At 41.7% G+C, this 121,896-nt stretch overlaps 1 protein-coding gene across 1 annotated transcript; it reads right to left on the bottom strand.

Annotated features, from left to right (window-relative positions):
- Nucleotides 1-1,710: 1,710 nt before the first annotated feature.
- Nucleotides 1,711-71,454, bottom strand: LOC117437966 (pro-neuregulin-1, membrane-bound isoform-like). Its single transcript, XM_034073095.1, has 6 exons — nucleotides 71,214-71,454; nucleotides 39,337-39,514; nucleotides 32,982-33,106; nucleotides 24,929-24,979; nucleotides 22,003-22,053; nucleotides 1,711-1,820 (listed from the first exon to the last, which is right to left on the bottom strand). Exons 1-6 carry the CDS (start codon nucleotides 71,452-71,454, stop codon nucleotides 1,711-1,713), a joined length of 756 nt encoding a protein of 251 aa, XP_033928986.1.
- Between the last annotated feature and the right edge of the window lie 50,442 nt (nucleotides 71,455-121,896).

The raw sequence follows: 121,896 nt of genomic DNA, 5'->3' as shown, positions 1-121,896 counted from the left end.
ATCAGAGCCTAATTCAGAACTGAAAAGGTATTCTGGAGTGTAGTACTGTGGTTTCATGATAAACAGTTTGGCAGCTGTATCATCCTTTCCCCGCTCTCTCCTTCATTTTGGTCCCTCAGTCACCTACACTAATTCAAAAACAGGAACATTGTTCATGTGGCCAGGCTCTCAATTGGATCACAGAACTGATTTTTGACTTAAAAAGAATTTATTGTAAGATTTTTTTTTTATTTTTTTTTTTTTTTTAAATAGGTAAGTTTATCAACTCATTCCCAGCCTGGCCCCATAAACATGTATATGCTGGCAGAATGGGAACAGGACCATGCTTCAGGGGACGGAAGTTCCTTGACCTCATCTTCTCACCAAATGCTTTGCATAGTGAAACCATGACTCAAAGCCCTTCCTGAATCTAGGCTTAACTTAGTCAGATGCTCCTAGAAGATCCCTTCAAGGTACCCATTATTCTAAAAATATCGACTCTACTTACTACACTTTTATTTTAGTTTATTTGGTAAAAACAGAACTATTTTTGCACCTCCATAGATTCCCAACTGTTGCTGTTTAACACTTGAAACATGAAATGCTATTTCACCTTAACGTGCCATTTTCAAAATTTCAATTACACATCGACTTTTTCAGAGAGTAACTCTCTAGCATATGTATATTCCATAGTTTTGTTATTTAAAAAACAAAAGGAAAGAAGTCAAAAACATAGAGTGATCCTAGTACGTGGAAGAATTTCTGTACCATTAAATAAATGGGTATAAATAATAGGACATTGACATACGACTGGACTAGATTTGTAAAGTATGTCTTACAGTAAATCTACACATTCAGAATTGTAAGCTGCAGAAAATGTTATGTTTTCAGCTCAAGAGCTAGTTTTCTTAGCAAATTTATGCAAATACTTCAAAATAATGTGTTTAATCTACCTTATCCTAAATAAGGTTATTAATAAAATTACACTAGTTGGTTCAGCTCTGATCATATCTATACGTAGCCTGATTATGCTTAGGTTAGCAGAATTTAGATGTTTGCTGTTTAAAACAGATAGGCAACACAGTATTTATAAGTGCAAAAATTCCAATGATAACAAAAGCAACAGCTCTCATATCATGCCTCAGAATCCTAGCATCATCAAGGACATTTAATATTTAATATTCTTTCTTACTGCAATCAAAAAACCATAGAAGGCATGAATCACTCCTTTGGCATTGGCTGGAAAACTTTGTCAATTTCCAGCAAATAAGTAAGTACAATTCAAATAAGCATGACAAAGGAGAATTTATGTCAAGTCATGAGTTTTCAGCAGTCTAATCAAATACGGTTTTATTACATAGCTATATTTTGAATGCAAACCTCAGCCTGCGTTTTCAGATGTCACATCTTTCTCATGCCTGCATCCAAGCTTTCTTTGTGCTACATATTGTCTGGCATAAAAGCAAAACTCTCACAGTTTAGAAATAAAAATTTGAATATAAATAAGGTAGTTAAATGTTATACACAAGACTTTAATGTTTCTGCATCAGGTTGAGTGTTGTCAAGAGCAAGAGAGGAAAATAGCAAACAGGAAACTCCGAAATCTTTAAGAAATCTTTCTGCTGTGATGTCATTCCATTGGTGCAGTTTAGAGCAAACAGCGCAGATTCTGTGCTGCTCCAGGCACAGAGCAGACCCTTACGCCATGGGTTCGTTATAACTTGTTTGCATTTAGTATACAAGCATGCATAGTGCAGGGCAATGCGGGCCGTTGCTGCTGGATGGCGCAAGAGAGGTAGTGCAGCTTTGGAAACATCCCCTTCTGCAAGGTACTGGACAAACTACAAAGAGAGCATAGGAGGCTGTGACATAACAATAAAAAGGTCTTTAAAGCCGATAAAAGCACAGAGGAAAATGGGTAAATGGCACCTTTGTTACAGAACTCAGGTATTTCTAATCAATGCTACTGTCAACAAAAGTATGCGATGGAGTGTTTATGCACTCATACATGAATATGTATGAAGATGCATTTACAGCAATCATAATTTCACTTGATGAGTTCATTATTCCTGCAGCATTTCCTGCATTCAAACTGCAGGTCGTGTCCACTGGGGGCTTCTTATGCCTGCCTGTGTTTTTCACCACAGAGGCTGTGGAGTGGCAATGGGACTGCAAAAAGGAGGTGGAGGGGACAGACTGTCTTTTTCCTTCTTTATGAGGGTGTCTAAGGAATAATGAGGGTGTCTAAGGAATAAACACATTTACTGTGGAAGAGTATTTGAAAGGGTAGGCCAGACAGCAGGGCTGAGGTCACCCTGTGTCCTGTTTTCCCAGCCAAGCTCCTCCAGATAACTATCCACAGAAAAAGTCAAATAAAATAGAGTTGTCCTTAGGTACACCACAGTAGTATGCTATGCCTGTAGTGAGAAGGGTGGCCATGGTGGTGGGTAAGGGAAACAAGCACTTTTAGGCTGCCAAAAGCAGAAAGAGACATTTAGCAACCTTGGTTTGTACACACACAGACTGGGTGAATCATGTCCCTACATTTCTTTCTGATCAGGGCCATAGTTTGAAGCCAAACCACACAAAATTCTACTGTTCCTTCAGACATTGCCTGCTACAGATATGGAGCCAAACTTCTTGCCAGTGTGGGCAAGATTTCTTCCTGCTCAGCCACAGCAATAGTGGAGATCTAATACCTGCTTTCACTTGAGGGATGCCTTGGTCTTGCTCAAGAATTCCCTGCATACTGCTTAACGGCTGCTTAACTCAAATTAAAAGCTGCCAAACGGTAATGAATTGTCTTTGTGTTTCTAGTTTCACACTAAAGTCTGTGTCCTTCTTTCAAAGTTTTTAATAAAGGAACAGTATTTTAGCAATTTTGCAAATGCTAGAGGAGAAAACAAGGATGTAAACAAAATAGATTCTGAAGACACAAGTTCCACAGAGCAAAGCCTGACCTCCCTGGAACAGAAAAGGCTGACACATATACCCATGGGCATGACATAGTTTCTACTTATTCCAGAATCCTGAATCTCAGATAAGGAAGAAAAAGGCAGAATGTCTTGAATTTTGAAGTCCTTTTGCTCCAAAGCAAAGATGGTGTTCCTGCCTCACTGATCAATTTGAATGATTCTCTGAAGGCTTTGTTAATAATACTTGTAATATATGGAATTCTTTATATTACATTCCTTTCCTTTGTTAGGCTTCATGGTTTCATCAGGAAAGCAGCTCTGCTCAGCTGCCCAGAAATCACTCTTTGATGCTGTTTTGAAGGACACAAAATGACTAAAATTTAACAAAGTGAACTGAAAAATAAAAAACGATACAGTTTTGGCCTGTGTTGCTGAGTAAGTGCTAGCAGCACTCCACGGTGCAGACGTGAGCAGACAATACATCTCCCTTTCTAAACTAGCCTGCTTAAGAAGTGCTAGTATTATCCCAACAGCAATTACAAGGGTTATATATTCGCTAATTAAAAACCTATGCAGCTGGGGTCTAGTCAGCATTAATAATTAGTTGTAGCCATTTCCACCATCTTCCACCTCCACCTCCCTTCTTCCTTTCACAGAAAAAGAGTCTCTGTGCATGTATGTAATTACAGGAAACATACTGCATTGTTAATGTGGCTGTAGCAGACAGAAAGTTCAGGTTTACAGCTTACCAGTGTGTAAAGGTAAGTTGTAGCTACTGGCAACAGTCAGCTCACTAGTTTATTAGGTAATGAGAATTTTCAAGAGTGACAACTAAAGTGGCTATATAATACCAACTATTTGGAAAAGCACAGAAGCTGGAAGGAATGATGCGTCTATTACAGAGACAGGCAACTGTGGACAACCTGTAGGAATTATTCCAGGAACAATTAACTTGTGACAACAAGGTTGTACATTTTCTTTGATCCATAAATGTGATTATGTTCAAATGCAATTACACAAGTTGGAAGTCTCCAGAGGACAGGCAGAAAGGAAACAGGCACCGATAGCAGCACAGAGACAAAACACCCCGAAGAGAGGTCTTTACCAAGTCCTTTCCCCATTGAAACAGCACAGTGTTCACAGTGAGCTGGAAAAGATCCCCATATGTGTCCTGCGATTTCAGGGAATATCAGACAAGTCAGGCCAGAATGCTCATTTCCTGGCAATCCTGAACGATGATCTATCATTACAGACATGTATCTGTCAAGTTGGTATCTGCACATACACGCTGAAGAAATGCCTTGCAGATTGCATTTTCCAGTTATCCTGGACAACATATTATGCTGCACAGAAATACAGACACATAGCCAGAACCCCTGAGAGGAAGGCTTAGAACACCAGAAAAATACGGTGTGACTTCAACAAGTAACAAGGTTATGGATTAGATACACAGATTAAAGTCACATAAATTAATTCAGACCTGCTCCCCAGCAGAATGCCTTTGTGCAGTCATGTTTTCTTTCTTCCCCTCCTCAAGGGATTCCTTTTCGTGTTTTTTTTTTTTTGTTTGTTTTCCTGTACAAATTTTGTAACTCTTCAATACAGTGCCTCAAATGTAAAATTTGTGGAGAGCAGCAAGGAGCTGTCCTAAAGCTGAAAATTCAAAAGCTTCTCTCACACACCATTGATGTTTCTCATAGATCTCAGGGATGTGCCACAGAAATGCAAGCAGACTTCCTTCCTAATAGGGCAGAGGTGAGGACCCTCACCTGCAACCAGAACCAAAGGGGTAGCATGGAATCTGGCACATGCAATGTTAAAGCTTTGTTGTTGCACATCACTTGTATGTTACTGAACAAGCGCTGCAAAAGGGCTGTCATGACACCTATCATTCAGGTTGTGTCCCCTCACTTCATCCTACTGTCAGTGAGCCCTCTGTAGTAGCATTTTGCCAACAAGGAGCTACTGTTTCTTCTTCCCATCAATTGGGCACAATGGGGATTAGGGTAAAAATCACTGTGGTCCTTTGAAGATGATTTTCTCTGGTTTGAGTGGCAAGAGTTAACTACAACCTTTTCAGCTACCCACAGCCATTGACTCTTTCCCTACAGCAGACAGGCTTTTTAATACTGCTGTGGGGAACTGTACTCAGATGACACAGAAAGATCCTTTGGTAATTATTTGGACTAATCCTATTAGGAAAGAAAGGCTTTCAATTGCTAAAGCAGCAAAAAAACCTTTCAGGGAAGAAGCCCACCACTTCAAATTGAATCAACACCCCTTCCATCCCAGGATAACCTGATTGTTATTGTACATAAATAAGAAACATTGTGTTAACTGAAATGAAAAAGTGTTTAACATTTTAAGTATTATTTTAAAATTTAAAAATGTATTTGAAATGGCTACAAATCAAAAAGACACCACTCTGCTTCCTGAACATATCTTACTGGCACTTTACTAGTCCACGGCTCTACTTGTGCATTTTTCAAGTAGCAGACAGTTTTTTACAGAATGTGCAAATTTTTAGAAGGATTTTGCCTATGCTCCAAATTTATGTTTCCCAAATTTGTTGTTATTTTAATGCTACGGTAACATGGCAGTGGTAGAGTCAATTCTTTCATGTACTGATCAGAAATTCAGCTAGAGTGTTTAAAATGACAGTAACTTGATTTATTGAGCAATAAGAGGAATTATTCCTCTATGGCCACCAGCCAAACAAGTAATCTTTTAATAAGGCATGTGCAGTCACTGCATTTCCTTTATGAGGAAAAAAAAAAAGGGAAAAAAAGAAGCCAGTTAAAAAAAATGTGCTTAGGCATCTAAAATGGGCCTAACTCTATACAGACACACCCAACCATGTGTCCTTAGGCACCTCACACACTTGCATCTGCTCATGACTCAAGGCTCTTTTCCATTCCTTACCCTAGAGAGTATTGGATGGACCAGGACTGCTTTACAGATCTTTTTGCTGTGGTAGGCTTCACCCAAGATGTAAATAACAGCTTCTGAGTTTATTTTACAATAACCTGATATGGCCACTATTTTTTTCCCCTTTAGGAGTTTTCCTTCTTCTCTTGAGAGCACATTTTCAACACTGTTACTGCAGGCTGTTTTAGGGTGACCTTCCAAGTTCCTCTTGTTAAAGTTAAGTATCCAGCTTTACAAAAAATGATGAAACATTTCTACGCTAGAGAGGCAAATGTCACTGAAGCTTCTTGCTAAGACTTTGTGGACAATTTTGTTTGAGGAAGTAGTTTTAGTCTTGAGCATCTAAAGTGTCTGTGAGCATTCTCTGGGGTGCCTGCAAATAAAGGTCAGAGTTCCCTCAGAAGCCAAGCCTTGGTCTGGGATACCAAGACTGCAATGTACATTCATTCTAGTCCTAAGGGATGTGCATGGGGTCACTCAGGAAATCTTTCCTTTCATCAGTGTCTTGCTAACATCCAATTGCTGGACTGTCTGTCTTTTGGGAGCATTCAAGAATGTGTCCTTGTGATTGGTGCACCTATGATAAACTTCTGCATTTGCAGATGTTTAACCTCCTTCCAGTAAAGGATTTAGAATAATGTAAGCAGGATTGCACATCTGTTAGAGACTCTGGTAAACAGAATGGGAGTGTTTGATGCCTGACCAGCAGCATTGAGTAGTGTTTGCCCTGAGCAGGAGCATGAAAACAGAGAGAGATGCAGATGCTTTCTGAGACAACTTTCCTTGATTTATTTTGCAAATACAAATAACTGCAAGACTTCTCTACAGCTTCTCACACAACTAAAACAGAGTGAAATATTTTCATAAGTGGAGGGAAGTATTTTCCTAAGGGTTGAGAGAATGTGAGAATATCTCACATTCTCACAAAACTACGGTCGTCTCAGACATACCGTGCTGCTGTCAGTAATTAATAAATGTGTTATAAAACTCTTGTAACTATCTTCAAGCCTGTCTTCTGTACAGCTGTCTTTCTAGCTGAGTTCAAACACATCATTTAATAAATCGATCCCTTCCCCTTTCCCCACAAGTATTCCTATTTAAACATCTACATTTTCTCGTAGTAACATTATGCATTGTGTCTGAAATCGACATGATCATGGAAATTCCCAAAGGAACCTGCAGCACGGCTCATGTTGCTCTCACTGAACAGGAAATGCAACCGTTGTTACTCATCCTTCCTCTATAATGAAGAGTCAGATTCATTGCCTTGCTGTGCTGAGGAGGAAATTGCTGCATAATCACCTTTTACAGCTAGACAATCCCCTCTTTCCAAAGCAGGCTAAGCATGCGAATTCTCCAGACATATTTGATGAATTTCTAATCACAGTGGGAGAAACAACAGGGCAAAGGCGAGTGTCAGTGACAAAAGCCTTGTGCTGGCTCCCTACTGAAGACATTGTTTTCCTTGTATGTTCACCCACATATTAATTGTGAGTTATACATATTAATTGTGTCTGCTTTGGGAAAAATAAACCATTATCAGGTCAAACTGTGGCCAGTCTTAAGGCCAGTTAGAAGTCTTGAAAATACCAGCATACGCATCTTTCTCAGCACTTCACATGGGCTGTAAAAATGAGACCCCCAGGATCTCCTGATTTACCATCTTACATGACCACTGTAGTTCAGGGAGTGTCTCCTGCCACACAGGATGTTCCCTTCTATCTCTCAAGCTAAGACAGGGACCTCTGCAGGCTGCAAAGAGCAGGCCAAGTTACACCTCTCCAGCCTGTCAGATTTGATTTGATAGCCTTCTATAGTTAGATTTTCCTTTATGGGGAAGAGACGCATTTCTTTCTTCCATGTGGGAACAGGGAAAAAAAAATCTTTATCTGCCATTGTGAAACACGTATTTGCTCAGGCCCTCTTCAGATCAAAGTTCTTAAGGAAATTTTCAGAACAGATTTGACAGTTGCCTGGAAAATAGGAGCATGCATTCCCCCACTGCACTAACAAAAACAAATGCTCTTCATGCAAGGCCTAGTAAACGTCATGTGTTAGCATATAAGTCAGTCATGAATTAAAAGAGGGCAAGGATAACATTTTCTAGTAACAAAACAAGTCCACAGTTTGACATAAAAACTATTTTTTGCACCTTCCTCTACCTTTTCAGCCTTGCTCACAGTCAGAGCCAATAATCAGTTAAAGCACTGACATATTATGGTGCTCTATATTCCCGTATCAATCATGTGTGACACTATTCAAGGTGTCTAAAACAGCATGTGACTCCAGTCACAATATTTGATTATGTGGCTTGCTTGTAATTGTTTCTAGTCAATGTAGATAAGGGATGAGGAGAGGCAACAGACCAAGAGAAGATTACACTCCACTTCATGGCTTAGGGCTTAACATCTGTTGTCCCTAACTGCTCTGGATCTCTAAGGTGGGAGAAGCTTCCATCTGAAGTCATGGGATGCTGGTGGCCTCGTGGTGAGGAACCTAATCCATAGCATAATGGGGTGGTGGTTGCTACGGGAGAGTGGGAGGGAGCTGGAGCCAACAACTAAACAAGATTATAGAAGAGACAAGTCTCCCTGCAGATCTATTGAGAGAAAAACTAGAAGTCAGAAAGGTTGAGTTACCTCTCATAGTCTTGGCCTAGGGAAAACTCATTTAGCACAGGCATCATCTGTCTGTTGTGTGCTTCCCCTACCAGTCCCTGAGGCACCAGTTGCTGCCTCCTGCCTGAGACAGACCACAGGGCTTGACGGGCTCTGGGGCTGGCCAGCCTGCCTGCTGCTGCATGTCTGTGATTGGTCTGCCTCCCCATCATCTGTGAGGATGGGCTGGCAGCAGAAATTCTGCTCTGCAGCCCATGCTGCTTTCCAGAAGCTCAGCTTCACTTTCCTCCCTGTCAGGTCAGCATGACTGCTTCACATGTGGTCAGTCTGACACGCTGACAGCCGGGACTCTTGTTCAAGAGTGGGTGATATTTCAATTTTTGACAGTTGGCATTGTGCACACAAATTGTGCTGAAATCAATTGGGGTTGCTGTTTTCTGCAGAGCTACTGATAGCGAAGACATGATCATGACTAGGGCAGAGGAAGAAAGAGCCCTCAGAGATAGAAAAGTATGTAGAGCTCCTTAAAGACTCACTGGACAGTTATTAGTCAGTGTTTCTTGTAAGTGCTGTAATGTACTTTGTCACAGTGACAATTTCTTGTGATAATAAAAGGGGAGATGCCAAGAATATGGCTATGTTTAAGAAATGAGCAGTAAGATCTGGTTGAGACAAAGGCTCAGCAGAAAAGCCAGCTCATACACACATGCTCTCCTTTCTGCTTAGACAAGCCTTTCTGCACTTCACATCCCCTTAATACCAGGACACAGCAGAAGAACTTGAGAGCAGCAAGTTAAAACAAGCAATAACCAATTGCCCACTTACTTACCCCCAGTCTAAAGAGTTAGCTGATGCCCATTTCTTCTTAAACAGCTTTTTAAAGAATTCTTTCTTCCTTAAGAAATTTTCAAAATTTTCAATAATCTTGTGCTAGTGCATCAACTATAGCTAATGTAATTCTACTACAGCTGCCCACCCCACATCTTGATCTGAAGATCTTACAACAGTCAGTGTAGGACTGTAGTGATAGGACAAGGGGTAATGGGTTGAAACTTAAGCAGCAGAGGTTTAGACTGGATATAAGGAAGAAATTCTTTACTGTTAGGATGGTGAGGTACTGGAATGGGTTGCCCAGGGAGGTTGTGAATGCTCCATCCCTGGCAGTGTTCAAGGCCAGGTTGGATGAAGCCTTGGGTGACACGGTTTAGTGTGAGGTGTCCCTGCCCATGGCAGGGGGGTTGGAACTAGATGATCTTGAGGTCCTTTCCAACCCTAACTATTCTGATTCTATGATTCTATTTGGCTCACTCTTTTTCATTATTTTTTCTCCATCCAGAGAAAACTCTCTGTCCAGCACATCATACATGCTGGTTTTCTGGTTTTTGTAAATGACAATCTCATACTTTGTATTTACAAATAATAAATGCTATTCCTCAAGATAAAACATCATCCAGAGGAACAGATTCATAGTGAATTAAAAGGAAAGAATCCCTCCCCTGTACCCAGCCTTTCCTACTGGCCATCTGCTAATAGTGCCCATGTGTGTATAAAATTCATTTGCACATTTAAATTGAAAAACTCCATTTGCTCAGCCTGCCTATAACTGTGCTCTCTTGCTGGGGTGAATATTAGGTCTCTGATGCATGCATATTATCCAGTGAACATATAATTGCAAATGCAATCCACATCCAATTATCTTGAGTTTTACTGCATATTTTCTCTTCATAACTCAAGTAGTAAGTACAACAACACATTAGCACTCCAGGTGTCCATTTGGCTGGAAGAATTAGTAGCACGCTGGCATTTAGCTCCTGTCCTCTAGATTGTAATTCACTTATGGCATTGCTGCCAGCATGAGAGGTCACTTATACACTTGGTGCAGGGTACAGACACTGTGGGAAGACACCAACAATCCTCTGAATCTGACAGAAACATGCAACTAGACCAATTAGGGCAAACAGTCCCGAAACCATGTCTAATTTCCTCTTTCCTGGCTCCAAGAATGTGTTTCACTGATGCCCAGCCCAAATATGCTGGCTGAACACACGTGAAGAGCATTTCAGATGTGTGTTACCTCCCATGAAACTTGGGATTGATCTGCCGCCCTTTGGGATCACAGCTATATTGGCTTGACTACTAGTCTACCAAAAAAGATACAGAATCCATACTCACAGCATTCCTTCCCTGGACACATCTTAACTTCCTCCTTCCACCAAAATGATAAATACTTAGAGGAGTTATAAGCTTCTACTCTGCAGATGTAGCTTTCTTAGAAACCAGGGACAGCACCTGATACAGAGCTTGATTACACAAGAGAATTGAAACACAAGTTCTGTGTCATGACAGACGGACATGCATTTGAATGAGCTGCATTGCTGCTGAAGGCAATTCATCATCCTTCCTGCAAAATTAGTGTTTATGATTCTTCTGGCCTCTCGCAGACTCTGAGACAACTGTTATCCTACTGTCTGTCAAGTATCAGTTGCCATTGTGGCCATTAATGGGTTTTGTGTAGATCATTAAAATATTCAAGAACTATGCATAGCCTGAAGCTTGTTTTAAGCCAAAGATTTCCCCAGTGGGAAATGGAAGGAAAGAGCTGTTCCAGGGAAATAATAAAAGTTGTACTAAAAGTATAAGAAGTACAGTGAAAGATTAGACTACAATACTATTTCACTATGTGTCCTGTGGAGTCAGAGGAATCACCCCATGTTTTCATTGCTTTAAATAACATAAAATACTAAGAAATTCAAAACAATAAGTGCTAGTTTTGGACTTTCATAGAATGGAAAAAAAGCAGAAGGGGGCGGGGGGGGGGGAGTGGGGAGGACATTTAATCAGGCTGAAGTACCAGACATTTAAACCTACCTTTCTCTCAGAACAATAACTAAACTGTTGAACTAAAGCCTCACAGCACTGGGCACCAGTGCTTAAAAGCATACAGCAGAATTTTAGCTACAACTGAGAGAACATTCTCAGTTACTCTGACTAAAAACACAGACATTTTAAACAGATGAAAGCATTGCATGTGGTTAGCTCACTTCCAATTTGAGAAGACTAGATAAAATTCTGCCACTGACAATTTGTGCCACAATTGGCAGCAGTAGATCTACGGGTAGCATTCTACAATGTACGGCTACCTCCGTGGCTTTCACAGCTAGGTATCTGCCTGCAAAATAGACATTATTGAAAAAATGCCCTCATATTTTTTCACTGGGGTCTGGCTTATCTTTTGCTTTTATAAAACAACCATTGCAATAATACTCCTTAGCAAACCTGCAGAAATTCTGGAGAGCCCATCTACCTGTCAGATGCTTGACTGTGTTATTAAGAAGCATATTTGAGGTCATTGTGAATATTACCAGAAAAATATCAGTAATAAAGTTCAGATTCCACTTTATAAACCTCAGGAAAGTAATGACTGAATTCACTTCTGAAGGGCTATTACGACCGTGTGTATAAATGTTAAATTTTATGATAAGCTCAGTGGCACATGGTGTTTGTAAACACTTCAGGCTGCAGAGCTGTGTCCAGTCAAATCCTTCCTGACTCAACATCAGTTCTGAACATATATAGCTCTCGAACAAGAAGCTTTTTTTGTGCTGAATAAACAGAACAGAAACAGATGAACAAACAAAAAAGCCAAATGCTCAGGGCTGGAAAAACAGTTGTCTCCACTGTTGGCTTGAGATTGTAGTATGTATTGTGTCATCTCAACCGTGGTTGCTAAACTCAGGAAGGCTGAGGTGTAATGCCATCTGTGTCCCCCACGTACATCATGATAGGGAAGGTTTGGGTGAGATAGCCGGCCTGACAGCTCAAATGTACCTACACTGCTCAGCAGCAAAGTGATCATGCTGTCAGTCCAAGGACAAGTGTAATAGCTAGACTGTATCCATCTCACAGACCATTTAACTGTGACTTTGCCCTTCATTAAAAATAATTTACCTGTATGCTTTTTCCAGTTCCCAGTGCCTAAATTCTGGGAAGGTTGTGTCTTACCTCACCCAGGCAGTGTTTTTATGGCTTTAATATGGTTTTATGATTAATTTTCTCTGGTATGATATAAATGCACCTGGAAATGTTTGGGGGTTGCAGTGTCTGTTGAGATATAGAAGGACTTGCTTAGGGTGACAGGAGTCAGACTGGTAGGGTAGAACCTGTACTGCCTCCTTGGGAAAGGTCTTGATACACTTTATTCTTTGTACTGTGCTTAGGTGTCTTGAAAAGCAGTAGTTGACATGAGCCAGAATGACACAAGAAAGAATATTCATGATGAAACGGGTAAACACTGCTTTAGCATTCCAGCTCACTCCTCAGCTTCACTCCACTTACCACCCTAGGTTTTCCCTTCATGATCATCCGTCATAAATTAGAAATGCCCCATGCTATTTTAGCTTGCAACAAGATTGATGCAGTTTGGAAATCGGAGGGCTGTGAAAAGTTTTCTCCTGTGCAAAAAGCAGATTTGTGTAGATGGGAAAACTGGGAATTATTTTGCCAGAAGATCTCTGACAGCTGGATACTGTGATAAATAAAACTGCTTGTAAGTCCTATGAGCTCTCTACATCCATAGCAAAGTTGAAATGACTAGCATGAAGAGTGGGCTGTCTGGAGAAGAAAATATTGTGAAGAAATGTAAGAGCCTTTATGTATGTATATATTCACTGAAAGAAAACACTAACATCCATCAGACATGATTCATAAAGGACAATCACTGCAGGGCATAGCTTAATTTTAAAATAAAAGCCAGAACAGGGTGTTCTTGCCATGCATTTTCTTGCTATTGAAGATGTCAACTCAAAATTACGGACTTGCTGACTACTGCTGAATATTTGGGAAGACGCACACCTAAAAGGAACTTCAGACTGTAAAAAGCTGCTCTTTAATTGCTGCAGTGACTACACCGATTCCTTCTCCTCTCTGTAGAGGGGTAAAATGTCAAGAAAACCAGAAACCATTAGGAACCTGCAAGAACATTTTGATAATGAAAGTCACGGGAGATATAACTTTCCCACTTTGTATTCAATTAAGAGAGGTTACCAAAAGGTGATTTAGAGGAGATGTGAACATGAAGGAAGCAGTGGTATTTTCTTCCTGAGGGTTTAGCTTGGCTCCCACTGCACTGTTACAGTACTGTTAGCATAGGAACAAAGGCAGAGTATTGCTTTTAATTTACTTGGTTGGAACTGTCATAGTCTAAACTGAGTCTCAGCCATAGCATGCCACTGTGTTTTTGGAGAAGCTAACGAGGAGACACAGTGGTGGCTTTTCAAAGCCATGCATTTAAGAAAAGATCACCTTTATGTATACAGTGCTCTGCTAAGGACTTTTGAAATATAACTTCTGTTATGCAGTTTGCATTTTTTAAGTAGTATAAAAGTTATTTATCAAGGGCTTATTCTTAAACTAATGGAAACTTATTCAAAGCCATGCACTTTATTAGTTATACTGAAGATAACAGAGTACTTTTCTGTTCAGCTTTTATCTGCTTTAATCTTTTATAAACAGATCCAATCAAATACTGAGACACTTCCAGTTGTTAAGTAGTAGGGACTCCCTGGATTTCTGCTCAAAAATATAAAAAGCCTAGGAGAGCAGACAGATAACATCCCCTATTGCTTCCCAACCAATACAGTAAGCTTCCTATTGCTCTCTGAGAAATTTTGTTCCTTTTCCCTGGAAAACAGCATCTGACTCTTGTGGTTGACCAGAGCTGCTTGAATTGGAAGCTCAGCATGAAAATAAAGCATTGAACTCAGTCTCAACTTCGTTGATTTTCATTCATTTTGTGTTTGTGCTTTGTCACAGACTTCTACTGCCAGACCATGAACTTGAAACAACTCTTCATGGACCAGGGCCCTCCGATTCCACAGAGTATCTCTATTTACAGCCAATGCAGCCTAAGACCTCCTCCTGGAATAGAAAGCCCAGAACACATCATCTAAGAAAGCTAGCTGTGTGTGCCTCTGTGTCAAAGAGAGCTCAGAAAACCTCTAGGCATGCTGGGGTAATTCACATTCGGAAACTCAAATTCCCATTAGGACTTTCCTCTTTGTTGGATCTTTCCTACCAAAGCTTAAACAGCAGAACCACCCCCCCTCCCCCAGAAACAAGGAAGAGGCCTCAGAGGAACTCAAAGGATCTTGCATTGTGAGACTGTTTACACAGCAGATGTTAGCATGGAGCCTAAGGGCAAAATCTGTTTGGGGATAAGTTGGTCTTGGGACAACAGGTAGAAGATGAGGAGACAGAATTTCTGGGCTATAAGGAATAAGCTGGGAATTCCCTTGCATTAAGAAACAAATATTATTCTGTACCCATGCTCATATTTATAAATTTTGTCTGTTGTACCATTCTTTTTTCCCACTTGCTCTGAGCTCTTTGGTTCCTTTATGTTTTTGTATAAAGTGCTGCCATTCTTAATTTCAGCATGGTTAATGACATATTTTGATTTGCCAGAGTGCCTGAAATAGATGTGTGCTTCTGTAAAGGTCATGTATTCCATGCTGTTCACAGTTCTTTGCCCAAGTAGTGTCACTGCCTGTCATGTACCTTTATTCAGTAGGAACTACCCTGGTGCCTCACAAATTACATGGAAAAGAGAAGATTTCCAGAAGGCTGATTCAATACTACAAAGTACGTTCATAATTTCTATCTGGAAAGAGCATAGGCAGCAGGGAACACGAGTCCTTGAGCTGTTTTTGTCACATTGACAGTACCAGAGACTTCTCCCCATGGAAGACAACAACAACCAAAACACCAAGGCCAGATCATCAGCACATCCCTGTGCTACAGGAGCTCATGTCCTCCCATATAGCATAGGTTATGCTGGCAAACCAAAAAGATGATGTCTCAGGTGGGCATTTAGTACATGTTACTTCAGCATACTGGGGAGAAGAAGTCAGAAAGGCATAAACTAATGCTCTGATAGAAGAGGTTTTGCCTTGATTAGATCCTCTGGAAGACCCTCGAAGAATCCAGGCCTTACCAGCAGTGTCTTGAAGCCAAATTTCTATATGACTAACAGGGTCTCAGAAGCAGAGTTCCTGACATACCCAGAGGAAACCTAGAGATGAAGTCTGCAGCATCCCATGTCTTAGACTTATCTAAGGCAGCAATTAACAATATGACTTTTGGTCAGCTACCCTGTTGTGAGGGTGTCCCCCACTTCATCAGTGAGGACACAATGAGTTTTTTAAAAGGCAGTGGGATTGGTGTCTGTGAAATTATTTCAGAAATATTACAAACAACAGAAACATTTGTGACTTGTATGGCAGCAGAGTAGACTGCTGGTACTGCTTTCACGGTGTAATCCGTGACCTTAGGAAACGCATCCTGACATAAACAGATCCAAACTACTGCCTTCAGACTTACATGTAGATACTTTCTAAATCTATGTATGAGTGCATATTTATACATAAACCACTATTGCCTTATCATATACAAATGCTGGGGCAATTGCTAGCATTATAGATTTATTCTTATATGTACATAAGTTTGTCATCTCTGTTAAATTTAAACACAAAAAACAGGTTTTGTCATGCCAGATCAAATAGTAGGGTACTGAGATTACCACTGCATTGCTTACTGTGATTAGAGTTACAATGGAGAAAGAAACAACAAAAACTAACACACTGTGCTAGGTTTTAACAGGGGATCTTCACTTGTCTTCATCTCTACTGTCAGTAAAACTTTACTAACCAGGAGGGTCAAACTCATTTTGTATTAAACAAGAACTAGTTATCCAACCCTGCCCTTGGTCACTCACTGTGCTCTTAGAACAAAGCAAATACTTTTCTCCAGAGATGATTATTCAGAATAATAAAACAAATGAAATAATTAAGCAAAATGCGTCAAATGGTGAAGTGTTTTCCTCTGACCCACTGTCCCACTAAGGCATCAGGTATAGCGCTGTCTGACAGAAGCAGCCTCTCAGTCTATGGAACAGATGAGTTAGATGGTGACAGTTGAAGATGTCAGACTGACTTATTACAAGAGCAGGAGTTGGGAATCCAGCTGTGCTAGCATATCTGCAACCTGAGTAATTGCCTTCAACATGTGAATTCCTTCAGCTTTTTCAATTGGTTACAGTACTCTCCTCTTCCCAACCTGCCCCAAGTGACTCTCCTCTGTTACTAGACTCTCCTAAAACAATTTTAATCTTTCATCCGAAGATAGCTGCATTCCAGAAGTTACTGAGATGCTACCAGTGTATTTAGGTTTTCTGGCAAAACTGTGGAGCCTTTTGGGGATGAAGGAAGTTAAACACGTGTTCAAATGTTAGGCAGTATTCCCTGTATTTTTTCTGATCCTTACACTGTGCTGCAGCATTGTCCATCTTTTTTGTCTGTCCATTGTAAAGGGAATATTAGAAACTAGTATCTGTCAAACTCAGAATAAAATAAAGCAAACAAAACAGAGGAAACTAAATTAAAGCAGAAACTCTGTATGTACTATATTATGCTATCCTGCAAGATATCTGGTCACCAAATAACACTGTCTCTTAAAAGAACTGTAGTTTACAGTGGAGTTTCACTCTTTATCTGCATTTTCTTGATTCCACATGTTTGGGCTAAACATGAAAGACAAGCACACTCCTGTAGGTACCTCTACAAGAGCAGTAACATTTAAAAAGATAAAGACATCTAACTAAAATTCCAAACATTATTTGAATTTTATCCAAACATCCAAAATTCCAAAAATTCTAGACATCAGACAACTTAAGTGGTCCAAGAACTTCTTGCCAATCTAGACAACCCTTGAAACAATTGCTTGAAATAGCAGTTTTTTAGAGGTTTGGATAAGTATCCTGAAGGCAGAAGAAATAGCCACATAAAACCTATATTATTTGGGACCCAAACTTTCTGTCTTCCATGCACACCAATTAAGGTTTTTATGATACTTAGACAAAATCTGTAGTTTTTGAAAGTGAACTACTGTTGGGTACTACATAAATAAATACAGGGGAGAAGGACTAGTTTCACTTTAGGAGATGAAGGAAACTTTCTTGTTAAGATTTTAGGATACAGATGATGTACTGGCCAGGCTGTTTGCCTCATATATGCAAAAATTTTCCTGTTAAAAATATTCCATAAACCAATGGCCATTACACTGTGTCACAGCTGATTTTACTGTCTCAGTATGGAACATTTTTATCAAAACATCTCAGTATTGTACTTGAGAAAATGTGACAGGCAAAAAGTCTTTGCATATCTCATTTCTATGTGGCGTATCTGCTCTCCATTTAGTATGCAGTTTGTAATCTGTTACTGCACCACAAGCAGATGAAGCGTTAGGCAGGTGCCTCTCTCTGCCAGGCTTGGTTCTTGCAAGTTGCTAATTCCAGAGAGAAGAAATGAGCAGTCTAACCTGACACATTTCTTTTCCAAATAGTCTTTCTTTCTTAAATATCTGTGCAGGTATTACAGGCCAGCATGAAAGTCTGCGGGAAATTAGATTACAGTCATCTATAGGACAGATGACCAACTGGGTCTTTCCCTCCAGCCAAAAGCTAACCAAACCTGTTCAGTACTCTTCTGAAAAAGAAGCAATAAGCAAGCTGGGGTCAGCTTTCTACCTGGTCTTCATCCATACTCTTGCCTCCAGCTGGGCATCATCTCAGCCTGCTAGATAGTGTACGGGAGTATGCATGGTGCAGAGAATATGCTCCAAGCATATTCAGTACCACAGTTTCTAGCTCATCTTCTTGTGCAAGCAGAAGAATCTGAACTGACAACCACAGTGTAAGACAATCAGGTCTGAAATATTGAGCACATCATATGCCCTGCCTTTTTGCTTCACAAGACATTTTAGTGAGCAGCCCTTAGTGGGCAGCATAAATAAGGACATGAAAGTAATGCTGTAAGGTGAAACTAAGCAAATGTTTCTGTCTTTGATGGAGTTTGAAACACACTTCCACAGGCAGTGGGCATTTTCTACTCCTTCATTTTCTACAAGCGTTCAACTTTTGATGCAGTTTAGCCCCCAGAGCATGGGTTTCCAAACTGTTGCTGTCAATAGAGACAGGAAGCTGAAGTACAACATCACTACTAGTCTGCACACCTGTTCTCTGCTGGAGATGGTTCGTATGCAACAGAAGCTGTGGTCATTGTAAACAGGCTGTATCCCGCCACATTCTCTCATTTCCCTCTTGCACCATACAAATGTTTCTGCATGTCATAATTTAAGGCCAGCTGGTAACTCAGAACCACTCAGAAGCTACATCACTCTTCCCCTTCTTCCCTCGCCCCAGCTCCCAGAGGGATGGGGAGGAGAATCGAAAGAATGTAACTCCCATGGGTTGAGATAAGAACAGTCCAGTGACTAAGGTATAACATAAAACCACTGCTGCTACCACCAATAATAATAATAATGATAAGGGAAATAACAAGGGAACAGAATATGAAGCTAAAAAAGGAAAAGAAAGCAATGAACCCCAGTGACACACAATGCCATTGCTCGTCACCCACCGTCTGGTACCCAGCCTGACTTGAGCAGTGATCTGGGCCTTCTGGGTAACTGCCCTCAGTTTATATACTGAGCATGACGTGTTGTGGTATGGAATACCTCTTTGGCTAGTTTGGGTCAGGTGGCCAGTCTCTAATTCCTCCCGGCTTCCCGTGTCCTTCCTCGACTGGCAGAGAATAAGAGACTGAGAAGTCCTTGATCAGGGCAAGCACTGTTCAGCAACAATTGAAAACATCAGTGAGTTATCATCAGTGTTCCCAGACTAAAGCTGAAAACCCAGCACTGCACCAGCTAATAAGAAGAAAAAAAACTGTTACAGATGAACCCAGGACACTGCAGATACCTCCACTGTGTGCAGCACTGATGACTTTAATCTAGGAAACCTGATTGCTTTTGAATTTCTTTTCAGTTATGTTGTAACTTACAAATGAGAACACAAATTTTGGGACCACTTTTCTTAAGAATGTATGTGATTTTTTCTTATGAGGGTGGGAAGCCAAGATTCCTTTAACAAGTCCGAGAAGAGTAAAAAAAACACCACATTTTCATTCTCTATTCTTGAATACATAGTTGACTGAACTTGTAAAACCAAGGCACCAAGGTGAAGTCTCCGATTTAATTTTTGCCACTGCAACTCCTGAGCAGAAAAAAGTCATAAGGTTACAAGCACTTGTTTCAGAGCACTGCAGTCCTGGAAACAAGAGGAGGAAAAATCTTTTACAGCCCCAAATTCTTCTAAGGTGCTTAAGAAAGGCCTCTGCAGTCTTTAGTAGTGAGAGCACTCAGGACTCCAGTTGCTGTTGGTTTATTCATTTGATTCAGCATTTGATTCAGCATTCTGCATTACAGAGAGCTCCATCAACAAGGAAAATTTCAGTTGTAACTTAGGTTTCAATAGTACACAGTACAAAATAAATATATATGTAATAATCCTAGGTCTGGGGTGAGAGAGAGAAGGTGAGAAACATTTCTACCTGACAGGGGCATCATTAGCAATCAGTGCCACAAAGTCTTATGCTATGAAACAGGACACAAAAGCCTGAATTTCCTTCCTCCTCCCTTGGATTACTGACCCTCCAGTGGGATCACTAGCACTGTATATGAAACTAGGAATACATCACACTCTTTCCTTTCTCCTTAAGAATTGAGGCCCACACTGTCAAAACAGTCTGGATTCTGAGGAGTGTAGGTACATGTACACATGAAAGGGCAGAGGAACCTTCTGTTTTGGTATATCTGTTGTGGAGTGTCCTAGAGAGATAGATTTTTTTAAAACTCTTAGGTCCTTGAATGTGTCTGTCACTTGAACTCCAAGACAGCAAAGCATGACACATGTCTGTTCACTTGTGAAAGCCCAGGGGAGAAAGCCTGAAGCACTCGGTTGTTCTCAGATCTTTCCCAGTGTCTGTCCAACAGTGACAGTGCTGGTACATTCTCTGAAACATCTGCTATTGTCTGAGGAGTGGAAGGAAACAGTTTACATCCTGTATCTGTTACAAGATTGACAATGACAAGTGTGAAATGGACATGTCCCACTGAAATTCAGAAAACCTCTAAGCAACTTCAGAATAAGTACATGGGCTCAATTCTGTCATTGCTCTGCAGTGTGAGTAGAAGTTCACATCTGTTAGTAATAAATGTTGGCTCCCTCCTGTTTTGTAGTGCCTTTCCTACCCAGCATAGGCAGCAATATCCACTATTACTCTGCTCCAGTACTTGTTTCAGTGACAACAATAGTACTACTCCTGATTTCTGTCAATGCAACTGAGTACAGAACAGAAAGAAATGACTGTTTCAAATTGCTCTAGGAATCATTCCTGCCTATCCTGCTGTTATGCATTAGATGAAAAAGAAGGCCAGCATTAACTCTTCTCATTTTGCTGATAGAAATCTTTTTTGGCTTTTAAAATAACCTATCAGATTTCTAAAATTCCTTCAATACCAATTTAAACAGTAATCAGATGAATAGGGGAGAAGAAAATTTACAAAAATAAATCTTTTATATCTCATATAAATTATAAAAAAATGTGCAAAATACTATGTCCAGAGGTTTGATTTTGAGCAGTCTTCCTCATGCTCATACATGAGGAAGCTATTAGATGTGAGTTAAGGGCATCTATGGATAGCTCACTATATAGTACATATCACACTTTATAACAATACTGGAAGTGTCAGGGTGGATTGGACAGTTGATCTATCTCACCTGCCATCCTATTCCTGTCAGCCAGCAATACTTACTGCTTTAGAAGAAGGTCAATACTGTATCTCCTGCAGCCTTTCTGAATTTGATTATGTGAAGTGTCCTTCTGGACTGCTCAAAAGCAGGACAGGAAGATGGCGGATTTGAGTCTAGTAAAGAGCTGAAAGCTCTCCCTGATGGCTCTCAGGGGTGAATGTGCACAGAATTATGGCTGTAAAGCATGTTTCCCTGGAAAACACCACTATGTGGAAGAAAAGAGTCTTCATTGGTACTCCTGCAGCTATCAGTGTGCTCTCAAGATGAACAGAGAGATAATATCTCTTCTATAGGAAGGGAAATAATTTCTGGTTCTCTGTCCCAGCTGAGGGGAGACACATAAAAAGATGTCCTTATCTTCCCCATCTTCTTCCTGAGGGCAGTGGGTCACAGGAGAAAGATCTCAAGGAGCTCTAACATGCACAGCTGGCACAGGGATGAAAGAAAATGTACTGCAGCTGGGCATGGCTGGACCTGAGGATGTTTCAGCTATCCTAGGGCTAGGAGCTGTGGAGGCAGAGGCAGGACAGTGTTTGAAGTCATACATTGCCTGGGAAGGGCTGAGGAGGTAATTGCAGGTAGAAAACAACGGAACAATTTCCTCCTCCTTTGCCCTGCCCAACTGTGAGCTTTGACCTTCCTGAAGGAAGATGCTTAGCCCTCCATATTCCCAGTCTGCAAAGAGTTATAATACATAACAAATAACAACTGCATCTTTAGTGCAGGAATCCTACCCAGTGACTCCCAATCCCTTATTGTAGGTTTAGATAGGAGCATATTTTTTTCTGAGCTAAGAAGTGAGAAATGTACCTGAGGATCTTGCCAGCAATGATTAAAACATCTTGTATATACTTACAGGAGGAAGTGTTTGCTCCTTCTGTTGAAGCTTGTATCCTAAGCGTGGGTTCTGCAACACACACAAGTAACAACAAAGTTGTAAGAATACAGCCGCAGCTACACTGTTATGTTGGAGGAGCCTGAACATCTTCCTCCAGCAAAGCTTTCTTTTTTTTTTCAGTAATCAGAAACTCGCCAAAGCAGAGAAAAATATGAGATAGCTTGAGAAAGGAAAGAACTTCAAAGTCAGTACAGCATGTCCTAGGGACACTGTGAATAATCAATTACAGTAAAAATGCTCCATGTTCCTGGGAGGGAAGGCCAGGAGAAAACTGGCAAAGAGAGAGCAAAGTTTTCAGCTGTTTGAGAAGGCATCAGAGGAGAGTGGAAAACAGTGGGTCTTGAAGCTCCACATGCTGACGCAGGAAACACTATCTTCTTATCTTCTTCTCACATGATTCTAAACAGACAGCCAGGCCTTCAGGTCTATCACAGCTAAGGCTAAGGACCTCTGTGGTTTGAAAGAGAAGAAGGTCCATGAGTGTCACCACCTCTACAAAGAGCTGGAAGGGAGAGCAGGACACATTCCAGACCAAAATGGGAGAAAGCACCAGTGCCAAAGTGGTTCCAAAGAAAGGAAAAAGAAGCATTCACAAGGTGGCTAATAATCTTGTAGGACAGCTAAAGGAAACAGACCTCAACACAAAATACATAAAGGAAGCACTCAGAAAAGCTAAATGGAAGAAGCAAGCTAGCCTGGAGCTAGAACTGAAACTACTGAACTGTAGGAACCCAAAGCATACAGAAAATCAGGGCCATGTATTTGGGTGGCTGCATGGGCTTTCACTGTCTTAGAAGTCCAGCAAAAGTGTCATGCATGAATAAAGAATCAAGAGGGTGCTTGAGGAGTAGTATCAGCTGAAAAAAAGAGTTTGCAGAGAGAGCACTTTGCCTAAGGTGGTAATGTGATATGCCACTGTGGAGAGGAATGAAGACAATCAGAGTGGCTAGCAAACAGCCCAGGGATGCTAGGTAGCAGGTCAGACATATTGCGCGCTCTGTGGTGAAATATTTAACAACATGCTACATCAGACAGAAAAGATGAATCTGTTGCCCAATGGAGTTAGTTTTTAGCAGAGATTAACCACACGTAAAAGCTAAGACTCCTCTGCCCTCCTATCACCAAATACTAAATGTAGCAATACTTCAAGAGACCTAGCTCCTGGTAAACACCATCATCTCACAACAGGCTATCTCAAATTAAAGAAGTAACACACCAATAACTTATTTGCATTTGCAAGGACTGGAAATAAATCAGCAGTGCCCAAAACTTCAGATACTATTGGTCAGTATGAGACTCTTGTAGTGGCAGCGAAAACTGATATGGTCTACATCCAGGGCTAGGTGAGAACAATGGGAAAAATGGCACCTGGCTGGGTTTGGCCTGAGCAGCTCTCTGCACCCACCACATAGCAAAGACCTACTCAGAGCTCCATGAGACAGTCAGCCACTGAATGTATTGCCTTTTGCTCTCCTTCAGGACAACAGCATGATGAGCCACTTGGCATAAAATCTGCTGGTGCAGCGATTACTCAGGAAAGCAGCCAGCTTTTTGAACATCCCAGCCTCCTCCCCTTCAGTGGCACAATAGAGGAGAACAGTACTGTAACAGCAGGCACTGGAAAGGACATAAGCAGGGAAAAAGTCCACTCAAGAACAAGAAATTTAGTTCATGGGAAAGAAGGGACTGTAGTGCAGGGACTGAATTTTTGCTGCATGAGAGAGAGCAAGGCGAGCCCAGTGGAGTCGGTGACCAGCATGTCACCTCCTTCGAACAAAAATGATTCCAATGGTTACAGGACACTTGCTATTAGCTATGTGCTCTCATACATATCCAGCAAAGCACCAGTGACGGGTCCCACTGAGAACATGAAAGAATATGGGCACATCCAATGGCTCTTCTGTCAGACAGCAGTGCCAAGATTTCAGAAGTAGGTTGCCACACACGCAGATGCATCAAAGGAAAGGCTGCAGGCATGCTAAATGTAAAATCTGGCAGTCACACTGTTTTCCTTGATCTAGCCTACAAACACTGTCATCTCACACTAAAACGTGTCTCTGCCAGGCATAGCTTTCCCAAAAAAGATAGCAGGACCTCCGCCTCTTTGCCAAGCATGGTATGTGTATCTTGTAAACCCTTGGGATGGTGGGCTTACACATGCCTAACCACAGCTCCTTCAGCCAAACTCAGTGGTAGAGACAACTGCTTATGTTGTGGCCATATAGAAAATAACTCTAATGTTTAAAACAATGAAAGTGACTTCTCACTGGGGGCAGTTCCAGGAGTAACTCTGGAGGCGTGCAATTCGTAACTACAGGAGGGATGCTGAAAGCAAAATTGCACCAGCCTGAAAGGAAACCATCTGGAGAAGGCTCCTAAAATGCCAAGGCAGCTTCAAAAGCAGTGAAACTACTGACAGTGAGTTACCTGTCTACACTCACAGAAACCCCCTTTCCTGAGCTGTCAGGAATTGTATGTGGAGCCCTGAGAAACAGAGCAGTCTAGGCAGCAGACTTTCTGGAGGAAATATCAATACGTCTACACACTCCGCAAATTCACATGCAGCTGCTAGGATTTACAAGAACAGGAGTAACAAGTGCTTTTTCAAAACACAGTTTCTAACAAATCAAATACTTTTCCACCTCGGCTGCTGCAGGCTGATAACTGCAGGCCTCAACAGAAGTCCAGGATAGTGAAAAATATGCTCAACCCTTCTTCATTCATTTTTCAGTCCTTGAAGTAGCTTCAGTATTCAAGGTGATATGCAGATACTGAGGTGCTGGCGAATTGTTCTTGCTAAGAGGGAGCAGTTTCAGAACTGCAGAGGTAGTTTGAAGAAGAAATAAATAGAAAGGGATAGAAAGACTCTGTTAATTCAACTTACGTGAAGAGGTTTTTGTCCCTTCTGTTGATACTGGTATCTTGCTGGTGCTCTCTGGAAAACACAAGAGGCAACAGAAGTTATAATGTGGAGTCAGGCGATCCTCTAACAGCATTCAGCTCCAAGAATGGATAAGATAAAGAGAAAAAAAGATGCTCAAAGAAGCAAGCTTAAATTCTGCGTCAGTAGACAGAGACTGCAGTAAGACACCAACTTGCAAGAGTTTCCCTCCTTCCATGTGAAATGAGGGTGTCTACTAGTAGAACTGAAGAAGAAAGTCTCTTTCTTCTGAAAGAAGCCAGTTGTTCAATCTCTCATTCTCCTCTGGGAATAACTGATCAGTGGCAACAGGAGAAATCTTGCAGATGGCTCTGCTTCTGGAAGGTGTCAGTGTGAGTATTCACTCCTTATGTTTCCAGGCGGTTAAATTTTGCAAAGACATGTTCCTGTTCATATCACTTGAATTGCTGGTAAGTACATCCAATAATGTCACTTGCCACTTTCAGGGAAATCTTCTAAGTCACACATGCAAACCATATCCCTCATGGGATGACTGCTGTGGGCTCTGTGATGGGGAAAAAAGCAGTCTCTTTGCTGAAAAGTTGCTCTTCCATACTGGTCTTGGAGAGATACGTTAATACTAGTGACATAGTGTCATAGGCTTGCATCTACTTGTTGAACTGGCTGAAGGCTATGGGGAACGATGCTGCTGTGCTTAGATTCTTGCTTGTGCCTTGCATAATGGAGATAGGAGAAAGCAGAAAGTAGGAAGCCTTTGTTTAGGCTTCATGGACTTAAGCAGAGACTTCATTCCAATGACATCAAACCATCCATGGTGCTGCTGACTCCACAAGCCACAACTGTGTGTAATTGCCCAGATGTTAACAAAGCCCTCTTCAGGTGTATGCATCAGTCTTGGTCTTCTTTAAGCTCTCAAAGCAATTTCAGCCTCATAGTGGTGCATTGCATAAGTTTCAACTCTGCACCTGGAGGAGGGCCACAAATGCCAGAGAAGAAGTCTTGTCCTGAATCCTCAAGGCACACCACGAATCCTCTGGTATGCCAAACAAAAAGAAGCTAGAAAAAGCCTTTCACAGCATTTAGTAGAAGACAATTTAGGAATACTTTTACTGTGCTCTGTGATTCTGGATCAGTTGGTCCTCTGTTCAGTGTCTTCAGAGTCCACGAAAGCTTGACAAAAGTCATCCCAACTGTCTTCCCTTCAACATCTCTCTCATTAAACTTCAGTGTTGAGCTTGTATTTAAATTTCTTACTTGTTAGCTCTTTTGTATTTTCCCCATTTTGGTATAATTTTCTTTGGCAAACACTTTGTTTTCCTGGGCAATATGTTCCAATTTCATTTCACTAATGTGAGAGAACATTTTATGCAGTATTTCCTTGATAGCCAGATGTGTGGCATGAAAATGAGTATTATAAGTAAAAATGTTGAGGTTGAAACCTTTGCACTAGATCTTGGAACACGGTGGCCTGTAGCCAGGCAGCTTTCAGGGTCACTTTTTCAGTATGGAGGCAGTTTACTATTGTGCATCTGGGTTGTCAGAGCAATTAACCTCTCTTAGTCACAACAGGAGACAAAACAGGTCTGACAGCTGCATGGCTCAGCATCTGGCACAACTGGAGCAAATTTTTCTTTCACTGTTAAAGAAAACGTGTTCCATTTAGTGCCTATGCTGAGCTTGATGGAGCATTTCTTACTGCTGCCTTCCCAGCACAGCTGCATCAGTATGAATGCTGGTGGGAAGATTCCTTACCAGTGGAAAATACAGCCAGAGTCTCCCACACCTGAAATGTATGGAGAACCACACTTGGAAAACGTGGCAAAGTCACATGTTACCAAGGCCTGCTAGTAACATTCACATTAGCAACATTACCAGTGGATGTCAACGTTCGGAAGGCGCAAAGTTTGTGTTCACTGCTTACTGAGGACAGTACACCACAAGGGTAAGAGAGGTGTTTTACCCTACCCAAGAAGGCCAGCATGGATCCATATGACAAGGCAACTGAACGCAAGAAGCAGAAAGAGGCTGCTTACAGAAGCAGCCTCAATATTTGCCTGAAGTGGAAGAGCTGGAAGTGTTTTCCAGTCATGACACTTGGAGTTGGTGCTGTGAGGTACAGAGACAGCAGCCTGCAGCCCTGTCTTCATTGCATGTTTAAATCCCCTGGAGGAGCATCTACCTCAGATGCTCCATCCACTTCTGCCCCTGGCACTTCTAGGAGCACTTAGTTTTGGTGATGTTTGCTGAAACTTGATATGTTTGTGCTGGGGCTTTCTTATGTAAAAATATTGAAGGATGAACAAGAGATCCTTATTTGAGGATGCTTTAAGGGATAGGTCACTGCAGCCTGTCAAACCCATTTCCTTAGTACATTGGCCAGCTCTATTTACCGCTGTCTCCTCTGCTAAGATGGGGAAGAACCACTTCAACCCCCACAGGACTCAGCAATCCACCACCTTGCTGGACTTGGTATCTTGATCCACCCTTCAGAGAGCTTTTTTTGGTCTACTGAGAGGAGATAACTCAGTGCCTGGGCAATAAGTTCTTCTTTAATGCCTCCAAGGGAAACAGGAGACCCTCCTCCTCAGGAGAGACTTTTTCTCTAGGGATAACTGAACAGCCCTACAGCTGCTGTTGTGAAAAGCCCTCCACAGGCCTTTTTTTCCTTTAGTAAGTTTGTCAAAAGTCTAACACAGAAAATCTGCTTGAGCAAACTGAAGGGATTTGATTGATCTCATGAGTTTTGGTTCACGCCTCAAAGGTGACTCTGAGGACCCTGAAAGGGACAACAAACTGAGCTCAAGGGTTCAAACACCACAGACATCACAGGTAGAGCTGAAAAAGATCTTTCTGTCATCCTGAGGTTTACTTTTTTGGCAGTTATATAGTACTCAAGCCTCGGTTGTGCCATTCAAGTGACACATTCTGAATTATGTAAAGAATGACACAAGCTAGCACACACCTTGAGAAAAGGGAAGTATCTGAGACCTCTGTTACTCTGCCTACACATGGCAGAGTAGGGAGTAGATAGTAAGGGGCATAACAGGTGAATAAGGTCTCATTGTGAGGCTTCAGAGGCATACAGGCACATGTGGTCAAGGACATTGGGATAAACTGACCTTCTTTTAGTTTCTCAAAACAACTGTGCTTTTTATGATTTTCCTGGTCCTCCAATAAATTACTTTCCTGAATCAGATTAAAAGAACACCACTCTCAATTAAAATATGTCATATTGCAAGGAGAGGTTCAAAGCTACTCTTAGGGGAATTGCTATGCCTATAGCAATATAGCAATATATAGCAATATATAGCAATATATAGCAATATATAGCAATATAGCCTATAGCAATAGTGGCAATAGTAGCAATAGGACTAATGTCACCAATGTGACATTGGTCCAGGCATACTGGTTTGCACCAGTTGAGAATCTGATCCATTACTCCAGACAGTTAAAAACAGATTATGGTCCCAGGTCACATGTAACTATGTTGGGGAGAGAAGAGGTACACTGATCTGCTTTAATCAAGTCTCAGATTAATGTATGAGTAAAGGGACTCTTCTTGCATTTGAAGAATTTCATAGTTGGCCACTTGCTCTATTGGGTACTAAGTGCAAGATGTTGTTTTTATTTACTTATTTCTCTGCCATCTTCTTGAAGATAAGCTATTTTCAGAAGAGGAGCAACAAACTAAATTTTAATGAATGGTATCAGATCCTTACAGACTGCGGTGCAACTTAGAACTGTTAATATACTGCAAGTCCTACGAGTGCAAACCCAGAAGCTTGCAAGGGCCACTGACTGTGTAGCTAATGTATTTACCAAGGCTTATCTCTGCTTACATGTGAGTTAAATGAACAGATCACCTGATCACTTCTTTTTCCCTTGAGTTCAGGTGAAGTTGTCCCAGTCCCAGTCCCAGTCCTGATTCAAACTACATCAGCTCACTTTACCCAGATGTGCTCACAGAATAACCCAGCAGTTATCCAGTACCAGACTTCTAATTTCTGAAATATTCCTCCAGGAATCCACTCTTTTGCTCCTTGTGTCATGCTGGGCACAGCAAACATCCTTAGAGAGGTAAAAGATTTAGGTCAACAGGTTTTAATGGAAAAGAGTGATACCATGTTCAGCTGGAGCTGTGGAGTGCTCAACACTTCAGAAAACAATGTATCTTACCTAGTTGTCTAAATAAGGGGTTTTGTGAGCAAGCTTTCAAGTACGAAATTGAAGGCTTTTGTTGTGGCATAACATATTCTCTCAGTGCTACTTATCAAGCATAAGGTCTTATAATTATGAGAAAATCCAAGAAAAAACTTACTGCAAGGGTTTTGCCTGGCTAAAGTGACTAATTGGGATGAAAAAAGCAGTTACTATTGTATTAGTAAACCTGTACATTATTTATACAACTCCAGGAGAACTTTATACCTCTATTCTGACCTTAAATTACAGTCTTTCTTAGGGAACATAGACAAATAGGCCTGGATAAAAATAAAGCAGTTCATATCCTGTTGGCAAGTTTTACTCATAAATTCAAAAGAGAACGGAATAGCTCTCACTGCTTGTTATTACAACTAGTAAAGAAATTGTGTTTTCTGATTTTTATATTTGTTATATTTTTAATACACACATATGGCTCTATTGACAAGGCTTTATGCTTCTTTCAGTAAAAATGAGAAAATCTGTAAGTCTATATAGGTTAATACAGAATCACAGAATCCCAAGGGTTGGAAGGGACCTCAAAAGATCATCTAGTCCAACCCCCCTGCAAGAGCAGGGTAACCTAGAGTACATCACACAGGAACTTGTCCAGGTGGGCCTTGAATATCTCCAGCATAGGAGACTACACAACCCCCCTGGGCAACCTGTTCCATTTTATGTGTGTTGTGTGTGTGTATTTATGTGTAGCAAAAACCTGCACAAGAGCAAATTTGGCAGTTTTAACAGCAATGTTAATAATAAGAGTAACAGTGACAAGGACAGGAGTTACAGGCTGGCATTGATCATTACTGTTTAAAAGAGAAAATTTTACTGTTTCTGGGAGTGAGACCAGAGAAAGGTCTTTGTTCACTGAAAAATCTTTTGGAATTCTTTTATTGAGAAATATTTGTTTTTCTGTGCTTTGGAGCAGGGAATTGAAATCAGCAATTTTTAGACATGTGACTTCAGTGGTAAAGGTCTAGATTTTCCTGTTCTTGAGGGAAAATCCAACACATTTGCCCTGTAATTCATGTGTTTTTTCCTGATGTCCACTTCGTGTTAGAGACAAGGCACTGTGCTGCATAGACATTTGGTCATGCCCTAGATTCTCTTTTATGGCATATGCCAGCAAAGATAATTTTAATTTAAATAGTAAAAGTTTGGCAAAACTCTAGGGATTTAAACCCAAGATTTTTGTACTGAAAACCACTAACCTTTTAGTGGAATAAAAAATAACCCCATGCCCAAAAGTGCCATCACCTTATCTGCCTTATATAACTCATAGTCTTAAAACACCCAGCACAAAGGGAAAGGAGGATCTAGTCTGCAGATACCAGAGCATACACAATGAACATGACCAGGTAAGGTCATTGAACTGAAGGTCATAATTAGAATTTCTGGTTCACATAGCAGAGCAGGTCAGCGCAACCATAAGAAAGTCGAGCCCTCTGATGTATATTTCTTTACGCTACTGTCACCCAATCTGCTGAAGGTGGAAAGAAGCAACCTTTCTGCCTACCCTGATAGGTTCAGTGCTCTCAGCTATCCACACAACTGGTTTCTGCAGGGGCTCCTGGGCTGCACTAGACCCCAAGGTCTTCTCCAAAATCCTTTTGGCAGGAAACAACAAGTAAAAGCTGAATATGCAGGGTTCTTTTTGTTTTTTTAACTCTTTTTTTTAAAAAACATAACAAACCAACCAATCAAAAAAAAAAAAAAAAAAGAACCAAAACCCCCCAAACCTTCTTTTGTATGAATAGTGCAGGACCTCACAGATATATAGGATCTGAGTAATGACTGCCCTTCAGGGCTCATTACTGAGTTTGGATACCAAATCTGTCATTAAGCTAGCAAGGGGAAGAGGTCAAGGAATGCAGAGGGAAAAAAGGGTGAGGAGGTCACCCTTGCAGGGGGTCTGTCCATGTTTGTGAAGCAGATGTTGCCCTCTGAGGCCTTAGGGATTCATTGCTATTAAGTCACCAGATGTTGGCCATGCTGTTCCTCAAATCCAGGTGGAAAATTCCATCATCAGAAGGAAAATCAGGAAAAATTTTACTGGTAACTTATAAGCAACAATAAGGAGAGGGAACTCAGATGTATGTGTGGCTAACAAATATGCATGATTGATTTATTAAACCAGTGAATGTGCATGCTGCCATGCCTGACTCTAGATTATCAAATGTCACTGAGATGTTCCAGTTCAGATCTCACTGAGTTTCCAGTTCAGATCTTTACAGACAAGCACCAGCTGCCAGTCTTAGATTGGATCCAAGTTTGTCCTGTATTCAGGGGAGTTTGCATACACGTCTCTGTTTTAAACAACTTATGTTTCACAACAAGATTAGACAGATTCTAACATACCAGTTATAAATGCACAAAACAGGGCTTGCCTGCAAATGTTTCCATTCAAAACCAAGCTCCCATCCCCCTGCAGCAGGGGTGTCATCTAGCACATCCTAGGAGGAAGTAAAAAAATACATGCCACGAAGAACAGAAATGAGGTCCCTCACGCACTACCCAGCCGCAACACCATTTCTTGTCTGAGAAAGGAACACAGGATGGCCAAGCATTCTTTTTTTTTTCTTTTTTTTGCTTTTATCTGTATCAATGACTAATCACAGTGCCTACAGCTGATTTTTGGAAACTCCAGTATCTTGGAAACAGTATAGGAGCTTTCCGTGTAAGCAGCTAATGAGCAACCATACTTTGTATTCATGGAAACCAAGAGCACTTACAAAACTACACAGAAACACCTACCTATTTTTTCTCCTAAATAACATTCTGGTAAATGACACTTGATCTTTTCTATCAGTCTCCTGACATCTAATCATGATTATAATACCATAGAGCTAGTATGAAATTTTAGCACCTAATATTCTTTAGTGATGAAATAGAATAACACATACACAAAGTGAATACAGTCAAGTAATTGTATGATCACAAAACAGCAAATAGCCAATGACAAGTCCCATTGGCCAAGGTTTTTATTTGCTTTTCTATGTATTTAAATGCCTATCTCATATTTCAAGGCACAACGTGGAACAGAAAAGCATGTGTGATAAATTCCCATTTCAACAGCATTTTGAAACCCATCTCAGATATGCACAGAACTTCTGCATTGTTTGCTAACAAAGGCATGTTTGTTTGATACTTCACAACTGGCTGGACACTGAAATTTGAATTATTGGAGCTGAATTTCTCAATGTCATACTTAAGCAATAAGGCTTCAGCTTAACTCCAATGCACTCTCCAGGAGAAGCAGTACTGCTAAAATGTTTGTGTGCACTGAAAACACTCATGAAATTCTGTCAGAGGCAATTGGAACTTCCTGTAAATGAAATGAACCCTGAAAAAATAGCTATCTATAATATTTTTAAATCATTTGGTTAAGTCTGAATGCTATTTGACTATGCTGGTTTAGAAGTTCAGAGTAGGACATGTTTTAGGTTAAATGAGCGCTTTCCCACAGGCCTACAGTGCCTCCACTACTCATGTGTACTGTGGAACTTAGAATAATCTTCCCTTCCTTTCATCCTCATCTTAGTATTTAGACTGTGTCTTAGACTTGGCATTGGGAAGTATTGCACAGAAAATGCTGATCTCTCCTGAGATCTGTAGGAGGCATCTTATTTGCGTGGGTTAGGAAACCTGAAAGACTCAACAACATAGCAGATAAGTCAAGCCTGATTAATTTTCTTATAACACTTAACAGATTTCAGTGTTTCCACTTCCAGTTCAGTTGCAAAGCTTTCCTCTCATCCAAACCATTTTGTCCTGGTAGTAGCTTTAATACATGGGCTTTTCAAACATGACAGTAAAATAAAAAGTCAAGCCTTACCATTGGTGTCCGTGATGGTAACACTGGCTTTAGTACTGTCATTCCCTAGTTTGCTGCTCACTCTGCATGCGTATTCACCAGCATCAGCCAGCGTGGCTCTGTAAATGTGGAGCTCAGAGTATTTCCTGTGAAATCAGAAAAAAACATTTAAACTTCCTGTTCTGAGGTAACAGTCACTACATCAACTAATGACTCTTTTTTCCCCTCTCAACAAAGAGTATCTGTTCTTATTCACAGGCTAGTATTATCCACATTTGAAAGAAGGGAGAATAAAAAAATATCTCTCTTACAGGCTGCTGAAAAACAGGCATATTAATGCACTCAAATTAAGATACTTGTTTATGCTTTTCTGTTGGGAGGAGTCTTTGTTCTTAAAAGAAATCTGAAAAACAACCTTCCTTTCTCAGCTGAATTGTTTGCTATCCTGATGCCATGGAGATGGGTGTAATATTACAACAAATTATCTTTTCCTACAGATTCATATTGCCGGTAGCAGAGTTCTGGTGTAGTTTCCAACATCTGACTAAATAATCATGAGATTAGGACACACCACCCTCTGTAACCCCAATAGTAAATCATTCTTCAGTACTAACAAAAAATTATGAGCAGGAGCACAATTTGGATGAAGCTACATTTTGTTCCAGGCTCAGGGACATAATTTAATCAGTCTCCAAGGTTTTAAGATTAGATTTTCAAATGCAGAACTCCTGCCTACCCATTAAGTTGGTAGGAACATGTTCTGGTGTCATTCAAGGGGTCCCCAACCCATGTGATGGCAATAATCCTGTTACTTAGACTGCAGAGAATGACGACCCTGGGGAAAATATACATATTATTTTTGTTGCCAGTTCCTGCTTAAAAGAAATGTTTTCATGAAGTTTTTGTCTGTAGCAAAGCCTGCTTATTTATCTTCAGAATAGTAGTACAGAATAGTCACTTAGAGAGCATGAGTATTGGCTTCCCTAAATTGGCCTACTCCAGCATAAAGGACTGATCCCCGTGAGCCAGGGGTTCTTCATTCCAAAAGCTCATAGTCACCAGCATGTCTAGCAATGTATGCTGAGCTCAGCCATGTCCAGGATTTGCTTTGCTTTAGCACAACTGGTTATGCCTTCTGGGAACCATAGTGCAGGGCTGGGTTCAGACCAGAAACAAGTCTATTGTAGCAGGGGGCTTCTGCAATAACCAAAATGTTCACTGCCACTTTCCAACCCATCCCTGTGTGTGAGTCATCCCTCCCTCCAACACAGTAAACTATCCCATCTGCTATCAATATCTGCTTATTGACAACTCAGCTGTCCCTTCCTCTACACAAAGGTTTGAGTGCTGAGGAATCAGCAGTCATGGGATGAGAGCAGTGTGCTAGGTTGACCTCAGCTCTGCTAGAAACCCACATCACAAAACTTTCCCCTCATGTTGAAACAGGGCTGTTTTCTTCAGGCTACTGGGCTTGCAAGAAGGAGGAGCAGCCAAGTTACGATTAGCAATTTGCTCAGGTTTGCTTGAATGGTAAACTGAATAGTTGACTATTTGGACTCCCGTCTTAGGCAGTGTTAGGAGCCCAGTTCCCAATGCTGAATTAATTAACTGGGCTGCATTTCAGATGGCATTAAAGAACAGAGTCTAGCTGGTAGCAACCATGAATGCATGAGTCAAATGTGGCTGAGACACTGACAGAAACATTCAAAGGTGAAAGCTACCATTTCTTTGAGTGGGAATTTTGCACCCAACTAACAGCTATAGTTATACTAGAGAAAAAATGCCAGCCATCTGCACACCTGCCTTCATAACTGCCTGTTGAAGGGCCTGTCCAGGAACGTCTGGCAGTAGTCTACATCACCTAACAGCTTGTGTGGACATGCAGTATTTCCTGTACCACACAGGTTATCTCTTAGCCATGCTTGCAGATGTTCGTTTAAATGGAGAGCAGGCTGTAGCCTCAAGATGCTTCGAAAGACACTGTTAATAGGCTCATTTTTTTGAGAAACTCACATTAACCCAATGATAAGCAAGCACAGCTGCATCTATATCACCTCTACTTTGGCCCCCACTGTGTGTCTGTTGCAGTATCTTTTCCTCTCTGCATAATATTAATTAATATTGATGCAAACCAACTTTGTGGTAGTCATGGCTTTTAGGAGAAACTCTGTGACCACATATTTATTTCTGTTTTCTTTGTTTTACATGATACTTACAGAAAAAGATGAGGAATTTTGTATTCCTTGTATGATTTTAAGATTATATTAAAATAGGTGAGGCAACCATATTTCTTACAAATCTACTTCTAACAAGCCAAATTTATTCTTGTTTTTAGAAAAGCTCTATAAGGAGTTTTCTCTCTAAATGCAGGAGAAATAATATTAATATTTGAATATTACTTAGAGATATCAGGACAGGATTAAAAGTCAGAGAAGATGACTTAATGACTGCAAATGAAGCAGCTCCCTAGCAATACAGTACTCCAACAATACTCACATAAAGCCTCACATAAGGAATTTTGTATTCAAATGCTTGTTCTTTTCTCAATCTATACCATGCTACACCAAAAAATGTGTCTCTCTGTACAATTGTTTATGTCATACTTTCAGCTCATTGCCACTATGACACTGCTGAGCTTGTATTAATACATGAAAGGCAAAGGAATACATCTGCAGAATGCAGCCCCAGCCTACCTTGTCTGACTGCTTGAATTCATTTTGTGTCCAGTCTCCATTTGTCATCCAGAAATGCCTGCCTATGGGCAAATAACCAGGCTAAGGAGGGATGAAGCTGAAGGTACAGGAGACTTGCACATGAAGTTTTCTCATGCACTATTGTATCCAAAGCCATCAGCTAGTTGTGGTGAACTGGCAAACACCTTCCCTCTGCCCAAAAATCACAGCCCTGATAAAAGAGTCTTGCCTGACTCTGTACAGCACACCCATACAAAACATATTCAGGCTTCACGTGGGTGTGAAATCAGGGAAGGAAAATGAAATGTTACCAGTTCAAGTGGACAGGCATGGGAAGGTTAGCTAGTAGGTAAAAAGCCCTTGTCTGGTGGCTGATTTTTTCTGTATCTATCTCCACTGATGTAAAGGAACAGCTTAGAGCTTGAACATGTAGATCTATCAATTGTAGCATCATGAATCAGCAGCAATCTGAAGAGCAGCAGAAACTCACTGGCTGCATGCTGTTACTCCATGAGAAATTTGAGGTAAAAAGTGAGTGATCTAAATGCCTGTCATGCCTTTCATTAAAACTTAGACTCATTCAGTTTCTCTTGACTTTCCAGTGTAATGAGAAGGGGCACAGTTTTACAGTGTGATTCATCTGCTGCACTGTCATGCCATTGCATGTCAGGGCTCTGTGTACTCTGAATCAACCACTCTGAAGTCATCCTAGCAAGCTGAGAGGAGTGATCCCTTGAGTTCATTTTACATGCAAGGCAATTTTCAGAAAGCTAAGCTTCGAGGAAGATTGCATTGCAGCAGAGTCTTTCAAACTCTTAAAAAGCTAGGAAAACACAGTCATCATCTGCCCCATTTCTGCAAATCCTTTCAATCAGCAGTATTCTCACTGACCAAATGCACCCAAAAAACATCAAGCTGCAGTATTATCTTTTTCATGCATCTAAGCCAATTTAAGGTCTTAATTTTCAATTTCTGAGCTAGACATTCATCATTCTGCCAGATCTTTTTCAATTTTTTTAAGAACCTACAGCTAAATAGCCAGAACTCAAAAATCTTTATATTTCTCCCAACAATGAACATGTTTTATTCTGCCATCACACAATGAGAAAGGTGATACCTTGCAAAATATGAGATCACCAAAAGTCACTTCTGGCCACTGGGCACTACTTACAAACTTTGTGACATTTTTATAAATGTGTACAATGTGTTATTCTCAAGTGTTTGGATTGAAGGAACCAATAAGACTGTGCTACCCTGCATGCTAGTGGTTCTTCAGAAACATAACCTACTTTTATGTAGCCAATTGACCTTTAAAATAGACATTAATCCCAGACAGCTAACAACTACTCTAGCCTTCCATGCTGATGTTTCACACACTTGGTAATAGCAAAGAAATCACATGAAAATGATTGTTGTAACAATATGGGAGCATATGAATATGACAAACATTTATCAATGTCTTGTCATGAAAAATCAGGGAAAATAAGTGGGGGAAAAACTCCTTGACTGTTGATATTCCTTTCATTTGTGATGGGATGTTTTTAATGTGGCTTTTTTTATTGTAATCTGCATATTATTTTATGCACTCATTTACACTGCATTTTCCCATTTTCCTTTAGCTTTAGAACACATGCCTGTCCCACATTTTATCAAAACAAAATCTATCTCCTTTTAAGCTGTTCACATCTCCTCAGCTCTGGAAGCACACATGAACAGCAAAAGAAGAAATGGCAAAGCACTGATGTGTTACCAAACCAAAATCTCGAAGTAGAAAGGCAAGGAAAATCCTTCAGATGTCAGCAGTCTTTCCCCTTTTTGTACTCTACACCTTGAAACTTTCACATCTCTAGTTGGAAGAGCCTTCCTGTTCCACACAGACATTCCTGTTGTAAAACGGAAAATAGAGGAGAGAAACTCCAACAACGAGTGATACTCTCATGGCTGGGGTAGAATACAGAAGTGTGAAATCCAGGTCAAAGCCTACACTCTGCCCAGCTGTGGTGGAGGAATAGGACTTCAGATTTCCATTTTCCAGAGAAAGGACCAATTTCATTATTTTTTTATTATGTATCTTTTGGGGAATTCTAAACATATTTTCGCACATCAATCTAAAAAATAGTCTCACACATTTCGCATGCATGCTCTAATCAATAGCTCTTAGCTAGTTTCCCTTCTGCCAGCTCCTCAAAGATTTTGCAGGGGGGTTGGGAAGAGGAAAGAAGAGAAAGAAAGGAACTGGCAGAAAGCAGCTAGCGATGCAATGTTGAACTGACAAAGCCCAGGCCCAGAAGGTGAAATCCTGGCTCCAGTAAGTTTGGTCAGTCAGCATCAGCCCAAATGTAAGAGGAGAAAACAGTGTCTGCCCCTCACATGCAGTACTGCATTGCTGGAGAAGCTGAGGGCCAGGCTCTGACCTGAACACTTTCTTGACAGAATAGAATGAAAATACAACTCTGACGGAGACATATGGACCTGCAAATGGGTCCAGACAATTTGCCAGGCTATCTGCCACCTGGAACAGCTCCATTTTGCAAATGCTGGAAGGAGACATCACAGGTTCCTTCTTGCCGTCTGTGCAACCATGGCACAGGGGCTGTGGTGACGCTGCTCTGCCCCACTCCTTGTTTTAATTTGTGCCCCAGGCTGGAGTACAAGAAACTGCAAGGGAGGGCAGGACGTATGGTTTTCAACCTGAGTGAGTGAGAAGTGAAACATCTGTTTGATTTTGGCTGCTCTTTTGCCCAATGAGATGAGACTTGGCAAAAAATTATGAGGGGATTTGACTCCCTGGCAGGAAAGATCTCTTGCAGGACCCACCTGAAATCCTGAGTCCTGTATGAAGGAAAAGCATGACCCATGCAGCAGATAGCAGCCCTGCCTACTAAGAGCAGAAGTGAGTTGCAGGGCTGTGTTCAAACAGATTGTCATTGCTTTGATGGATGAGTGGCCACAATCAAAACTTTTTAGCTTAAATAACAAGGTAGAGGCCAAATAGCTAAAGCCATCTCCTGTCTCAGTGCAGAAAAGGCACAGTGTATCTTCTTTGTCTCTGCAGAAAGGAGGCACCAGACTATCTTTCGTCACTGGTCATCAGTCACATGTAGCAGACAATTTTCCCCAGCCAGGAGGATGAGATTTGCAGGCTTTGATACTCATCTGACATCTGCTAGACCCATGTCTTATTCTGAATGTGTGGGAATGCCTCTAGTAAAGGACTACTGCAAGATTACATTAGCCATTTGAAACTAATGCACACAGCATTCAGCCCTTCTTAAGGACTAGGTTGCTTGCAAAACAAATCTCAAAAATAACTCCAAATCTACATTGCTTCAAAGATTTCAAACATTCTTGGATTTTAGACAATAAACATAAGGTACCTCTGTTTTTGTCAATAGTTTAAAAATGGCCTGTCTCCAAGGTTTACTGGTTAAAATAATAGCCTTTTGTTACTAAAAAATAAATAGAAATTAAACACGGAAAATCATTTATGACATATTTATAGCATATTACCACTTCATCTATACTGTCAAGAAAAAATAACATCAGTGTTTGCTACCTTAAATTTTCTTCCTCCACAGGTTTTAGCTTTGTGGTACTGCAATTAACAACCTCAGTGCTTATGTTCTGTTGAACAGCTCTCCCCATCACCCCCAGTTCCACCTGAGAGACGTGTCTGTACTTACTTTTGTTTTTTGGGGATCTTGACATTTTCCGGTCTGTTTTTTTTGGTTATTTCTTTTCCATTCTTTAACCATTTGAATCTGAGTGCAGGGTACTCTGAAGTGGTTTCACACCTTAGCACTAGCTTCTGACCCACAGCAACCTCTTGGTTTTTCATTTCCTTCAATTTGGGAGGCACCGCTAAAGAAATAAAAGAACATGCTAGTGATTAGGCTGTCCTCAAGAGGGAAAAGAGTGCTAACACAAGTTGAGCTAGGCAAGCCACACAGAGCAAAATCCCAGCCAGGCTAGCAACAATTCCACACCAAAACCTGAAAAGTAAGGATCATTTGTTTATTACGTGTATCAACCTTAAAGCATAAAGGCATGTTTAACGACAGCTGAGTCTGGCCTTTTGGGATCCTCCTATGCGAGTCTTGCAACCTGAAAGCCATACACAGCCTTGGCAAGAACTGAAGTGCTGCTACTGAATATGATATGAAGCACTAGTAACATTTAATTGATTGTGTGCACCTAGACACAAGACAGCACACTGCGGCAGGCAGCCTTAGTAGGTAACACACAAAAGGAAAGAATTGCTCCTTTATGTATTTCAACTGCTATGATTCAGGGGCTACCCAAAGGCTCCAGGTGCAACTGGTGTGACAGGGAGTTAAAAGCATAAATACAAGCTTGACAGCTTCCCTAATTTGAGTGAAAGGCTTTTTCTCCAGCAAACATTATAACCCACATTATACACCTACCTCAGACCTCAGCTTGGCCATATCCTTTCCCTGAGGCAAGAGACAATGGGCTTGGAAACCCATCAAGAGAATCAATATCAATTAAGGGTATTTTGGACCCAGAAGGGGACACTGTATTGAAAAAGCTCAGCCAAGAGCTCCCACGTACTGAAAGGTTCCAGCTGATGCATCTCAATTTCTACTGTGTTGTAGCTGTAGCATTTGTTGTGTAGGTAAATCTCAAACCATTTAGAGCTAAGTTAAAGACTTCTAATATTCCACAACCAGTACTGATCTTTGAGCACAGGCTTCACAAGAAGAAGCAGTCCATTTGTGAGACACTACCCTCTCCATAGGCTAGCTGTAAACCAAGCTCTATCATACTCCTGTGTTGAGGTAAAACACCTAGCTTAACTGTACTTCCCCTGGGGCTTAAGATAACACCTTTATCACACAACGGGGGAAGGCTAATAAGGGAGCTACAGCTGTTCAGCTGATGGGTGATAGCTTGTGAGTTGATCCCATCTCAGCTGCACCCTGTTGCTGGTCTGTACCTCCATGCAGCACCTTGAGATGCAGTGTGTTCTGTTTCCTGAACAGCTGTAATATTGCCCAAGGAAACAAATGGCATGGCCAAGTGATTCTTTGTAATGGGAGGATTAGGAGTGTTCACTGGGATACCAACAGGTCTCCAATATGGTCCAGTACAAGAAAAGGTTTTAAAAAGTTGAAAAGCAATTTATTACATTTTGATATCTGTTTCTTGTGTGTTTATGGAGACTTGCTGACATCAATTGCCCTTAATTATTATTCCAATGAGATGAAAACCAAGCAGCACCACGATGGCCATAATTATGAGAGGTGCATAATAAAGAATGGTATACACATGTGCTCAATAAGCAGTTGCCTGTTGCAGACAGCAGCATGGCCTGCCTCACAGGTGAAGCAACCTTCTTGATCCCCGGAAACCAGGGAAAGCCTGACTTCTCTGTAAACTGACCTTGGAGCACAGCAGCATAAACAATAATGGTTGGGAAAAAGTGGTCTGCATTGAAGGAGCAAATGGGATGGCTCCTACTGAGCCACTAACAGAAGACAGGATAGGGACAGAGCAGCCTTCAATAATTAAAAACCTTTTGACTGAAAGGAAGGTGACAACCATTTCCATGCATCTCTACTGTTGTAGGAAAGAAGTCCTGGCAGGAAGTCTTAGGCTAGACATAAGCAAAATGTCTGACTGGGAAATCTTGTCTGGGGAGGGTGTCCATGGAGCTTCTACACACACGGTAGGCACATGTGTCCGGGTGGCACTACAACAGATCAGGTAAGGCCCAGGATTTCATGACAAGAAAAAAATCTCTCACAAAACATCTCATGTGATGGTTTCCATTTTTCACACCTCCCCACAGGGTAATTTTGGAAATTACAGGGTGCTCCCAAAATTATACTAAAACAATTTTTGCTTTCTGAAAAACAAATGCCCATGCAACATTCTGAAACCAATATGTTTAAACACATATACTTTTATGAGTGTGCATCTTTGTTTATATACATAAGCACACATACAAATACTCAGGCACTTACTGAGGAGAGCAAAAGAATTTTTGAAAAATACAATCTTTAAATTTTCCAACAAAATAATTAGCATTAATTAACAACTTTACTACAGAAGTTTGTGCTTATAGTTTCATTCTGTCATGAAAGAGTTAAGGTTATAGTCTTTGGTCACTCTATAAGAAAGGGAGCTGTAGAAGTGCGAAGTAAAAAGACAATATTCCTTATTTTACTGTATTTCATTTATTATAGTCCTAGTCCATACCTTACATAAATGAAGAGAATAACCACAATTGCAAGGATCAACATTTTTTGTGCGTAAGACCAACTCATCATTGGCTTTCCTGTCAACAGCACTGTGAAACTGGGAATAAAAGAGAAATGCCATTTCGTGCCTGAATTTTGTTTTAATTTTATATTATCTCCTCAAAATGACTTGCAATTTTTTTCCTCCATCAGAACTGTCATGGAAAAAAAAAAGTGTTAAATTACAATGCTCAACTCTTGCCATAATTCAGGAGTTACCAGGAAACATAAAAGAGGATTTAATCAATGGCAGTGACCCTCACTAATTCACAGTAAATCGCTGTCCAAGCATGCAGGCTCTCCAGGGAAAGCAGTAAAAGCTGTTCACAGACATGACAGAAAGAGATTGTTGCTTCTTTTCTTTTCTTTTTTCAATCCTTTTCATTTACACTATGTTTGTTTCCTTTCAGCTGCAGTTTTGCAAAAGTTAATCAGTCCTTCCAGGCATATGAGAAAACTCACGCTGTTAAAACCACAGCATTGTGTGCTTCAATTGTGATCAGCCATAGCTTTCACTGTTGCTAGAGGTGACTTTCATCACAGTCTGTAGCAATTTCCCCAGTGCTGCTAAGACAGGACCTTGTCTGAGGTGTAAAATGGTTTTAAAGGGGATAAAACTGCCTTTAAATGAGGCAAAAAATCATGCTTTTAATGATCACTAGACATTGCTCTGCCTAACACCTCCCTCCCCTCGCCTCTCTACCCTTTCTCCTTTGGCCCCCATGGCATCTCCTGCCAGCTTGGCTTCTTTCCACGGCTCTTTGCTGTGCCCATTATGTAGCCCCCCTCCTCACTGCACCAGTGAGGCTTTTGCCCACTGCTCTGGGTGAGGCTTGCTGCTGTGAGCAGGAGCAATGGAGAAAGAGCAAGAAAAACACTTCCTGCATCTCCAAGCATGGGTGGAGATTGAGGTGCCATCTGGGACAGGATGACTCTGTCAAAGTGCATTGTGAAGATGGAAAGGAGCTTCACAGCATTTCCTGCAGGTCACATTTTTAGTTAGTGCTGTTGCAAGCATCTCTGGTATGGTGGCTGTGAAGCCTTTATGTGTGCTATCCATCACAGAACGTCAAGGGTAGCAAAGTAAACAGACAAATCCTGAGCAGAAACAGCAGAAACTAAGCATGCAAGCACCTCAAATGTGGCATTGCTTGAATGAAAGGTGTGGTGTGAACCACTTTATCTGTATTCTGGGAAGACACCACATTTTAAGAGTCAATTAGGCACACAGAAAGGCACCCATGTTTAACCCCAGGCTTTTCACACTCCTGGGTCAGGACCTCTCTCTGTGGCCCACACACCTCCCCTGGTTTGACAGACTTTCTAAGAAAGCAACAGGGGCGATAACAGCAAGAGAAGGCTGTCATGTTGTGATGAGCTCTCATAAAGCGGCAAAGCACTTGTGACAGCAAAAGCCCTGCAACTGTTGGGAGGGTTTAATGGGCAAAAGCAGGCAAAGTGTTAGATGTCTGCTTATTAAGTCAGCTTGAATATCTGTCATTTTGTTAGCAATCTTTTTCAGAAACGTACATCTGCTGGCCTGCATATAATTGCAGATAAGAAACACACATTTCTACAGTCTCTCTGCAAAAGACTCACTGAAAATGTATGACTGGAGGTAACTTCTTTCTGGACTTTGGCAAGTTTGGCAAAGCACAGCAATCTCCTTAGCCTCAGTGTTTGATTGTATAGTTAATCTGCATGGAAGCTCAACACATTGAACAAATTAAACAGGAAATCTGCAAAATATTATCACACACTACAAGCTTTCAGCTGAAATTCCAAGAGTGGTTGGGTTTTTTATCTTTCTTTTCTTTTCCTAGGAAGGCACAAAGCTTTCTAAGAGTCTGAGCACAGGAATGTATTAGGCATGCTTGCCAGTAGGTACATGTGCAGAGTTTGCTATGCAAAATTGTGACCAACAGCTTGGGAAGTGGTAATTGGAGCCACAAGAAATATCACCCATTGCCTTGGTCTCAGAGTTGCTTTTTTGTAGCGTACTGCTCCAGGCAGAGCAGTAATGCAAGACGAATTCTATTATTTCCAAAAGCCTTCTCCACTGGCATATGAGATTGTAATCAAGCTCAGGTTTATCACAGACTAGGCCAGATTTTCTAAAGCTTTTGCTATAAACCATATAAGCTACACTTTAAAATGTATACTGCTCCTGCTCAGACAACTAAAACATAAACCGAAATGTTCTGTTGTTCTCTGTTGGTTTTAATCCTTCTATTACTCTCTCAGGCAACATTTGGCTTCTGAACAGTTTTTGAAATCTGTTTCCTTCCAGCATACTGAGTCTCCGTACAGATTACCTACATGATAAAACAATGCGAGTAATTATGGAGGATATTACCACTCAACCAACTCTCCAATATACCAGAGTAACTGAACATGAGCTGAGAGATCGGAAAACCAAACAAATAATTTAGCTGCTTAAATGGAATTTTTTCAGTCCTGAACTCTTCTGAAAATACTGTCAGATACATTTCAGCTTCTGGGTCTTGGTATTGAATACTTAAGTCTGTGCACAATAGCAAAAGGAAAAACGCAAACCTGACATTTGTCTTGAGCACTACATGTAAAACCGAGATCCACAGAATCTCATTCTTCCTAGTTATAGTAAAAGTACTTTTTTTTTTTCATGAATTTTGGATGTTGTATATGCCAAAAGAAAGGGGGATACCACAGGAATGGCTAGCAACATGGTCAGGAGCCAAGAAACAGAACAACAGGGAGGGAGATAGCATTACAGCCATACTGCTCGAACAGTGAACCAGCGAGGAACCAGCAAATGCCATATCAATCAGAGTAACTACTCCCTAAAGCTAATCATAAAACCAACTGCAACTCTGATTCCCCTGACCAGGAACTGTTCATCTCACGCTATGGGGTGTTTTGAGTCTAAACTCAGTAAGCCTGACAGGTTTAGGTATGAACTCTCACTTGGCCTTTCAAATAATGGCGCATTAAACAAACTATAGATCTTTACCTAAAATGTTTGCTTATTCGGGGTGAGATACTTTCAAGTACATGGCATGTCATACCAGTGTTCACAGATATTTACGCTCTCTGAGCTTACATTAATCTTTTTTTCATTTCCTCTGTCAGAAGCCTAGTAAAAATTTCCAACAGGACTATCAATGGACCCACTCATAGCATAACCTTGTGAAGGCAGGATTTTCAACAGGACACTGAAAATGGACATATACAAGAAGTAGTGGGCAAATGAAGAAGGTCTCACTACTCCCCCTTCCACACTACAAGTAAAAAGCCTCTCCAGTGGAGCCAGAAAAAGGAAGGTAGTGACAAACTGGTGTGTCTAGAAGTATCATGTCCATGAGGGAAAGCCTGAGAGCAACCATTTATTCAGTGTAATAAGATAATGCCAGGCTGTCCAGTCTCCTGTAATCACTCAAGATATCAGTTTCTGAGCTTAGACCTCCTCAGAGACAGGTAACTGCATTCAAAGATAGCAAAATGTAGGTTTCACAAGAGAAGCTGGGTGTGAGCAAGCATCTAACCTAAAGATTACGATTTAAAGGTCAGTACTTAATTTGTTTATTGACAATCTTTCCTGCAGGAACACACTGCTTGATTACATTAAATACTCTCTCCTCTGTTCTACAATGCTTCAGCTGACTCCAACTGGCTGCATCCCGTATCAACTTTGATGATCCTGTTAGAAAATGATCATACAGACCAAAAATGTGGGGACAGCATAAAATAAATATAGGTGATATCCAATAAGTGATTCAGGGACAGCTGCTCATAAAGTTGATATGAAAATCTGTAGGTCCATATTTTACATACCTAAGTGCATAAAGGTAGACTCCAGAATCTTTATTTGAGCATTAAAATGAAAGCAATCCAATGTACAGAAATGCTATGCAGGCATAAATCCCATGGACTTCAAGGGGACTTGCAAGTACTGAATGATTTTTTTTTTTTTATATGAAGCCACTTTTGATTTAGGAGCTGAATTTCAGGACTGCACATTAAAAAAGTTTGTCTCAAGTTGTGTGCGTTGAAGTCAGATGAGGGCAGGAAGCATGGCTTGCTCTACCATACATATGTCTTTCTCTTCTTTGCTCTCCAACCTAAGAACAAAGCTTTCAGCAGCATTAACTTTCACCACTAATCTCTACCTTTGCTTGAAAAAATGCCTACAGTAAATTGCCAAACAGAGATCAGTGCAGCTGGGACAGCCACCTAAAAGCAAAGGCTGTGACTGCACTGTTAACTTGACTGGGTCTCAGGCTACACCTCATGGCCAGACTTGGTTCACCAGATCTCTGGTCTGAGAGGTACATGAAACTTAGACTTTGGGTCTCAGCTGTGGTGCAGTGTAGACATGTTGGTGTGTCCTAGGATCATGTTGGGAAAAATAAAAACAAATGGATAAAAATAAGGCAAGGAAGGAAAGATGTGCTATGCAACGATATTTTCCTTGAATATACTTTCAGAGTTTATTCCTATACTGCTGAACATCTAGTCCTTGGATAACTCCTTTTCTTCTGTTTTTTGGTAGAATTGACTTTTTTTCCCCTTTTCCTTTTTAATAGCTTTAGAGCTTTAACCTTTCAATCTGAGAACTCAAAAGTGATGCAGTCAGCTCCTCGTCTCATTCTCACTTTTAACATTTTCTGGCATACTCCTATATTTGCTATCATCAGAAAATACAAAAGCTTCTGTGTACTGAATCCTGTCAGCTTTTGCAATCCCATACACTGTCTTACATTTTATAACTCGTTTCAATCTCCTCTGTCTCAGTTGCTTCACCATCCTCCCATGCTCTTTCCCTTAATACTGTTCCGGCAAAGCTGAGGTGCTCATGTACAAAGGACATAAGTGATTGCTTTCCCTTGATCCTAATCATAGAGAGGGCCTATAGATTACACCCTTTTCTTGGGTTTGTAGCATTTTCTGTTTCTGCAGTAGGTCCACCTCACAGACAAAAGTGGCAGACTGTACTTCTCTAAATCTTATTCATTCTCTTGAGGCTGCAACAGAATTAAGACCAAGAACAACCACACATTTAGTGGCACTGCCAGCACACTTCTAGCTGCCTGGTTAGTGATCTTCCTAATTAAGCATGCCATACTGTGTTTGCTTTCAGGGAGAGCCCAGTCATATATGTAGGGAAGCAACAGCCTGCCACATTAGTTCATGATGCAGAATTCAGATAACGCCAAACAAGGTTGTAGTCACAGGATTCACACAAATTTCCCCAGTATTAAAAAAATTCTCCATGCTAAACAGGAAAATCAGAAGGACCTGTTACCCAAATGGATGCCTTATTAACAAATGATACAACACAATTCTATAGCAGGTGAAATTCAGTGGAAGTGGTGGTCAGAAGGTGATTCCTACACAGTGGGATGTGGGGTACCTCAGCAGGTGACCACTAACCACCTCATTCTGCATAGGTTCACAGAGCTGGTGTCATTGCCACCACCATCAACGATACCTGAGTAATCTGAGTCTGGGGATATAACCACTGGAAAGAACAATTAGTGAGTACACAGAAAGACACAAAACAGGATATACCAGAAAAACTGCCTCCCCAGAAATCCCAAACTATCTGTCTTTCACAAGGCTCACAGAGAGGCCACCATTTTCACAAAGTAGATGAGAAAATCTCTGGGCATCCCCAGGCGGAATTGACAATTTAGGAGGCTCATTTGTCTGCTAATGTTCCTCCCCACAAAGAACCACTCATCCACGTTGATATTTTAGGGTAGGAAGATGGAAAACCTAAACTGAAACCTCTCTGATAGGTTGTTTGACATGAGCAGAAGCAGAATCAAAATGTATCAAAGAATTTGGAGAAAATTAGATTAACTGAAGCACTAAAAGGAAGAAGCTAATGTTGCATTACGGGCTACATAAATTGTTTACAGCAGTGTGAAGAACTTTGAAACTTTCAAGACGTTGATTTGCTAATGCACAAGTCACACTTAATATCATGGTATTGGCTCTTTATTCACCACTTTCCTCTCCTTCTCCCCTTTATATCCCCTGTGGTCAGGTCTCCTAGAAAACACACTTTTCTGTGATTTAAGTGGGTATTCAGCACAGGCCGTAAGAGATCTACCCCTACAAACACATCTGTGTGCTCAAAGACTGCACGGAGAAAGCCTGTGGAAGGCAAGGGCAGTCCTTCCACTGCAACACCCAGACTTGACCAGAGTTGCCTTTAAAGTTTTCTCTTTATTAATTTCTTCTGGTGCTGATCACAGACAGTTCGCAGCATGTGCCAGCCCTATCTCAACTGCATAACACCTGAAAGAGCAGTCCCCCTGACCCTGCCTGCCACAGTCTCCACCAGGTAGAAAAAGCTAGAGCTATTGCAGGTGGAACATGCTGTGCCTTCACACCTAAGTCAGTCTGGAAGACAACTGCATTCATACCTACATGCTAAGTGGAAAATCAGTGTGGTCTGATAATGGCAGAGGGGTGCCAGTCCCACACAAAAGGACACAGCACAAATAGTCCTGACCCCCTCAGTTGACAGAGATGGCAATTACCTGGAAATGTTTTACCAGAAGGTGTGCAAACAATTAAACCAAGGAGACTGAAAGCCACTTGATTCATTTCAGGAACTGAGGACCTGGGCACACCTGAGCATTGCACACAAATCATAAGCTCAACAAAGATCAGCAAAAATCTAAACATGGCACTTAACATTAGGGGCTCTCATAGTATGCAAAGAGGATCTCGTTGTTGTGTACCCTTTGGTGTAATTTACTTCTGACATATATTGAACCCTACATTTATACTCTGAAGCTCTCTACACCCAAACAGTAAGGAAACTGCAATGAAAAGGAAACCTTTACACCACATCTGCTTGAAATTGTACACAGATATCTTGAGAAAAATTAAAAATAAACAGAATTCTTAAGAACAAATATTGCTAAATACTTGCAATCAGGAACAGCTTGCAAAAAGAACCAATTAGGAGCATTTCTCCTGGTTAACTTATTATACAGGATTAGACATCTTTTTAAAGGTCAACCTCCAAAAAGTCCATAACCACACGATCAGTAAAGCGTGCAGAAACATGCCATGGTCCAGCAAACCCTGGATGAGGGACAGGAACACTTTATGCAACTGTGAAATGGTTTTTGGTCTGTAGGCAAAAGTTTAAAAATTATGTAAGAAAAAAGGCAAGGCTTTTAAATCATATATTCCTGATCAAGCATAAGTGGTGGAATTGCACACCAGAAAACCTGTGTGGATACTAAGTAGTGGACCACACAGGAGCGCGATCATCACACAAATACAGAAAACTGTGACATAGGTCTCCAGGCCATGAAGTCCAGACTGGAGCTTCTGGTGTGTAACCATCAAGACCATCCTGCCAGGTTTCAGTGTAACCTTTTGTCAAAATCCCTCAGTGGCCTCATAATCTATGCCTATGTGAAAAAGACCCTAACATGCATTAAATAGTAGTTATTTAACATCCCATGTATCAACCTTGTGGCCATAGCCACAGGTATCTGTTGTAGGGAAGAAATTATGTTTTTTTTGTAGGAAGGTGATATTCTTTATGTAGAAGCTACATGTAGACCTTCTAGAGCCACTCAAATGTATAAAGTGTAGCAAGTAATGCGCGTAATTTGCCAGATCTTATGCCCCAGCCTAGGCCCTCTGTTAACAAAACAGAGACTGTATTTTAAATTTAGCTAAAAAAGGAGTTGGAGAGTAAACTCCATATAAATTCTGAACAGGCTGTCAGTAAAAAAAATAAAGACATGGTAAAGCAAGTTAACCTCCCTTCCCCCACTTCTCCTTTTAAACCTATAAATGGTTTTCATGTGTCACAGTTTTGGATAAAATCACAGCTGAAAACTGATTACACCAAGCGTGCAAGTAATTAGGGCTTTATTTGCTATACTGTAACTGAAAGCACAGCGCAATATTGAGGTAAAATCCAGGCCCTGTGAAAATAAAATGCTTTGTCATTGATTTGATACAGCTAGACTCTCACCCCAGAAGATGGAGAAATGCGTTACAGTCTTTCTAAGGAGCAAAAAAAAGAGCACAGACGTTCTCTATATCCAAATCTGCAGATTTCCAAGTAAAGCGTGAATCAGTTTTATTTAGACCAATGCAAATCCTCAGTGTGAACACACTTAAACTGATTTTGAGCTGATTTATGATTAAACTCCCACTAAAATAAATTCTGTAACAAATTAAGTTGAATCAATAAACTTCTGGATTAAATTAATCCTAACAGGTCTTTCTAGAGGCAATACTCTTTCTGCTTCCATTCAATTTAAGAAACCTGACTTTAAAGACTGTGACTTTGCATGTTAACAGTTGTACATGTTAAGATGCATTCATCATTCAGGATAGAAAGACATCAGTGTGATCGTAATCCTCTACACAAAAGGGCTAATCAGACCAACGTCTCATCCCTTTCCTAGTCTCCTTTTTGTTTCATTCTCAAGGATAACCGCCTTGTGGACGACAGCTTCATTTTGCTACTGGAGATTTTTGCATATCACCTCTGATCTATGTGTCCACACAATTTCTAGTAAAAGTTTCAGTGTGTTGTTTTTTATGCAACAGGAAACTCTTCTTTTGCTTTTAATTCCCAGCCAGGACACTGACTTTAATCATGAATCTCCTGAACTGTATACATAGAATCCAGCAGAGAATGTGCTTGTCTGCTGCTGAGAGATTACTGAAGAACTTATAGAACAACTGCAAGCCAATCTGCAGAAAAGTTGTTTCCACCACAGAGCCCCCTTAGATCTCAGGCCAGGTCTGTTCAGGTTTGGACCAATGAGCTGCAAGGAAGGCAGCAATCTACACTCTCCTTACTGTTCCAACTGAGTAAATATCTCACGTGAGAGAATCAAGAGACAACTCCCAGAAAAAAGTCCAGATGAGGAAAACCAAACCAAAACCAAAACCCACACACTGCTGTTGGTGTCATGCTGCAGCAGTCCAGCAGATTGCCTATCTATTCCTTATAGAATCAAAATTAAAGGCTTCAGCTTCATCAGATGTGGTTACTGTGCCTCTCTGAAGCTATCTGAAGTAAGTCACTGCAAAATCTGCTAGAAGCATCTGCTGCTCCTTGACAGACACAGGAGGGATGTTTCTCAAAGAAATAAGATGAGATCAAAGTATCAAGCACAAACCAAATCTCCCGTTAGAAAGTGTCTGCACAGTGGTCAGATTGATTCTTATGTGTTGCCACTTTTTTCTCCCTTAAAAACCCCCAGACATTCATAAACCGAACAAAACCATGTTATCCAAAAGATGGCATAATGTCAAGTTTCAATCTGGACTTTCACTGAAAATAGTATGTAACAGGCGGAATACATAACTTTCTCCCCAGCTGTGTTGAACACTAGGGGCTTGCCAGTCATGTCTTTTGTCCAGACTTGCTAAAAGACATGAGAAAGAAACTCACATTTGCAAGAATAAATGCAAGATAAAAGCTTGGTCCTAAAAAGATTTAGGAAAAATGTGGGTTTACAATGGAAACTGTGTCAATTCCTGCAGCAGAACTGGCAGCTGTATCAGTTTTCCTGTAAGACTCAGTCCTGTAAGGTGGCATGAGTACAGAGAACAGGGCTATCTCACAAGAATCCCAGCGGCAGACAGGTTTAACTTCTTGGTGATGAGTAAAATATGAGTCTGTTCATCTTTATCATTTGAGGTAAAGAACCTAAAATCAGGTACCCACACCATCTACTTTTCTGAATTTTATTTTATTTTTCCCCTCTGGCTTTTCTCTCACAGATTATTTCACTACTGTGCCATCACAAAGAAACATGCATATATATGCTTAGGAATGTCCACTTATTCTCTTTTGACATGAGATGGGTGATGGTGTGAAGTCCATCCAGCAGGATCCACTTTCTTGGGTCTCACAACACTCCCCTGTGTTTGGGTGCCTCAACCACCAAAACAGTCCCCCATTTATTGCAGCCTGTGATTCTAGCTACACACGGGGGAGATGTAATTGTGGGGAGGCCAAGTAATACAGGGGCTGAAAATACCTCTCATAAATACACAAAGAAAAGATACACCGAAGTTGGTATGTATACCTGGTTCCAGCCATGTGTCTAACATTTCAGTATTTCCTTCTGCAAAATTTGTCCTGCATTGATACATAATACATTGATACATAATAACAAAAGCTAAGCAAATGAAAACCATAGCAGGTTGGTGGAGCAAGCCAAGAAAGAACTGCAACAGTATCAGACAGGGATGCTCAGAAGAAAGAAGGTGAGGGATGAGTTCACTGAATCTGTTGAAATTTAATATCCTGAGTCCCCCTTCTGGCTGCAAAAGGAATTTTATGCAGGAAGCAATCAAGCAGGACACCATTACTGCTGAGAGAAATGGAAACAATCAAGACAGGGAAGTGTCCTGTAGATGTTAAGCATACTATTTTCAAGTAATGCCTCATCCTGAATCTCTGTTTATCTACTGCAAGATGTCATAAACCCCAACTTGGCAGGAAAACATAAAAATAGAACCCAACAATATCATTATAACAAACATCTATTTTATTTTTCCCTTTTAATAATTGCTTCTGGAAAGAATTTAAGGCATGCTTTGGACTTTGGAAGTCACTATTTCTAGATGTGAGGTTTTTTTTGCAGAGTGTTTCATCTCATGAGCTTCATGAATTTCTAAGAACAGAGCAAGCATTAAGGAAAAAGGGCACCAAATAGCATTTTTCTGGAGCCTCCAGAACAATCAAGCTGTTTGTGATTGAGGGAGAGGAAGTGGGCACACAGTGCATGTTCAAGGAGGTGTGAAAGAGCCCAAAAGCCATTCTTACTCATAGCTTCGGCATGAGTTGAAAGTACATAGAGGAGGATCAAAATCCAGCAAAGAAAAATCAAAGTGATATCTCTGTTGTCAGTGTGTGGCATCTCCATCTGCATCTTCTCAGACCTGTCCAGGGTTAACTGAACACAAATCAAACACAACACCTAATCATGGAAGTCCAGATTTCCATGCCAAGGCAAAATCTCCAGGACCATGTGTCCTTTTCTTCACAGTATCTTCATCCCAATCTTTCTGACTAGCTAACAAAAAATGTGAAGTTTTTCATTTCTCAGTAATTCCCAGTGCTCAGGAGATGGAATTGTTTTGATAGCAGTGAGAGATTTGACAGCTGTTAATCCCCATGGCTTGCTTCTCCAATCTTAAATGTAATTTAAATAATCAGAGGAAACATTGGCTTACACAGCAGGTTTTAATAATCATTTTCCTTTCCGTGCCCCATTCACCACCCCCATAAAAAAAAAACAATAAAAAAACCTCAAAAACATAAAGAGTCTTACAGGTTGCTAACTATTATGACACTGTTATTCATTATTAAGCATAGCTTTTATTCTTAATTTGATAACTCAGTCTTCCAAGCTCTGAGGATATGCTATCTCTGTCCTCTATTTATTTAAACAGTTGCATAGATGAACATATATGTAACCATACTATACATTCTTAGGTGGGTTTTTTTGCTGAAAAATAGCATATTACCTGATGTATTTGCTATCGTATCTGATTATTCTGCAGAGGGATATAGATCAAAATACAGAGAAAGAGAATTTTGACAGGACTTGCATTAGCTGAATCTGCTGGACATGTGGGAGAAGAGAAGCAGAAATTTTATTAAAACATGTTTTGAATTCACAGCCAGTAGGCTCACTAAACAAAGTAGTTCTAAAAGTGACTTCATGAGTCACATTCGAGTGTGATCATCACAGCCTTAAATAAAGAGAGGCACCTCTGTTTTAGGCATAGATTGGGAGAGAAAAACGCATGTTTTTGCTGTTTTAACTCTTATTCAGACACTTCATTTAGAAAAAATGGTCATCACTTCGAAATACATGAAATTTTTCTTTTTTTTTTTTAAAAACTTTTCTCAATCAGCAAAACAGAAGAGTATAGCATTCAAAAAAGATTTCAGGGAAGTGACATTTCCACACTTTGGGCTTTCCATATGGAGAAGCCAGCTCATGGGATGGGATGTGAATTTACAGAGCTTTGGTTATTTTACACTCAGTCACCTCAGACCTTGACTTCATATTGATGGGAGTGGCTTACTACATTTTAAACTGGAGTAACCAATTTATGTTAAAAACCACTAAAGTGAATGGTCTTTCACCCATGATAACGAATCCAAGAGAATCAGAGAAATGTACAGAGAGCCATCAACATCACATGGGCAGTCTGCTCAGCAGAACGCTTGTGCAGTATCCCTTCTCATTAGGCGTGATGTGAAATATTGTAAAACTGGATGCCTAGACAGGGAGCTGTCCATTGGGGCTAAAAATCAAGAAAATAATTCTAAGGCAGGTGCGTGGGTTATCCAGGAGAACAGAGCTCAGGGAGAAGAGGCATCACCCTTAATAGAAGCCACAGTAGACTTGTGACAGGATAGCTGAACAGGGAGTTTCTGGGATACAAACGAAGAACAAAGAAGAAAAACTAAACAGAAACTGTCAAAATCAGCATAGTTTTCTCCCTGACCCCCAAGATTCACTTCTACACAGACCAAAAAGCTATTCCAAATTTTGGTGCCTTTAGTTTAATTCACTCCCAAAGCACATTCAACTCCAATTCTCTCAGCACAGTTCATCTCTGAACAGGAATGTCTGCTCCAGGGCTTCCCACAGTTGAACTCATCTACTTTAAATGTTAATATTTTGAGTGCCTTGCCTGGACCAGCTGTAGCACTGATCACCTGGAGGGTTTTCGTAGAGCAACCATTGGGCTGTAAATTCACATGTTAGCTGACAAATTTACTCTTGTAGACAAGGAATTGTTTTGACATAAAAGCCTAATCAACTAAATCTTCCCCCCTCTCTTAAATGCTTATTCGAAGTCACTGTGGTTGTGCTGTGGCCCATGACATACCGCAAGGGTTCTGGCTCGGAGCTCTAAAACAATTAGTCTGGGGAAATGAAACGGTGCTTTCTGCACACCTGCGACTGGCTGCGCTCCCGTGCTTGACAGCAATGCCTCTCCCACACCAACGCACACAGGCTGCTAGCATGGCTCCCAGGGCTGCCATGCCCAGGCTGCAGCTCCCCCCGCCCCCCAGACTGTCAGGGGGGACAGTGCTGTTTCTCATGAAGCCGAATGGAACCACTGGTTTGGCAAAGAAGCTGCTTTTGAGGGTCTCTGCTTAGAAGATTTATATTTTAAACAGGCAACAGCTAATACCAAGGGGAAACAGATACATTACCAGCAAGTCATTTCCAAGCAGCTAATAACTGTTTCCCTACCCACCAGATCCTAGGATGCACTTTCAGGTTTAAGCATAACGTGTACATTGTGAATAGCGGAAACATCTGGGGTTTATTATAACACCACTTTGCTAGCCTTGGGCATTGTACAACTCCCGCAGGCCATGGTTCACCCTTGACCTGCCAAACACGATTACTGTACTCAGGCAACTTCCCCTGCTCCACAGCTGCTTGCCTTCCCCTCCCCTCCGTCAATATTCATTACCACAATCAGTACGGCTACCATCCTAGAACAACCAGTCAAAAACTTGGGTTGCCATGGTCACTGCATGGAAACAGTGCAGTGGCTGTGAGGGTGGGGAAAAGAGGACAGCCAATGAAGTCATTCTGCCTGCTGGCCCCAGGGGAAGTAGGGCTGCTCAACACCATCTGCATTGGCAGCGCTTTGCTTCCCCCTTCAAGGCCACCTTCCTTCTCTGCCTCACTCAACTCACCCCTGTTACAGGTTTGTCATGCCTCGATTCCCCCCTTTCCCAGTCTCCAGTCTCCCACTGAGCCAAAAATGACCCTGTCCCTCTCCCACACTCCTCCTGCTTCCTCATCTCACAGCCATGTCTTGCTTCCTCAGTTATCTGCTCCCACCCTCCTTCCTCCTTGTCTTGCTCTCCACCAAGGACATCTCTTCACTCACTCATTTCTCTCTTCTTTATGTCCAGCCCCACAAATCCCAATCCTATCCCTGTCCTGCTTTTCCACCACTTCTACCCTCCCCTTGAACACGGTCCCAAGTCTGAATTCTCCCTGTCTCTGTATCACCTCATACGTAACACTACAGCAGCACTGTGGGCTGAAGCTCTCTTTTTTTCCCTTGGAGACTCAGCTGGAGACTCTACCTTGGCTAAAGATTTAGCCCAAGCAGCAGTGGGGAGGTATTTTAGGGCTGCTGGCACAAAGGGAGTCTGAAAAAAATGTATCTATTTGAACTAATTCCAAGTGTGAATCTAAAGTACTTCAGTTACTATGGTGGGAGCACCTTCAGAAATAGTGATCTTCATTATGGCTGGTTTAGAGCTAGGGAAAAAAATGCAAGTGGTGATCCAATATGGCTTAATGTATGTATTTTAAAAGCTTGCTAGGATGAGCTTTCCAGGTGTGCCTGTATAAACAAGCTGCTGACCACAGGCTCTTGCCTTCCAAACATGCATAAGTGTGCATCAGCAGTGCCATTACTGCCTCCAGCTGATCATCCATGCTGAACACATGAACAACTGGGTAGGAGATCAGTGCTCACACTGCTGTTCAGAAACACAATAGGAGGAAAATACAACCTGTGTTTCCAGCAGCTCTGTCCATCTGAGAGGCAGGAACAGACCCAGCTGCCACCCAGCCAAGTCACAGCTAGCTGCACCCCTGCAGAGAGCTCTCAGGAGTGTAACACCTTTCCTACAAACCCTCTGTTACAAGCAGCCTTCCTGAGAAGCAGCCACCATTCCAACAGCAGCACATCCATTTGCAGAGTACCATCAGAGCTCCTCTGCCACCCCTCCTTGATGAAATCTTATTGACTGATGCTATATCCACCATAGCCCTGAAACACAGAGTTCAAGCACTGATTACACTACTGGGGAAGTACCCCTACTCTCTTCATCCCCTGCAAAGTACAGGCAAATTTCTGAAAATAAACATTATTGCCTTTTTAAAGTTTTATTGCTCAGTAGCTTGGCAAAATCTTCTGTGTTAGGAAAAATGAAATGTAGCCTTGTCTTCTTCCCCTGCCCCCTCCACCCCTTAATTTGTTAAGCTCAATCTATTGATCAATTTAAACATTATCCTGGAATTATGCTATGGTAAAACAAATGCACATTTACAGAATAAATGGAATTGATCCTCTTCTGAGTAAAAGGCCTTACTAAATGAGGTATTTAAATATAACCCCCAATCCCTCTCTGAAGAAGCACCTGGTAATTCACTTTCTGGATCAAATTGCAACTCCACAAAAACTTTATGACCTCATGTGGTCTTTCCACCCCCACATTCCTCCCTAGAAATGCTATATACAGCATGCTCCAGGCAAAAAGGTTTGTTACAAATGTGGATAGTGGGGCTGCAGAAAGAGATGTAGCAGGCACCATGACAGAAGCAGAGCACTGAGAACATAAAAAATAGGCAGCTGCTTAAGAAAGAACTCCCTGAGATGCTGATACAGTCATTCCTGATCATGTGCATATCGTCTGCTCCTGCTCAAAAAATCCTCTATATCCAGTATCTTCTTCTTGACAAACAGGCCCAAATGCCCATTCTTTGCTCCATTCTCTGCTCCATTCTCTAGCATGTTTCAGCACCCATAAAAATGGCTATCCCAGTCAGACAAAACCCTAGTCTAGTCTAGTATCCAATCTCCAGCTGTGTCTGATGATGGATGACAGAGAAAAAAGACAAAAGGCAAACATAAATCATTGGATGTGATGCCTTTGGCCATGGCAAAGTTCTCCAAATCAGCAAGCTGCAGAGGAAGGACGTACTGCTGGGTCAGGTAAGATGCTCAGGAGCCTTTGTGGTGTGAAGCAGATGCACAAGCTGCTGCTTCCTCCTACAGTGGGGCTTGGAGATGGTAGGGAGCTTTGGGTGGCTCAAGAGATGGACCTGGCTCTGGTGTGGTGGGGCTTTCTGCTGGAGCAGAGACAGCAACCATCAGGCAGTGCCACTGTACCCATGCATACCCAGCTAATGGTCAGGAGAAGGATGTGCAAACGTTGAGAGTGTAATACTGGTGTATGTTTTTTATCTTATCTACTCCATTGTTAAGAGTGACCAGTCACCATGTTTTTGTGCATGAAAATAGCCTCACAAACAAACTCCAAATTCAAAGCAATTTATTTGTTCCTGGGTTCTTCAGGATTGATCTAAATGGACTGGTTTTGCCATGAAACTGATACTGAGAAACACCATGAAACATGTCATGAAACAACGTGATCCCAAGGCCATTTGGTATTTCTATAATTTATCAAAGGAGTTATTAACCAACTGCAGCTTAAAAAAAATCAAAGTAAACTCACTATTCTGAATATTTTAACACATCCCTGCCATGGTGGAGAGATTTCTGCTTTTCCATGAAAAGCTTGCTTCCCAATGCTATTAAAAGAATATGCAATTGTTCCTCTCTAAAGCACTATCAGAGAATTAAAATAGTTATTTGGGAAAATGCACTGCTTTCTCACAGCAGCTTTCAGTTCTATTATTTGAGGACAGCAGTGTTTTCCAAATTTGTGCCATCCAGCTGTTGACACATTTCACAGGGACACTCCCCGAGGGGATCTCTCCAGGAGCTCCAGCATTTTTATGGAACCATGAGTTAAAAATGGCTTAGAAAAGAAGCCTTTTTTTTTCTTGACACTTTCCCAGAGGACAAATTCTCAGGTGTAATATAACTCTATAAGGTCTCAAACACTTAAAAATTAACTCCTCCCTTGCTGCAGTTGTGATGGGCCAGAGTGTGTGTGCACAAGTTCGCATTTGATTGCATTAATATCGCTTTAGCATGACTCTAGGGAGAAAAAAAGTTTGCCTTTTCTTTGCAAAAGCTAAGTAGATGAGAATAGAATGGAGTAGAATAAGAAACAGCTATCACTTTGCTGATGTAAAGAGGATAAGGTGAAAAAGATGCCAAAACCTGAAAATGGACAAGCACCTGATTTGACAGATCATCTGAGTTAACCATTAACCTTGTCAGTAAATATTAGATACTTCATTTAATTATCTTTCTCTCCCTGCCATCTCTAGGGCAGCAGACATGATACAGTGCATCATTTCAGTTACTTCCAAATATTGCTTTTGCAGGATGGAAGTCCATTTGTTATTCTGAGTTTAAATAATTTACAGTATCATGAATTTCATTTTCAGCTGGCTCTTTTGGGACTTGCCAAAGGACACCCAAGATGGCCTCCTAGAGTTTAAAATACATTGATTCCCACGTAGGCTGAGAGAAGGACACCTAACAATTGGCATGTCTTGACCTTGCACCCAGTCCCAGCTATTTCCACTTCCTGGAGCGCTTAGGTAAGTACTTAAGTTTAAGTCTGTAAATAGTCCCAGTGATGTTCAAGGACTTTCCTGCATTCCTGACAGGTCAACTTGCTTGTAAGCTGGAAGACCAGGTTCCTTTCAGGGTCTAACTGCACAGAACAGGGAGATACACAGACCCAATGACCCCAGAACTGCCTGTAATGAATAGGAGGGATTGGAACCACTCTTCTGGATCTGAGCAAAGATCTCCTCTCAACTGCACAAATGATTTTGTTATAGCTGGCACCTAGCCTGTCCCTTGCTCATTATTGTTTTTCCCTCAAATCCATAATGAATGCTTTTCCTACTCTGGGTGTTTGGCTCAATATCAACACCTGCAACTTTTATTCTTCCCTGTCCTGTTCCTGGGACACATTTAGGGAAAGCTGTCTACACTGAAGAAAGGTAGCATCACAGCCCATTCTTTGCCACTTATTGGCATAGTATAAGGGCTTTCCAAAGTAGACTTGGGGAGTTTTTTTACAGCTCAGAAACAGGTGGAAAGAATAGCAATGTGCTGTCTCAAGATCATTCTTCTGTTGCCCCTGGAGAGCATGAAGTGACTAAACCTGCTGGCACTGTGGGAAGGAAAGCAGCACTTCAAACTAAATTATGGTATAAATCAGAGCATTTATGGGCTATTTCATTTCATGGTGGAGATGGCAAAGCATGAGCAGACTCCTTGCCAAAGCACTGAGCAGCCCTTGGTGCTGGAGAGAGCCTGGTGAAAGTTTATAGTTTGGCATTGCTAGGTATAAGCATCTTGGATAAGTGTGCAGAGCCTGTACACTGTGTGACAGAAGATGAGGCTCCCAAACACATTCTGTTTATGCAAGCATTTGAAGCACTTGCAAAAAGAAGTATTTTCACATGTCCTCCTCTTTCCTGTGCCATGGTGGTACCTTCAGGCAAGCTCACTGTGATAGCCAGCACTCAGCACAACTTATCACAGGATCAGAGTCTGACCTTTGGGAAGCAAAAGAGAAACAGACACCAAAGACTCCTACTGCAGACCCTGGACAGAAAAAGAGTTATCTAGACCTAGCAGCTGCTTCAACTTTGATTTCACTTGCATACAGGCAACTTGAGGGAAAGCCATGGAAGGCTGGAGTGAACCACAAGGAGCATTTAAAAATCCACCCTGGAAAGAAGCCATCCTCAGCCATCTCTGCTGCCCTGGGAATCTCTCTTCAGCACCTCCTCTCAAGAGGAAGCAATGTCACTGGCAGCAGCTGTGCAGTTATTTCACACCTTTAAATAAATTGCCTAGATGAAGCTACATCTCTTGGAAACAACATTCCTTCTGTTGCTCTTTCTTGTGGACAGCAGTGAAGATGACATTCCCTTAACATCAAGTTCTGGTTTCATCCTGCTGTTAGGTACAACTTGCACTGCAGCCAAAGAACTGGTTTCTTCTGCCTGGAAAGTGGAGATAGCCAATGGCTTCTCCAGTGAGCTGGAGAAGGGATGAAGGCAGACAGCACATTGGGGATGGGAGCGAGGACACCGTCAGTTGAGACTAGTGGGTTCTAGCATTTGTGGAACTGACATAAGCCTTGTAGCTAGGATGAGTGCTGACCATGTTGTGATAAGACAGGTCCTAACCTTGTAAAAAAAGGCTCACCCAAATGGTCTCCACTGTAAGAGTGTGGACAGAATAGGGTGAGGGACACTCTCATGCACAGAGTGGAAAAATAATCAGTGCATAGCAATGCCAAATAACATAGAATCATAGAATTATGGAATGGCTTGGGTTTGAAAGGACCTTAAAGATCATACAGTTCTAACCCCACTGCCGTGGGCAGGGAAACCGTCCACTAGATGTGGTTGCTCAAAGTTCCATCCGATCTGGCCTTGAACACTTCCAGGGATGGAGCAGCCACAGCTTCTCAGGGCAACCCATGTCAGTACTTCACCATCCTCACAGTGAATTTCTTCCTAATATTTATATAGATCTACATTCTTTCAGGTTAAAACCATTCCCTCTTTTACTGTCACTACATGCCCTTGCAAGAAGTCCCTCTCCAGAGTTCTTGTAGGCCCCCCGTAGGCACTGGAAACTGCTCTAAGGTCTTCCTGGACCCTTCTCTTCTCCAGGCTGAATAAGCCCAGCTTTCTCAGCCTGTCTCCATAGCAGAAGTGCTCCGGCCCTCTGAGCGTCTTCATGGCCTCCTCTGGACTTGCTCCAACAGGTCTACATCCTTATGCCAGAGGCCCCAGAGCTGAACAGAGTACCAGGAGTAGGCCTGAGTTAAAAAGGATGGTTAGCTATTTTAATTCCCATTCTCTGACATAATTTCAAAATCCTCTCTCCCACTCCAACCCAGATTATCGTTCTGAAAGAGTTTTCCCATTTCTGACCGTTGCTGACCCTTCACACAGCCAAGAAAACCTGTGCTCAAAATCAGTTTCACTTTCACTGACAATCCGTTTCTTTTCCCCACAGCTCATATGTCATCCAGCATTTGCACTCAGCCTTTTGTACATTTGAAGCAGCTTCTCACATGCCATGTGCAACATGCTTAAGAAAAAAATTGATTTAAATCAAAATGCATCAATAAAAAAAGAAAAGATGAGGCCAAGATTGCTGGAATTTACAGTGTGAAGTCTGGCAACAACTTGCTCAGAAGGTCAGTGGAAAAGCCTGACACACAGAAAACCCCTCACCCAGTAATTTCTGCATTCATCTCATACCTTTTGATTGAAATATAGCAAATCTTTCAAAAAAAGATACCAACCCTCATCTCAGATGCTGTGACCAGAAATCCTCCACACACCCAGACATGTTCTTCCTCTGCCTAACTGCCTCCACTTTTAAAATCAGTGCCTTTCAACTAACCTCACCAGTGCACCGGCAGCTCTATTCATCCTCGAGAGCTCCCAGAGAGAACACACTCTTTACAGTGAGCTTTATACCTCTGCATTTCCAGCCCACACTTTACAAGAACAAGTCCAACTAACAGCTTTCATGTTTTCAGGTTTGCTTTTCAAAAGCTTTGCTAACTTCTCCAAAAGTAACCTCTCTAACCTCTCTAAAGCTGGTATGGTTCACTGCAGAAGTTCAGCAGAGGGCAGAAACAGGAAAGAGGCATTGGCTACCCTAAGACACCACTTTTTACAGATCATATTGTTCCCATTGGAGGGGTATGGGAAGTTCCTCTGCTGTTCTTGCAAGGGGACATGCTTCCCTTGGAAGCAGCCTGCTGGAAAACTTTCCTATACCAGCTTCTCTCTGAGAGTCTCTCAGATCCAAACAGTGACACTCCCTGAATATGCAGGTCTGGCATAGTGGCACACAACTGACATCTTCTTTTATGCCCTTTATCCTCATATCCCTGCTATGGAACTGGCTCCTGCCAAGAGCTGGATGCACAGGACCAGTGGGGCAGCAGTGCACACACTACCTAAAAGGACCCCCCCAACCTTTCTGTCCCCTCTGCAACAGAGAGATCAACAACACACAGTGGCCTCCAGGAAACTGATTTTCCTAGAGGGGAAGGAATATTTATGCACATCAAAAACAGGGTAGAAGCCTGGCTTCTGTTATCTCTGTGTTATTCTTATCTCTAGAATGGCTGTATGTCAGGAAACAGAGTGGTTGAAGAAAGAGGTTAGACTGAGAGTCAAGAGACTTGGTTTCTGTGCCAGGATGAGACTTTGATCTGGCATGGCCTTGACCATCCGTAGACTTTAGGCTCTAGGCAATCAGAGCTTGCTCTCAGACTGAGCTTGTTCCATGAAGCAGAATTTGAAGGACACAGATTTCAGCTACACCTCAAAGAACTGTGATGATACAGACAACACCAGTTTATTTGGCACAAATCAAGGCTACATGCAAAAAAAGTATTTAAAGAATAATGAGCCTCATTTCATTTATTAGCATCCATTGCAAGTATAATGCAATAACTCAGAGCAGTTTTCAGTGCTGTTTCATATACAGGTGCAATATAATATTGACAGAACATCCCTTTTTTTCTCCTTTCTAGGTCCAGTGGACTTCTGCAAAGGAAAACTGATCAGTCTGTAACTGTAGAAGCCAACAATCCTCCTAAAACATCACATCCACACACACCTAGTATTCTAATACTGGATTAACAGCAGTGGGAACAATTTCTACCAATCACCTCTGCAACTGGATGTTACCATGGACTCTGTTTAGTCATCTCAAGTATGCATTCATGCTTCTGTAACTGTCTTCAAAGGGATTAACCATTAGCCATAGGACATGGCATGTGGTTGACTCAGGGGTAAAATAAAAGCTGTTAATGCAGGAGAAAGACACTGAGCAAGGCTCAGCCTGAGTCCACGTCTGAATGCCAAGCCCAAGCTGCCTGACCTGGATTCCCCCTGCTTACAGAGGTGGAAGGACCATCAGCTCATAAAACCTGAGAAAGAAGTGCACAGAGGGAATGAGGAAAGGCTCCCAAGCGAACTGTCACAAATGGATTAACATCTCTCCCTCCCTGTCCTGCAAAGCCAGTGGATTCCTTGTCAGAGCTAGGAGGAGACAAATGGCCCAGAGTGAACAAACTACATAACATGGTTGATTTCTCCCCTGATATAATGGTCCCACAGAAAATTACACAACCAGAAATGCAAAACCAGACACAAGTAGTATTCTGTGCAGAAATAAAACACTAGCAGTTACTCTAGTCAGGAGGTTAAGTTAAAGACCGCTATTTGTCCCTTATGAAATACCTTACTTTATTTTCCTTTTTTTTTAAAAAAAAACAACAAAAAACTTCTCCATTAACAGAAATAGAGCAGATGGGAAGGACAGAAGGAAGGGCATATGGATGGAAAGGAGGAAGAGAAAAAAAGGGAGAGTGGGAGAAAGAGAAAGAAGTGAGAACAGTGAAAAGGGGGAAGGGAGGAAGTGAGTGATGGAGGGACCAATGGAGAGAGGAAAGGAGAAAGGGAGGGAGGGAGACAGAGAGGAAGGAAGGAAGGTGAAAGAGTTAAGTAAAAGAGGAGAAAAGCATACTCGTGGGCATCTCTGTGAACTCACACTGGACAATTTCACACTCATATCACACGAGATCAGAACAGTATTTGCTGGGACCTAAGTCACCCTCACAGGTTCTCTACAAGTTCAGCTGCACATCCACTGACCTGTGGCACAACCTAACAGCCCCACCTCTCCTGAATTTTCAGGAGACTGCTTTTCAGGTTTCCATCCTCACTTCACCCTCTAACAGTGTCGAGGCACCCGCAGAGCCACAGGACCGAAAAACATCCCCTCAGGCCTCCTGCACTGCTCACCCCGAGTCCCCGCCGGTCTGGGGCAGCGGGTGGCTCCCGCCCCACTGCCCGCTATGTGCAGGGCCCCAGGACGTGAGGCTGCGGCAGGGCCGGAGCGCCGGACCCGAACGGCCGGGGGCCGCAGCAGCAGCAGCGCTCCCGCCGCACCCTCTCGCGGCCGCCGGCGGCACCGACACCGGCAGCGGCACGGGCGCCCCTCCGTCTTCCAGCCCCTCTGCCTTTCCTTTGGTCACCCACCGATATTCTCCCCTTTCGTTATGATGATGCCTGCTTTCATTATCTTGAAGGCTCCGTGAGCATCCCGCGCAAGCCCCGCCGCCCTGGCGTGTTTGCTCTGCTGCACGCCGCCTGTAGCCCCAACGCTGACACTGTCACGCTTCAAATGCAAGACTCAATTTTCTCGGGCTGGAACAAGATCTCCCCCTGGCCCCCGCAGACCCCAAGGCTCGGAGTATTTGAGGGAGCAACTGAGGGTTAACTGAAACACCTCAAGCTCATTCAAGCAGTTCTTTGTACAGCTAGTATGAGTCACACAAACTATTGACACTTGGTTTGTTTTCTTGTATCATAACGGAACATGATAAACTATCAGTACTGTTAAAGGCACATTCACTCTTGTTACTTTTGGAATGTTAACAAAACACTGATTTGGTAAGAATTCATAGCATTTCCAGAGCTTCTAACACTCTGCGACACAATTGTTCTTCACTGTTTTGCTCTTGGTTATAAGTACCTGCCTCAAAGAAGTATCAGATGCTTCCGGACAGATTAAAAAGGGAAGGTGGGGGAAGGGAGATGCTTGGAAGAGTTTTCCGCAGTTCAGCACTTAGCTCGCCTTACTTTCAGAATAAAAAATTGCCACTTAGGTAAAGCCTAAAGCAGAACCTGTTTTCAAAGATGCTCAGTAGCTTCTGTGTGGTTTTTGTGGCTGGACTTACATGAACTGAGCACTCAGAAAGTTTTCTTGAAAACCCTGTGACTTTGATTCAGTAGGCGAGATGAAAAGTGAGCTGCTCCAAATAGAGAGTGCTGAAGCCTTCTGAAAAATCAGCTACATAGGATTCTTTTTTCTTTTTACTTATGAGAACTGTTTCAAACTGCTTCGCTCAATTTGTTTTGCTGTTGGCTTTTTCTTTCTTTTTTTTTTCTTTCCAGTTACTGACTTTCCAGACATTCAAAAAGAGAAGCCCACAATTACAAATACAAACTCAGATCTGAGTGTCAGCTCACAAGCCTTGACAGGGATCAATGTTTTAAAATCCTTGCATAGCTTAGCAGATTGTGGCATTTCTATACCCAAGATAAAAATTTTGTTTGGACTTCCCCAATATTTTTGCACAAAGTTCAGAACAGTTTCTGGGTTTATTTCACAGAGGAAATATCTTTCTATACACACGCAGTATTTACTGGACGACTGTACTGGTATGTCCTCACAATTCTATTTGCATTCCCATGGCTACAGTCAAGTAGTACTTGTAGTTCCAAGTCAAAAAAAGTTGAATGGTGACTAATCTCATTTATTCATAAAACATGAACACACTCGCATGCTTTTTAAAGGATTCATTCTCAAAATTGCTCTGAAGATTGTGTGGAATGCTTGGAGCATTCAGGCATTGCACACAGGTGGAGTGGCTTTCCTCACAGAAAAATGTACAGGCATACCAGAAGCACCTAAATATTTTGGCCCAGATACACCAGAAGTTGTCACTACTTCTAAGCAATGATTTTTCACTAGAAATGGACAAGTTTTACCAGAAATCACAGTTCTCATTCCATCTCCAAGGCTCTTGTCTTCAATTTATGCTGAAATACTGACCTGCCTTCTGACCTCTCTTTATTGAGTATTAATTTAAACTTAGCAAGCTTCAGACCAAGCTCTAATCCTCCCAGCCAAGCCCTGACCTGCAACTTGGTCTTTAATATGATCAAAACTATTTCTTTTTCCACTAGCCAAGCCTGCTACCAGGATGCAGTCAAAGGTGATGCTCAGTCACACTCATCTCATCTGAACTTCATGCTGTTTATTTTGCAGTGTAGTCTCAAAGCTCTGGCATTTTATTTAACTCTAAATGAATTATTTTTGCCAGTAAGTACCAGGTACTTATTTTTTATGCCAATGGCTACAACCTCCTTTTTCTGGGCTCTGCAAGTGTAGATATGTTCAGAACAATGCTGCTGAGGTCACCTCACTGAAATGATGATTTGGACCCATCTTTGCTACTCATCCCTTTTCCCCAAACAAATTTGTCTTTGTGTACCAGATTCTTGCAGAGTCTTGCTTTTCCTACCTAGAGTGTGACTGGTGTAACCCATAGCTACAGAGCTCATTGCTCGGACAGCACTGTCAGTCTTTGCACACATCAAGGTGCTTTTCTCAGAAATACTTCATGTCTTCTCATGCTCTGTCCTCTCCAGCAGCCCCTTCCTCATTTTCTCTACTAACCAGGAGCCACCTGAAAACTCACATTCCCTGAGAGGTCTGGGAACACTTGACCAAGTGGCTGAGTAGCTGATGTCCTGGTGCACCACCTTAGTTACTAAAACACAGCTCTTTCATAAAGGGAATTTTCCTGGGTTGATTCCTTTCTCTCACTTTACTAGCACCATCTTACATGGTCTAACACAAAGGCTAGGCCGGCAGGAGGTTCAAATGCTGACACAGTGCACCCAGACCCAGCCTCCCTGCTCCTGCTGTAAGAGCACCCTAAGTCAGGAGCAGTCCCTTTGTGAGGGAAAGGTCTGGAGACCTTGCTTCACAACCTCAGCTTCCCTGCAGTAGGTTTCCCTGCCCAGGCTGGATGTATTTCAATGTGCTGGTGATGCCCTGGGAAGCCTTGCTGGCATATTTGTTGAGCCTGTCTGAATCCTTTGTTGGCACAGCAGTTCAGGGAAATCACTTGGAGAAAAGCTGTAAGCTTCTGTCCATTTGTAATACTCTTTCCTCAGTTTTCTACCCTCTGTATTTATCATGGCCAGAGTACCCTGCTGAAGACAATCACTCTTGACTTGAGACAAGCCAGACAGAATCAGTTTACTCAAGACCACTTGAAGTGAGAGGATGAAATGTTCTTCTACACAATTTTAGTAACAAAGAAACCATGGCAACCTCCTAAATCTTTTGGAACAGAGTCGACATTTTACCTGGGCAATGAAAAATATGAAGTTTTTTTTTTTGTGTGTTTTACCACTGTGCAGCTAAACATACAAGACACAGCTTGCTCAGGTTTGGGGTTTGTTCTGTTTTCAGTAACTCTCTTCTCCAGTGGTTATTCAAGAGGTCACAGGTAAGTTATGACAGAAGGTAGTAAAGAAACACCTTCTCACACACTTTTTTTCCCAAATAATAGAGCCGATTCTCAATCTGGTAACAAGTTATCAATTAGATGCTTTCAGACCCAAGATTGAAGGGATATGTGATACAGTTTGACAGCCAAAAGCAAACTTATCTGAGATAAGCTGTGATCAGAAAAAAATAAAACAATGCAGCAGTAAATAAAAAACCCTAAAGATCTGTTTAAAACGTCTGTGCTAGTGCACAGATCTTAAAGCTGATGACTGGCCACAAGCCACTGTTTTTCATATGGGAGGAAGACTGGATGCAAACTATTGACAGAGAATAACAGCAGAGAAGATGGCAATTCCTGGCATAATTCTATCTAAGAAAGTAGTAATTTTTTAGTTCCTACTAAAGAGCAAAACTGTTTAATGACCTCTCAGACTACATATCCTATACATATCTCATCAAGAGGTACAACTGCAAAATTGTATTAGCAAAAAGGAGAAATCATGGTAACACCAAACTCAGAAGACCTTCATATAATCCCTACTGACTACTGTTAATCAACATGTGTAACCCAGTCATTAATCAAAGCTCCAATACGCTTGAACAGAGAGAATAAAAGCCCATTGCTACAGGGATGCTAGAGAGGGACTCTTAGATCAGGGGCTGTAGTGATAGAAAAAAGCATAACGAGTTCAAACTAAAACAGGGGAAGTTCAGGTTAGATATAAGGAAGAAGTTCTTTACTGTGAGGGTGGTGACGCACTAGAACAAGTTGCCCAAAGAAGTGGTAAATGCTCCATCCCTGACAGTGTTCAAAGCCATGTTGGACAGAGCTTTGGGCAACCTGATCTAGAGTGAAGTGTCCCTGCCCATGGCAGGGGGGTTGGAACTAGGTGATCTTAAGGTTCTTTTGAACCCTAACCATTTTATGATCCTATGATCTTACATTAACCAACCTTTCTGCTCTTTCTCTTCTAAGGTATCACTTACTCTAAATGCCCTCCCAACAGAAAACACTCTTAAGTAACAGATTTGATAGAGTTTATAAATGTAACATTTCCAGTGTTAGATTATTTGATTGTGAGTTAAGTGTACAGTGATGTCTTATGCTGTATTTCATTCTTCTATTAGACACCATACCTGCAAACACTATATGGATTAGCTACACATGTGAATTACCCTGCCATGTACACTCACAACTTGGAAGGAGTAGGATTTTAATTATGTAAGATAGAAGAATGCTCAGTTCTTGCCCACACAGGTAACTTTTGAATGGCAATGTTAGGTATGGATAAAGGCAGTACTCTTTCATACCAACAAAAACATACTGGAGCTTTGGAAGACTGAGGTAAACACTTGCCAGAAAAGTGAACTTTTTCTCTTTCAAATACTGACGTAGTTTTGCTTAGTAGGAACATGAGCCCTCTAGCTATTTAGCAAAGCCTTAGGAGTTAGGGATGGTCTGAACCCTCCCTTGGTGAACATCAGTCTACACTTGCCATCTTTCAGATAAAACATGGCAGACATGATCAGACCACAGCACTGGAAGTGGGAATTAAATACTAATCGATTTCTAAACTTTAGGTGGTATATACCTGTGTGGATCCTCCAGCCTATTATTCTGCTTCTCCACACCAAAGAATGAAGACCATCTTCCCAAAAAATCTCTTCCTAGTTGGCAATAGATTTGTTTGAGTTACTCAAAAAATATCTCTGGTTCACAGCTCCTTTTTTTGCTCCCTCAGCACTGGTGCAAATGCCTAACCCAAGGTGGAGCCACCTGTATCCTACACAGAGCTGGCTCCGGCTTCCAGAAACAGTCCCTGTTCCTCCAGTGCAGCAACCCCACTCCACTGGAGACAGAAAATCATCCACAAAGCAGGAAAAAGAAAGCTCTCCTAGAAGAATAGGATGGGACACTGAGGCGCATAGTCAGAAAATGTGTCTCCCCTTTACATGTCCTCAAAAGAGCTTTTCTGTCACAAATCTTCCAATATGCCACTGTCCTCCTGTTTTTTGTCAACTACAAAACCAAACAAACCCCCCTCAAACACTTCGAGCAGCCCAGCTGTCATGGATAGGTTTGCCAAAGGTTTTAATGTTCCAAGAAGTACATCTCCCAGTTTTTGTAAGAGATGCTCACAATATGGTAACAATAAACAACATTGTAAAGACCCAGTGTGAGAGAAAGAGGATCAAATGGAGAGTTTGTCTCTAGCTTGGCATCACAAGGAAAATGTCAACGGCTGTACCTCAGACTCACTTATGTCCACTCAGCTGGGTGAACTATGTCTTCAACAGACATAGAGAAGAAGAGCATGCATTGGGCAGTGCTAGTTTGTAGATTATTAGCCCAAAGGGATACCTGCTACTGTGCTGAATCACACATCCTCCCTGAGCGCTGATGGCCTAAACTGTAGAGCAGCATCATGATGCACTAAGCAAAATTAATGGAGGTATATTTAGGAAGTTTTACCCTTTGGGGCTGTTTGTCTGTTTAGAGGAGAAAAACAAAGAAACAACCGAACCAACCCAACCAACTAACCAACCAACCAAGCCCAAATTGGGCAATTGACTGCTTTTCACATGCCTCTTAAAAAAACAAAAATAATAAAATTCCCACAAATGGCAAACAATTCAAAGAAATAGGTGAACTAACCACTGACTCCAGTTTCACACTGCTGCTGCAAAAAGCCAAATGCGTTTGTATATATACCACTAGGCTTTCTGATAAACTAGGTGGCATAGAGCTCTCTAGGAAAACCATCATGTGCTCCACTGCACTAGGAGACTCGATCTTGACTGAGGTGTTTGGCTGATGCAAATAACTAACTACAGCGAGTAAGGCAGCATGATCAGCGCACACCCTGCCTTTGGGTCGATCCACAGAGTCCCATGTTTGTGGACACCTAGGAAGGGCTGGGGTATCACCGGCACTAATCCTCGCCCTAACACTGGAGAGGCATACGAGAAACAGCACGTGCTGCTAAGTGAGTGAAATGTCCTCTCTGACCATCCCTGAGTAAATAGCTGCAAGTTTAGACAAAATACCCCGCATAAAAGTTTGCCATCTGTTCAACTCAGCTAAGTGATTTCTGGGGAAGGGGCAGAAAACGTGTTTTGTAATAGGAGAGAGAGCCCCACACCCTCCCAAAAATGCAAGGGGGAGCGGGGGGGGGAGAAAAAGAAACGAAAAAAAAAAGCAACAGCTGGCCGAGAGCCGCTCAGGGCTCCCGGGGCCGGTGGGAGGAAAGGAGGGCGGGCAGCAGACCGGCCCGCGGTCGGACAGCCGAGGGGCTCCCGGCAGCTCCGCTGCTCCGCGGGGCCGGGCAGGTCGGCAAGCAACCGCCGAGGGGCCGGGCCAGGCACCGGCGATGCGCTCACACCGTGCGGTCCCACGGGTGTAGGAAGAGCGCAGTGGGTCCACGCTGGGCGGCCCCCGCACCTGCCGAAGGGCTTACCTGTGGCGGACCCGGGCGCTTCGCCCTGCTCCGTTGGACCGGGCTTCTTGCCGGGCCCTTTGCCCTTCCTCGCCTTCCTGACGTTGCCGTCCTTTTTCTTCTCGGCCATCCCGGCTCCGGCCGGCACCGCGCTCGCCGCCGCAGCCGTACCAGCGGCCGTCCCCGCGGCAGTGCCCGCAGCCGTGTCCTCCGCCGCCGCCGCCGCCGCTGTAGGTTCTCGGAGCGCCCGAGGCTCCAGCATCGCTCTTGCCTGCCGCCGCCTGGGACTTGGAGCCGCGAGTTCCTTGGAAGTTTTGGGAAACTCCTCTCCGGGCTTTTTTTTTTTCCCCCTTCACCCCCCTCCCTTCTTCTCCACCCCCTTTTTTTTTTTTTTTTCCTTTTCTCTTCCTCTCCTAATAATAATAATAAACTCCAGCCCACATACACACCCCCCTCGGCACACGCCTCACTAATGCCCGCCCCGGGCACCGTACGCTTGCTCTCGAGAGGCGCCTGCACGGCCCCAGGCTGTGGGGCTGCCGCGGCCCCGGTCCGGGCCCCGGGGAGGGCGCAGGCACGGCGGTCCCGGCGGGGGGGAGGCGGGGCAGGGCAGGACAGGGTGAGTGGTGCAGCCGGTGCCGCCCCGCCGCTCTCCTCCGCCGACCTGCGGGCACACCGCGGGGGGAGAGGCTCGCGGCCGGCGGTCAGAAAAGCGAGAGGCGAGAGCTGCCGCTGCGGCTCCTCGGGTCCTTGCGCGCTGCCATTTAGGCACCTGCTTCAGGTTCCCGCGGGGCTACCGGCCGCGCCAGCCCTCCCCGGCGATAGTGGGTGCTCAGGTCAAGGCGCCTTTGCCGGGCCAGCGTGCTCCCCCGTGCCTGGTGCTTTGCAAGGACATCCTGCCGCCGGGGAGGTCTGACTACAGCCCTGTAATTTTCAGCGTGGGTCCTTTGCTACTTTTGTGTGTATCCTCTCACGGGGCTGATCACAGAACCAGTGGTTCTCAGAACTGTAAGCTGGTCAGGGGAAGACTTCTTGTCGTTCATACGTGAAACTGTACCCGCTACAGCCATAGCCGAGGCAGCTTTAAAGTAACAGGTAACTATAAAAACACCAAACTGAACTCCATCGTCATGCAGAAACCTTCAGGAATCTGTGTATATAGTTGCTCAGCTAATCCGAGCCACATTACCTGCTGATTTCCATTATCTCTAGGAAATGGACTTACACCATTAGGTGGGAAACACAATACTCTGGGAAGTTACAGGAAAGGTCTGCCCCAAACTACTTAAAATCTCACAGTGGAAGGTTTCCCCTGTATGCTTAGTAAGGTCATGCAACATGGAAACCCAGATAACATCAGAACCTACAAATAGGATTGCAACTTCACAGTTCTTAGTGATTCCTTCTTCTCTAGATGAGACTATACCATGTGTCCCTTAGGCTGCGAAAACACTTGCAATGATTACCATGCACAAAAGGTTCTATAGAATGCTTTTAAAGTATTGTTTGATTGAAAACATTCAAAAATCTTCCTGAGTGAGGCCTCCAAAAGAAAAACACTCCAAACCCAACATATATGGAGTTCCTCATCTTTTGGGTCTGAAAGTCTTAGGGATCAATTATGTCAAGATGCTCTCCTGGAGCAAGAATTCTTTTTAAGCAAGCAGTGGTTAACCAGTGATGCTGGGTGTTCAGCATTTGGACTTTGAAACAAACAAAAACCCACAGTGCCCTTGTTAAGTTCTGTCTCTATGGTAAAATAAGAGGAGTGTACAACATCGACTGCAAAACAATAAGGCAAAAAAAAAAATGCACTTCCTCGGTGGCCTGGCAATACAGCATCAGTGAACAAATCAAACCACCAATGTGTGTGTAGGGGGGGGGGAATAAAAGACCTGGGCACAATTCTTGACACAGAAAGATACAGAAGATGCAAGCTACAGGATGCATTTGAGCAACGTTTTGAATTTCTTGACACACGGCGTTATGACATCCTGTCTCAAATGTGCTGAACCGAAAATGAGGGAATAAGCCCCAGCTAGGGCGGGGAGGGAAAGCAAATCTCACGGGCGAGCAGCTGGAGATGGGGAGATATTACTGGTGTCAGTAGCTCGGTTTCTCCTTAAGGGGTCACTACTCAGCAAGGAGGCAGCCTACTCCAGCAATATCTAAAAGGCTGTATCAGGTAATAAAGCGTACTTTTAAATAATGTCGGTACGACCCTTTTTTTCTGTACTTTGCAGAATCTAAGTGTTTGAAGTAAACATCATCTTCACTCCGTATTCATCAGTATCAGACCATCATTCCAGGGAGTTATCCTCATCGAGGCTGTATGACAAGGACACAGGTTGGACCCCCTACCAAAGACTCTCTTTTTGAGGGTGCGAATACTGTAAGAAGACCCCAGGAGGCTGAGGATGCTTTCAAAATGAAAGACTAAAAATGCAGTGCCATATTCCTGACTCCCTGGCACCTTCTGTCAGAAACAGGATTTTTTTAGGGAAAGCATACCAGAAATCTGCCCCAGAGAGAAGTCTGTTATTCCCAGGAGGAAACTATCATTCATTTTAGACAATGTGTCATAGATCTGTAGCAGAAGGGTGTGATTGGCTTCTGCATACACTGACGAGAAAGATGCAAGTATCACTCACAGCATGTAAGACTGTCTCTCCTCTTTTGCTGTCACCAGCTGTGAGGTACTTTAGCAGAGTGGGTACCAGCTGACAGGGCACCATGTTAAAACAGCTGTTTCCCCCTCACTTGCAGTACTGTGGTAGAGATTTAGCTTGTCAGAGACCTGTCAGAAAATACTCAATATACAACAATCTCTTGAGCTGCTACAGCACAGTCCCATCTACTGATCTCAAAGCACTTCATCAGTTCCAACATCCAACTTCTTGTAATGGAAGCAACCATTTACATCATTTCAGTGGAGTGGGAACCATAGCTTAGACATGTTGCACAAGCTCATAAAAATTACACAGTTGCTTGGGAAACTGACATGTGCATCAGTTCATTGTAGGACAGGTAGAGAAGAGCCTCCTGCCTGCAGCCAACACAGGTGGAGACTGTGCATTAAGCTTTTGCTCCTTAACCTCCTTGCTCTCCCCAGATCAGCTTCTTCAGTATAAAAATATAGCTCTACCTATGCTCATGTTCATCTAGTTGCTGGTAGTCTGGCTACTCTGGACTGGACCTCTGCACTTTGTATAATTGTTTACATCATGCAAAGTGAACGCAGAACACTGCTAAGTCTAAATTTTTACTCATATAAACATTTCTGCAAAATGCAATGCACTGTGAAGGAGACATATCAGCAAACAAAAATAAATAAAAAGTGCTCCACAGTAACAAACAGTTGAATGAAACTTCAACGATCTGATTTTCTTTTGCTTCTAGGTTAATTTTTACAAATACACTGGCCATACAAAAGGGGATTAATTACAAATACTCTGAGACTCCAAAGCCTTACCACTAGAGTACGAACTGCTTAAATACCTTTTTCTTCTTTTTTCCTTACAGAAAATGTTCTTATTTAACAAAATCAGTTCTTGAATTTACAGTTCACGGTTTAACCCTCTTCTCAGTCTTCTCCTAAACCGTGGACTGCCAATTTCTTTTTCTCTATTTGGTGTTCCTTTAAGACCCATAAAAACAAGTGGGAAGACAATCTGCATAAGATCAAAACTGCTTATTGCTATGCCACTGGTGACAAGAAAAGAGTAAGAAACACTGGCATAAACAGAACTAAATGGTAAACCCTAACCATAACTGTGAATAAAACACACTTTTATCTTAAGCTGGACTTGAAATTTAGTCAGCAACTAAGCACTAAGCCTTTGACATCTACTCAGCTGGGTCAGGACAACAGTAGCTTTTGTTCTACTGACATTTTGAAGATGCGAATCTTGATTACACAAAAGTATCCTAACAGTGGCTTAAAGGTCAAGATGACAGACCAACATCTTTGGCAACAGCAGCAATTGTGACAAGTGATGACGTCCCATTAACGTCTATTTCAGGACATAGCACATTTCAGAGTTGTTTGTACATGTGTCTGTATATATGTTGTTACAAACAAGACCTGATAGTCTCCAATTTACCAATAATTTCTATGGACTTGATCTGTGTAAATTCCGGAAATTGTTGCAACAGGAGAGATGGATGCTTTAATGTCCGCCATTTCAGAACTTTTAAAATCATCTACTCACAACTCTTTCCTCCATTAATGTGCAAGACATTGATGCTCTTCAGTGTTTCATGAATAAAAAAAATATTTTTGTGCAATTAATGGGCATAAGCTTTGTCTTCCTCAGAAACATATCAGGCCAAATTTTCTACAGGATACTACATTTCGGAAAAACATTGTTAGTTATAACCAAGGACATGGTCTCTGAAAGTAGACTAGGTGAAAAGGCATGGAAGGTGAAAACCTATTAAGAGGAATAATTTTGGCAGCCCCTGTTTGAATCCAAACTTTAGCACCAGCAGTACTGACAGCCCTCTCACTTTAGTGGTGTGTCTCCATTGACCAGTGTTCAGGTCCACGTATTGTGCTGTCATGAAAATGATCCAAATTATTTTTTTTAAGTGTATTGAAACTTCATCAATTTCTGGGTGGATATTCTAATTCAGCAGTAAAATATTCTGAAATTAAGTTCAGACCAGTTCACTTGGTAAGACAACAAAGTCTAATCACATTAAAAACACATTTGATTAAAATGCCAAAACAGAGATTTAATGTGGTTTAGCAAATTCACATTAAATATGTAGCTGTTTTGCATCCAGATTGATTTTCTTCACTTTAGGCAACACCTTAGTGGTCAAGCATGATAATCTTCATCCTCCTGGTCCACTCATAAGGGAGCAACAGGCCTTCCAAATTAGGCTGGCATACCCTGCTCCTGACAGGGTGGAATTAACCAATGTCTGCTACCATCTCAGTGTCCCTGACTAGATCACTTGGCTAGCCTGATAGACCCCCAAGGGCTCCACTTCATGGTGCCTTTGCCCTGCAGGGTCTGTTGAAGAAAACAGCTCCCCTTTGGAGTCAGTCACCCTGGAGTGTGTTTTGCCTGCTCTGCCACAGCCTCCTTCATGAGTTTATCTCAATGGCATGCAATCTCCAAAACATCTTGTCTTCAAAACACCCTTGTGGCTATATGGCAAAGCTACTAGCATCTTTCTTTACAGAAGGGAAAACGATATAGAACTGAGAGTGGATTTAAACCCCAGAAGCTCTCGGCTTTGTAGCTCCATACTCTTCATGATCTGGTCATCAAAACAGCATCCTGAATTAGGCACACAGGCTCCACAGTCAGTGCCTGAGGAGTAGCCAATGGTGGGATTTACAACTGTGGTGTCTACTAAGCAGCAAACTACCCAAGTGTTAATAATTAACCAAAATATCTCACTGGAATTTAGAAGGCTTGCAACTCCGTATTTCAGGGAGGTACATTCACAGCCCCAAAGCGAAACACAAACATCGTAAAAAAAGGAGATGCTGTTTGAAAATGATCATAACAAGAGCAGACTGCCTCCCTCCTGCTTGTGCTAACAGCCCAGTGTTGGAAAATGTCCTCTCCCTAAGAGGAGAAACCTGAGCTGGGTTCCTTCATCTGTCCGAAAAGATGCAAGTACACATCTCTTATCTCTCAGGAGTTAGCCAACCTCTTAGGTACCTTGTCCAAAAACTTTGGTCAAATACTTAGAAGATTGGGAACTGAGATAACCCCTTCTTTCACGTAAGTGTTCTCATCAACATCATGCTTTCTTTGTCTCTGGCCTAGTATTTGGTGGGACAACTGCAATGGGACCAGCTGAGGGTATTCTTTCTCATCTGATCATACCAAGAGGTCTAGCCCCATAGACTGGACATGCAGATGCACATTTTCTGTGTGGATTTCACTGAAAAGTCAGTTAAATGGCCTGCTGTTAAATGCGGAAGTTATTTAAATCAATTTTGTCATCAATATACGAAATGAAGGATGAGACTTCATGCTTGCACATACCTCCCCACACACACACTTTCACAGCCGGTTCAGAACTGCTGTGATTAAACTGGAGCTTTTGCTCCCTATGAAAATTGGTTAGATGAGCAGCAGTAAACAAAAATATATTGTATGTGGGGACAGGAGTCTCTCTGTGTGGGCTTTGTTTTTTCCATAACTCTTCCTATTTAAATCCTAAGCAAAAAAGAATAAATACAGCTTTAAAGAGGGTGTACAGTCACTCCAAATTTGTTCTAAGGTCTTTCAACCAGCAAGATAATTAAGATGTGTCTAATTAAAGCCCGAGCCAGTGGTAAGATTCCCTGTTGTGCCTTAGCTGTGTAAGAAATATTTATCTATAGCTAGCAAGTCTTGACTGTTTAGCTCAGGCTATAAAAATTTGTGTGATTAATTACAGTGTCTCTGTTTAAATCCCTGATTTAGCAGGCAGCATATTAGGCAAAGGAATATTTCTATGGCAACTCTTTTTCTTAAAGCCAGGCACAGACATAGGTATCTTTCAGAAATGTGGGTGGAGAAATATTGTTCTTTCAGAAAGTCTTCATGACCTTTCCTTTCTAAATAAGTGGAACTTCAGGTAAAAAATGCCATTCCTGCTATCAAATTTTCTCAGCTGCAGCCTTGACTGAGAATATTCTATGAGTAATATGTTGTTTTCACTGAGTTGTTTCAGAAAGTTGCATGCACTTTCCATCACATCCAAGAAGAAGATAATTTTGGTAGGCTTGCCTCAAAAAGAGAGATGTGGTGTGCAAGGGTATCATTTCATGCTGTGAAATAAGGATTGAAGTGAAAGGTTAAATAGGAAACTAGTCAAGTGGTAAATTAAAGCCCATGGAAATCCAGTTATTTCAAGCCTCAAAAAATAATGTTTTCAAGTTGTGTTAAATGCAGGGAGCTGGGGGGTGGGGTGGAGGTGGGGTGTTACCTGCAGACAGGCCACAACAAAAACTGTGTATTTGTCTGTTTTGAGCCCTGCCAACCATTTGGGAGAGTAGGAGGGTGGGGAGGAGAGGAGGAAATGCACCACACATCTACCTGGGCACTCTGCAGTTTTCCTAAGAACAAGGTACCTGGCTGACAGACAGGAGCTGGGAGCATAAATCTGGAAAATTGCTCTCTACATGCCCAGTTCTTGTAATCTCCTTTAGGCGCCTGTTCCTGGCCATTATTAGAAAATGGATATTAACCTGGATGGGACTTTTTCTTGACCCAGTATGACTAGTTCTCTGTTCTTTTGCTTTGCATGCAATTTAACAAGTGCCGGAGGTCTCAGGTCAGCACAAGGCTTTATCATATTTCTAAAAGCAAGCGGTGACTTCGGTAATCTGTAAGTGAGTGCAGATTCAGAGCTTTTATAGGAACTTTTTCCTTCTTCCCAGCCTAATTACCTTCCATTTTTTTCCACAATTGTAGAGACATGGTGTGAAGTCCTAATGCACTATCCTTCTGGCACAGCTAGGGTGACTGGAGACCCCACAGTCGCTGTCTCATACTTCGTCATTCTGGGATGTCAGAAAGTACCAAAATATACACCTAGTAAAAGATTGCCAAGGGAAAGTTAAAACTACTTAAAAAAAAATCTTCATTTTTTTTGTGGCTTTGCAAAACCATGAATGAGATTTTATGGGTTGCTTAGTGATGGTGGGAAAATTGAATCCAGTGGAAAATACCAGACAAAGGGCTAAATATAGCTTTATTTGGCAAATGGTATGGTGAGGAAGGTAGTGAATGTAGTGTGAAAGTTGAAGAAAACCCCAGAGATCAGATCTCTGAGAATGGAAACATAGCACAGCTCCTTTGAAGTTTGTGCAAATAGCTATTTGCTCACCAAAAATTTTGGCCCTAATACATGACTATTTCCAGATGGACCCTGGTTTAAAACATGTAGATAGCACATAGCTTTGCTGTCTGCTTACTTGTTCCCCCCTTTTTAAAGCCTGAACAGGTAGTCAAGCTCAAGACCCTCAGCACTGGAAGTACTGTGATGTAATGAGTCTGGTGTGACTTCCTCTGTGGATAAAACTTGTGAAATACTCTTTAGACAGAACTTTCTCAAAACCTTTAGATCATACACACACACACACACACACACACAGAGTACAACTCAGGAGATGCTGTTGGGCATCACAGATCCCAGTAAGCACAGTAATTCATCATTGTGAAAACCTAACTAGATATATATTTAGGGTTCTTTTGGATCCCTGAAAAATTCTTACAGGTTGTGCCCTGGCTGCCAAGTTTAAGTGCTTAAAAATGTGAATAACTGGGATATGGGTACTTCCTTTTGGGGCAAAGTTTTTTTAAAACCTTCATTAATCCTACCCCTATGAAAACAATGTGGAATTCTGCTGTCAGAGAATAAAATGTGTGGTGCCTGTGTCACTAAATTCTTTCAAGTACTTTTAATTGACTCATAAAACATTCAGAACTGCGCCAAGACAGGAATCCTGTAACCCTAAATGTACTACTCCTATACTGCTTGCTTAGTAAAGCACTTAAATTTGTGGGATCACTTCACTGACCAGAGAAAAAAATATTTGTTTTTAATGGCAATTCTTCCTGCAAGTTTATCTGAGTTAAAACTGACAATGCATGTGCAATTCTGCAAGATCAGACCTTTGTCATTCATGATTAATTCACAGAAAGAATGCAGATATGTCAGTTACAAGGGAAAATATGAAAGTGCTATTTGATAACTTCATTGTTCTGTGTAGCTCTATGCTGGGACATTATACAAATGCATTTAGTCCTACACTTTGCTCCTGAACTATTCATAGCTATTCTTCACAGTTACAAAGTGGAGAACTTTGTAAACTAGAGTGTTCATTTTAGCTACCTAGCTGCCCACCTAAATCACAAGGTTTATGTTCCAAGATGGGAAGGTAACATTTATAACCAAAACCATGGTCTCAACCTAGTAATGGTACTCACAGCAGTCACTGTTTTTAGTGCGTATTGATATCTATTCTCTGTTAAGGGATATTAACTATTCTTCTTTTGCCAGGTTTCATTCTGCATCAGGTAAGTGACGGTCAGCCTACTATTAGTAACATCTCCAGAGAAAAAGACTCTACAGCAAAAGCAAAGAGACTACAGTCAACCAAATTCTGCTAATTTAGTAAGAACCTGTCAGTGAAACCTGGGAGGAGTCAAAAGTGCCATGAAATATTCCAGAATGCACCAGTAACTGATGTGTTCACAGTGAGTGGTTGTAGAACATGAATGTAGAACAGTGGTAGCAACATATTGTACAGAGAAAACAAAGAGAAGACTTTTTGGTCAAGTTTCTTCACAACGTATCAGCTGCCCAGGGACACTGACAAAAAAACCCCAAAACAACTCCAAAGGACCTTGTGAGACTGAGCAAGGAAGTCATCCGAGAAAATTATCCCTGAGGAATGCACACTTCCAATATGGTGCATAAAGACTTACCAAAATGACACCTGTAGTTGCCTTTTCAAAATACAGCAAGTAACAGAAGCCTTCTCTTTTAATATTGCCAATATGTTGATAATGACAACCTTGCTAATATTGTCAATATACTGTTAGATGACAGTGAAACAACATGTATTCCAGATGAAATAATGCTATATTACAGAGACTGAAGATATTCAAAAAGACAATTGACTTACTTGCAAACACTAAACTCAGCTGTATATTTTTAATTGATGCAGGGTCATGTATGCAACAAAACAAACCAGAGGCCTTATACTTTCAGCCCATACTGCAATGAAATTAGAAAAGAAAATATTTCCATTGTGAGTGGAAAGCTCTGGGAGCATGATGGAAAACTGGATATTTTGCCTAATAAACCTGCAGAACAACAACTCAATAGGCTTACTTCTGACAGGCAGAAAGAAAGAAAAATATAAACAGCATAGCAAAAATTCATGCAAATGTGAGGTGATTACACCAGGCATTTTAGTGGAATTCCATAAATATGGACAAGAAATGGAACATGAGACAAAGGCAGGGAACAGACAAGAAAATTGGCAGGAAAGGAGCAAAAGCCTGTGCACTTCCCCACTCTGTGGTAGTCTTGCTGCTGCAACTGCGCTTCCATTTCTCTGGGTGCAGGATGAACAACTCTCAGCATGCCATGCTGCCCTGCAGGTTTCCCCAAGTGCTCCTTTCTGCTTCTGGAGGTGGAACTGGAGTCATTTGGAGTTAATGGCAGGAAAAAAAATCAGGTTTTGCCTGGGCTTCTGAAACACCGTGGACTGGCTCTGATCTGAAACCTTACTAGAGCCTCTCTCTACAGACAGATACCATTTAACAAAGTGCAAAGTATTGGATAAAGAAATCTCTTGAGTGTGTGGGTTGAATTGCAGTCTACAACAGCAGATGGTCCAGCAGGTGCATGACTTGTCTACAGCAACAGGATGCAAAAGATATTAAAGAATCTGATGAAGTGTCTGATCATCAGGGACACCTAAAGAAAATAATAACTCATGTTGATACGGATCTCGGTGTTCTGGCAAAAATTAAGTTAGGGACTGTCCTGAGTAAAGTACTGAGAGCAAAAGCATAAACTAAACTAGTTTGGAGACAATAATTAGCTAGCAAGAGTTGCTGTAGTAAAATTAAAATAGTTAAGGATCAGCAAAGCAATCTAATTCAAATGCTGTTCCCTGTTGGGGAATTGGGGAAGGCAGGCCTAGTTTTAAAATGTCAATTTTTCTGAACTTATCGTAGTTTCTCAGGTGAGCTAATGGTTTTGGCAGGCTGAAATGTGATGCAGAGAACAAACTCTGTGCTGTGACTTCCCTTGGGGCAGCCAAGTGAGTGTCCTAGCACGCAGGCTGGCCCCATGCACTACAGCCTGAGCTGTTTGAGGATTGAGATGGGGTGGATGCAACAAGGAAGGTGACTGAGGATAAAAATACCAACATCCAGCAGCTGTAGGTATCTGAAATGCTTGGGGAGGAGGATTTAGTCTCCTGTGTCTCCAGTGTTCCTCCATATAATGCAAAATGTGCTCAAGAGGGGAAGAGCTTTCCTACTCCCATGTTTTATTATCTTTAACTGATTTGTTTAGAGTGATATTTTAAAAACCTGTAACTGTCTGCCTTTGGACTGAATGCCCTTGTGAAACATCTCTTTTGCCCCACACCCTGTGTTTTTTAAAAGCCTGACTATTATTCTAGTAAATGCCCACCCTTGCATGTCCTTTTCTTCCAGTTTGACCACCTTGGCCTTAAGACAGCTGTTTTGCTTTTCCTCATCCTGCAGAAACCCCCATTTCTCTTTCAGAGAGGAAATGCTCAAAGTTTGGAGACTTCTGAGCCAACCTCTCAATCTCATTCTGGAAGCTGCACCCACTCACCACAGAAAATCTGACCATTCCTTCAGACATTGCATGTTATGTTTACAGGTTGTGGTTACATTTAAAGCAGTTTATCTTTGTTCTTACCAAATGAAATGTGAAGAATTTACAGACAAGTTTAAACAAAGAGGTGGGATCTGAGTCAGCTGCTTCAGTCATTGGTGGTTTTACATGGTCAATTAGTTACTATTAGCTCTAACATCCATGAATGCCTCTTGGTAACCACCAAGCAAATGACAGTGTTCAACTCCAAGAAATGTCATCGGCTCTTGAAAAGATTGTCAGCAGTACCATTTCTGTGGTTTGATTGGAACAATTCCTAGCTTTTAGGGGTCTCTATAGTGACTCCCTATTGAACAGAGGTGGAAACTCAAGCATAAAGCATGAAGAAATTTGTTCAGGAAAGCACATCAAAGCTGTGACAGAAACATGAAGATGCCAGACCTTGAAAATGTTGTTCCAGCGATCTGCAAAGTACCATCATATCTGGGATCTTAACCCAGGACATGAGATATTGCCTGTTGTCCTTTTAGGCTCTGTTGCTGATGAAGTCAGGTGGTTCCAGTCTGAGACAGAATGCAGGACTCCTCTAGCCTTTTTGCCAGGCTGCACAGACAGGGCGTCTGACCAAGTGGTGCTACACATCGCATAACATGTCTTTCTGAAGAAGACTGGCCACACCAATTTAACTTTAAAGGGCCAGATCTGTTGCTCACAGAGATCAGTGGGAGAACACTATTAGAGGTATTGCCACAGAAAATCATTGATAGGAAGAAAAAAGGGCTGGAGTGTGGGTTTTATATTGTGCTGGACTAATCATACATCACTTTCAGAAAAGTTAGTGCTCTCCTGGGTTGCTGAAACAGTAAAAACAGGTTTTGTTCCCTTCTCATGGACATTGATTAAGACAGCACCAATTTGACCCCACAGGTACTAAAATCCCAGTAGTGCCTAGAGGGTCAGATTCTGCCCTGGGATGTCACCAAGTGACCTAGTGCAATGGAAACACCAATGTATAGAGCCACACCTTGTGCTCTTGCCATTTTACTGTCTCTGAAACGATACCCATGGAGGTTGACTGCCACCATAGTGCAGACGATGAATGACTGTATGCATATTGGGTATGGGTTTCCCCCTTTTGCCCGTTCTTCAAATCCAGTCTCTCTCTCACAGCCCTTCAATACTCCTGCCTTTCTTGGGACTTGGATGTGATAAAGGAAGTTACTCCACAAGCTGAAGTTCAGGTTCCTGGGATAAATATGAGGCCCAAAGTAAACAGGGCTGCAGAAAGAAAGGCGTGCAAACATGTCATAAAACTTTCAGTCCAATAGTAAAAAACAAACAAAACATTTTATCAGAGCATAGTCCTTGTGCCATCACTGTGTCATTGATGAAGAGGGGACAAATCTGGAGTACCTTGTGCAAAATGTGTAGTGCATTAAGTGAGACTGAAAGGATATAAAAGCAGAAATTAACTATCCCAATGAAGAATTCCTGGAAGCCACCCCTAGCTTAGCAGGGTAATGAAGTAGAGGTAAAGGTTTTGGAAGACTGAAAAACTGTCTCTGACATTTACTGGTGCAGGGACAGGGTTTCAGTGGATTATCTTCAATCAGGATGAGATCCTGTATTTCACATAGATAGCTCTGCATGCAGCAGGGCTGGTGCCCCACTGAAAAAGCAAGCTCCATGCTAGGAACTTCGGGGAAAAGAGAAGGAAACAGAAGACATCTCTGACAACTTTGTTTGTAGCAACATTTTTTAAAAACCTGTGTAGGACTTGTGCCTTCATCTGCTCTGGGTAAAGCACAGAGAAGAGAAAGCCAGACAATTACAGGCATGTGCAGCACATAAGTTGTAGAATCATGCAATGGTTCAGGTTGGAAAGAACCTTAAGATCATCTAGTTCCAACTCCCTGCCATGGGCAAAGATGCCTCACACCAGGCCATGTCGCCCAAGGCTCTGTCCACTCTGGCCTTGAACACTGCCAGGAATGGAGCATTTAATACTTCTTTGGGTAACAAAAAGTAAGTGGAACAGAGAAGGTGATTAAGGAATTATTGAAATATGGAGCATCTGTAAAAACAGAAAGCAGTAGTTGCAAACATAATACCTATTATTTTCATACATGAAATGAAGCTCTTTTTCACGCAGCTTTATCTAATTATTTTGTGGAACTCTTTACCATAGGTTGATAGAGGTTTACATGAAGTTCAAACACAATCTGATAAATGCATGGACAAAAAGTAGTGATTCAGGAGCTACTAAATTTAATCACCCATGAGACTCAAGTTCTTGGAAGTTGGGAAATCATTCCCCAAAATCCCCCTTTGCATGCCTCCCATTCTACTCTTCCACCACTATAAGCTGTTTGCTAGTCTCAGGGGCAGGATAATGGGCTAGATGGTCTTCTAGCTCAGCAGGTCTCAGCTAAGCAAGCAAAGTTTAGGCAAACCATGTTCTCCATCTCCTTGTTTTTGCTGTGATCCAGCTTGTTTGTTCATTGTGGGGTTTTGTTTATTTGGTTGGGTTTTTTTTCAGTTTGCAAGTTCTACAGTGCAGATAGATTTGTACAGGGGAGTTGGGGGATCCCCTGTGCACAGGGCCCACTGAGCCTTATCTAGGCATGATGTCCTGTTTGGGGCCCCACAGAGGAGAGACAAAGCAAAGGGGCTCCAAGAGGCCACTGGGTTGAGTAGACTGGAATGCTGTCCTGTGAGGAGGGGCTAGGTCCTCCTGCAAGGATCAGGAATGGCTTTGGGGGACCTGACAGCACTCTGGCAGTGCCTGGTAGGAAGGGGAGTGATAATGGGCATAAGCTGAAGCTAGGGCTTCTTCGCCATGATGACAACCAGGTAGTGCAATAAGACACCTAGAGAAGCTGAGTCTTCTCCAGTCTTGGGGGTTTTCAAGACCCAGTCAAAAAGTCCTTACAAAGTCCAGGGAAAAGTTCTTTATGTGGAAGGTTCTCTATTTCCACTGAGCCTTCTAGGCCCAAAGATAATGTAAATGCTAATGCCATCAGTACAGTGTGCAATTTCTCGCTGCTTCTGAAATGTATGTATGCAGGCCCTGGCATTTATACTCATGCGAAAACAGAAATTAACTTCAACTTCCTGCATAACAATAATTATGATTAGACTGCTCTGTCACTGTCCTAAGAAAGGAAAGTATATTAACTCTGGCAAAAGCAGAGAACGGGTTTTCAGCCGGTGTAAGTTGATGTAGCATCACTGAAGCCAATAGGCTGCACTGAGTTTCACTTGCTGGAAGTCTGCCCCTATTCACTTTGAATGTTGGTTCTTCACCTTCCTTCTCTGCTTGTACAGCATTCATATGTGGTAAGGAAGGCCACCTGGGTGTAGCACATCATCAAGCTTGTTGCAGTAGGTGATGGGCAGGGAAGCTGCTTTTACCATGCACAAGGGTGTGCTTGTGCTCCCACTAAGAGGAGAGGATGCATGGATTGCAGAATCTCTCTCATGCCAGCAGGGAGACTAGCCAGACCTCTCACACCCACCCACAGTGAGAAGGAGGAGGAGGGGGCTGCTTCCTCTTCCTCTTGCAGAGCTGACAAGGCCCCCTTTTCCTCTTGAGAGAGCTGTGGATAGGCAGCAGTGTGCAGGCATGGCTCTATCAGTGGCTGTGACGTAGGATCCTAAATAGCACACTACAGGGCTATCTTCGGACTGACAATGGGGTGCTGGCATGGCTGCATAGCTTCCCTTTCCTAGGGCCCTTTCTGCCCACAAAAACATACTTTATAAAGAGGAATGGCCAGGTCTTCTGTGGGATTCACTAACTCCAAACATCCATCGTGCTTTGTATTAGAATAGCCAAGAGTAATGGGCTGGATTAATGCCTCCAATGCCAAATTTATCTGTTACACAGTTATAGCAATAGAAAAATCCTACCTGAAGGTTAGGTGTTCAACTGGTCTCCCGCACAAGCTTAAAAGCTGCTCGTGCTTAATTTACACCTTTTCAACATCTCTTTGCTTGTGAACTCTGTTTGCTCTCCATACCCAGAACAAAGCACCACCTGACATCTGTTTTACTTTCTCTCTTTTCCCAAAACAAAATGAGGGCAGAGACAATACAGGTGATGGAACACTTAATTTGTGCTCTCTAGTCTGAGTAGGAAGGGGACAACATCCTGGTTGGAGCAACAGCTGTGCTCTGACGAAGAGCTGGAGCCTGGCCTCCATTAACGTGGTTGCAATGATAAACAGGCTTTGAGTCTTCAAGCCAAATTCCTCCAGCAGAAAGGAGTTCCCAGCTGTAACACATCACTGCCACCCAGCAAAGCAATGTTGTGGAGTGTGGTTTCTTAGGGTCCCTGCTTCTCTGTCCAGCATTGTGATGCATTTTCTCCTTCCTTCCCTTCCAAAAATCCCTTTAAAAAATGCAGCTATTGACCAATTGGCACTACAAGGTAATGAGAGACATTTTTCCTCATTCCCATCACCAGGCAGGATGAGTTGTCACAGACAGACTTGTGAACACATGCAGTGGCAGCTAATGCTGTTCAGGAACTGAGTGCACACACTCAACAGAGAAGAATTTCCGTACACCTTTTGGTTTTCAACCTGTGTTCAACCTCCTAACTGCGACACAGTTTGAGTCATGCCATTTAAGTCAGTGGGACTACTCACTAAAGTGCTACTCATCCGGAGAACGCATTCTCTAGGCAGGCCACAAATAACTCATCATGCTTAAATCTGTGCACGCCTGCTAAAGGCGTAATTTAAACATCTTCGCACGATCCCTTCAAGAGCCACAAACTTTGGGAAAGTCAGAGGAATGCAGGATTGACTGGATGCATAGGCCAAACAAAAAATACATGATCATTGCAAATAAGGAAGGAAAAAGAAGCAGGAAAGTAAAAAAATGTGCAATACACGGGAGTTTTTTGAGCTGATCTACCACTGCTAGAGGGAATATTCAAATTTTTTAAGGAAATAGACTGCTTCAAAAACTAGATAAGTGTGTCATGCCACTCTATGCCCTATGTGCCTCACTTGCCATATGTGTAAAATTGTTACTAAATAGGAAATATACCATTATTTTTAATATGATGGAGGACAGAAAGCTGGGAAGAAGTAGTTTTATTTCCCTCATTTAGACAGCAAAGCTCTGAGACAGAAGCTGCATATCATCAGTGCTGTTCCTTGAATTATCTAGATTACAGATCTGATGGAATGATGTGTGAAGAGACTGGTAAAATATTACACTAATGTTTACTGTATTCTTTATATTTGAAGTGTATTATATGTCCATCTTTTTCCTGTCTTGTAGTTGAATCTGGTATCTTCCTAGTGGATAATGTCAGAAGTATATGGTCACTGTTCAAGGACCACTGGGGACTGGAACGTAGTGGGGATTGGAAACAGATGATTTTTAATGTCCCTTCCAACCCTAACCAGTCTGTGATTCTGTGATCATAGAAGTATGCAAATTGTATAAAGGTGTTTCAAGTTTCAGCAGGGTTGACTTAGCCCTCTCTGCCAAAGAAGAGGGAGGCTATTCAGGTTGGCTCGGTCAGATAAGATGGTGTTCATCCAAGCCTGGCATTCATTCCACAGACAATAAATACCCGGAGTCATTTCTTGGAAGTGCCAGCATTTCCTGGTGGAACTCTTTTCACCCCAAACAAGCACACACCCTTCCTGTACAGCACACTCTGGGATGCGTGCTAGAGCCAGTTTGTGCCTTGCAGCAACGTCTCAGCAGGCACAGGAGTGACCTGGATCACACCACTTTACAAGACAATCCTGGGCCAGGCAGTTTCTAATATCATGTTGTGAAAAGCAGAGAGCATCTGTCCTACACTGGGAGATGTTTTCTCTACCACCTCCATCCAAACTGCTTTGTAGTGTGTGCAAACCCGCTGCTTCAGCTCAGGAGCACTGTTGGCTGAACAAGTTGGATAGAGAAATTGAAAATTACGGATCAGCCACAAAAGAGCAGTGGACTCAAGCACTAGGTTAGGAAAGCTTCTAAGTCATGATCTCCAGAACCTAAGTCTTCTCTTGAAGTCATGCAAAAAGAGATTTGCACAAAGCTCTGGGCCATCTGAGGTGATTTACCAAAGATGTTGCTAATTTTTCAGTTGCCCTTGAAAGCCTTCACCATGCTCTGTAGCACTCCATCAAACTACCTGAACAGAAAGAATCAGACTAGCTGAATCATGGAAAGAATGTGCATGATGCATGGCTAGGAGAAAGGATTTTTTTTTTTTTTCACCGTGTTTTGAAGAGAAAAGGAGATGTTTTGGGTACTTTTCTTCAACCTAGGCTCTTCCTTCATAGACCCACTTCAACCCATGCCACATGCCTGGGCCCTCTTCAACCCATGCCACATGCCTGGGCACTAATCTTCTCTCTTTGCAGATAGTAAGCTAATCAGGCTTGGGTCTAGTGTAAGTCACACACCTTTCTTCCCATTTAGCATCCTCCTTTATAAAACACAGAGAAACCTTCTTTCTGCTTGTTATATTTTAACATAGAAGGGTAAAACAAGGATTTTAAACTGCAATCTCTTAGGAAAAAAGTGTTAATGCTGCTACTGAGTTTGTGAGGTTCCAGATCTGTGAAACTGTGCTTTTCATATCTGCTTTTTCTTCCTGCCTGTGAGAAAGAGGGTGGCTAGCAGTGTCTGTTTGACTGTATCTCATAGCTGAAAAAAAAACCAGCAAAACTGAATGCCAGCCTTGGTAAATTCTAATGACAAACAGCCACACAGAAGGTGCTAGGACTCTTAGGTGCTGGACCAGGCTGTCTTCTGTAGCATCAATCTTGGCTTAACTGGCAGAGAACTGGCAAAGAGTTTTGTCTGGACCTGAGAAACAGAAGAGAGGAATTAAAGCCATACCTATACTCATTTTCAGAACAAAGGCAAAATGTTTGATGACCTCTTCAGTTTCATGATTGCCTAGTTACACACAAACTTCAAACCTTTATTTTTAATTTAGCCCAGGGAGGCAGTTTTCTTTTTCTGTGTCAGTGAGCTGATATTTGTTCAGGGTGGAAAAACAGTTTAAGTTTACTTTGAATGAAAATAAATATGTGTATTAAGAGAATACCCTCTCAGTTAGCTGCACATGCCCCCAGGATAAAGCATTTTTCCTCTGCACTGTTCAATTCTGTAATTGAATTCCAATAGGAAGCAGACATGCACAGTGGGAGTATTACCTGATTTGTTCTGATAGCTTGGGAACAGATAAGGACAGGCTCCCCAAACCCTGCCCGAGCAGAGCTAGTCCTGCCTGTTAGCTGAGATCCCAGCACAAGCAGGGGAATTTGCAGTAGGTTGGAGACACAGCTGGAACAACCACCCACCCCTGCCCTAGAGGAGAGGAAAATGAGTCCTTTAGGGTTAGCTTCAAAAGTATATGTGCTTCACCAGTTCTCAGTGACTGAGGGGCTTCAGAGAGGTCTTGGTAGCTGCAATCTTTTAAAGTAGCTCAGGCTCAGGGCTGCTCTGAATTACATGCACTGGGTAAGTAGGGACAGACAATTTCTGAAGCTCAGTGCAAATATTTCAGCCAATGGCCTCCACAGGTATAAAAAAAATAACACATTTTTAATTTTTTTTAATGTCTTTTCAGTGTTATTTTGAAAAGTCACTGATTAAACCCAAATTACCTGGCAAGCTTATAATTCATATGTGAATTCATATCACTCTCTGCCCATTTTGTGTGATTGTTTATAGGCATAGTTGAAAATACATTGATGTGAATGAAGAATGGCACCTGGAACCAGGCTCAAGATGCCATTTTTTTATTCTTGACTCTTCATCCAACCAATGGTAGAAGTATTTTTGATGCCTTAAAAGTTGAATTTGTAACCAGTGAAATTCACACCTTCTTGCACCACAGGAAAAACACTACCCCCATAACCCCAGAAGCCTTTAAGCCTTGAGGAAAACAGCACACCTCTGCTTGAAATGTAGCTAACTAAAATCCACACTAAAACTTAGATTACTGTTTTGAAGAAAGAAGTAGAATGGGAATTAAAAACAAGTTTATGGCACATCTTATTTTTAAATTCTGGCCATATAATTCCATTAAATTGCCTTTCACACTGTATTCTCTGCTTTCCACTAAGTGGTCTCCAACTCACTACTGCTCAAACTTTGATTTTAAGAATTGACATTTGTTTTTACTTCATGAAATGGATAAATTGCCTTATGCTTTAAGCAACATACAACAAGCTAAGCCAACTTTTAATACACCAAGTATCAAAGTAGAGATACTCAAAGTCTCTTTATAAGTGAGGTTTAATTTCCTCCCACCAGGGATCAGAATCAAATTCCTGAAGAGGGTCTATGACTCTTGCACTAAGATGAAGGTGGGATATTCTTTGCAAGGAATGCATCACCAAGTTCTTGAGGTTTAGAGGCCTTAAAGTGACTACTTGATCCAACCTAAGCAGTCTAAAAGTCAGCAGCTGTACTGGATGAAGAAATCACAGGGGAAAAAGTATGATTATTGTCTATATTGTGAAGGCCACACTCTAGGAAGCATAACTTGGTCTGTACAGACAGGTTATATTAATGAAGATACTTTCTAGTTTTTTACTTCAGCACAATTTTTAAATGTAGTCTGATAAAATTAAAAAAAAATGAAACAGAAAAAAGGCTACTTCACATAACAGCAGCAGCTGTAGATCATGTGAGGAAATACTTCTGAACACCAGATGAACAAATGGGCAGGACTGTTATAATTGTTGATACAGGTATAGAAGTGGGTCAAGGCTTGAAAGGAGTGGTATTGTCTCTTAATTGAAACAACTGATCCTATTGGAAAAAACTGATGTGCTGGAGGAGGAATTGCATTCTTAAAATTTGATTCTATTTTCTCATATATCAGCTGACCTAATTAAAGATTTGTCTTCTCCATACACATTGTATGTAAATTAAATAGATTGAAGAACTGCTTTCCAGACTGATTTTGAAAATTGTCTTGGACTGCCTTACCAGACCATGGGACCTATTATCAATGCTCTTTGTGTCATAAGTGCACCCCTAGGTGTGAGCCACTAATTCATAAAGGCCATGGATATGCCTTGACCAGTGTTTTAAAACTCTTATGCTTATCCAGTTAGCTGACTAATAAAGTTATACCAAAATGAGTTGTTTTTAATCTGTATTTAGAAATGGGGAGGCCAAAGGGGCCAGTGAGGTGTTGAGGGGCTGGGAGCAGAAGGTTGTGCTGTCAGGAAGAAATAGGGCTTTAGAGTAAGAGAGGAGCTGAAGCTGAGAGTGGTGGGTGTGACTGGAGGGAGTCTGAAGGAATGGAGAGGGAAGGAGAAAAATGAATGGGATTTGAAGATGACAGGGAGGTTTTAGGCAATTCTGTATAGTGGCACAGGTGCTCCTGTCTCTTTCCTCCTCAGTACCATGCACTTTATCATCTGACCAAATGGTTTTGGATGACCTTTCTCTCTGTCCAAGCAGCATGGCAGCCTGGTCCCTCCTGGGCTGCTGGTGTATGAACAGGCTGGGGACAGGGTGAGGCAGAGAGAGACCGGAGTAGCACTGAAGCGTGCTGGTCCTCCTTTCTGTAAAAATGCAGAAATCACTTGCTAGGAGGGGAGATGGAGAGGGAAGAAGCAGTGTCCCATGTCCCTCACATGCCTCCTCAGCTTCCAGTGCCACCTGCAAGGCCAGATCTGTGCAAGTCTCTGCATGCAAGAAATGGAAATAAAATTTTCTAGGTAGTATGTGTTGCTCAAATAGATATGTGTCCCTTTGCCTTAGAGAAAGCAAAGGAAAAACAGATGGCCCTCAGTGAGACCATCTTCTACCATTAAGTTTTAGTGAATCTAGGTTACTATCTGACTATCTCTGCCTGAAGTCAATCTCACAGAAAAAGTTTTTGTGTTTAGGTCTTGATCCTTTTGGTGGAACATAGGCATAAATAGTGCTGTAGGGCTAAGTGAATATATTAAGAGACACATAGAAATAATACCCCAAAACCTAAAAAACCACCTTCCAAGTGCATGAAAAACAATGAATACTTAAACAAATCTTGGCTGACTTAGAGGTGATGTTGTGAAAAAGGAAATGGAGAAGTATCAGTTTCTTCTAGCTATGTTTGTTAGTATGAGACATCTGTTAACTCTTCTGAGACCACATCCTAACACTATTTCCACCAGAAAGAACTGCTTCAGAGAGAGATTAGGAGCTCTTTTAAAACTGATGTCCTTGCTGATCTGGTTGTGGTTGGAAGTGATACCAGCAGAGCCCCGAAAGGCACTTTTCTTCCTCCCTGTGAGGATTTCTTTTTAAGATAGGAATTGCTGCTGAATGGAGGCTGACAACAAATGAAACCTAAGAAGAACAGACTTGAGAAGCTCCTTGACTGCTGAAAGTGCACCAAAGACAGCTTTTCTATGTTGGTGCTTCCTTTTACAAAAAGCGTTACCAAAGATGTCACAGAGATTAAGTAAGCAGTGTGCATGGGCCAGGCCATCCTGATGATCGCTTGGTTTGTGTTACCCTCTTTCTCTACCAATGTGACTGTTGAAATCCATCCACTATGTCTTTTCTTCCATGCTGCAGATTCAGATACTGGGCTGGAGGGTTCTATTCATCACAAGCTGCAACAGTATGAATACTGCATTCAGGATATACTGCAGGACTAGATCTTAAAGTCAATGAAGCCGAGGGATGTGTTGCTGCAGCACTCTCCTGTACACTTTCTAAAGCCTGGAGCATAACAGCACTGCTATTGGTAGCCTTTGAGAACTGTCATACTACAAATATATAAGTAATAACCATGTTGAGGAAGTGGCATTGGAAAGGTTAAGATATTTGATAGCAGTTGGCCAGCTTACCTTATTCAGCATTACAATGCAAGCTTGCAACATCTAATGTAACTCTTACATGTATTTAATTTTAACATGCACTGTACACTGCCATGTACAGGGAGAAAGAGCAGCTGGAGGAGTGAGACAATCACATATGCACCCCACTGATTTTTCTAGTGTGAAGCATACTCTTGCTCCTTCTGGATTTCCTTTCCCCTAAGGCAAAGATCATGTTGGCTGTAAGCAGCACTGGAGGTTATGGAAACCTGTAGCCATAGCGTCTGCTTTCTCTTACACACACCTCACTCTGCTAAGTCAGTCTCTTAGAAAGATAACATCATTGTTAGAAACATGTAGAGAGAACTTGCAGGTGACCAGTCACACTCAAAAATATGGGAGAAGAAGCCACAGATGTCATTGCGCTGACACTGCCCAAAGCTGAAGGAATCTCTCCCAGAACTGAAAATCTGCATGTTCGGACAAGCAGTGCAGGGGTGATACTTCTCTGTAGCAAGGATTTCTCTGTATTAACAGATGTGAAGTAGTTTCAGCATGTGGGCGTCAAACAAAACCCAAAGTATACGGTGGATTTAGTGACTTTCAATTTGTTAGCTTTACAGACCTGAGTCTGCAAACAGTTTGGATAATTCTGTGACCCAAAAGAAAGCCAGCTGTTTCCAGGCTTCACTTTCAATCACTTCCTCCTACACCCTTAAAACAGGAAGGGGAAAAAGGTACATTAAAAAAATAAGTCCTGCTGCCTGTCATCAGAGGCTCCAACTGTCACTCTGTTGTGCTTGAAAAGGGCAATGTCCTTGTTCCTTGTTCCCTTGTTCCTGTGCAACAGGCAAATGGCTACTGCCCAGCAGGGAGGCCTATGCACTGCAGCAGATATTTATGGTGTGGTATCCAAAAGATTCAAAGGGCTTCCCCTTTCCAGCTCTTCTCCAGAGCCTGCCCATCTGGGAACACCAGGTAAAGCTCCTACTGACCTACATCAACAGGAGTACTGTTGTCAGCTCCAATGGGGGATAAGGCTGAAGCAGCCCAATATCAAAACATGTACATGGGGTTGTTAGAAAAAAAAACACTCTGCAGGTAGCATTGATTTTATTTTTTCTACTTTGGATCTCAAAGTTTGTGCCACCTATATGACTCTGAGACAGGTAAAGGCCTCTTCCATTATGCCGTGTCTCCTGCCAGGCCAGATAATTAAGGAGGGCTGCATGTAAAATGTAATGCTGTCAGGGTCTTATGGGTCTGATACCACCATAGGGCATATCAAAGAGAAAGTAGAGAAAAGAGCCAACAGGCTGAAATATGAAACAGTATCTAACAGAACATCTTCAATTCTAACACACCTTCTCTTTCACATCTTTCTCCCCAGCAACGCTTCACCTCAGTGGGTAGACCTCACCCCTTTTTTTGCCATTGTAGTGGGATGAAAGTTTCTTGCTATATGAACCTCAACAAAGAAACCATGGAACTAGGAATGTGTTTAAGTCATTCAGTGAAAAAAAACTGACCAAAAATGCATAGGACAGAAATAAGGTCTGTTGTGGGACTCAGACCATACTATCTAAATTAAACTGACCTTATTTCTGAATGCTTAAATCACCTTCAGCCATGAAGAAATGCAGCTCGGGATACTTTATAATCCTTTGGCTGTATTGCTACTGTATGGGCAGTAGTGAACTCTCAAGGCAGCCATTTATTCTGCTGAGAGACCCTTTCATATCACTCTGGCAGAATATTATAGCTTTATATTGGCTGCACATTATATTTACGCCCACTTAGCACTCCTGCAACAATGAGAACAGAACTTACAGAAATGAGGATGTGCATGTTCTGCACACTGAGGCAATGTAATATTCACTATAAACTTCTTCTCCGGTTCAACATTTACCACACAGAAAGCTGGTTTGCTTCTGGATACATATTTTAAAAGCATCCAAGGGACAAAGTGACTTTAGCCACAGCAGTATAAAGGAGAATATGATTACGCTGTCCCTAAAATGTGGCTGTGTATTTTCCACCATTCAGCAGCTTGTTATAGGTGTGCCTTTTGTAGGTGTCAAATGCCATGCCATTGACATACTCAGCCATTGACTCAGTTCAGGAACAGAGGATCTCCTGAACTTTAAAGGTCAGTCTCTGGCTGCCAATTGGCCCTCCATTTCCAATCTGGTGTCTGCATGGACAACGACTCTGGATATCAGCTCCCCTGAAACCAAGTTGTATTCAGGGAAACCTGTGAGTGTAAAGTCACCTGTGATTATGATCCTCTTAGCACACAGGAAGACATTTCCCCTTGTTGGAAATGCTGGTAACTCATTTCCCAAGCTCCACAGAAGATGACAACAGTCCTGTCCTCTCAAATGTTATGTGAGCAGAAAGCTGCAGGAACACAAAGGGCTGTGGATGGTCTGCCTGCCTGCCAAAATGAAAGCTCAATCGGATTCACAGTAATCTATCCTCCAGCCTTTATTCAGTTTCTCACCGTATGAACTCTTCATCTCCCTTTTGCTTTGATCTGCACCCATTGACTGCAAAAGACCCATTTTTCCTGCCTCAAAGGTGAAATCACCTAACTAAAAGGCTACATCAGAATCCAGTGTTTCAACAACAACAAAAGAGACACTTGTATGCTCCACTTCACCAGGAAAGAAAGGGAAAATCATCAATCAGACTGGATACTGGAGTGGTCAATTGACTGCTATGTCAGCTGTCCAATTGATTATCCACTTGAAGCAGTCAACCACTTTTGTGGAAAGAGGACCATCTGACATCAGCCTGGTAGATACTTATAAAAGGTTCAAGAGACTCTGGGGAAAACAATGCAGCCTTTTCAAATGCACCTTGAAAGCAGAGCAGATCTGTGGAGAATTGATTTTAAGTTTTTGTTTAAAAAGTGAAGGGAGGAAATGCACTAGAGATTTGATAACTTTAAAAGAAAATACATCCAATTCAATTGTGTCTTTTAAATTAGAAATACTCAAAACAGTTCTTGGTTTTGCTCCAGATTCTTTCAGCAGCCTCAAGTTAGGTGAATATGAATTTCCTGCACAACTGGACCAGCTTCAGTCACTGTGTAACTGGCTTTCTTTATAAATCTATAAAGTTGAGTTTATTGTAAATGGACTTTTAATCTTTGCACTGAAGCACAGTAGCTCTACTCTTCTAATCATATAAATCCTTGACGGCTATTTCACACCACCTGTGTGGCTTGATCAGGATATGAGGACTTTGAATCATAGGCCCTGGTGGTTTCATGTGCTGTAGATTAAGGTGTGACCACCCCTGCCTTTCCATCTACCTCTGATTGCCACTCCGAGGTAAGATACTCAGGTGTGGCATAGGCATATGTGCTTTTTTCACCCCACCATGGGAACAGCAGCTTTTGGCAAAGAAGCAGGGTGGGCAGCTGGGAGAAGTAATAGTTCGATCTGCTGTAGATAAAGATGTCAGAGCTCATGACTTGAAGCACTGACTGTAAATCAGAATGAACCCTGTGTGTCACTCAGTTCCAGGTTTTGTGTCCAAGTTTTTTATGCCATGCTATCTGAGGGCCCATATCCTTCAGTGACTGGATAAAAGAAAAGCCAAAGAGCTCTTTACAGAGATGCAACTCTGGAAGATATGTGACTATTAGGAAGGCTGAAAGGTGCTATGTAGCCAGTTTTATTCCACTATGTTGTAGCTCAGTATCTGCTCCATGCTAGCACTTTTACATTGCAGGTCCATTATAGCAACAAATATTAGCAGAGAGGCAGAGAAAAAAAAATCAATATACTGTTTTCAAGAAATCAAATCAGTCTCCAAGTTTAGAGCAGTTATTTTCTTAAATAAAAGGACACCAAATAGAATTTGGGTCGAAGTCAGAGCAGACCACTGATGAGTCACACTATCTAAATACGGTTGTGCACTGAAGCTGAATAGAGAGCCATATATTAGGTTCTTAGCTTCCCAGAAAAAAGAGAACAATGGGTTTGCAACCCAACGATGCAGCAGTCCTCCCAGTGTGTGGGATACCAGCTGGCCAGTGGATTGTGCACACTGAGAGTGTTGCTCTGCAAATGCTCTGTGGGCAGATCATGGGGGAAGGAAAAGTACTGGCAGGGGTGGCTAATTCATCAGTGTATGGGCCTACCCCCTGCTGGGAATAAAGTGATCTCTCAGTCCATATGAGCACTGAGTGCCTTTGCCATCAAGGCTGGAATACATGAGGGCTTGGAGTAACAGAACTCATAATTGTAAGCTAGCTCTTGAGGAAACCTTCGTTTATTGCAAGTCACTAGCGTAGAAAACATTTGTGCTGTTTGATTCCTGTTGACAATGGAGAAAGACCATTTTCCATGACTTTTTGATCTATAAAATCTCTGTATAATCCTAAATCCAGATAGATGGCTATATGTGGACATCTAAAAAAAAAGATAAATACTATTGAGAAAAAAGACAAATGCTATTTTGAAGCTATAATTTTGTAAATTTTAGGGGGTAGATAACCAGATTGTTTCTGGATCTTCCAGTCTTTGTTTTTCAGGCTGCATTTTGCTTTCATGTTGCATTAGTGGAATGGGTCATGCTGCCTGGTTTTTACTGAAACAGATATTTTCCCAATGTGTTAGTGAGAACTCTGCACTTATTGTATTTTGGCAGTTTTGAATTTCCTAGCCCTGAACTCTGAGAATTGCACTGAAATAGTCACACTTTTCCTTCAACTTTAGCTTTAACTAATAATTTAAAATTGCCAAGAAATCAAATACAAATTTTGGAGGTGTGTGAAGATGGAAGTCAAAGTCATCACTACTTCAGTCCATGCACTGGCCTAAAACTGCTGGTACAACTTTGTGCAGGCTGTTTTAGAGTGGGTCCTGATGTATGCTCACTCTGTTCCTCTAACTAGCCCTCCTTCAGACACATTCCTATGCCTTCTACAGGTTTTTGTAGTCTCCCTGTTAGACTGTGAAATCCAATCATGCTCTCTGTCAGTGTCTTGTAGAAGCTGTCAAATCTCTTGGGCAAAACTTCTTGTTAGTATTATGAGGGAAGGAACCTGCCTAGGAAAACAACTTCTTCATGAGAAGAAAATCATACCATAGTCCTTAAACCTGAAAAGACTCCACTGTGGTTTCTGAATGTTTATAAAGATAGACATGATATCAGACTAAACTAAGCGGAAATAAGGGAAAGGTCTCCCCTTTCTCAAGAGAGTTTTAATTTTATTTACCCCTTCTTAGCTCTCATATTATAGATCACTTTCTTTTTGGTTCTCCTTCAACATTTTTAGGGAGTCAGTTTTGCTTGCATCTTTTTCCAACTTGGAGCTTGAAGGCCAGGTACAGGTGAGTCATTGCAATAAGTGTAATGGTGCTGATACCATGCCTTACAGCTACAGAGAGATTCTGACGCTGCACTGAGCTAAGTCAGATGATGATGTTATCATCCCCAAGATGCTCATCACCACCTCAGGGGAAATCAGACAGACTGGTTTACACATTTAAACTACATGGCTTTGGCTTGTATTATGCCAGCTGTTTTTGCCTACAACGTATTGGGGAACCACTCTGCCAGCACAATTGCACAGGTAGCAGCTTCCATTGGGGTGATGCTGACATCTTCACCTGCATAGCTAGGCTCAAAAGAGGGTTCCTAAAGCAAACAAATGATTAAGGACATATCTGATCCAGAGCATAAAGTCTAAATCCACTCTTCAGGCACTTAATTTACAAATATCTCAGAGGATCTAATCTTAGTCTTGCAGAGTAAAGAACTATTTAATTTCCTTCTTAAACTGAAAAAATTACTTTCTGTATATGCTTACACATGGATAGCTAAAAACATTTAAAATTGAGAAACAGATTTCTATGAGGACAACTGTCCCAAGGTCTTGCACTGTGTGTAGGTTCTCTTTTCAGATCTTCATGCCGAACAGCTCTCAGATCCTTACACTCTACAGATGTTTTTAATGTCTAAAAGCTTAGCATTTAGGCTCATCCTTGGGCTCTAAAGAAATTGATTGAGTTGTCTTCCTTTGTTCTATTCATTTCCCAGGTTTGTCTTGTTTCCCTATTATTCCCTTTGGGATGCATAGATATTTCGAGAAACAGTGCAGAAAGAAGGCAAAGGAAGGAACTATTTTTTACAAGACTTATCCTACCAAGACAGATCACTGACTCATTTCAATTATTTCTTAAGGATTTATTCCACTAACGGAAGAGTATCTCGAGAGATGTAAGCTAACCAAGCTGTGTTGGGTGACCCATATAATACAAAGTGTGACCAATGACACACACCTGCATGAAGGCCATTCTATCCATTTGCCACCTCCTATGTTTATTCTTACAGGTGATAATCCTTATCTCTCTTTTTTGGTGCTCCTTTCAGATTATCATAATTCTTCAGAAACAGCGGAATCTTCTAACGGGTGCATATAGATTTCCAGCCAGGATATAAAGAGGATCCATTACAACTTATCTTTAGAAAGTAGATACTTTGATATTTATAGGAGTTAACCAGTATTTTTACAGTCTTTATCACATAATACAATTGTCTTTAATTTGATTTCCTCTGTCCACTTCAGATCATTGCCTGAGCAGCCCTTTGAATAAATTCTGTTCTTGGATATGGAGTTGACACAGCTCCCATTTTAACTAAATGAACCTTGTTGCAGTACCTCTTAATCTCTCTTATGACCTAGCTGTTTAAGTACTATTCCTTATCTAGTTGCCTAAATATTTCCAAACCTTTTCTGTTCATGAATTAATTTATATGTAGCTTATTCCCTCTTTCATAAAAACAGAATCTAATAAAACCTTTTAAAAAAGTTCATTTATAATTCTGGATAATATAGAAAACGGTGCCTCAGAAAAGGCCATTTAACATATTTCTTCATATTCTCAGTTTATATATCTGCTTTATTTAGAAGAGCAGTCCAAGATTTCTTGTGAAAACTATTTGTTTATTACAAATGAGCGAATAATTTACATTGAATAACTAATACCATGAGTTTTAGGCACTCTGAACAGAATGCCTGCTGGCACAAGATGATTTCCACAAGTGCACTTTATATTTTAACATATTTGATTATTCATGGCTGGTTGAGCCATGACTAGTTTTATATTTCTGATGAACCTCATAAATATGATTAATCCAAACAGGAACTGAGGTGAGAGGCTGTGATGAGAATATAAGCTGTTACTAATGGATTCAGTAAAGCACTTACAGACACACATGCTTCAAGCACATGCATTAGTTCTTTAGAAATCAAGGAGAGTTAGGATGTGGTAAATATCTTTGTGAATCAGGATGCAAGTTTCCAAGTACGAACTCATATTTTGAAACGTGGCCTTCTTGGTTTTAGGGCTTTTCCGTGATGCATGCTAAATACTTAGAAACTCAAGAACATATTATCAGGATTCCCACACGCAATGTACACTTGGAGGAAAGCTGTGCTGAGTCATTCTTCATTGTTGAAGCAAGACTGAAGAGTGATTACGTTACAGAAATTCACCAGAAGCTCAAAGTGACCAACCTCATGCATCCTCCATAGGCTTATGCCTCAGTGTCTGACTCTATTCCAAACTATTTTACAAGATCATTTGTTTAGGAATGTTCCAGGTGTTCTTCTGCTTTTTTGCTGCCACTCATAGTGTAAAACACACTGAGAGCTCTCTTTCCTCTTCCCCACCCTTGGCACAGGCTCACCTGCAGATTCAGTGAAGTGCTACTGATGCAACTTTTTTTTGCAAGCTTTATTGGCAAGACAATGGAGAAAGCTCACAGTCAAAATCTCCTCATGAAGAGCAAGGTAGCACTGCAATGGCTCATTCACAAAATGAATGTCCATCCTTCTACTAACCTTCAAGAGCACTGTTGCAAGATGAAAGTCAGTAGAGAAATTCATCATGCAGTTTCTTTCAGGGGATGGCTACTGTGGATATCAGGGTGGTAGTGCAGATATACACGTGTGTGTGTATATATGTATAAAGTACACATACATACTTGTATATGTCTTTGTGTATATATATGCATGCATACACACATAAATTCATACATACATATAAATGCATACATAAATGGATACATATCTGTATAAAAATCATGACTGTATAAACTAGAAAATATTTTTTGTCAAAACAATTGAATATATAAATGCCTGATCAAATAGATTTTCTTTGTACCGTGACCTTTGAGAGAAGGCAAGGGAAATAATAGTAAGATTAAAGATTTTAGGCAATTTCCACAGAGAAAAATAACCCCCAAATTTCTTAGCAGTTCAGACCTTGAATTAGCAAATAATAAACTATCACTCCCTCCAGGAAGGAGCAAAGGCCATTAGACACATGCAGCTACCCTGTATACCAGAGATAATTAACTTGGCCTTTTGCTGTATGAAGAGGTGTATTGTAATCCTGCTAACTGAGCCTGTCAGCCTCTAATGAATTGTCTTTTGCTTGCAAACATATTGCTATGGGCCCAGATACCATAGAATGGTTAAGGCTGGAAAGGACCTTAAAGATCATCAAGTTCCAACAACCCTGCCATCAGCAGGAACACCTCACTCTATGATTGCAGTAGTGTCTGCCTGCCAGCATGAGATGTCCGTATTCTATGTAGATGTTAGCTATATGTTTATAACTGGTTGCACTGATGATTCTTCCTCATCAGCTCATTAGCTAAACTGAGCATGGCAACCTAAACTCCCTCCCCAACAGTCACAGCAGCTTGAAAATACTATGCTACTCCAGCCCCTTAGTTGGACTGGAGACAGAGACTCAGAAAGTAAAATCTGACTGCTCATGCCAAATATCAGACCAGGTAGCATGGTTTTGAAGGGCTGCTTTCACATCAAAGTTATTTAGAAAGACTAGGAAAGCACCAAAGAATACTCTTTCCTGTCCTTTCCTATCACTTCTTTAGGGACAAATAATGTATTCCATCCAAGATCTTCCCCACGTAGCAAGCCCTGGGTTATCCAGAAGATCCTTATTTGACAAGCTCTCTAACAGGAATTCCCCCACAAACTTGGCAGATGATGTATCTACCTCAAATACCTTGCACTGAAGACATCTTTCTTCTCCAGCTCATCACCATTTTCCTCATTACACTTTCCATGTGAGCTGCTCAATGACACGGAACAGCTTTTCATACATATTATTTCAGTAACAGACAACTTGCAATACTGAAGAGGTTCAGTGGGTTGAGTGCTTGTCAAAAGTTTGTGAGACAGACCTCTAAGATGCGTATGAGGCTCAAGTGAAGGCTGCAGACTTTTCAGTAGTGGAACCCAGAAAGACCTTAGCTGACAAATATAAAAAATACAATGAGAGCACAACAAAACAATGGTTGGTAAGGGCTGACTCCAGGGCAGCATGAAAGAGGCTATACTCTCCTGCAAAGGAAAAGTCACACAAAACGACATGGTCTCTTTTGAGTAGACCACACAGAAAAAGACAGCTTAGTTTATTGTCAACATCTCCAAATGCATGGAGAAGACAAGGTTAAAGAGCAAAATCAATGACATAGAATAAGGATACTTATCTTCTCTTTTGTATTCATTCTCTCCTATTTAAATTAAAAATTTCTCAAGGAGGCATGACATCTGATGCCAGCTCAGTGCTTTGCAAAGTCCCACTGTGGTCAGGCAGCCTTCTTGATAACCCCTTAACAAAAAGTCAATCAGCTAAGGATGTTAATAAGGGAAACAGAGCTCTCAGGCGAGGACAACAATGTGTTTGTATCCTTGTGTATCTTTTGCTAATGAGTTCTGAAATCCACTCTCGGAGCTATCATTTTGACAAAGTAGCAAAAAAGTTTTTTTATTATTTTGATTTCTGTCATGTCTGGCAAAATTCAAATTTGATTTTCTCCTCTGGACAGTCCCAGGATCAAAACTCCTCCTCAGGTAGCTACTGTGAACTGCTGCTGAACAGAGTTTGGCCAGAGTTGCAGAGAGCCCTTTCACCAAGGTGAGGGACCCTCTCTTTCTGACATCCTTCCCCACCTGTACTGGCAGCAATAGCTCTATTTCTTACTTGCCCATGCCCTTGTTTACAAATCCTGAGTCAGGGTACTAAACCTCAAAGGATGTTTAAAAGACCTTGGAACAGTGGCTAGAACCAAGGTCTTCATTGTCCCATCCCAGCGTTGTATGATCAGGTTAGGGGGCTAAGCTCTCTTCCACTTAATTTCTACTTTCATCTGCTGGGTGAAATAGCTTTAACAGAGTAGAAAATAACTTCAAACCAGAACATTTCACTAATCTTTTGAGAACTTTTGATATTGGGAAAGAGTGGTTTGACACCTCTCACATATAGGAAGAATCTGAGTCACGGACTCTGAGCTACCCAGCATGGAAGGCAGCTACCAGATCAAGCCTCCTGGAAGATATACGAGAGGTGAGATGTCCACAATCCCCCAGAGAACAGCACCCAGCTCTCCCAAGCTCTTAGTCAGTGACTCAGTGGAAAACCCCAATCAGTGTTCTACTGGTCACTGTGAAAACTGACAACTTTGCCTACTACCATGCATCCTGGACCTTGGGGTTTTTTGAGAGGCATTGACTTCTGCACTTTAACAACTCCAATAAAATTAGGAACCGGGTGGGCATTTTATATTATTCTATGTGGACAACCCTGAATAGCTGTTTGAGGACACAGTGATATGGAAGAGTCCAGATGTTGCCCCCCAGCTTCTAATACACCTAATTTCTGGAGTTACCATAAATGTTTTAGGCTGGCCTCACAGCACAGTATCAACAGCAATGTTTTAAATGACAAACCATGCCTGCAGAGGGACCACGTTTCTCTGAATTTTAAGGCAAACACTTTATCTCCGTTAAACCCTTACTAGCCATGTGTTTTTGCCCATCTCCTCAGGAACATTTAAAGTACTCTCCTTCTTATAAACAGTTTAAAGTCATAATGGTAAACATGCAGGCCTAAAGCTAAACTTCCACTCCTTACGCTTCTGTTGGTTATTTGCAACAATACCAGAAATGTTTACCAATCCACCAGCACAGTTTACACTGAAATCCCCGCTCATTTACCTCTTGTGCCATGATAAATTGTTGGCTTAAACCAAGGAAAAGAGAGAAAAGGATACAGCTTGCACACTAACTCAAATCTTCTTCTGACTGAATTGTAGTTTTAAAATGTGATTTGAAAAATCAGCTCAAGAGTCAGTGTTGTAGATTTCTCCTGGATTTTTCAATAATTTGCAGTGCTTTTATTATGCCTCTCAAGAACTGCTGAAGTCCTGAAAAGACATAGTGGAAGAACCAGTATTGTGATAGCTGCTTCTGGACAGGTAAGGCAGGAAGACAGGTAAGGCAGACAGCTGATGCTGGGCAGTAGACTCAGTAACAGTACTGCTGTACTTCCTAAAGTCTTCTCCCTGTTACTGTTTACCATGTGCTTCTGAGACTAAGCTCAAGTCCATTATGCATCGGAACAGCTCACACCAAGGTACACTCCAAAAGACATAATGGACTGTGAGACCCTGGAGATTATGGGAGGATGCTATACCAGCCTGAGACAACTGTCTGCACAAGATTCCTCTGGTGTCCTTGAGTAGAATTTCCTGTCTGTAACTTTCAATCAAACTTTCCAGCACCAAATAGCAAATAAAAATGGAGTGTAAAACAAGAGCAAGCTAAGGATATAAATAAGATTCACCAGATTGCAAGGATGAGAGATAACCAATCAATGCTTTAGACAAATAAATAATCAATGCTTTAGACAAAACTGGCACACTCATAAACAGCAGGGAAATCCTGCAACAAAGATAGTAGGAAATCATTGATCACTGCAAAAAAACCCCAGCTGCAGAATAGAAATATACAAGTATCTAATTTAAATTTAAACACACTATCTTCTTTAGGTTTTCATCAGCCTTGGCAAAATGATGGGTCTTGCTGCAGTCCCAGCAGATCAGCAACCTGGAGATAACTTCACAGCAGGGTCACACCTTTAAAGGTTTTCCTTTGAGTCCTTGCAACAGAACATGAAACAAATAAGGGATTCCTGAAGTTGGTTCAGCTGGAGAAATATCTCTGAAAACCTACCATTCAACACCATTTTCTCAGAGCTGCTACTGCAAAATGATAACTATAGTAACAAATATAGATTTTAGAGGGACAGTGGAACTGAGTGCGCCCTCAGCAAGATTGCTAATGACACCAAGCTGTGTGGTTCGGTTGATACTCTGGAGGGAAGGAATGCCATTCAGAGGGACCTTGACATGCTTGTGAGGTGGGCTGATGCCAACCTCATGAAGTTTAACCATGCCAAGTGCAAGGTCCTACACCTGGGTCAGAGCAATCCCAGGCACAGCTACAGGTTGAGCAAAAAGGAAATTCATGGTAGTCCTGTTGAGAAGGACTTGGGGGTGTTGGTCAATGAGAAAATGAACATGAGCCAGCTTCAGTGTGCGCTTACAGCCCAGAAATCCAACTGTGTCCTGGGCTGCATCAAGAGGAGCGTGACCAGCAGGTCAAAAGAGGTGATCCTGCCCCTCTACTCTGCTCTCATGAGACCTCACTTGGAGTATCGTGTGCAGTTCTGGTGTCCTCAACATAAAAAGGACATGGAGCTGTTAGAACAAGTCCAGAGGAGGGCCACGAGGATGATCAGGGGACTGGAGCACCTCCCATATGAAGACAGGCTGAGAAAGTTGGGGCTGTTCAGCCTGGAGAAGAGAAGGCTGCGTGGAGACCTCATAGCAGCCTTCTAGTATCTGAAGGGGGCCTATAGGGATGCTGGTGAGGGACTCTTCATTAGGGACTGTAGTGACAGGACAAGGGGTTGAAACTTTTCAAGGGGTTGAAACTTAAACAGCAGAGGTTTAGACTGGATATAAGGAAGAAATTCTTTACTGTTAGGGTGGTGAGGTACTGGAATGGGTTGCCCAGAGAGGTTGTGACTGCTCCATCCCTGGCAGTGTTCAAGGCCAGGTTTGATGAAGCCTTGAATGATATGGTTTAGTGTGAAGTGTCCCTGCCCATGGCAGGGGGTTGGAACTAGATGATCTTAAGGTCCTTTCCAACCCTAACTATTCTACGATTCTATGATTCTAGGTAGAGTTTGATCTGGCCATGCTTCCAGTGAGACAAATGCTATAATCTTAGCTAAGATGACACTAAGCAATGCATAGATGTCAGCAGCAAAAGAGAGTTGTGTACAGTGAGCCCACTGGAGTTGGTAATGGGCTCTAGAGCTATGCTTTTATAATTTCCCCACAATTTATATAATTCAGATTTCTATAATCAGAAGTAAGCTTGAGTTTACTGCCTAGTAAATCTGTATGTTAGAAACACAAGTATTTCCTAAGCTCTTATGTGGTGGATGGGTAAAAATGGATATAGCATTATGTACCTATCTATGAAAAACAGGCTATTTCCTAATGACTGATAAGCAGTGTGGTAGAATATTTTGGGTTTAGTCTTTGGTGATTTCCTTTATTTTAGGTTTGCAAACTGTGACAGTGTAAAGTGCAAAAACAGAGACAGAAACCAAGACTTTTTCTCCTTAAGCCTTGAACAAAAGCCAGATTACAAAAGCTCCTGTTAAAAAAAACAATAAAATGAAAGGAAACGTCTTTCCATTTTCCAAGCGTCTACAATTAGTTCAGCTGGTCGTATTTTCCAGGAGCTTTTGTTTTTTTTTGGTTTTTCAAATATATCTTTTTTTTCCAGAACCCACACACAGGAGTACCACAATCTCATCACTACCCTTCAAGGCCATTATCACCTCTTTCCAAAATGTCTCTGCCCTAGAGCACTCCCAAGGCACATCCTGGACAGTTCATTTCCTCAGTGTCACACATCTTTTTGTCCTTGTGGGAATGGGTTTTGAGCTCTAAACTAAATTTCTGATAGAAAACAGGTGACCTTCATTCTTCTCTCCCTCTTTTATAGTCTCTTTTCTTACCATCTAGAGCCTAACTTGCCTTTACTCTAATTTACTTTATTGCTGCTCTATTATCTTGTATTTTTTTTATTATATACTTACTATGTGTTTCATAAAGTCCTCTTAGAAGATTTGCAAGCAGAAATGTAAAAGTGCTGTAAAAACTTTGCTTTGCCATTAGCAGTGTTCCCATCTTTGGAAATAATGTTGGTGTTGATACAAAGGTCTGTAACAGCTATTTAGATAGGGAGCTGAGTTACATGCAGGCATCTTCTGGTGGAAAATTATGGTAGTATTAGTGGGTTTCTCTGCCAATAGTACAAGAGGCAAGCTGGGCTTCATGGAATGGACACAGCTGCATCTACTGATTTGTGCAACACTTGCCAGCCCCATGAGCAACAGAATGTATCATCTTTAAGAGCTTCAGCAAAGTTCTCAGGGCTCAACTTTATTATTAAATTATGCGATGCATATCAATATAGAGGCAAATGCAACTTACACTTCTGAGATGTAAATAAGTTAAAATCAAGATTTTGTTGCTAAGGGACTTCCTTAGCATGTAACAGCCTGTTTGGATGAAAGATACACAAACCTGAGAAACAGAGAGAAAAACAAGCAGGACAGATTAACTGTGTTTGTAGCAGCATTCAGTTTAAGGGAAAGCACTGATGTGAGTATGGCATACATTTTGTGCTCATCCCTGCTGCATCAAATATACAACCATTGCTTATGGGAGTATTATACTCAAGGATGGAATATATTTGATAGTACCAGCATGTTTGGAAGTCATCTTGTCTTCACCCTGATCCATGTGAAGTCGTAATCTCATGCACACAAAAGTATGTACTGGAAAAATGTGAAAACAACCCCCCCAAAACTGTATTTAAACTACACTTTCAATTAATTTGTGCATTATTATGCAGTTTTAAATATATTAAAAGTAGTTTTAGCCCATGCAGACAATTACAGTTCATTAAGAATTACATAAATATATAAAAAAATACAAAACTGCACATCTCTTCTCCGGGGCACAAAACCCCCTCAGGTAGACTCCACATTGAAAACCTGCAGAATTTTATAAGTTACCTGCAATAAGACAGACCTCAAATAAAACAATAGTTTTCTCAGTAAAAGTTCCTCTTTGATCAGGTCCCTGGTGATAAAATCTCAGTGACAAGGATAGGGTCCTGAAAATACGTACTTCAATGGAGTCATGTGGCACACAGAGCAAGCTGGCATCTAGCTTGGATTTCCCTTGTGGTAGATGGGCCTTCAGGCAGTATGAACTGGGAGCTACTCCAGACTAATCTGTCTGAGAAGTAAGCTGGTACTTGGGTAGAGCTGAGTCTCATTGTAGGTTACACTTTCTCACTGCCTTTCCTCAAACCAGAAGCACACTAGGGCTTTTGCAGAAAGGGGAAGATGGTACATCCATTTCCCAGGAGAGGCTCCTCACACTGTGGAACAATTTCAAAGCCTCCTGTCCACCCATTTCTATCTTCATTTCCTCATAAAAGGATTTTGGCAGTTTCCCAGAGAGTGCTGTCTTCTTGTGCATTTTTTGTGTGCCTTATATCTCATGTTCCTCATACATGTGATTTGTGTGTACAAAGCAACAAATAAAATATCACTACTGCATGAAAATGCAGAAAACTATATGCTGACATAGGCATATCACATATGTATAGCTCTCATATTTCTCAAGATAAACTGAGAATATGCATCATATTCTTCTTCGAAGACACCTAAACCAGATTTGGAAATTCTTGAACGTCACACTTCCATAGAAGAAGATCACCATTTTGCAGGGAAAACATTATGAAGTCCCTAATGAATAAAATGTAAAGTGGTCTTGGTCCAGGTGAGAAGCTGGAGAAGATGTGAACAGGTTAGAAAGTATTGCTGAAATGCAGTTTCTGTGAAGGAGATATTACTTATACAGAGTGCCTAGAGATGCTCTACACTGCAGTGTGCTTTGCCCATGGGTAGTAGACATCGTTGTGTAATGCTAACCAGGAAAAAAATAGCCTTCCAAAAACCAAAGCAGAAACAGTCCCTCCTCAAAAAACCAAAAAAAACCAAGCCATCAACCCAAACCCCTGCAAAAACAGGCATCACCCACCCCTACATAATCTGACCAGGAAAGAGAGACCAGAGGTCTTCCAAAAATCCCCTATGGCCCAGGATAACACCCAAAGCACTACAGAGCATACTATGTGTTCCAGGCAATCCTGAGAATCAGAAAGCCCACAGAGATCCAGCTGGTGCCCAAAGTTGTTTCTTAACTTACATATCATTAGGAGTAAGCTGGTCATTGAATTTCCTAGACATTTTCTATGTAAATCTCTATGAGACTTAGAGAGATACACAAGCACCACATTCTGATGCACAGTTTGGTGTACATTTTCATGTGGCAGAGGTGATGACTCCTCAGAGCACAGGGTGTGCCTGCATGAGGTGGTACTGCAGGGGGAGGTGGTAGGAACCAGTGGTATATGGGAAGATGAGAGGTTGCACCAAATTCACATGAGATTTTCTCTGTTCTCTAGCTTCCAAAGGGGATCACACCACTGTGATAACTTCTTAGTTTAATATATCCATATGGAATAATGTCTTCTGTTTCTTCACTACTGTAGCATGTACAAGGGCTAGAAAAATTTCCCAGGCACTGTACAGATAATTTGCAGAAATACAATACCTGCCTAGAGGAGTTTCTAACCACAGTGGTTTTTTGTTTACTTTAGGACTGAACCCATTCATCTTGACAATTCCGTCATCTTCTGACATGGATGAGCATGCTTTCAGTGAATTGCAAAAGGACTTAGGGTTTTCAGATCTAGTTAATTATTATTCCTGTTGTCTTTACTGCCCTTCTGTAATATATGGTATATGGGAGTAACAAGGGAAATGAGAGGGACTCTTCATCAGGGACTGTAGCAATAGTACAAGGGGTAATGGGTTTAAACTTAAACAGGAGAAGTTCAGGTTACATATAAGGAAGAAGTTTTTTATTGTGAGAGTGGTGAGGCACTGGAATGGGTTGCTCAAAGAACTGGTAAATGCTCCATCCCTGGCAGTGTTCAAGGCCAGGTTGAACAGAGCCTTGGCTGACATGGTTTAGGGTGAGGCGCCTCTGCCCATGCCAGGGAGGTTGGAACTTGGTGGTCTTAAGGTCCTCTCCAACCCTAACCGTTCTGCAATTCTATGATTCTACAAGTTTGTTGCAGAGAGCAGTACAATGGTCTAACAGGTAACAATACCAAAGGCCTAGGGAGCAGAGTCTCACCTTTTCCAGAGGTTTAAAGGAAGAGAGAAATTTGATTTTGAACTGACAGCTGAATTAACACCCTGAAGTGAAAATGAAGCCCTACCTTTGTTCCACTAGCAAAATCTGAAACACTTGCAGCAAATTATGTCAAGAGTGGGGATTTGCGTGGATGGGTGTGTTTTCTTAGTACAAGAGTGTCTGTACTTCATGGATAGCTGTGGGGAAGGCTATCCTGAAGAGCAGAAAAGAAACTGGGCCCATATGGCAAAGTTGCTGCAGTGACTTCCTTGAAATAATTAACGGTTAGGAGGAGACTGCCTGCTGTTCCACATGTGGAACAACAACAGATGGGCAGCGTTATATTTCTCTGATAATAAAATGACCTAATGCTCTATTTAGAAAACTAGAAATGCTTCTCCCTGACTGTTTACAGATTTTAGAAATATCATGATAAGCAAACCCAGAGAGTTCAAAGCAGTGATATAAAGGACAAGTGGATAAATAATGACCCAACTTTGTTACGAAATATAGTGGAATGGTTGTATTGTTAATATAAACGCAGATGACCTTTATTTTTGCTCATTTTTCGACCCCAGAACAGGAAACAGCAGATAATCTTTATCAGCCAGTAGAATCTTCCACTTTGCTTCTACTTGGGAGCTGTGGGGCAGACAATTGTGCTGCCTTTGGGAGTATAACTATCTTTTCTAAGCACATGCTGAAAAAATGAGATGGGATTGAGAAGACAAATGTATGGCTTTGAATAACCCAAGGATTGCACTAACTATCGCAGTAACCACTCCCTCGCTTTCCTCAAAAAGGGGGTCTAAAATCAAAACCACAGCTACCAGTTTACATGTATGGGGTTTCTGTATAAAATAACTAATGAAATGAAATGGATTTTCTATATCAGGAATTATTTATGTTTCCTGGCAGGAAGGAACTTATTCTTCTTGTGAAGGTTATGACTAATATATAGCAATCTGTTCACTAAAGAGGTTGTCTTGCCCTTCTGCTCTTGTTCGTGTTCTCTTTCTTGTGTTGGTAATAAAGGACAAAGGAAATAATATAATAAAAAACTAACCCTGACAAATTATTCTGTGGGATAAGAAATTGTTATGTATAAAGCAGTTTGGTTTCCTGATATGCCTGGTCGTACATATGTTAGCACTACAGCTGGTATAAGATGCTAATGCACAACTGGGTATGGGGAAATAATGATGGGGGGCACAGGGCCACTCCTTTATTTTCTCTGTGGACCTTTACAGGCTTAAAGCAATTCTGAAACTTGAAATCGAAGACTCATTTATTTGTACTACTACACATGTGAGCCAAAGATTAGGTTCAATTAGTACTGGGAGCCATTTAAAACCAAAGCAAAACTCAATCTCTGTCCTGAAATGCTGTCAAACACAAAGTATTTTTTGTAGTAGTTTGGAGATCTGTATTGCTTCGTAAATAGCTTTTAAAATACTTATTACAGCTACCAAAGTAAAATACCAGAGAGTCAAGATTTAACCCAAATTTCCACACGAGCCCAGTCCTTTAATATTAAATTTATTCAGCAAGATGTAAATGAGGAGCAACAAAAGAGACATCTTGCTGCAGGAAGCAGTACAGTGATCTAAAACGTGGTTTTCTATGAGTACTTTGGGTAGTTTTTCTCAGGCTTGCATTATACCAGTGCACCTCTTCCCCTATGACTAAAGCCTTCTGACATAAGGGTAAGCCATTTTACCCCCCATTTTGACAGGACCATGCATTTGGCAGGGCAATTCCCCTTTGGGTGCCCTTTAGAAATCCTGAAGCACAACAAAATGGACAATGGACAGGCTGTACTACTCCAGCACAGATCACCCACCAGTTCCTCTCTCCCACCAGGGAGGCCACCATGGGTAAAACAATTCTACCCTTTCTAGACATGCCAGATAACTTGGAGACACTCATGCTGTTTGAGAAAAAGTGGACAGGAAGACAACGGACAGGCAGCTGGTAGAAGGCACGTCTGTATATGGGACTGGGAATCACAATCCGAGGAAAGAAGCTGTTTTCTATACAAGAGTCAACAGCTGATATCTGACCTCTTCCCTGGGTCCCAGTTCGTAAAGCAGGTAGCTATTTCACTAGAGGTGACTGAGTGAAACTAGGCCTTCAGGCTTGTATAACCTCCATGTTATTAAGAATAGCATCTTCTTGTCCCACTGGTGCCAGAAACAATGTAAAAGATGGATATGCAGTGCCCATGTCAGATCTGCCCACAAACAAATGCTGTCCCTGTGGGTGGTGGCAACTTTTCCCAAAAGCAGGATGAAGTAGATCCATAAAGTGTAGATGCTGGCTTTGTCTCAATATAGTCAGCATTGTATTGATATCTCATCCTGTAACTGCTGCACAAAGCCTTCCTCTTTTGTCTGGTATTGAACAGAAATGGTTTCACAATTGCCTGTGTGCCCAATAAGGTTTCTTTGGCAAGTTGATTTAACTTTCATGAAAAGAAGGGAAAAAAGCTGAATTATGAGAAGGTTAATACCTGTCCTATTGTTGTCATTGACAAAACAATTGCAATTACCCGCACAGGTTTCCAACAAATCCCTGCTGGAACAGGTTAGTGTTGATGGAGAATGGAAAGATCCAAGAGAACGAGCATCTGCTAGGACTTGAAGGGGATGTCACTTTAAAGTGGAAGAAGCATTTTAAATAAGAATTCTTTGACCAACAGTATGTGCTGGTTTCCTGAGTTATACCTGTTAGCAAGTTTCCAGAAAAACAAACATTGACAGCTCAGAGATAAATGAGCTGTTGATGGAATGGAAAAAAACCCTCATCGGTTGACTGTACAAGTCATAGTGATGCGTGGCTTTACAGTCATACCAAGCAACCAGAACTGCTGCCAGGACAGCAAAACCCCCCAGACAGGAATTTCTTCCCGTAAGGATTCTGCTTTTCATAGGCAGAAAGCGCATTTTTCTTACCATGTTCTGTATCTCTAGGTCGTGGCAAGCACAAGACAACAAAAACCCCAACTGACTTTACAGGAAAATACATTTTTTCATACATTCCACAGTGTTCAATTCCCATTTGGTTGTTTAAAACCAAAGAGTTCAGATTCATTCCCTGTATCTAATGACACAAGTAGAAAAATTTCCATTTTCTTCCTTTTCAAAGAACATCCCTCAGAATGGGGATGGAGCAGTTTCAGAACCAGGAGTGTTTTATTTAATGGTAGAATAGGAGTGGAACTCTTTGGAAAATATATCGTGGGTTAGTTATCTTTTCGTTTTGTTTGGATTTTTGTTTTTCAATACTGCCCTTGATGAATTAAAAAATCATTCTATTTTAAACATTTTCTCCCAGATCACAGCTATGAGCTAATTCTTTCTTTGCACTGAAGTTATGGATGGGAGCTGTAGTTGCAGGAAGAGGCATCACGTGTGTGGGCTGTGCTGCTGCTGCCGTGCTGTGACGCAGCTCTGGGTCATTTGGTAACAGTACATGTTCTGTAGGAGCTATAATAAAGATGCGAGGTGGGGGAGGAGGGCTGTTCTTTGCCCTAGATGGGAATTTCCTACAAGTTTGTGCAACATCCTCAGCCCTATTAAAAAAACAAATTACTATTGTTTTTATGGAGTGTGCTCTTCATGGTTCACAAATCCTACAGGCTCTGCAAAGGATATTTTTTGTATTTTTGTGTTTTCTGGTTGCAGCTAGTGACCTTCCCACTTTCAAAGAAATATGGACAAAACCCAGTATCTCAGTGAAAGAGATAAAAGTTTGGCTTGAAGGTGGATTCTGCAGTAAGTGATGAGCTCTGACGCTATGCCAGCCTGATCAAGCATTTCACAGTGTTCTGGGGCAGCAGCTTGCAGATGTATTGAAACTGTATGTTCCACTCCCATTGAATGGGAAAATATACAAATCAGTTATGATTTTGTAAGCCACTACTTAACTATAGCCTGAGATCAGCACACATTCTTCTTTGGGTAAATATTAGCTAAGGACTTAAATTGAAGCAGAAGCCTAAGCATTTTGGTAGCTTGGGAACAAAGCTTGAGAGGGCCTTAAGATTTTGTGACAAGTGCCTTGACAGTGGACTTGCAAATTTGAGGTTAATACTAAGGAGTTCTAGACAGCAGCAGACAAGACAAGCCAGCAAAGTCCACGTGTGAGGTGAAATAAGCATGTGCCATGTTTAAAATAGGAGCTATTAATAAAAGCCTATAGTTTGAGCACAAATGATAGTGACAAATCAGCTACATTTTAATACCACGGCTAAGGCACAACAGGAGCCTGTCCAGTATATTTTATTCCTGCCCTTATTTGCGAAAACATATTTTCTTAATTCTGATGCTTATTCTTAGAATGACAGAATGATTTGAGTTCAACCTCCTGCTCAGAGTGTGGTCATCTATTAGCTCAGGACAGGTTGCTCAGAGCTTTGTCAAGTCAGTGCTTGAAAACCACCACCAACAGAGATCCCACAGCCACTTTACACCTCTGTTCTGATGCTTCATTATCCTTGCAACATTTTTCTCCATCATGCATATCCAGTTAGAAACTCTTATTTTAAATCATGACCATTGACTCCCCCCCCTCCTGCAAGCACTGCTGATCTCCTCCCCATAGGCACCAAGATGATATTAGATGCCCCAAGTTATGCCCCTCCAGGCTGAGCCAGACATGTCTCAACAGCTTCTCGTTGCAGGGGGAGTGCTTCAGCCTCTCCATCTTGATAGCCTCTGTTGAACATCCTTCAGTCAAGTTTTTCTTGAACATTGTTCTCTGCTTTCACCCTCATTGTATCCATCACTTGTGGAGGGAAAAAAAGAAAAAGAGGAGAGGAGAAGAAAGCAGAAGAAAAGAGAAGAGAGTAAAAGAGAAGACAGGAGAGGAGAAGAATGGAAAAAAGGGAAGAGAAAGTAGAACCAAGCATATAAGTGATAATATAAGTTACAAGCTAGGAATAAACTGGCACCTGGCTTGAATGAAATGGGAAAAATCCATGTGAAGTATAGTTGAATCTCATCTGGCTGAATATGACAAACTGAAAGGCAAGATGCACTGAATGGCCACATTGCCTCATTTCTTTGACTTAGTAACATTAATCAGTGAAGAAGCACCCCTGCTATTTCCTTGCACATATTGTCTCAGATAAATGAGACTGAGAATTTCCTAACAGTCTGAACTGAAGGACGAATGGAGCCAGCATCCAATTATTTCATTGTGTGACAGAATGAGAGCTCCCCCAGTGAGCTAGCCCAGTGCTGTGTACAGAAGTTGGGGATCTCTTTCACTTGGAAATTAATTTCCTAGTGGTTTATATCCGAACTACCACTGTCTTCCAGACAAAGGAAGTCAATTCTGGGTAGAGACCTCCAAGTTCAGGAAAAAAAATCGTGGTTTGAAAGTCTGTTCAGCCTCAGAGCATGTAAATGACCATTCCTACAACCAAGCAAAGGATTAAGTCCTTATCTTTGTACCATTGTGTGAGACTTCTGATTTATACCTATGAGGCACAGCATGTGGCAGATCTCTGGGTGTGCTGACTGTTTATCACAGGAAGGTGTAGGTGGTATAAAGAAAAGATAACTCTTCTTTCCACTGCATTGCCCATCAACTAGAAGGCTTTTATGTGATTTATACAGCTTCTGTCTCCTACCCGCTGCCTTTACAGTGCCACATTCCCCTAAAAAGACTGAAATCTCATCTGCTATATCTTTGTATGTACATTCTGCACTGTATATGGAGGGAGCATCAGCACAGGACATCTGAGATTTCAGGAACTGCAAGAACAGATGTTTCTTTCAGTCTGTATGACTAAAACCTCCAGTGTTTGGCATGCATTTTTTTTACTTTTTACTTAAATATAAGCAACATTCCTGAAGTACATGGCTATGTTGTAAGTCCCTCTATTTTCATCAGAAAGTTGTAAGCATCATGATCACGTAGGGATTTTTGAGCTTTTTTTTTTGTACTGAAGTTTAAATAATTTGCTGGTTTAGAAAAAGTCAGCTGGACACAAGAGAAACAGCTTCAAAAGACACACTTGTATTCAGATGCAGAGCAGAAATATACCTAGGTAAAGAACTACAGTGATTGGCTGTCAAGGCATGTACTCTACACATGCCTCAGTGTATCATTTGCCAACGCTACCTTTCACTCAGCTATCTGTGGAAAGCAGTACTTGATCTACAACACAAGTTACTCCTCTGTTTCAATGTAAATCTGGAGTCTCTAGTGCCATGACTGCAGAGAGCTGACTACAGAGAAATGCTAGCATAATTTTTCTCTACCTCACTGACTGCCAGGTTGCTACTAGGAGTTAATAGCTTTGCCAGTGTCAAAAAGTCTCTTTTACAGTTCTGAATCAAGAGTTTTCAAACCCATTCACTGCACTGAGAGCACAAGGGTCAACCTTTATAACTGTCCATAGACTGACTGTTTGAAAGGGAAGTGCTCTTGACCCCAGTCACAACATTGCTGCGAAAAAGTTTTGTAAGGTTTGTCTCTAGGGCTAGCAGGAGAGTGAGGTTGAAAAGATGATGCCCAAGTGGTTCAGTGGAGCTCTGCATTTTCATGGCCTAAAACAAAACTCATCAAGGAGGTAACCTGCAAGTCCCATTCTCACGTTAAATGGAGCTCACCAAAATGTTCACCACAGGAGAATGTGAGCCACTGAGGAGATGTTGATGGCCAGTCACTCAAATACAAATCAGTGGGAAAAATATAAGAAGCAGTGTGGAGTGATGGATGATTTTGCGAAGGAGAGCTTTTACTGATTCTGAAGTGAGTGTAGCCATCTGATGAGTTGTTTTCAGGTGTCAGTCACTGGCACATCTCCCTTAAAACCAGATCATGACATTGTTAAAAAGGGCTGCCTCAATTGCCAAATAGTGTGATTTGTTAATGGGAACCACAACCAACAAAGACACTGAAGAGGCAGCAGGAGAATGTACTGTAAGTGATGATCTTTGACAGCATTGAAATTCTATACATTTTACCCTTTCTATACAGAGTAGTTCATAAAAATCCATTAAAACTGGCATACATGGCACTTTACTGAAGGGGCTGAACAGACTGAGGTAACACAGGAAGTTATCAGAGCTTAATATCTGTACTTCACAAACACCATCCTCTTTGCCCTGAGGAGAGCAATAAAAGAACTTGAGAGTTCACCCATTAGGCCCATTACATTTTGCAGCATCTTATGGCAAACTCTGGAGTTTTTTTCACAGCTAGCTGAAATCTGCCTTTGATGTATCTGGTGAAGGGTGACATGCAGCAGGTGGAAGTCAGCTGGGTCCAGGCTTGTGGCCTGACAGCATCACAGGGTCCTGTGCTCTGTCCCATCAGCAGACACTTGCTCTTAACTCCATCTTTGTATCTTTGCAGAAAGAATTCCATAGACACTTAAGAGGCTATGTTTCACTCACAGGCAAAAACATATAGTTTCATAAGTTTATAATATTCTAAATATTGGCAATAGCTTTTAAATCACTGGCAAGGTTTAAAAAATATTCCTTTCATTTGCTTGTTTTGTGTGGTTCGTAGAATCATAGAGTCATAGAATCATAGAATCGTAGAATAGTTAGGGTAGGAGAGGACCTTAAGATCATCTAGTTCCAATCCCCCTGCCATGGGCAGGGATGTCTCACCCAAGCCTCTGAACAACCTGGCCTTATACACTGCCAGGGTTAGAGCATTTGCCAGTTATCAGAGCAACCAGTGCCTCACCACCCCCACAGTAAAGAACTTCTTCCTTATATCTAATCTGAACTTCTCCTGTTTAAGTTTAAACCCATTACCCCTTGTCCTGTCACTACAGTCTCTGATGAAGAGTCCCTCTCTGGCATCCTTGTGTGCCCCCTTCAGATACTGGAAGGCTGCTATGAGGTCTCCATGCACCCTTCTCTTCTCCAGGCTGAACAGCCCCAACTTTCTCAGCCTGTCTTCATACAGGAGGTGCTTCACCCCCTTTACCATTCCTGTGGCCTCCTCTGAACTTGCTCCAACTGCTCCAACTTTTTATGTTGAGGGCACCAGAATTGCACACAGTGCTCCAAGTGGGGTCTCCCAAGAGCAGAGGGGCAGGATCTTTGACCTTTGACCTGCTGCTCCTATTGATGCAGCCCAAGATATGGTTGGCTTTCCAGGCTGTGAGCGCACACTGCCGGCTCATGTTCATGTTTCTCATTGATCAACACCCCCAAGTCCTTCTCCACAGGGCTGCTCTGAATCATGCAGTACCTCTTTTCTAGCAGTTGCTCTTTCAGCACAACCAGTGAATTTGCAAGTTCCTCTGAAAGACCTCTAATTAAAACAAATTACACACAAGTTTTGGCTTTTTGCTGCAATGCTTTTGGAAGATCTCACCTTTGCCTCCTTTTTCATTAGCTTTCGAAGTGCTAAAATATTGCTTGTTCCTAATCATTAGAGCTCCTCACCCAGGTGCGGCTTAGCAGATGGTCATATTTAGATCGCTTCTGAAGAAACTGTATTACAGTAGTTTTAACTACAGCTTGTTATAACATTAATGACTGTATTTGTCAGATGGAAACAAATAGCACAGGTCATTCCTTTTAGTGACAGTGCATCATCAGAAACAACTCAATGGGTCACACAGTCCCTTACCTGTTAATTTTAAAGTAAACCTGAACACGGAGCTAGCACTGCCTCATTAGTGCACTGAAATGCTGTCTTGATTGTCAGCCTCCACAGAGAACAACTCATATTATACTAGAATAAATAAAGAACAGAAAATGAAAACCACCTATCTCAGAGAATGCATGCACTTTCACCTTGCCTTTCGCTTCCTAGACTAATGGAAGAAGGAGGCTACGGAAAGAAGCTGGAACTCACAGTGGTGTTGGCTGGAGCCTGTGGGGACTCACACCACAAGAAAATTCCATTGCTATGTCACAGGTGTGTTGTATTGTACAGACATTTGCTTTTTGTCTTGCCTCATTACAGTCACTCCTTAGGACCATGGAGTGTTGAGGTAGGGTGGATGCACTGGCAACTGTCAGATATCCAGGGCAAATTATGGATATCCCACACAAGGTGGAAATAAACAAATAATAAAAACTCTATAAACAGTTTCCATTCTAGCATAACACACCATATTTATCTTTGAAAAAAACAACAACAAAAAAAAGTTGAACAACTCATAAATCTAAAGAGAAAAAAAAGATCTGTGTTTGGTTTATTTGTCAGCATGGTTTAGTTAATTTGCAAAGTGTGTAATCTACTCATGGACAATGTCTGTAAAGTTGAAATATGAAACATTACTTTAGATAACATTTTGAAATACACTGATCACTTCCTGTTGTCCTGAAGTATTCGTCACAGCAGTATTATGATCAGCTTTGGAGAGAATATCATTTTACAAAATGTCATATTCCTATGACACATTCAATAGTCTGAAGTGTGTGCAAAGCAGTGTTGCTCTCCAAGAAAAAGTGACATCAACTATTTATTCTTATTTTGTCCCTGCATATATCCTGCGGATGTGAGGAATTAAGGATATATATTCATCTTGACCAAGTTCAATATTGAACTCCTAACGTTTACTGGTGGCAACTTCATTGGGCTGTCTGCTCATTTCTTTACATAAGCCAACAACTTACTTCCTCTTAAGTGACATTTCCATTTCTGCATGGATTAGGAGATCAAATGTAGTGTGATTTGGTCACTTTAGAATCACATAGCAAAGTTGTACTCTCTGTATTTTTCTAAAGTCAGACTTGGAACCAGCAACCAAATATTACAAACATTCAGCTTTCAGTCACTTGGAGCACAGCACAGCAGACCATTAGGGGCAATCCAATTAGTAATAAGTGGGTACCAAATCAGACCCTCCTAAGTGGTATGCTTTTTTCTGTCATCTTATCATTTTTGCATTTATGAAGGCCAGCAACATTTAGTATTGGTGCAGTACTTCTGGACTTCAGAAGAAATACCCATGTAGCCTGGAGCTGAAGAAGATTCTGTACTTAACCTCAGGCATAGAACTGAGTTGCACAAGTTTCCTCCTATATTAAAGTTCCATTTATAAATAGTTTATAAAGCATTAATACATTATTAATAGACATTAACCAACAGTGATAAAGTTTGACAAGTTGTTTATAAACATTGGCTTAGAATTAGCTATGTTACCTTCTCCTGCTGTGTTTATAGTAATTTACAGCATAGACTGCCCATGCCTCTAACAAGCTCAAAGCCTTCATTAATCTCACATTGCTGTTGTAAGAATGTAACCTTAAAATAAAGCTTGTCCAGTTCTTCACCCATTAAGTTCAGCAGGAAAAGACACCCCAGAAGTCAGAAGCTATCTCCTGCATAACACAATGCTAAAGTACAGGTAGAGTCTGTGTTGAAATGGCTTTAAAGTCCTTTTCAAAACCACCAGTACTGATCACAAGCTATACATTGCTCCCACCAGGTTTGTTACCAGAACAGCACATGGCAAGTTTTGCAGATGACATAGTGGTATAGACAAACAATCATGTGAAACTGAGACATATTCTTTGCAGACCAAAGATTACACAAGAGTAAGCAGTCCAAAGACCTTTTCTTGGAAGAACGGAAGCTCAGTAAATTTTACAGGCAAGAGCAAAACAAAAGTAAAGTTTGAGAGCTTCACTGAAGTGGGGTTTTTCCAGCATCCCCCAGACTGCAGTAATTGCAACAAACACATGTACCCCCTACAGCAGACATGCCAAGCCATGAGGGTCTACGAAGTATTTCTGAGACATGTGCGGAGGTAACTAATGCAGACACCCAGGTCCATGAATACTGCAGAACAACACAAGCCTATGATATTTATAGAGGGTCATCTCAAGCATCAGGGCAACACTGATTTTTGCCTCTTGGTGAATGGCAAGTGCTACACCAAGGCAGTGCCATAGGAAGCAACAGCTGAAATTGCAAAACTCGTCCCTTCTGACCAGTAAGGGCAGAGACAGCTGCTTCTTGGGGTTGCTTTACCCCTAAAGCATCCATTTGCATCCATCCTTCCTTCAGTAGCACTAGCCAGTGTCACCAGCATTAAAAATGTTAGCACAGGCAACAGGAATAGAGATCATAATGCATGTACACACTTCAGCAGTACATTGAGGTTTGTACCTCTGTGGAAGAAAATGCTTATTGATGCACACACTGGCAAAAGGTTGTGAGAGGTGTCTTAATGAAAGCATGACTGAAAACAGTGGGCATTGCTGTGGGGCTGGATGGGTTACACCCCAGAGATCTATCAGAGGAGCTGGCCAAGCCACTTTCCATTATCTATCAGCAGTCCTGGTCTTGTGGGCAGGTCCCGAAGGACTGGAGGTTGGCCAGTGTGATGCCTTTCTACAAAAAGGGCAGGAAGGAGGACC

The sequence above is a fragment of the Melopsittacus undulatus genome, chromosome Z, assembly GCF_012275295.1.
Source record: "Melopsittacus undulatus isolate bMelUnd1 chromosome Z, bMelUnd1.mat.Z, whole genome shotgun sequence".
In the NCBI taxonomy this organism is placed as follows: domain Eukaryota; kingdom Metazoa; phylum Chordata; class Aves; order Psittaciformes; family Psittaculidae; genus Melopsittacus; species Melopsittacus undulatus.
Note: the sequence above shows the minus strand (reverse complement) of the source record. Positions and strands in the feature narration are given on the sequence as shown.

Bases quoted from the DNA above. Each gene is read 5' to 3' on its own strand.
- LOC117437966 (XM_034073095.1), bottom strand. From the start codon at position 71,454: ATGCTGGAGCCTCGGGCGCTCCGAGAACCTACAGCGGCGGCGGCGGCG. The intron at 24,980-32,981 runs GTAAGGCTTGAC...TGTGTTTTCCAG, and splicing joins TACCATCACGGACACCAATG to AGAGCACCAGCAAGATACCA. The intron at 1,821-22,002 runs GTAAGTATATAC...CTCTCTTTGTAG, and splicing joins AGGAGCAAACACTTCCTCCT to TTTGTCCAGTACCTTGCAGA.